Genomic DNA, 144,179 nt, shown 5'->3' with positions numbered 1-144,179 from the left:
AGCAAACCTCTGTCCCCTCCAGAACAAACAGAAAATTCTCCATATTTTTATTGAAGCCCACTCCCCAACAAAGCCAAAAACACTTAACTTCCAGAAGCACAAAGGTATAAATACAGTACACAAACATTCCCCCTTTATACAGAGTCCCAAACAGTTCTCCTCACAGGGCCCCAACTTCTCTCTGATGAAGGCCTCAGCCTGCTCTGTATCGAAAAGTATCTTTTGAGTCCATGGTGACCTGCAACCTGGTCGGGTACACTACCCCAAATCGCATGCCCTTGCTGTAGAAAACAGGCTTCACCTGTTGAAGGCCGCAGGCCTCTTCGCTAGCTCAGTACCAATGTCCTGATATATCCGCACTGTGTTCTATCCCGGTCGGTGTTCCGAATCCTCTTCTCCCACTTCAAGACTCTCTCCTACCATTGGCAGTTATCAAAGGGGATAGTCACTGCCCGTGGTGGCTCATTCCACCTTGGCTTCTGCCTCATCACCCAGTGAACTCTGTCCAACTCCGGAGGGGATAACAACTCATCCCCTTCCACCAACCGAGAAAATATCTCCAAAAAGCACTGCGTTTGCTTCGAGCCTTCCAAATCTCCGGCAGCCCCACCAATCTTGGATGTAACCGCCTTGACCTGTTCTCCAGATCTTCCACCTTCAGCCTCAGACCTTTGTTGATATTCTGCCACTATCAGCAACTCAACCTCCAACGAGGCAAACCGATCCTCGTGTTTTGACAGGGCTCCTCCACCCACTTCAGTGCGGCCGCATTCTGTTTACATGTTCGCGGCCATTTTGAAGGTCGCTTGTAGCTGGCGTTATTAACAGCCGGCTGCTGCGGCTGTTGCACACAGATTTGCGCGATCAGGAGCGCCGCGTCAGATGGCTCCGCGACCCTCCCGACACCCCCCGCCACCCCGAGTTTGACAATGCCTGGTTTATTGGATTTGTCCCTATGATACCCAGGTTGAATTAGGTGGCAATGAGACCTTGTGGTCCTCTTCTTGGAGCCAAATGCTGCTACTTTTCCTTCTTCTTCAGCATCAATAAACTGCAGATTATTAACAGTAATGATCTCTCAAGGCATACTAAAAAACTGAAAATAGCACTTAGAGTGTATGCAACAGTTGTGCTTGACATATTGTGCAACTGTTGAAAAAAGAGTGGGATTCTCTGATCCTGAGGCTAAGTGCTGATTGACGCTGTCGTAAACGCCGTCACGTTTCCTGACGGCGTTGACATGGTCTCAGGAGCAGCAATTCTGACCCCTACAGGGGGCCAACCCGGCACTGTAGCAACCCACGCCACTCCAACTGCCGATCCCAGTGTCAGATGGGCGGCGCAGGTCTGCGCATGCGCAGTGGGACCGGCGCGATTTACGCGCATGCACAGTGGCTCTCTTCTCTGCGCCGGCCCCAACGCAACATGGTGTGGGGCTGCAGTGGCCGGCATGGAACAAAGGAGGCCCGCAGCCCGAGAGGTCGGCCCGCCAATCGGTGGGCCCCGATTAAGGGCCAGGCCACAGCGGAGCCCCCCCCCCCACTCTGGGGTCGGACCCCACCTCCCCTCCCACAGGCCGCCCCCAGACCCTTCCACGCCGAGGTCCCGCCGGGTAAGACCAGGTTAGAACGGCGCCGGCAGGACTCAGGTTTTTTTGTACGGCCACTCGGCCCATCCCGGGCAGAGAATCACTGGGGTGGGCCGCAACCGCGCCGGCACCAATGGTGCCAATTCTCCGCTCTCCAGAGAATTGCATCCCAGCGTAGGGGCTGCGAGGTGCGATTCGCGCCGGTCGCGGTGATTCTCCGTCCCGGCTCCGGGGTGAGAGAATCCCGCCCGGGGTATTTGATAGTTGACGATGATGATGAAGTCAGTGCCATGCAGATGAAAGTGATCAGATATAGAAAATGCATGTGGGATCAGTGGTTCTTTGTGCTAACTTGGCATATGTTCTTGCCTCTCATTTCTTGATGATGACTTCAAGGTTATTGTGCACACTCGGTCAACAGACTGTTTCTTGCGAGTCTTCTTGCCCAATCTACGCCCATGTGTGAGTGAGTGATGGTATGGTTTCCATGAGATTGATGGTATGAATCAAGTGATCCCAGCTCTTTGTCACACTAGACACATCATCGCCATGTTTTAGTTTGCCAGTCACCTGATGGGAGACCAAATGGTCATCGTATTGCTTAAAAGTATGCTGTGTATGGTCTGTTTGGATCAGTGCACTGTTCTTTGTAGTTACACCAGCCTTTGCTCTCGTGCACTGCCTCTGTCAATGGCCCTTTCTGCCACATGATTTGCAGAATTGGTGGAAAGCCGCATATTTCTTTGGCCGATGCAGAAAGCCTCACCTTTCACATGTCTAGGTAGATTTAGATCTTCCAGTAAACGCGGCAAAAACTGAGGTAGTATTTGGGACTTGTAAGTTTGGTCGACCTGAAAGGATCTCAATGTACTTTCATCTATCCTTGAGTAGTTTGTCGATACTGTACAGATAGACTTGTCCAGCAGATCTTGCTGGAATTCTTTCAGTTTCACTGAGTGGATGTGGTTAGCAATTGCACAATTCTGTCTTCTAATTCTGCAGTTGAAAAATCACAGTACGTACCCTTTTATCTGTCTCGGCTGATAAAGTGATCTTTGGATTCTTTCGGCTGTTCTTCAAATGACATGAACTCTAGTTGATAAATATGGGAGTTTAACCTGATTCTGAACCAGTCTTCCAGTGTAGCCCATCTAATTTGCATATCCTTTAGCTCTTCTGCTGTTACTCCTGACGTATTCAGCTTTGTTTATCTTCATTCCCAATTGCTAGGCAAATTTTCAGGGCTTGCTTTTCTGGTCCAGATACACCTGAATCAAGAGATCACACCTCTGTGTGCTATATAAACATTTTGAATTTGGATATTGGGTCAACTGCATTGCAAATTAAACTGGGGAATTTTGTGGGCATTGTGACAGTATCCCTTTGACCTTCCTTCTTCTATAGTACTTTGGTTGAGTGTCACTGTGCCTGCTTTTCTGAAACTCTGCCCATGATAATCATGACCTGATTTTTATGATGGTTTCATCTGTTTTTTGTTTTGTTTCACTCTCCCTCACCCACGATTGATTCGGCCTACATCCTGGTCACGCACATTTCCAACGGAGCCAATCAACTGTCCTACTCCCACAACTCTTGATTAAGTAGGCTTATACTCACATTGCAATGAGGTTACTGTGAAAATCCCCTCGTCGCCACACTCCCGGCACCTGCTCGGGTACACAGAGGGAGAATTCAGAATGCCCAAATTGCCTAAGAAGCACGTCTTTCAGGGCTTGTGGGAGGAAGCTGGAGCATCCGGAGGAAACCTACGCAGGCACGGGAAGAACATGGAGACACTGCACAGACAGTGACCCAAGCTGGGAATTGAACCTGGCACTGTGAAGCCACTGTATACTCTGCCGCCCCCTCTCAGGCCACACACTGCAATCTCACCTTGCAAGCCTGCTGACCCGCTTTTTATTTTGAGCACTATACCAGTATTGTGTCTTCAAAGCCTTTCTGTGCAGCCGCCACGCTGTGATTACAAAACACTATAACACTGTGACTCTGCTACAGTCTGATTAGAACATCAAGGGTCGTCTCATGCCTTATCTAAGATTGCTCACCATATCGCATCTGCGCACCATGGCTGCGGAGAGGGAGCGAGAACGTAAGGAAACTTTTAAAAATGCTCCAAAATTGTCACAATTTCTGAGAGGTGGCTGCCTGAGCTGGGGGGAGTAGTGGGAAAGGACTTGGTGACAAGTCCGTGCACTCATGGTGTCTCCTTTGGGATTGGTGTGGCCTGGATCAGACTGTCATTGCTGCAGCATGCGTTCCAAATGCACCCCTTTGGTGGTATTTACAGGCCCCTGGCTATTCACTCTGTTGACTGCTCACTGTGTCCTATAAATATTCACAGAGCCTCTGGTCATCTGGGAGCCCACCCAGGCCACAGCTCTGGAAACCCTCAGCCCCCAGCTGCATCATCAATGAGATGGGTGTGGCCAAGCACAATCAATGCAACATCAGGTGCTGGCACTCCCCAGTGCACTCATCAGAAGCACACCCCCACTGCGGGCGAAGGAGGGCAACAGCAGAACTCACCCCAAATAAAGGACACATAATAATAATAATCACTTATTGTCACGAGTAGGCTTCAATGAAGTTACTGTGAAAAGCCCCTCGTCGCCACATTCCGGCACCTGTTCAGGGAGGCTGGTACGGGAATTGAACCTGCGTTGCTGCCACTGTTTTGTACTACAAGCCAGCGATTTAGCCCACTGTGCTACATGCACAGTGACCTTTGGCACCATTCCTGGCACACTGTCCCTCTCAGGGCAGAGGCTCCACCAGTTATACTATCAGCTAGCCCACCTGTCAGGATTACCAGCAATCTCCACGCCCAGTCTGCCTGCCCACTTCACCCCTGCTCCCATCCATTGTGCCCCAGTCAGGTTGTCACAACCTGTGTGCCACACCTAGGGCCCACATCACACCGCAGCTAAGCTCCCAGCATATGCACACTGTTCACCCCCATCTGTGGGACCTGCTACACACAACCCTCTAAGCATGGAGGCATTTGGTGGCACGCCATGACCATCTCCACCACACAACCAGGTGCCACCCTGCTGACGGGATAACACAGGGCTCAGCCAGTGAGGAAACCCACGGTGGGAAACTGGACAGTGGACAGAGTCTATCACTGACACAGATTGTGTCACCCACCGGTACCCCTGTTTACAGGAACGGGTGGTGAGGATAGAGGTGTCCCACATCGCAGGCCCGATATCACTGGCTGTTGGGGACAAGGGTGCAGTGCGGACATCAACATATCTGGAGGATTTGCTCAGTGGTGGGGGTGGGGTTTGGGGTGGAGTTGAAGTACAACTCAGGGTCACCATGTAACCTGGTGGTTGAATGGGCAAGGAAATTCTCACCTTGCTAACATCTTCTCTTTTCCCCCCTCCACAGAGAATGAATTTTGGAGCACAGCCAGCAATGCTATCTGCCTGGCTGTAGTTGCCGCTGCGGACACATGGAGGCACAAGGCCTGCTCAGGGTGGACCCTGCACAAGAGGAGCCTGCCCCAGAGGAGCTGGATCCAGCCAGTGATGCTCGAGTCCAACAGGCCGAGATTGGGATGCAAAGGAGGTGCTGCATCAGGGCGTGTATATACCGTCGGCGCCTTTCCTTTGAGGAGCTGCAGGAATGGCTGTACTACCAAAGGTTTTGTCTAACCGGTGAGACCGCGTGCCACCTGTGCTAGATGGTGGCGCACATGGCACTGTGGGGGGTTTGGAGGAGGACACCCTCTTCTGGTGGCCATCAAGATGGTTGACTTGAACTTTTGTGTGTCTGGGACTTTCCAGGGGCCTAGTTGGTACCAGTGTGGGATCCTACAAACGTCCACACACAAATGCATCCGCACTGTGATGGATACCCTGCACCCGGGCAGCGGTCTTTATAAACCTAAGTCTGGAACATGGCCCACCAGGATGCCCGGACAGTAGAATTCAATGCAATTTTTGGCATGCCCTAGGTCCAGGTTGGTGTGCGACCACCAGCTGCACACCTGTGCCCAATACCCAGGCAGCATGCACGACACTTACATCCTGGCCCTCTGAGGATCCAGGCATCTTTGAGGTGCTCCCTCGAGTGACGGATTGGCTCTTGGGCGACAAATGTGATCCGCTGAGGTCATGGATAATGGAAACCTATTATAACATTGTTCATTCAGCAACCAGGAGCATCATTGAGCAGTGCATCGGCTTATTGAAGATGTGCTTCCATTGCCTAGGTCTCAAGTATCACACTGGTCTGCTGCGTCCTGCCAAACATCGTGTAGCAGAGGGGCAACACTCTGGAGGAGGGGCAAGAATGCCAGGCTCATCTGATGAGGCAGATGAGGAGGATGTCCAGGAAAAAAACGTGCATGGAGCCCAGGCTGGCAGGACAGGACGACGATGTATGCTCCAGGGCCGCTCCTTATGGGGCAACCTCACCACTGGATTTGCCAAATAAAGGGCCTGGCCACTGGCAGGTCCGCTGCCCTATCGCACCTCTCCGTTCCCGAACCACCCTTCCAAATGGAACCCCTTCCCCATAGCCACTCACAACTTCCCTTTCCCTCCTCCCTTCATTCCAACTTCCCTGTCCTCCTCCCTTCACTCTACCTTCTCTCCACCTTAGCCTCACCCACAGCCATTCGCTCCTCCCCACTACCCAAGATCCTCCTCCCAACTCCGAGGGATTTGCCAGCATCACCACAGGGTGATGGCCCTGGGTTGGCAGTATCAGTGGGTCTTGTCCATGGGATGGAAGATGACGACGACTCGCTGTGAGATGAGTTCTGGTGCTCCTCATCATTTGACAAAGTCTGACCCCTATCTTTAGGATCACCTTTCACTGTCCCCCCAGGTGATCCCTGTATTTGTGCTGGCAAATCCTTCTCACAGGATTCTTTGGGAGGGTGGGGGTGTTGGTGGCTTCTGGAGGTGGTGAACGATGATGGTTCATTCACAGAGCGGCCTCAAATTTCTGGCCCCATTCTCTGCAACCTCTTGCTGAGGTTGACCCCAGTTGGGACGTTCAAGTATCTTGGAGACCCTGCCCTGCACCATCATCTAGCCCCCACTCCCCACTCTCCGACCCACAAATCAAGCTAGCCCTCCCCCCCCCAAAACTACCCGAACCTCCCACACATCCACACCTGGCACACCCTTTACACCCAGCCCATGCCTAACATCCTTCAAACCGAGAATAGAGGCAGTTTGGAATGTTGGTGGAAACATGTTTACTGATGACTATATACATAGCTGTGCCGTGACCCCTACCTCTAACCTATGTGTTGCAACCATGCCCACTTAGGTGGTGTCTAACGTTCTACATATATGTGCTCTGGGGTGTTACCTCAGACAGTGCATCAGCCGTGGAGGCGGCCTGCTGCGTCTTTTGTCCTCTGACCTGAGATGCCTTTGACAGCCGTCCTCTGGAGGGGTTGGACCTGGATGGGCCCCCAATCTTCACGTCTTACAAGTGACGAGGTGCGTCTCTGTTCTGCCCAATGTCAGTTCAGATGGGGGAGATTTAGAAGTGCTGAGGTGTTTCAACATCTCACCTGCAGGAGGCACCGGCATGAACCCCCTTCATTATCCCCTCCCTTGGGGTGCTTGATGGCCCCCCGACTACTCCATGGGACAGAGGTGAAGCTGGAGTGAGCTCTGGAGGCTCCACCGCCACCTGGAGCTGCCAGTCCTGGGGATCTTCTCTCATCTGAGCCATGGTCTTGATGCCCTTAACCATGGAGCACTGAGACTGAGACATGTCCCTCAGTGAGTGAGCCATGTCCCTCGCTGTCTCAGTCATGTGCTCTGGTACTGTGCTATGTCCCCCTGAGACTGGCCAAGGTCAGTCAGCGCCCGGTCAATGCTCTCGATGCCCTCAGCCGTGGCCCTTTATGACTGGGCCAAGCTCTTGAACGCAGCAATAATGTCCATGTGCACGGGTACATGTCTGCCTGTTCTGCACCTTAGCCATCGACTGCACAGTGTGCCCCAAGCCTTGGACATCTCGACCCATGTCTCTGACCTCGACATAAGGCATCCACTGCAGAAGCCACCCATTCAATGTTGACCTTGTCGACACCATTTTCTGCGCCTGAAGGCAGTTGGACTCCTTTATGCTGGAAAGTTGCTGACACCCCCTCCTGTAAATCCTTGCTCTGTGTCTGCATCTCTACCAGTAATGGGATCATACCTTCCGGAAGCTCGAAAACTGTCTGGACTACAACTGTTTCCTGGGTCGGGTAATTCCCCGACTGTCCACTCCCTTGGGAGTCCCTACTTCCACTGATGTGTTGCAGCATGTGTGAAGTGGGAACCAGAAGATGACCCAGGAGCCTCTTCACTAATATGCCCCACCGAGATAGTAGTCTCTGCGATGGTGGAGCATGGGGGGGTGGGGCGGCGGTGACAAAAAGTCAGTGGGCTGGATTCTCAAGCCCCACGCCGTCAGGAAATACCCGGGTTGCCGGCAAAATGGAGCAGCCTGACGGCAGAGAATCCAGCCCCATGTCTTCCCCAGGCTGGTATTCTGGGATGTTCTATGGATGTGGCTGGGGAGCAGCGACCCAGGACGGCACGGCCTCATCTGACATAGTTCTGCAAGACAAAAGGCAAGAGACGTGGTGAGATCTTGGGAAGGAGTGGTCTGTGGGAGAGGGGTAACTCACTTGCTCTTGGGATCTCACTCGGTTTCCACATGCTGACCTCTTTCCGAGACCGCCCTTTCTTCTGCCTCGCCTACTAGTCCCATCGCCCTCTGCTCCGTGGGGGTTTGCACTCTCAGGGGATTCCCCTGCCTGTTTTCTAATGCACCCTGTGATTATGGGCTGCCTTGTTCTAAGTGACACATAAAGAACATGGTGAGATGCATGGAGGCGAGTTCTACAGGTGGTCTGTAACTGGTGGTATGTGTGTGCAAGGCACATAGCCAAAGAGGACAATATTGGTGTTGGGGTTGGGTGGAGGGTGGGATATCAGTGGGATGCAGGTAGGTGGGTTTAGGTTAGCCCCTAGGGCAGTGAGGGGTGATATGAGGAGTGAGGGAATGGGAGTGATGCCAGGGGCACAGAGGTGGAGACTCAACCGAGCTGCCCTAAGGAGGTCTTTCATCTTTTTGCAGCACTGGTTCCCAGACCTCCTGGCGAGGCTGACAGCACTCACTGCCTTTGCCACCTCCTCCCAGGCCCTGTTAACCATGCTGGGCTTGAGTCTCTTGCCCACCCAATTCTGGCCCCAGCAAATCAGACTCCAGCAGGAATGGGAATTCACATGGACAGTGTGCGGAACCATTTGCATGTCCTGACTTGTTTCCCGAAGAGCGTTCTCAACAGGAATACAAATTGCATGCGATTCAGTTCCGGTGGCAAATTTATAATAATAATAATTTTATTATCACAATTAGGCTTGCATTAACACTGCCACATTCCGGCGCTTGCTCGTATACACAGAGGGAGAATTCAGATTGTCCAATTCACCAAACAGCACATCTTTCGGGACTTGTGGGAGGAAACCGGGGCACCCGGAGGAAACCCACGCAGACACAGGGAGAATGTACAGACTCCGCACAGACAGTGACCCAAGTCGAGAATCGAACCTGGGACCATGGCGCTGTGAAGCCATAGGGTTAACCACTATGCTACTGTGTTGCCCATAATCTTAGTCTCCCAAACGCAGAATCCTGCCCTCAATATGAGAGAGTGAGAGTGGCTCAACACAAGCCTCACCCAACGAAATATACTCAACAAATTATCAGATTTACCAAGCCCTATGACGATGGGGAAATAGCAATGGATACAGACAGAGAATGCCACTGGCAGTCTTCAGTCACAGCCTGCACACAAGTGGCCCCAAGGTGATGGTCACTCTCCACAAATTGTGGGAGATATGGAGCTCATGTCCTCCTAAGTCAGCGCTACTCACCCCAATCTAAGAAAGGCGAAGAAAAGGAGTCCCAGACTACCCTTCCTTGCACATGCTAGGTCACTGCTCCTACCTACTCACCAATCATTGCAGTCAAAACATAAATAAAGCACAATACATACTTAGCATGCACATATAGAGAGAAATTTCACCCCTTTTGTGCCTATACTAAAAATGTTTTTGTTAATTTATTGCTATTGCACGTTTGTCATTCCTGAATGTTGAACATGTTCTGTAGATTCTCCCAATTTAGACTCCTGGGTCCTGATCAGTCCAATTCTAATGAGTTTTTCTGCTCAATCGTAGCAGAATATAAATTATCAGTCAATTTCACTTAATTTTCAGATTGCACTGCGTGTAAACATTCCATGAGTCTGGACTATATTTGGCAATGTCCCAGGAGTACAATGGCCTATTATTTGTACACATTTTAAATTGTTGATATTATTTTCAAGGAGCATTATTTCTTAACTTGACTTTCAGACACTAAAATTGCTTTCTAACAATTTGGAAAGAAATCTAAATCATTATTCAACTGCGTAACCCTCACTGTGGTGAAACTACTTTTGTAACAGAAATTGAAAGAAAAGTGCCAGTGCTCGTGACATTGACAGGTCCATGTATTGAGTATAAACTTGTTTTTTTTAATTCAGTCATGCGATGTGGGCTTCACTGGTGAGGCCAGCAATTATTCCCCATCCTGAATTGCCCTTGAGAAGATGGTGGTGAGCTGCCTTCTTGACCAGGACAGTCCCTGTGGTGTAGGTACACCCTCAGTGCTGTTAGGGATGGATTTTGACCCAGCTGTGGTGTTATTTGTATTGCTTAATTCAGGATGGTTGGCGTAGTGTTCACAAAGACCACAAAATAGCTTGAACTTAAACAAAGCTATAAAATTATTAACACTACTATTTTTTTCCATGCTGTAAACCTCTATGACTTTATGACTCTATGGCATATTTCTAAATAATTACATAGTTGGTTGTTAACATGTAAACTACACTCATCTACAACAAACCTTAATACTGTTATAAACTATGATCTGCTCTTACTCACACTATCAATATTTCTATCAGTCTTTAGCTAACTACAGTACCATTCTCCCCACAAGGCTGAGCATCAATGCCTTATTTACTTGTATCTGTAGCTCCCTCTTGTGGCTACTCTAGACATTTAATTAACCCTTGCAGTTCTTGCAGTTATGATAATACCATACCAGCGACAGTAAAGGAAAGGCAATATACTTTCGATTCATGATTGCGAGTTGCTTGGAGGGGAACGTCCAGGTGGTGGTGTCCCCACATATCTGCTGCCCTTATCCTTCTAGAAGGTAGCGATCATGAGTTTAGAAGGCACTAAGGACGATTGGTGAGTTCCAGCAGTGCATCTTGTAGATGGTACACACGGCAGCCTTTGTTCGTCAGTAGTCGAGGGAGTAAATGTTTGTGGATGTGGTGCCAATCAAGCTGGCTGCTTTGCCCTGGTTGGTGTCAGGTTTCTTGAGTGTTATTGGAGCTGCACTCATCCAGGCAAATGGCGACTATTCCATCACACTCCTGACTTGTAGATGGTGGAGAGGCTTTAGAGTGCCAGGAGGTGAGTTAGTCGCCACAGGGGTGACCTTATTGTGCCTGAGGTGATGCTGACATTGAAATCTCAGAGGGTGGTCGTCAACTATCATATTACTACTGCTGACTTCCACGAAAGGAGGTGAAAATAGTTAGCATTTTGGGAAATAATGGCTACTTTGAGAAGTTGCAATATAAATACATATTACTATATGTACCACTTGCATTAGAAGGCACTGGGTAAATTGTTGTTCTTCACCTGCCTTTGATTCTTATAATTTGTTCAGCTGTGAAAATTGAGTCTTGCACTGCAGTTAAGTTACAGGAACTATTTCAAGTAAAGCTCCAAATCAGCAAACAGCAGACAATTTGTCATGGGGTTCATTTGCTTTTTTCCAGCTCTGTGACTCACTGATGCTATAAATCTTACAGCCATACAGGCTAGAATTGGCAGGTTGGAGAATTCACTCAAAAGGGGGAATTTAGGAAGCCATTATTTTGGCACTAATGCAATTTATTCACACCCTTCTTAAAACTGCCAGGGAGTCACGGACGTGGAAACTTGACAGAGCGCCACTGTAAGATTGCAAGACAGGTTCAAATGAAGACAATCCTTTGATTAATTTGATCGATCGTTCCAGAATACCGAAACGACCATCTCTTCATTACAGCATCTAACTGTTTTGTAAATGAGTCCACTCAGGAGGCCTCAGGTTTTGCGTATTCTATCAGTCGGTCATGTGCTGTACGAAGAATTATCTATAGCTGGCCAAACTAAAATTGCCTTTCACAACCTTAAGGCTGTTATACGTATTCCTGATACACTGACATTTCAAAAAATATAGATTTTTTGTGAACCAATGTGTAAGGGCAGCACGGTAGCACACTGGGTAGCACTGTTGCTCCACAGCTCCAGGGTCCCAGGTTCGATTCCTGGCTTGGGTCTGCATGTTCTCCTCGTGTCTGCGTGCGTTTTGTGCGGGTGCTTCGGTTTCCTCCCACAAGTCCCGAAAGACATGTGTAAGGTAATTTGAACATTTTGAATTCTCCCTCTGTGTACTTGAACAGGCACCGGAAGTGGCGACTAGGGGCTTTTCACAGTAACTTCATTGCTGTGTTAATGGAAGCATACTTGCGACAATAAAGATTATTATATTATTGTTGCATTAACAAAGCAAAGCTGAGTAGAATCTCCGGCAGCAGCGCACCCCTCCCCGATGAACTTAATGCATTCTATGCTCATTCGAGCAGGAAACATCAAAGCGTTGTCAACTGCCCCAGCAGCCTCAGACACACCCATACCTACCGTCACAGCTTTCAAAGTCAGATCGGCCTTCTTGAAAGTCACTCAAATCCTGCATGGACCAGCTGGCGGATCTGTTTGTGGACATCTTCAATCTCTACCTACTTCAAGAAGTCTATCACCATACCAGTGCTAAAGAAGAACAAGGCAATGTGCCTCAACGTCTACCCTCCGGTGGCCTTGACATTGATCATTTTTAGGCAGTTTGAGAAGTTGGTCATGAGACACATCAGCTCCATACTCCCAGAACGCCTTGGTCCACTGCAATTTGCATACCGCCATAACCGGCCCACAGCAGATCCTATCTCCCTGACCCTACACTCACCCCTGGAGCATCTCGACAACAAGGACTCCTACATCAGACTCCTATTCATTGGCAATAGCTCCACCTTCAACACCATCATCCCAGTCACGCTCATGTCAAAACTCCAAAATCTACGACTTGGCCCCTCACTCTGCAACTGGATCCTCGACTTCCTGATCCATAGACCACAATCAGTAAGGATAAACAACAACACCTCCTGATAGTCCGCAATACCGGGGCTCACCAAGGCTGTGAACTGAGCCCCCTATTATACGCCTTCTACACACACGACTGTGTGGCAAAATTAGGTTCCAACTCAATCTACAAGTTTGCTGAAGACATGGCCATAGTGGGTCAGATCTTGAACAACGATGAGTCAGAGTATGGAGAGAGAAAGAGAACCTAATGAAGTGGTGTAAAGAAAATAATCTCTCCCTCAATGTCAGCAAACCTAAGGAGCTGGCCGTTGACTTCAGGAAGCAAAGTATTGTACGCACTACTGTCTGCATCAGTGGTGCTGAGGTAGAGATGATTGACAGCATCATATTCCTAGGTATGCACATCACCAACAATCTGTCCTGCACCACCCATGTTGACGCTACAATCAAGAAAGCACAACAGTGCCTATACTTTCTCAGGAAACTGAGGAAATTTGGCATGTCCACATTGACTCTCACCAACTTTTACCATAGAAGGCATTTATCTGTCAGCATCACAACTTGGTATGGAAACTGTTTGGTTCAAGACCGTAAGAAACTACAGAGAGTCGTGAAAACAGCCCACTCCATCACGCAGACCCTTTTCCCATCCATTGACTTTGTCTACATCTCCCGCTGCCTTGAGAAAGCAGCAGCATAATCAAGGACCCCTCCCACCCGGGTGCTTCACTCTTTCAACTTCTTCCATCGGGCAGGAGATATAAAAGTCTGAGAACACGCACTAACAGATTCAAAAATAGTTTCTGCCCTGCTGTTACCAGACTCCTAAATGATCCTCTTATGGACTGATCTGATCTCTTCACACATCTATTCTACTGCGTAGTACTACACTCCTGTATGCTTCACCTGATGCATGTGTCTATGTATTTACATTATGTATTTATGTATGCCCTATGTTTTTTTTATCGTGTATGGAATGATCTGTCTGAACTGTACGCAGAACAATACTTTTCACTGTACCTCGGTGCGTGTTACAATAAAACAAATCCAAATCCTTAATAAAATTTACCCCTGTGAAGCATCTTTTTGAGGAAAAAGAGCCAGTTTGAGGCAGGAATATATGACATCTATGACTAACATAGTATGGTACGGAGTACACTCCGTCTGTTATATTGGACCATTTGCTGCCCATTTTATTCCTGCAAAGTGGGTGCAGTACCACCCAATTTCTAGGCCATGGTCTCGACGGTGTCTGTGAAGATGATTTTCTACTTAGAATGCTAGCCACCCAGCTATGGCCCATTATGGCCTCTGGTATGTAGCTCTTTTCCATAGGCACTCCTGTAAATGCCAGCATGAGATTAGAATAGAAACACTACTAAAATGGAGGAACACGGCCTCCTTGAAAGGATTCAATGACCAATCTGTGTCCTGTGAGTTTTGAATTTTTTGAGGAGGTAGTAGGGAGATAGACAACGGTAATTCAGTGGATGCAATTTTTTTGGATTTTCAAAAAATCTTTATAAAATGCCCCGTAATAGACTAATGAATAAAGTCAGAGAATCTGGAGTCAGGGAACAAGTGATGGATTGGATTTCCAGGTGGCTGCATGACAGAAAGCCGAGATTGGGAATAAAGGCTAGTTAATCAGAGTGGACAAAAGTGGAAATGGTGTTTCACCAGGATCAGTGCTGAGACCACTCAAGATTTGAAGCGGGCCTCTCCACCGGCCATCGCCGAAATTGGGAAAGGTGATTGGGTTGAGAATTGATTTTGACGTCAAAATCATGGCGGGCGCCAGAGTCATGCCAAATCTCAATTCTCCGTTGCCTCGAGAATGGCACCAATGCGTTCTACCCCGCATGTACAGAAAACTGCATTTGCATATCATAAGCGGGCCTGACGCTGTGATTTCCTGGGCCTCCGCGATTCTCCGTCTCCACCGGGGGAATCTCCGAGGGCGGGATTCACTTGTGCTTTTAAAAATTGAGAAACAGGTGCCGTGGCTGATGAGGGGGAGAGAGTTGGTAGGACATGCAGAGGTACGACCGCACATCATGTGTGTAAGGGCCAATGTGCATGAGGCGCTCTGATCACCTCCAGATTCACCGACTGTGGGGGACCGCAAACTAGCTCTATGCTCCTATGTAGCATACATTCAGTGGCTCACAGCCAATGAGTGGATGCCCTTTGGCCCGTTATGAATGCCAATCCTGGTGACCATGTGACTGACCTTCACTGATGGAATTCCATATATGATGCAGCTATGTCTTCTTCACTATTGTCTGCATTCATAAAGTCTGCAGTCTTAGGGGTTACTCTTGAAATGCAGTGTCTGTGATGTGAAACCACTGATTACTGAGTATCCCTTTAACAGCATGAATGGAGGCATTGACTTTCAGTAGCTTTCTCACCAAGGAGGTCTTGCTCCTTTCTAACTTATCTCACTCCTATTCTCTCTTGCGGTACCAGAACATTAGGGGATGCCCAGAGAAAGGTCTCTTTGACCCAGCAGTTCCCTCCTCCCACATTGTCTCAGACCCCTCCTGACCCCGAAAGTAACCCCACTGTTACTTTTGTTTTGAGCTAGTGCCATTACCATGGCACAGAGAGATAGTGGTTCTTCATTTTAATTTCCAATTGGAATTCGATGGTCCCTCTCTCACTCTCCATGTGCCAGATATATACTTCAAACCACATGATGTGAAAATAGAGCATTTTCTTCTTGTTCTCAGCCTCCCCCAATAATACTGAATCCCATTGTGGCCTATCACCTGTGAACTGCCCATGCCCCTGGTGGACCTTTACTCGCCCCAACTAGAGGTTGAGTGCATGGTAATTGACAAAAGTGAACTCCCCAAGAGAGCTTCAAATATCCCTAAAGGCTGCAGATACCTCCAGTTACCATCACGGTTTCATTTGCAGCCCAGCAAAGAGACAGTCTAGCGCAGGGATAGTGACTGTGTGACAGGCCTGCGCACCAAGCTGTGCTATTTTCCTGTGGAGCACACATCCTTGCCCCTCCCTGCAGCTGGAGTACGCCAGACAGCCAGTGATTGCGTGCGCTGCATGTCCTCTACACCCCTGGACCGTCTCCTATCTCTGACCTCAGATAATGATGTCCACATAGCCCCAGGACCGCTTGTAATCTGTGACTTCTTTCCACACTTCCGCAGGAATGTCTGTACTCTGTGCCGCCCGACTGCAAGCCCCAGACTATAACTTGAACATTCACCGAGTACCCCATTGCTGTTAGGGCTACAATGTTCCCTCCCAAACCACCCTCCTCCCTCTGAGTCTCCATACAACTCATCCCTCATTTTCCAGGCTAACCACACCCCCTCCGCGCCCCCACTCGTATTCCTGAGTCTACGTGCATACCATTTCAGGCAAAAATATCTCTTTGACCCTCTTGTGTGTCAGTGTTTCATGTACTCTTGTCAAGCTTCAGATTCCCACTCCTCGGCCTACACGCTGCCTTCCACTTTTCCTCATCCTCCTCCACCTATTTTTCCCTCTGCCTTCCATCATGCCTCCTTCCTCCCGCTGACAACCCTTCCTTCCCCTTTTGCCCCTTGTGTTCACCTTTTTCCCTCACAGTCCTTGGACAGTCCATCTTCCGCATTGCCCCTTGTGGTGAATGTACTCACTATAATGCACGCATGATACCATAACCTGTGACCTATGACCTTGAAGTGGTGATATGAACTGCTTCCAGGTGCTGTACTGTAACCCCGGTATGGCTCCGCCTCTGGCTCCGCCCACACTGATGCCATATATAGGCTGGCCTCTTCTGGGCGGCATTCATCTGTACTACTGACTCTGGCTAGGCAAGTTCATGACTAATAAAGCCTACTGTTCACTCGCTCTCTCTCCCTCACTGTGAATTGAAGGTGTATCAATTTATTAGTCATCGACAGCACTATGGAAGCCTCTCTAAAGCCAGACAGGCTTGAACTCGACGCCTGCGAGTCCGAAGCCAAGGAAATCGAACATTGGCTCCGATGCTTCGAGGCCTACCTCGACTCCTCCACAATGCCTCCCACGGAGACTCTCAAGCTGCTACTCCTCCACGCCCGGGTGAGACATCGAATCTCTGTAATGATCGAGAAAGCAGCCACGTACGAGGCGGCGGTCGCAACTCTCAAGGCACACTTCGTGAAGCCCGTAAATGAGGTGTTCGCCAGACACCTCCTCACTACTCGCCGTCAACGCGCCAGAGAATCGCTGGACGAGTATCTCAAAACCCTGACTCTACTCGCAAGGAACTGCAGCTACCGAGGTGTGACGGCAGAGGAACATATGAACTCACAGATCCGGGACACCTACGTGGCGGGGATCCACACGAACTATATCAGGCAGGGCCTGGATGAAAACGGGACCTCTGGCCTACGGGAAACGATAAAGCTAGCGACCTCACTGGAGTGGCCTACCAGAACCTCAGCGCGTTCCCCACGGACCTGCCGAACCCCTCATGGACACCGTCGTCACGACCCCCGTCGGACCCGACTACGTCGCAGGCCTGTGCCGCGCGTCTGCCAGCCCAGCCCGGGGAACCGCAGTGCTACTTCTGCAGCCAGGGCCAACACCCCCGGCAGCGCTGCCCAGCCCGCACAGCAGCGTGTAGCGATTGTGGGAAAAAGGGGCACTTTGCTAGAGTCTGTCTGGGCTGACCTAAGGCCCAGAAATTGAAAACGTGGACTCGCAGCCCCACAGACCCCGCAATGCGGCTGGGTACCTGCCCGGAACGTCCCCATCAGATACGTCATCGGCATCGTGCGACTCGTGGGGGCCGCCATCATGGCCGCCGGCCCCGGGACCGACCAACATATGCGACCGATGGGGACGCCCATCTTTTTCGCCATCTTCGCCCCAGCCCGACATGTGCAGCTCATGGGGGCCGCCATCCTGTGACTCCACCGACCACACAGACTATCCACAGCTGGGCGCAGTCACCCTCGACCAGTTGCTGCCAAAACCGGCCAGCTTTTCCACTTCCTCAGAGTCCCCTTCGGCGTCACTAACGGAGTCTTGGTCTTTCAGAGAACGATGGACCAAATGGTGGACCAGTACGGTTTGCGGGCTACATACCAGAACTTGGACAATGTGGCCATCTGCGGCCATGACCAGCAGGACCATGACGCCAACCTCCAGCGGTTCCTACAGGCCGCCCAATCCCTCAAACTCACATACAACAAAGAAAAATTCGTCTTCCGTACTACCTGACTAGCCATCCTCGGCTATGTCGTAGAGAACGGGGTCCTAGGGCCAGACCCCGACTCTATGTGCCCCCTCACAGAACTACCCCCTCCCCACAGCCTCAAGGCCCTAATACGATGCCTGGAGCTGTTCTCCTACTACGCCCAGTGGGACCCCAAACTATGTAGACAAAGCCCGCCCACTTATTCAAACAACCACTTTTCCCCTGACGGATGAGGCCCTTGCGGCCTTCAGCCGCATCAAGGCCGATATCACCAAGGCCGCAATGCACGCGGTGGATGAGTCCATCCCTTTTCAGGTAGAGAGCGACACGTCAGACGTTGCACTGGCCGTCACACTCAACCAGGTGGGCAGACCAGTCGCATTTTTCTCTAGGACCCTCCACGCTTCTGAAATTCGACACTCCTCAGTCGAGAAGGAAGCACAAGCCATAGTGGAAGCCGTGCGACACTGGAGCCACTACCTAGCCGGTAGGAGGTTCACCCTTGTCACCGACCGACGATCGGTAGCCTTCATGTTTGACAATGCACAACGGGGCAAAATAAAAAGTGATAAAATCTTGAGGTGGAGGATCGAACTCTCCACCTACAACTACGATATCAAGTATCGTCCTGGGAAGCTCAACAAAACCCCAGATGCCTTGGGCCGTGGCACATGCGTCAGCGCGCAAGATGACCAACTTCGGGGTGTCCACAATGACCTCTGCCACCTGAGGGTCACCTGGCGTACCCACTTCATTAAGGTCCGCAATCTGCCATACTCCTCCGAGGAGGTAAAGGCCATGACCAGGGACTGCCAAGTCTGCGCAGAGTGCAATCCGCACTTCTACAGGCCAGACAAGGCCCACCTGGTAAAGACCTCCTGGCCCTTTGAGCGCCTGAGCATTGACTTCAAAGGGCCCCTCCCCTCCACCAACCGGAATATATACTTTCTCACCACCTCTCACAGCGCCCAATACACCCCCCAGGTCTCCTGTATTGTCCCGCGCCGACACTGCCACCACTCATCACCCCCCACCCTACCCCCGCACCCCAACCGTCTCCGACACCCCGGACTGAGGCTCAACTCCAGACACAACGCCCCTGGAGTCACCACCTACGACAACTGTGTCTGCCGCACCACCAGAGCTGCGGAGGTCGAAGAGAACGATCCGGCCTCCAGATAGACTGAATATGTAATGACCCTGCCGGACTTGATTCTTTTAACAGGGGGTGAATGTGGTGAATGTATTCACCATTCTGCATGCATGATACCATAACCTGTGACCTATGGCCTGGAAGTGGTGATATGAACTGCTTCTAGGTACTGTACTGTAACCCCGGTATGGCTCCGCCTCTGGCTTCCCCACACCGGGGCCATATATAGGCCGGCCTCTTGTGGGCGGCATTCACCTGTACTACTGACTCTGGCTAGGCAAGTTCATGATGAATAAAGCCTACTCTTCACTCGCTCTCTCTGCCTCACTGTGAATTGAAGTTATGTCACCCCTTCTTGTGTTCGTCATCCCCACTGTCTCCACACATCCTCCGCCATTTTTGAAAATGGAATTCTGCCTGTGTACCACTGCACACTGGTGTCCTTGTGGACAAAGATGGCAGCCACCAGGAGCAGAAGCCGCTGAACTTCCCAAACCCGGGCACAGTGCTGGTCAGTGTCTGATAGTGGAGGCATGTATGAGCACTGCAGCACAGTGGTGTCCTTCTGGACAACCCCTTCGTGACACAGTTGCACAGTAGTTAGCACTGTTGCCTCACAGAATCAGGATAATCTTTTTGGTAAATCTGCATATTCGAGCGAGACAGTTAGTCTCACTTTAATATGCAATGTCTGGAGGCACACGAGGTGTTGGGATGGATCCCCTTCACCTCAGAGACCTTGAGCGAGCGCTGTTCAGTACTGGGCTCCACAAATGGGGACCAAGCAGAAATTGTGGGTGTCTCCCAGGGGATCAGAGGCCCCCAGCAGCATGGCCTTTGGGCAGGGTGGTACCCTATCCCTGCTGGTGCCACCTGGCACCCTGGCAGTGCCACCTAGGTGCCAGCCTGGCACTACCAATGTGCCCAAGTGGCACTGTCAGCTGGCAGGTGCACTGCCACGGTACTAGGTTGGCACTGTCAAATTGCCAAGCTGGCATTTTTTGTGTGGTGCCGATTGGGCCGGGGTGCCCTGCACGGGTGTTGGCAGTGGTAGGGGGGGCGCGCGCGCAGGGACCCCTCATGGTGAGGTGGGGCTGTGGGGGGGTGTAAAAGGGCGTATCCGAGGCTCCAGAGATTGGGATGCCATTTAAAAATGGCGTCCAAATCTCTCATCACACTGAGGAGGTCCGGCGAGCAGAGCTCCTCAGTGCAGAAAACGGCGCTATGTGCAGCCTCTGCTGCATGTTGCCGGCTGTGGCCCACCATCTAACCCCAACTGTCGTTCGCTTGTTTTGTGTTTCTTGGCCCTGCCAGTACCGGGAAACACGTGGCTCAAGGCACTTGCTCTGGGACTTTGTTCCCATTTAGGTAAATCACACCCATAATGTCCAACATTAGATGTGATTCTACGATTGTACAACATTTGCTAACCTCGGTGTACTAAGAATTTTGCTGACAACCAATTTAAGATTTTCTGTTGGGCCCATAGTATGGTGCATTCGTGTGTTTTGGAAGATATCTATATTAATAAATATGGCCCCATTGTTTGCAGACAGAAAGAACATGTATATACATTGCACTTGTTTCAGCTAAACAAAATAGGTGACAGCCATTCACTCGTTTATTCTTCAGGGCAATTCCTTGACCAATCGTCAGCTGCCTGGTTTAAATTTCAAACAATGATTTGCAGTTAAAGGTCATTCACCATCAACTGGTGCATTCTCGATGCCAACGCCTCTCCCAAAATGAGTCCACTTGTCCAATATTTTCTTCTCATACGATATGAATTTGTTGTTTTCCTTTACATTGGTATTCTTGCGAATTGTTCTGATGAGTGCAAGACAAAAGGTTTTGCCAAAATATCTTTTTCTCAGCAGTGTTCAACTATCTTAATCATGGAAACAAAGAAAAGCAAATTTGGATGCAAGCCAAATGTTCCCTCATCCTTTCAGAAATTATAAATTTTAAACACTACAAAGTCACACGTGGAAATTTTAGATCCAGAGTGTTGATGTATTGTTTTCTACACAAATGTGCATCAATCCCCAAACTTAAGTTATAATTTTGATATTTCCCATAACAGTTATCCTTATAACTTTTCTGAAACCCGTCACCTTTGTGCATTTTTATACTGTGTATTCCATCCATTAGAAACTAACTTGGTAATCCCCAAACAAATTTTACAGAGAAGCCTTTTTGTATTTGTTAATTGTAAAAATGTTCACAATTTAGCCCCGGCTGGCAGTTTGGTGTTTATTATGGATATGAAGAAAACTACTGAATTTGGAGCAAAGAATTCATCCTGAATTCGCTCCCAAATAAAATTGGCTGTACGAGGACTGAACACATTGATCAACAATACCTGGTTTATGAAAATAGAGTTTTTGATTACTTTATGATGTGATATAAGGAGTGCATAGCCCTCGTTCTAACATGTGAGAAAAAACGTAATAATTTCAACACCACAAAATATGAACAGTTAGTGGAGCCTGAAATATTTTTGCTCGATTTCTGTCTAATAACAGTGGAATTGGTCCAGTATTTTTACTCTGCACGGTACTAATATTATTCAAATCTGATTTTGAGAACAATACAATTTATTCCTAGTTATCAATCATGTAGCATTTGTACATAGTAGAAAGCACACCTTCCACAATTATCACCAGAAATTCATTGGTGATAGATGAGTTTTATTTTGACATTTGAATAATAATTTATCTTCCATAATGAAAGAAGTATAAACTTTTCTTTGTTAGATGCGGTTTAATACTGCTGCATTTTTGTAATTATCTATCTCATTATCCAAGTTGTTGGTCTAGCTCCCGTGCTCTCTAACTGCTCATCCATCCAAACATTCATTTGCAATAATACCCTGGCAATAATACAATTACTGCTAATGAAAGCACAAAGGAAAACAGCAAAAAAAATGAAACCTTCTCACCTAGTAACATAGCAAAGTCTCATTAAATGTTAAAATTATGCACAAAAGTGAGAAATTAGGCCTGCAGGATTTTTTTTATTGTTATATTTCTAATGACTCTACTTGTATAAAGTTGGCGAAAACCCTATGCTGATGAATTTGCATCATCTTGTCAAAATGAGACATGCCTTTTCCTTGATTTTCTCATGTTATTTTTTATTAACTGCTTTTGCAAGATATGAAAATCAAACTCTATCAGAAACATTGGACATACTGACTGGTTATTACCAAAGTTTCCCAAGATATTTATGCATATTTTATATACATAATACTGATGACTAACCTAATGATCAATGAGGTTTAATAATTTTACAACATCCTTGAGTACAACATCCTGTAATTCTGAGACATGGCCGGGTTTTCGTGGAGTTGGGGAAATTCTGGATTCTTTTAGAAATGGCTGGCAAGGTCGAGATGCAGAAGTCCCCTCCGCATTTCTGGTAGTGCCCAAGTGGGAAACCCAAATTCAGGAGGGCCACTTGAAAGTAGTGCCTAGTTCAAATATTCCACTGTAAGATGTGGAATATGAGGGGTTCGAAGGGAATCCCGCTATCAGGCCACCATCTTGTGCGAGCGGGCCAATATTGAGGACCCACGACCAGCCACCCCCCCCACAGCAAATCGGCCAGAACAACACCCACCGTAGAGCGGCCTGACACCCACCCCCCCATCGCACAGCAGCCCACAAACGCCAGATTACAGGGGTAATCCAAGTACAGGGGTGAACTGACCCACCTCCCATTGGCACCCTTATAATATGGGGACCCCCACATTGATCCCTGTAATAGATCCCTTTAATAGTGGGACACCCAGAGATCCCTGTAATAGGGAGACCCACCGGGACCCCTGTAATCGGAGCACCCCTCACAGAGACCCTGTAGTAGCCCCCCCCCCCCCCCTCCCAGGGACCCCTATAATAGGGGGATCTGGCAGGGGCCTCTGTAATAGGGGGAACACTCCACAGGGGCATCTACAATAGGTGTACTTCTCAGGGATCCCTGTAATATAGGGATCCCCGAGGACCCGGAAAAAGGGGGACCCTCACAGGGATCACTGTATTAGGGGGACCCCCCACAGGGACTGCTTGCCAAAAGGGACCTCCTCCACAGAACCCCCATCCCACACACAGAAACCCCCCACACAGACACTCCCCCCCCACCAGAAAAGGGTACCCCGTCTGGGCAGTGGATTGGATTTGTTTATTGTCATGAGTACTGAGGTACAGTGAAAAGTATTTTTCTGCAAGCAGCACAACAGATCATTAAGTACATGAAAAGAAAAGGAAATAAAATAAAATACATAATAGGGCACACAAGGCACGCAATGTAACTACATAAACGCCGGCATCGGGTGAAGCGTACAGGGGTGTAGTATTAATGAGGTCAGTCCATAAGAGTCTGGTAACAGCGGGGAAGAAGCTGTTTTTGAGTCTGTTCATGCGTGTTCTCAGACTTTTGTATCTCCTGCCCGATGGAAGAAGTTGGAAGAGTGAGTAAGCCGGGTGGGAGGGGTCCTTGATTATGCTGCCCGCTTTCCCCAGGCAGCGGGAGGTGTAGATGGAATCAATGGATGGGAGGCAGGTTTGTGTGATGGACTGGGCTGTGTTCTCGACTCTCTGAAGTTTCTTGCGGTCTTAGGCCGAGCAGTTGCCATACCAGGCTGTGATGCAACCTGATAGGATGCTTTCTATGGTGCATCTGTAAAAGTTGGTCAGACTCAATGTTGACATACCAAATTTCCTTCGTTTCCTGAGGAAGTATAGGCGCTGTTGTGCTTTCTTGGTGGTACCGTCGACGTGGAGGATAAACTTCGATTGTAGGAGGATATAGACGGGCTGGTCAGATAGGCTGATCAGTGGCAAATGGAATTCAATCCGGATAATTGTGAGGTGATGCACTTGGACAGGACAAACAAAGCAAGGGCATACATGATAAATGGCAGGACCCTGGTAAGTACAGAGGATCAGAGGGACCTTGGTGTGCATGTACACCGCTCCTTTAAGGTAGCAGAACAGGTGGATACAGTGGTTAAGAAGGCATACAATATACTTGCCTTTATTAGCTGAGGCATAGAGTTTAAGAACAGGGAGGTTATACTGGGATTGTATAAAACACTGGTTAGGCCACAGCTGGAATATTGTGTGCAGTTCTGGAATCCACATTATAGGAGGGATGTGATAGCACTTGAAACGATGCAGAGGAGATTTACTAGAATGTTGCCTGGGTTGGAGAGTTGTAGTTATGAAGAGAAATTAGATAGATTTGCCTTCTTTTCCTTGGAGCAGAGGAGACCGAGGGGGGAAGCGGGGGCACGATTGAGATGTATAAAATTATGAGGGAGATAGATAGAGTAGATAGGAATAAACATTTCCCGTGGTGTAGTGATCAATGACCAGGGGGTATAAATTTGAGGAAAGGACCAGGAGGTTTAGAGAAGATATGAGGAAACTGTTTTTACCCAGAGGATGGTGGGTGTGTGGAACTCACTGCCTGAGATGGCAGTGGAGGCAGAGACCCTCATAACATATTTAGATGTACACTTGTGATGCCCAGGGCATACAAGGGTATAGACCAAGTGCTGAAAAATGGGATTAGAATAAGTAGGTGGTTGTTTTTGACTGGTGCAGACTCGATTGGCTGAAGTGCCTTTTCTGTGCTGTAGACCTCTATGACTATGACACGCTATATAATTTTGCAGTTAAGAAGAGATTAGAGCTTCCATTTGCAGAAGTAAGTGGAGATCATCCATTTTCTCCTCATGATCATGGTGGCCAGGACAGAAATGAGGAAGCACAGAGTCTATTGTCTGAAGGCATCTGGATCCAGCATGAAATTACCAACAACTGTTACCAGTAAAAATGATGCATCTTGTTTTGAGAACCAATAATGCCATTGATGCATTTCTCACAATTAAGTATGACTCAACACTGCAATACTCTTCTTATTCTTTCAGGGAAAGTTCAGCTACAAATCTTTGTGAACAAATAAATGAAAGCACAAGGCCCAAATTGTTGGGTGGAAGGATGAGCTGTGAGGAGGATGCAGCGATGCTTCAGTGGGATTTGGACAGGATATCTGAGTGGGTATCTGCATGGAAGATACAGTGTAATGTGGATAAATGTGAGGTTATCTGCTTTGGTAGCAAAACTAGGAAGGCAGGTTATTATTTGAATGGGTGGAAATTGAGAGAGGTGGATATTCAACGAGACCCTGGTGTCCTTGTGCATCAATCACTGAAAATAAGTGTGCAGGTACAGCAGGAAGTAAGGAAGACAAATGGTATGTTGATCTTCATAACGATCGGATTTGACTTTTGGAATAGGGATGTTTCACTGCAATTGGATAGGGTGTTGGTGAGGCCACACCTGGAGTATTGTGTAGTTTTAATGTTGTTACCTGAGGAAGGATGAAAATTAAAATCGCTTATTGTCACGAGTAGGCTTCAATGAAGTTACTGTGAAAAGCCCCTAGTCGCCACATTCCGGCACCTGTCCAGGGAGGCTGGTATGGGAATCAAACCATGCTGCTGGCCTGCTTGGTCTGCTTTAAAAGCCAGCGATTTAGCCCAGTGAGCTAAACCAGCCCCCTGTTCATGCTATGGAGGGAGTGCAGTGAAGGACTACCAGGAAGATTCCTAAAATGGCGGGACTGTCATACGAGGAGAGATTAAATCAGTTAGGATTATATTCATTGGAGTTCAGAAGAATGAGAGAGGATCTCATAGCAACTTATAAAATTGTAACATGATTAGACGGGGTTGATTCAGAAAGAATGTTACTGAAGGCAGGGGAGTCCAGAACTAAGGGGTCATAGTTTGAGGATAAGGAATAAGCCTTTTAGGACTGAGGTGAGGAGACATTTCTTCATCCAGAGAGTGGTAAATTTTTAAAAAGTTAATTTATAGGATGTAGGCATCACTGGTTAGGATATAATTTATTGCCTGTACAAGCTGGTGGTGAGCTGCCTTCTTGAACTGCTGTATTCCCTGAGGTGTAGGTACACCCACTGTGCTATTTGGGAGGGAGTTCAAGGATTTTGACCCAGCAACAGTGAAGGAACGGCAATATATTTCCAAGTCAGGGTGGTGAGTGACTTGGAGGTGAACCTCCAGGTGGTGGGGTTCTAGTTATCTGCTGCTTTGTCTTTCTAGATGATGGTGGTCATGGGTTTGGAAGGTGCTGTCTAACAAACCTTGATGAGTTCCTGCAGTGCATCTTGTAGATGGTACACATGGCTGCCACTGTTCTTCTGTGGTGTGTTGTTGAAAACTCACCACTATTCTTAGAATTCCCTCTATACCAAAAAGGGCCGACATTCTAAATGGTGAACAGGGAATCTCACTCCCTGACTCCTGTGCAGGCTTCGGTGGGTGCTATTCAGGTCAAACTATATTTTCAAGTTATCCCCCGGTATAACCCATACCTTCACAAAAGATTTCATCTACTTACCAATTAGTAGCATCGATCCTGGGTCCTGCATTGCTAAGTAAGTAAAGTAGACTTAGGAATAACCACTGTTTCAGGTTAAAACTTTTAAGTTATTTTATTATAATATATTTTTTTCTTTTAAAAGCTGCAATCACTGTCTTTACAGAAAATAAAAAACATCTTGCTTCTGGATCCTTCTTGTTGGTTGAAGTGACCTTCAGGCCCACCTTGACAATCAATCTTCTTTAAAGTCCGGTCTTCTTTAGATGTATTCGCTGGTTAGCTCGGTTGCTATGTCTTGTCGATCCCATGTACCGAGCTATGAGAGCTGGCTCTCTGGCTGTCTCTGAGCTGACTCTGAGCTGACTCTGCCTCCTCTTTAAATTCTGGTCTTCCTTAGATGTATTAGCTGTTTTAGCTCGGCTACATTGCTTTGCCCCTTTCCCATGACTGAGCTGACTGTAAACTGACTCTGAGCTGCTTGTTCCTTCTCCGCTTCTCTCCTTCTCTCCTGGACTTCCTAATCTCCTGTCCCCTTTCTCAGGGTTTATATATATTTCTAACAGTTATTAAGTTTTTATCACTTTATTGTAAAGTAACTTTTATTTCACTTGGATTGTAAAAGGTACCTTTAATCTGAATTATTTTAACACAACTAAGTATTCATTTTGACATGACCTCACCTCTCAGGTATCTGATTACATTGTTTCCTTTGTGATGTTCAAAATGCTTTGATTTCGAGAGGGGTGTGAATCTTGGTTCCTGTCATTTCTATAGTTTTATTTTCCAATTGTGTCCCCAGCTCATAATTTTGACTTTGATTTTGGCTTTAAATTATGTTTCTCGTAGACTGATAGTCTCCAATTTTATTTTAATTTACCTGGTGTTAGCAGAATTTCACACCTATATATTTGACCCCCGAGTCATTCTTTTCTATCTGCTGATTTTACTTCAATGAAGGTGTGAATCATTGCTTTTAGCGTAATGCTAAAAATCCACTTGGTTATAACTTGAAATGTTTACATTTATCACCTAGCTCAACTGAAACCCTCATCCATGCTTTTCCAAATGCTTACTAAGATGGTTAATTTCAATGAAGGTGTGAATCATTGTTTTTAGCTTCATACAAAAATCCTGTGTGTTTGCTAAGCCTGTTTGGAAGAAAGAATCTGCATTTTATAATCCTGTACTTTGCAGCTGCTGTTAACCCTTTGTGGGATCTTTCCCTACATCCTCTCATGTTTCTCTCAGACCAGAGACACATTTTTCCATATTATCATTTACAGGTGGAGGGGTTGAATGTTTGTGGAGGGGAGAACAATCAAGAAGGCTGCTTTGTCCTGGGTGGTGTTGAGCGTCTTGAGTGTTGTTGGAGCTGTACTCATCCAGGCAAATGGAGAGTATTGCATCACACTCCTGACGTGTGCCTTGTAGATGATGAACAGGCTTTGGGGGTCAGGAGGTGAGTTGCTTGCCGTAGGATTAGATTGGATTGGGTTTATTTATTGTCATGTGTACTGAGGTACAGTGAAAAATATTGTTCTGCGTGTAGCTCAGACAGATCATTCCATACATGAAAAAAATACATAATCGGACAAACATAAAATACACAATGTTCATTCATAGACACAGGCATCGGGTGAAACATACTACTCAGTAGAGAAGATGTATGAAGAGATCAGATAAGTCCATAAGGGGTTGGTTTAGGAATCTGGATTCCTAGCCTATGACCTGCTCTGGTAGCCACAGTACTAATATAGCTAGTCCAGTTCAATTTCTGTTCAATGGTGACCCCCAGGATGTTGATTGTGGGGATTCAGCGATGGTAATGCCATTAAATGTCAAGGGAGGGTGGTTAGATTCTCTCTTCTCTGAGATGGCCATTACCTTTCACTTATGTGGCACAAATGTAACTTGCCACTTGTCAGCCCAAGCCTGGATATTGTCCAGGTCTTGCTGCATTTGGACATGAACTGCTTCATTATCTGAGGAGTCGCGAATGATGCTGAGCATTGTGCAATCAAAGAAGAAAGAATAATACAGCACAGGAACAGGACCTTCTGCCCTCCAAGCCTGTACCGGTCATGATACCGCATGAAGGGAGGTCATTGGTGAAGTAGCTGAAGATGGTTGGGCCTACTGTACTACCCTGAGGAACTCCTGTGGTGATGTCCTGGAGCTGAGATGGCCGACCTGCAACCATCACAAACATCTTTATGTCAGGTATGACTTCAACAAGCGGAGACTTTTCCCGCTGATTCGCATTGACTCCAGTTTAACTAGGGTTCCTTGATGCCATACTCGGTAAAGTGTTGCCTTGATGTCAAGGGCAGTCATTCTCACCTCACCTCTGGCATTCAGCCCTTTTGGCCATGTTTGAACCAAGGCTGTAATGAGGTCAGGAGCTGAGTGACCTCGGCAGGTCCCAGACTGCATGCCTGTGAGCAGGTTATTGCCGAGTAAGTACCACTTGATAGCCCTGTTGATGACTCCTTCCATCACTTTGCTGATGATGGAATGTAGACTGATGGGATAATAATTGGCTGAATTGGATTTTTCCTGTTTCTAGTGAACAATTTCCACATTGCTGGGTAGGTGCCAGTGCTGTAGCTGTACTGGAACAGCTTGGCTAGGGGTGTGGCAAGTTCTGGACCACAAGTCTTCAATTCTATTGTGAGAATATTGTCAGGGTCCATAGTCTTTGCAGTATCCTGTGCCTTCAGCCTTTTCCTGATATCATTTGGAGCGCATCGTATTAGCTGAAGACTGACATCTGTGATGCTGGGGACATCCAGAGGAAATTGAAATGGATCGGCACATTTGGTTGAAAATTGTCATGAATGCCTCAGCCTTGTCTTTTGCACACATGTGCTGGGCTCCTCCATCATTGAGGATGGGGATATTTGTGGAGCCTCCTCCTCCAGTGAGTTAGCATAGAATCATAGAATTTACAGTTCTGAAGGAGGCCATTCGGCCCATCAGGTCTGCACCAGCCCTTGAAAAGAGTACCCTACCTAAGCCCATACCTCCACCCTATCCCCACACCTTCACCCGACCCCACTAATACCACCTAACCGTTTTTGGACACTAAGTGCAATTTATCATGGTCAATCCACCTAACCTGCACATCTTTGGGAGGAAACCGAAGCACCCGGAGGAAACCCACACAGACACGGGGAGAACATGCAGACTCCGCACAGACAGTGATCCAAGCCTGGAATCGATCCTGGGACCCTGGAGCTGTGAAGCAATTGTGCTAACCACCGTGCTACCATACTGCGCATTTGTTTGGTGGTGCATAATTGTTTCATTATGCACCACCATTCATGGCTGGATGTGGCAGGACTGCAGAGCTTAGATCTGAAGCGTTGGTTGTGGAATCACTTAGCTCTGTCTATTACTTGCTACTTATGCTGTCTGGCACACAAGTGGTTGAATATAATTCTGCTGCTGCTGATGGCCCACAGTGCCTCATGGATGTCCAGCCTTGAGTTGCTAGATCTGTTTGAAGTCTATCCCATTTAGCAAGGTGGTAGTGCCACACAACACGATGGAGGGTATCCTCAAGCTGAAGATGGGACTTTGTCTCCACAAGGACTGTGCAGTGGTCACTTCTACTGATACTGTCATGGACAGATGTATCTACAAGAGGCAGATTGGTGAGGATGAGGCCAATATGTTTTCCCCTCTTGTTGGTTCCCTTGTCACCTGCTACATTCCCAGCCTAGCAGTTATGTCTGTGGAATTTACTACCACAGAAAGTAGTTGAGGTCAAAGGTTTGTGTGATTTCAAGAAGGAGTTAGATATAGCTCTTTGGATTAAATGGATCAAGGGATATAGGGGGAAGGCAGGATCAGGATATTGAACTTGCTGATTGACCATGATCATGTTGAATGGCGGAACAGGCTCAAAGTGCCGAATGGCCTCCTCCTTTTCTATTTTCTATGTATCCTCATTTTCTATGTATGTTTCTATGTATGATACAAACGTCATTCATTTGGGGAGGTGGACCCCTTACATGTGATTCGCTGCAAGAGACAATGGGATAATCAAAGGCCTTTTGGACACTCAGAATGTCTGGAGGATGTGACCAGTCTCAGCACAGTAGGTAATCCATACTATTACCAATTTAAACCTGACAGCTCTTCCTTAATTTTTTTCAGCTGCCATCCTCTGTTGCTGCTGATTGTGGGTGACCGTTTTCTCTCCAAAACATAGGAAGGCTAGTGAATAATTAAAAGTTTCACACAGACAGGCATCTCTTCTCATTTCACCCAAATAGTCAAGAGTAGGAGAGGGAATAGTGAAATGGTAAGAGAGAGATGTGTGCTAGAGAGATGCCGAGATCTCACACTCATAATAACATCTTAATTAATCTCATTTACACTATGCTGCAAGAATTAAGTGATGCTTCCAGCATGATTGCAATTAAAAGCTGTCCTTGTGCTTCAGCTATCTTGCATAACATCATAAGACCTGAAGACATAGGAGAAGAAGTAGGCCTTTTGGCCCATCAAGTTTGCTCTGCTATTCCATGAGATTATGACTGACTTGATATAATCCACAACTCCGCTTCCCTGTGTTATGCCATAACACTTGATTCCCTTACTATTTAAAAATCTGTCTAAACCAGCCTTGAACCTACTATGTAACCCAGCTTTTACACCCCTCGACACTAAAGAATCCCACTGATACATTACCCTGTGCGAGAAGAAATTCCTCCTCATCTCTGTCTTAAATGGGTGACCCATTACTCTGAGATTATGCCCTCTGGTCCTAGACTCTCCCAAAAGGGGAAATAACCTATCAGCATCTACATATCAAGCCCCCTGAGAATCCTATATATCTCGATAAGTTTGCCTCTCATTCCTCTAAATTCCAATGAGTACACGTCAACTTTTCCTCATAAAAAAATCCCTCCAGACCCAGGATCAACCTAGTGAACCTTCTGTCGACTGCCTCCAATTCCTGTATATCTTTCCTTAGATAAGGGGGGGGCAAGACTGCCACAGTGTTTTAAATTTGGTCTAACTTCCCATTGAAATTAAGGCCAACATTCCATTTGCTTTAAATTTTATCTGCTTAGGGGCAGCACGGTGGCACAGTGGTTAGCATTGTTGCCTACGGCGCTGAGGACCCGGGTTCGAATCCCGGCCCTGGGTCACTGTCCGTGTGGAGTTTTCACATTCTCCCCGTGTCTGCGTGGGGTTCGCCCCCACAACCCAAAAGATGTGCAGGATAGGTGAATTGGCCATGCTAAATTGCCCCTTAATTGGAAAAAATAATTGGGTACTCTAAATTTAAAAAAAAAAAATTTTATCTGCTAAACTTGCTTGCTGGCTTTTTGTGATTTATATACGAGGACCTCCAATCCCCGTGCTGCAGTTTTCTGCAGTCTTTGTCCATTTAAATAATATTCAGCTCCCTTATCCTTCCAACTAACGTGCCAATTTTCACAATTTCCTACATTATATCCTATCTGACAAGTTTTTGTCCATTCACTTAATCTGTAGACTCTTTGTGTCATCTTCACCACTCGCCTTCCCACCTATTTTTGTGTTGTAGCCACCTGAGTTGGCCACTTCCCAAGTTAAAATAGAAAAACACAAGGAACGCAGGGAAAATTGGACAATCCCAGAGAAACAAGCAGTTTGCAGACTTTTCCTGTGTATTCTGCCTGCACAGAAAGCAGACAACACTGAAACCAGCAGCCATGCATATTAATGAGCGATTCCCGGGCACAATAGTAACAATCAAAGGTGATCGAAGTAAAGCTAGACTCCTCGGCGCCAGCAGGAGTCCAAGACAAAAGAAGCAAACGGGCACCCAAGGACCGCCCAGCGATCGGGAAACAGCCCCAGTATTGGAGAATTCAAACCAATCGATTGGTATGGGATCCAATCGATTGGAAGTAAGCTCGGGGTCCGCCCAAAAGGGCGCGAAGCCCCTGAGGACTATAAGATAGAGCCCCCAAGGTCAGTACGCTCTCTTAGCCGGCCCTCCCAGCAGAACATCTTAGCAGCTCTCGAAGAACTTGACCGTAAGAAGGAGAGGCCTGGCCAACTGCTGCACCATCAAGCAAGTGTCCAGTCAACGCACGCTACGAGATAGATGCTCCTGACCCCTTAATCCGTACCAGCTGGAAGCCTGCAGACTCAGGATCGAGCAAGAGGCCATTGTTCCCTGACCCAGCGGGTTCCCTTATCCAGATAAGTACTGGCCTGTTAGTGGTAGGAATAGCCTAGTCTTTTAGTGTTATATGCATGAGTAGCGATTAACTGTATTAATAAACGTGTTTTGATTTGAACCTTACTAATTGGTGTATTGAGTCATTGATCTGAACTTGAACTTGAACCTCATGGTGGTATCATAAGGATACCTGGCGACTCTAGAGCTAAGTAATAAAACAGAGCCAATTGAGTGTAAAGCGCACTCACCAGAACGAGCAACAGAACAAGCTTCCATCATCCAAATCATTAATATATATTGTAAATAATTGTGGACTCAGCATGGATCCCTGTAGCAATCCAACTAGCAGGTTGCCATCCTGAAAATGCCCCTCTTAACACTTTTTTTGTCTTCCACTAGTTAGCCAATTCTCTATCCTTTCTAACTTACTATCCCCAACACCATGGACTCTTATCTTATTAAGTAGTCTTTTATGCGGTACGTTATCAAATGCTTCTTGGAAATCTAAGTATATTAAATCTACTGGGTTCCAATTTATATATCCTGTTCATTACCATCTCAAAGAATTCTAATAAATTTATCAGGCATGATTTCCTCTTCATCAAGCCATGCTGACTCTGCTTGAGTATATTATGTATTTCCAACTGCTCTGCTATTACATAATTTCTAATAGCTCTAACATTTTCTAACATGGCATATGTTAAGCAACCTGGCCTATAGTTACCTGCCCCTCCCTTTTTGAATAGGCTGTTCCTCGGGAACCTCTCTAATATTTAAGGATCCTGATTAAGATTATTACCATTGCATCCACTACCTCTGTAGTTACTTCTTTTAACATCCTAGGATACAACCCTTCAGGTCCAGAGGACATATTGGCCTTAAGCCCCATTAGTTTACCTAGTACTTTTTCTCTTGTGAATTATATTTATTTCCTCGTCCACTTTTGCCCCTTGATTATTTATTATTTGTGGAATGCTCTTCGTGTCTTCAACCGTGAAGACTGGCGTAAAGTATTTATTTAACTCTTCTGTTTGTGGGGCACTGAGTTTGTGGTGGCCTGAATTCGAAATGTGCCCACTATTCCAGAAATTCTAAGCTCCATATCTCCTGATAGCTATAAGCTGCAGGACTTTCCCACACCTCTACAATGTAAGGCACTGATAATTATCTCAAAGCTTAATTTGAAATTTAAATACATGAATTATTGATACCCAGTCACAAGGTGGTAATCTCATTATGCATTTAAGATCGTTGAATCATGGATATTATACAGCACAGAAGAAATGTTTTTTTTTGCCTCCTGGATTTACTGCAGAATACTATGAGTCATCACAGGGGGAATTTGAAATATGCAGCAATTCCAAAATGTGAAGTACAGCCTTAGCAAAATGCCACTTTTTTGTAACTTTCTCTTTGTGCACAGGGCATTGAAGATTAATAACTTTGACTTTCTTTGTGATGAGAAGACTTCAGAGTTTCTTTTCTGAGATTACAGTATTACCTACGCAAAGCTTTGTGAGTTTGCAATTGTGATTACTTTTAGGACAAAAGAGGAAAGAAAAAATCCAAATTGACTGCAGCAGTTCAGTTTTATTGAACTTCTGAAAGTATATCCAGGATCAAATTTTGCCTTCCATGTGACACCATAAATCTCTTGCAACTCACAACGGGTTTCACTTGTATTACATGGTGAAATGCTGCACAGTCAAGTAATGCAAATTGTCAGTCCTGTGATATTTTCCATTTATTTTGAGGCGAGATGTCTTAATTTTGGGGCAGTTCTGGAAATTTGCACCATGGTGTCTTTGTTGAGTCTATGCTGATAAAGGGCCTCTATGAACTAGGTGAGAGTGAAAGGCAGTCGATTAACTCTCAAGTGATTAGTGTTGTAATAATACTCACCAAGGAATGTAGATGATGTATTTTGCTCCCATCTTTCTCACCCATCTCACAAAGAAGTGCCTGGTTTCTGCGCAGCATTTCTTTTGACATTGAGAACTCTTTTGAATCTTCAGCTGCCTATGCTTCAGCTTGGGTATTCCATTGCTAAATCTCTCCACTTCTCTAACTCACTTTCCAATTTTAAGTCACTTTTTCAAGCCCATATCTTTGATTAAGCTTATGGTCTTAATATTTAGCTTTGTAGTTCAGTGTCAATTTTTGCTCGATAACGCTTCTGTGAAGTGCCTTGGAACACTTCTACTACATTAAAGGAGCTGTATCAATGAAAGTCATGTTTTTGATCCGATTACTAAATGTAGCAACATCATAAATGTGTTAATGAAGATTTTCTTCATTTTCCAAGCCTATCAAAATCATAAACCAAATAATCTAGAAATAGTACAATTGCATTTACATTCTAATATCATAGGAACAGGAGTAGGCCATTCAGCCCTTGAGTCTGTCCCGCCATGCAATGAGATCATGGCTGATCTGTAACCTAACTCCGTTTACCTGCCGTTGGCCCATATCTTTTGATATCTTTGCGAAGCAAAAATCTATCTATCTCAGATTTAAAATTAGCAACTATTCTAGCTTCAACTGCTGTTTGTGGGAGAGTGTTCCAAACCTCTATCACCCTTTCCGTGAAGGAGTTCTTCCTAACATCTCTCTTGAATGATATGCCCCTAATTTTTAGACTATGGCCCCTAGTTTTAGAATCTCCAATCAGTGGAAACAGTTTATCTTTATCTACCTTGTCTTTCCCTGTTAATATCTTGAATACTTCAATCAGATCACCCCTTAACCTGCTAAATTCTAGTGAAAACAGGCCTAATTTGTGTAATCTCTCCTCTGTAACCCCTGTAGTCCAGGTTTCAGTTTGCTAAACCATGTTGCAGTCCAGGACTGCCAGGCTAATGATCGGGGGCCATCGATCCGCGGGCGCGTGCGATCTGGGGGGGGGGAGGGGGCTATCTTTTTTTGCTGGTCCGCGGTGTGGGTCCGCCAAGTCGGGCGGGGTGGCCAACACAGGCCACCGCCATGCGCATGCGCGGTCCCCCGACCGAAGTGCAGGGCCCCGTATCGGCAGCCAGAGCTGCAAGGGGCATTCCGGGGCCCTGCTAGCCCCCTGCAGAATCACCCTGGACTTACTCCTCTGAAACTGATTTATATTCCATAAACTTTCTTGTTCTCCATAGTTGTTTTACAAAACCTAATTTGCCAATGAATGGAAAATCTTTCCTATTTTGTGAGTTATTTCTTAAGTACTTCCTTATATTGTCCTTGTATTTGTTGCATTCATCTCATACTTGAGCTTCAAATGTAAATGAACTCCAAGTCTTCCTGATCCTGTGGGTTTAATGCTGATTAATGATCTCATGCTCTCACTGGGATCCTGTGCCATACACGCACATCCCTTGAATGGAAGCTAGTTCTGTTCTTTGTAATCACAAAGGCCTTATTACAAAGCCAATACCAGCCCACTGACGATAGGGTTATAATCCCTGGATAACAGATAACATAGTTCAACTACCACAAAGACATAAGAGACAATCAGCAGGGCTCAATGACTTTCCCTCTGAGGTTAGCCCAAAGAGCAGGTACATTCCAGGTTATGCCATTTATCATTATCTTTTCAAATCCTACAGTGTTTCAGTAACTCTACAAGAAACGGCTATTGTTCCACAGAACAATCAAAGGATTAGGAATATCTGGACCAAGAATGAAACTGACTGTGAAACTTCCCATACTGATCTCAAATAGGAGGTAAGGTGGGATAATTTAGTTTGCCTAAGATTCAAAGTTTAGTCAAGGCTGATTTTTAAAGTATAAATTATAAGTACTCATATAAATATTAATTTCTTCAATCAGCATAGGGTTGAGAATCTTGTAACATTGTAACATCGGCATTCCACACACAAGCTTATTAATTCCAAATGTTCTTTCACAAAGATTGTTGTTTTTCATTAAGTAAAATGCACTTGTATTTCACCGGTTTATTGATTCCAAATATAAAGGGGGGATTTTCTATCTGTATTCACCTGCGGGATCTTCTGGTCCCGCTGATGGTGAAGCCAAGTGGTGGGTTTCCTGGTGGTGTGGGGTGGATTCAATGGGAAATACCATTTGCAGCAGTAGGACCAGGAGATCCCTCTGCCGGCCAGCATGGGTCACATCCTACTGCCAAGAAACATGCAGCAGGAAGCACTGAAAACCCTGTCCCCCCCCAATATATTCCGGCATTTTCCACTTTTATTTCAGACTTCCAGCATTGATAGTATTTTGCTTATATTTATTGATCTGAATTTTGTTTTCTCAGATGGAGTTTCTTCTAATGGTCTCTGGGTCTTTAATTGTATGATGTGGAGATTTAGTTGTTGGAAGCAGCTATATGTATCACACATATGAGACCAGAAGACATAGAAGCAGAATAAGGCCATTTGACCCATCGGGTCTGCTCTGCCATTCAATCATGGTTGATATGTTTCTCACCCCCATTCTCTCACCTTCTCCCCATAACCCCTGATCCCCTTATTAATCAAGACCTATCTATCTCTGTCTTAAAGACACTCAGTGATTTGGACTCCACAGCCTTCTGTGGCATAATCAAATACCCCTTCCACCCGGGTTATTCACTCTTCCAACTTCTTCCATCAGGCAGGAGATACAAAAGTCTGAGAACATGCACCACAGATTCAAAAACAGCTTCAACCCCGCTGTTACCAGATTCTTGAATGACTGTCTTATGGACTGATTTGATCTCTTCACACATCTTCTCTACTGAGTAGTACTGTACTCCGGATGCTCACTGGTTTCCTGTGCCGATGTATTTACATTGTGTATTTATGCACGTTCAATGTGTTTTTCATGTATGGAATGATCTGTCTGGACTGCACGCAGAACAATAGTTTTCATTGTGTTCCACAAATTCACCACACTCTGGCTGAAGAAATTCCTCCTCATCTCAGTTTTAAAGGATTGTTCCTCCAGTCTGAGACTGGGCCCTCGGGTTCTAGTTTCTCCTACTAGTGGAAACATCCTCCCGACTTCCACTCTATTTAGGCCTCTCAGTATCCTGTAAGTTTCAATTAGATCACCCCCCCCCCCCCCCCCCCTCATCCTTCTAAACTCCAATGCGTACAGGCCCAGTGTCCTCAACCACTCCTCATACAACAAGCTCTTCATTTCAGGGATCATTCTGCTGAACCTCCTCTGGACCTTTTCAAGGCCAGCACATCCTTCCTTTGATAGTTGGCCCAAAACTGCTCACAATACTCCAAACGGGGTCCAGCCAGAGCTTTATACAACTTCAGAAATGCATCCCTGCTATTGTGTTCTAGCCCTCTTGTCAAGAATGCTAACATTGCATTTGCCTTTCTAACTGCCGACTGAATCTGCACGTTAACCTAAGAGAATTTTGAACTAGTCCCTTTGTGCTTCTGATTTCCTAAGTCTTTTTCCATTTAGCAAATATTCTATGCCCTCATTCTTCCTACCAAAATGCACAACCTCACAATTTTGCACATTGTATTCCATCACCCAATTCTTTGCCCACTCTCCTAGCTTGTCCAAGTCTTTCTGCAGCCCCCTTGCTTCCTCAATACTACCTGTCCCGCTACAGATCTTTGTATCATCTGCAAACTTAGCAACAGTGCCTTGAGTTCCTTCTTCCAGATCATTAATGTATAATTTTCTTTAGTGAAAAGATTACATTAATGATCTGGAAGAAGGAACTGAAAAAGTTGTGGTCCCAGCACAAACCCCTGAGGCACACCACTAGTCACCGGCTGCCATGCTGAAAAAGACCCCTTTATCTCCACTCTCTGCCTTCTGCCAGTCAGCCAACCCTCTATCCATACCACTGCCAGTCAGCCAATCCTCCATCCATGACACACACACATGCCAACTGGGAAAATCAGGAAAAGCTCCCTCTCTGAATGCTATGATGTGCATTTTGCCCCTTCATTATTATTCATTCCAGCCTTCCCTCTATTGTTATCCATTCCACAGCCAACCATTTTCTCACTCTTTACAATTTCCCCTTAATTCACCTGAAGAAGGAGCTGTGCTCCGAAAGCTCGTGTTTGAAACAAACCTGTTGGACTTTAACCTGGTGTTGTAAGACTTCTTATTGTGCTCTCTGAATGCTGGCATTCTTCTATCTCAAACATTGGTTCTACATTTTGCCCCTTCATTATTATTCATTCCAGCCTTCCCTCTATTGTTATCCATTCCACAGCCAACCATTTTCTCACTCTTTACAATTTCCCCTTAATTGCCAGCCATCTTCTCATTTCACTGCCTTTTATTCCCTTTCTCTTAATGGCATTTATTCTCCCACTCCCCCTTTTCTCCTAACATTTTCTTGCCAACCAATCTTGCCCGAGGCCAATGATTAATGTGCCTCATCCCCAGTTCTCACCCTAGTTCCTCTTTATATTATGGAGAATTCAGTTCTGTCTATTCATGCTGGAACAGTGCAGAAAAGAATCAGGAACCCAAGAAGTCCATAATATTTTTCGGGTAAAAATGCTGAATGGACCAGGACTTGGGTTAGAATCAAGATGCAAAAGTTTGGCCTTGTGGTGGGTTGAGCAGCCTGTACTTTAGATCGAGGGTATACATCATTAAACTTATACCCCAATATCTAGACACATACCTTTGCCAATGGGTCTGTGCCTGAGGTACTCTGAGTCCAGTAAAATAATCTGAACTGGTAAACATGGGCTGTTAGGTCAAGTTAGATTTTCATTCACTCGGAATGCACTCAACCTAAGTTGTGCTCAGGTAGGAAATCACACCTAACACTTCAAACTATGCATGTTATCTCAGCTGAGGAAATATGCATTTAAACATCGCAAAAAAACAGAACAGAATTCTGCTTAATTGGGCCGATTTGAATTAACTCACAACTTCAGTTAATTCATTTCAGACTAGTTAACACATGAATGCATTTATCCTATTAATAAACTAAAGAAATGGTGCCATGTAAGCTCAGGAGGATATTTTGCTCGTTTAGTTTCTTCTACCCACGTCAATCCGCAAACAATAAATCAGGAGTGCAATGGAATACTCTCCACTTGCCTGGCTGAGTGTGGTTACAACAACACTCAAGGAGCGAAACAGTATCCAAGACAAAACAGTCGACTTGATTGGTACCTTGTCCACAACTTGTGCACAGTTACAGCAGGATGTATCAGCTACAAAGTGCACTGCAACAACTCCCCAAACTCCCTTGGACAGCACCTTCCAAACAAATGAAAATGATTTCTACAACATAAGATGTTACCTGGTCAGTGTGACCAATCGGGGCTCAGAGTGGGATCCTTGGTACAGACATTTATGGAACTAGCTGCAGCCCATGTAGCTGCTGTAAAATTATTATTAATAAATACCTTTTGTGTTAACTAATGAAGTCTGTGAAAGTGCATCTTTACATCAGGCGACAAGGATAAATTATCCTGATGCAGCCTCTGGCCTGAAACCTGTAAGTATCCTGTTTAAACTGAAGTCTGAGAGCCCAGACTCCCATAAAAGATTTATTTTGTTATCAAGCTGTGGAGAAAGGAAAACTTTGCCTGAGTGACAGTTTTGTGAAGTTACCATGAGCTTTCTTTCTGTGATCTCTTTTATCAATGGCTTGATGTTTATTTACAAATGATAGAAATGTCAAGTGCTGATAGCTTCCACTGACTATTCATGCTTTCAAGGTCTGATTGACAGTCAAAGCAAGTGTGTCTCTACTGATTCTAATATCTGGATAGCTCTGACACGTTGAGCAAGAAGACAGAAGATATATCATTGGATGCCCAAGTAGATGAACTAGACGCAGAAATAGAAGATATGTACAATATTGACCTAATGTGATTTGGACCAGACAAATGTGAGAAGCCTCTGAGCAGTGATTTCCAGAGATCTTCTCCTCGGGGCATTTTGGCAGATTATCATCAGTGAATGATGACAAGGTATGGCTTCCCACAGATCTCAGATCCTTTTGGCTGCATCGTGATGAAATTGGCATTTCAAAGGGAGGGAGTCAATTTCAAGGGCAGACAAGTGCAGATACCAGAAACACTTCAAAAACATATCATTACCCAATTATGTACATAGTTTAAAACTTGTGTAATTAATTTTATTGAAAGAAAGGGCATGCTGTGATATTGCTTTATACTGCATGTAGTTTAACAGATTGATTAGCATATTGCTGAACATGGAAATAGTTTTGTACATGCCATCACAGCAGGTAACATGTGTATGAAGAGCCCTCCGGGAATCCTGTCATTCTTCAATGAAGACCCATTCATTTAGATTACCAATCATTTTTCTATTGTTTGCTACATTTGTGTTAAGAGCCAATAACATAACATTCCCTCTGCACCTCCTCAATCAAGGCCTCCAACACAGCATTGGAAAATCTAGGAGAATGTTGCCTCTCATGTTCTGTCATTCATTGTCTCTCCTAGGTCAGAATCAGTTGTAGAATGATATCCAGCCATACTTCACCTTTGCGTTTAGAGATGCAGGTTGGTTTTAAATACAGGTTAGTTTTAACTGGCGCCACTCCCTCATGGTTTGGATTTCGCCCGTCGAGAGCTGCGGCTATTAACAATGTGGTTAGTGCTGTTTGCACACTGCAATCAGATAAGTTGGAAAGCAGAGCCACGTTGCCGTCTTGCCTGCATTCGAAGCAATAGACATGAGTTAATCTCCCATCATGACTGTGCAATCATTTTCAGAGGCTATCAATTTAGCCCCCAAGGTTCTGAAAGTGTGAAATTCAGGCTCTGGTTTTCCTATGGGGAACTATTTTTTTTTTGAATTGCCTTCTTTTCTTTGGACCATTAAGGCCATCGGAGTAGCAGTCACCCCATGGCAATTTCCCTGCTGACAATGGGAATGAACACCACTGTTCCACTTCTGCAGAAGTGGGTCATGTATCCTGAAAATTAAAATCCCTAGGGTATGGAACAGGGTTAATTGTGCAAACAGTCTTGATTAATAAGGGGATCATGGGTTATGGGGAGAATGCAGGAGAATGGGGATGTGGAAAGTATCAGCCATGATTGAATGACGGAGCAGACTCGATGGGCCGGCTGGCCTAATTCTGTTCCTATGTCTTTTGGTCTTGTGGAACAGTCAGAAAGGTCCTAGCAAATTTAGAGCTTGTTACTGTCTTGCCTGGGTTTCAATCTGTCTGTCAATCTGTCTGCTTGTCAATCTGCTTTATAATTTCCTGGCCAGTTGCTTGCCATAGGTTATGTAACTCAACATTTCAGGAAGGTTTTGATTGTGTCTAATTTCACTCAATATCTAACCTGTTTCATTTCAGACCGGCCTATCCAGCTATTTTTTAAAGGATTTAATTGAGACAGCAGAATCTGTTTATTCACTGCTGGGATTTCATGCAGCATAGTTGCTGCGCTTTGGGAAAAAAATAATCTAATCTTTAGTCTTGGCTGAAGCTTGTAAATTTTTAACTCATGTTCTAGTTCTCCAATCAATCTGCAAATTAAGTCGCTGCTTAGAACTTTGGCCCTGACAGTATATTTGCATATATTTTTCTCTTTCTCTGGAAGTCAGAAAGGATTCACATTTCTGGTCATGTTTAGTTGGAAATTGAATTAACTCTTCCTCCTTCTACTGCCTGACAGTGAGCAAGGTAACTGCAGAAAATATTGAGCACAGAGGTGAACATTACATTTGCTCTCCAGCCAATTTCCCTGCAAATTCCAACCTATAAACACCACAGGAATCTCAGCCATCTGAGCCTTTTTGTAAAATATCACTGACAAATATATTAGCCAGTAGCCTTATGTAGATACTTGGGAATCCAGATTGAATTAATTGGCTGCACTGTTCTGATGAAAGGTTATCAACCTGAAATGGTGGGTGTGATTTAATGGCCTTGTTGTGCCCCACTTGGTAACGCAACGAGGCCTTTAAATCTCACGAGAGGCCTTTCACGAGATTTGCAATTCTCGTGAGATCTAACGAGATCCCATGAGACGTCACGATCTGGACCCCGCCCTCTTTGGATGACATCCAGATATACATATATAAATGAGCCATTAGATTCATTTAAACATTTCTGCGTCCGATTCTTCTGAGGCCCGGTAACTAATGCCTGTGCTGGGAGACCTCACCAAGGCTCCGTTTAGCACTGTAGATCAGGTAACATCATAGATCAGGTGTAACAGCAGCTTGGGAGGTCTCCTAGGCCATTGGAGGCCCCCGGACGATAAGTCTCTGGGCAGTGTGGTAGCCTCGCACTCCTGCTGGCACCCGGGCACCTTGGCTTTGCCAGTCTGGCACCTTGGCACTGCCACCCGGGCATTGTAAATCCGACATCGGTACTACCAGGGTGCCTTGCTGTCAATGCCCAGGTGCCCTTGTGCCAGGTTGCAAGTGCCAGGGATCGGGCCCCGGGATGCGCTGTCCTTAAGAGGTGAGGTGAGGTGTAATCCAGGACTCCCTAAGAAGTATGTTGGGGCAGTGGAGGGTCCAAAGGCTGCGGTGGGGATTCTGAGCAGGCTCGAAAGATCGGGGCAGCATTTAAAAATGGCTCCCCGTCTCTTCCTGTACTGACAAGCTGAGGAAGTGAGGTCAGTCTGACCTAATCAGGAGGGTTCCTCGCCAAGCCCACAGAAAAAACGATAAAGTCCCGTTTGATGTTCTTGGCCCAAAACAGGACTCTGTTTTTTGCACGTCATATCACGTCCGTTAACTCTGTTTTTCTCTGTTGCCTGGCAAACTGAGTATTTTCATCGAAGTGTGATTGTGTATCATTAGCATCTCTTATGTTTTATTCTAAATAGCGTATAACAAGGTAAACAAAGGAGCCATGAGAATATAAAGTGTGTGAAGGATTAAGCCTCGAGAGAAATTGTGCATCAGGCATAGTGTGCCAGGCACCAGGCTCCATTTGAAATGCTCTGTTGCAGTAACAATTGAAAGTAGACTATCAATAATCATACTAATAAGATGTGGAGATGCCGGCGTTGGACTGGGGTGAGCACAGTAAGAAGCCTTACAACACCAGGTTAAAGTCCAACAGGTTTGTTTCAAACATGAGCTTTCGGAGAACTGCTCCTTCCTCAGGTGAATGGAGAGGTAGGTTCCAGAAACATTTATATAGACAAAGTCAAAGATGCCAGACAATGCTTGGAATGCGAGCATTTGCAGGTAATCAAATCTTTACAGATCCAGAGATAGAGGTAATCCCAGGTTAAAGAGGTGTGAATTGTCTCAAGCCAGGACAGTTGGTAGGATTTTGCAGGTCCAGTCCAGATGGTGGGGGGCTGAATGTAATGCAACATGAATCGAAGATCCCGGTTGAGGCCTCACTCATGCATGCGGAACTTGGCTATAAATTTCTGCTCGGCAATTCTGCGTTGTCGCAGAACTCCATGGTTCAGCTCATGACCAAAGCGTTTTTACAAATACATAAAGGGCAACAGAGTGACTAAGGAGAGGGTAGGGCCTCTTAAGGATAAATAAGATCATATATGTGCGGATCCACAGAGATGGGAGAAGTCCTAAATTAATATTTCTCGTCAGTGTTTACTGTTGAGAAAGGCACGAATGTTAGATAAATTGGTGAAATAAAAAGTGATGTCTTGAGGAGTGTACATATTACAGAGAAGGAGGTGCTGGAGGTAGTAAAGCGCATCAAGATAGACAAATCCCCGGGACCTGATGAAATGTATCCCAGGACGTTGTGGGAGGCTAGGGAGGAAATTTCCGGCTGAGATATTTGAATCATCGACAGCCCCAGAAATGAAGTGAAAATTGTTTATTGTCACAAGTAGGCTTCAAATGAAGTTACTGTGAAAAGCCTCTAGTCGCCACATTCCGGCGCCTGTTCGGAGAGGCTGGTACAGGAATTGAACCGTGCTGCTGACCTGCCTTGGTCTGCTTTAAAAGCCAGCTCTATAGCCCTGTGCTAAAACAGCCCCTGTAGAGGTGCCTGAGGATTGGAGGGTAGTAAATGTTGTGTCCTTGTTTAAGAAGGGCTGTAGGGGTAAGCCTTGGAACTACAGACTGGTTAGTCATTACTTCTGTAGTAGGTACGTTGTTAGAAGGTATTCTGAGGGACAGGGGCGCAATTCTCCGCACTCACGACGGTGCGGAGAATAGCGTGGCTCGTAAAATTTTACGGCCACGCTAGTCCGACGCCCTCCCGCTATTCTCCCTCCCCCCCCCAAGGCCCGACTCCCGATACGAATCGCTGCCGCCGTTTTTTTACGGCCAGCAGCGATTCTCAGCTGTCCGATGGGCCGAGTTCCCAGCCCTTTACGGCTGTTTTTACGAACGGCAAACACACCTGGTCTGGCTGTTCGTAAAAACGGCCGTAAAGTCCCGATTTTTAAAACCATGGCACCGATTGGCACGGCAGTACCACGGCCGTGCCAAGGGTGCCATGGGCCCGCGATCGGTGGGCACCGATCGCGGGCAGCGGGTCCGATGCCTGCGCACTCTTTGTCCCTCCGCCGCCCCGCTGTATCACTTCGCGGGGCGGCTGAGGGGCATCCCGGCCCGCGCATGCGCGGGTTTCGCGCAAATGCGCGATGACGTCATCCGCGCATGCGCGGGTTGGAGTCTTCCAATCCGCGCATGCGCGGCTGACGTCATATGACGCGTCAGCCGGCGCAAACTCTGGCAAGCGGGCTTAACGAAATTCGTTAAGCCCGCAATGCCGGAGTTTACGGCGGCGGCATGCTAGCCCCGACCGGGGACCAGAATCGGTTCCCGGTCGGGGAGGGGGGGCTGGCGTCAAACCCGCCCGGATTTGACGCCAGCCTTACGATTTCTCCCCCTCTGGGAGAATCGCGCCCCCAATGTACAGGCATCTAGACAGGCAAGGGCTAATTAGGGAAAGCCAGCATGGCTTTGTGAGGGGAAAGTCATGTCTCACGAATTTGATTGAGTTTTTTGAAGGGGTAACTATGAAGGTAGATGCAGGCAGTATGGTCGACATTGTCTACATGGATTTTTGTGAGACTTCATGGTGGGTTGTTGCAAAAGGTTAAATCTCACAGAATCCAGGGTGAGGTAGCCAACTGGATATAAAATTGACTTGGCAACGGAAGCTAACGAGTGGTTGTGGGAGGTTGTTTTTCAAATTGGAGGCCTGTGTCCAGCGGTGTGCCTCAGGGATCAGTGCTGGGTCCACTTTTATTTGTTATCTATATAAATGATTTGGATGAGAATGTAGGATGCATGGCTAGTAAGTTTTTATATGACACCAAGATTGGTGGCACAGTGGATTGTGAAGAAGGTTATATAAGATTGCAACAGAATCTTGACCAATTGGGCCAATGGGCCGATGAATGGCAGATGGAGTTTAATTTGGATAAATGTGAGGTGATGCATTTTGGTAGATCAAATCAGGGCAGGACCTACTCAGTTAATGATAGGGAGTTGGGGAGAGTTGCAGAACATAGAGATCTAGGAATACAGGTTCATAGATCCCTGAAGGTGGAGTCGCAGGTGGACAGGGTGGTGAAGAAGGCATTCAGCATGCTAGGTTTTATTGGTCAGAATATTGAATACAGGAGTTAGGATGTCTTGTGAAGTTGTACAAAACATTGGTGAGATCACACATGGAATACCGTGTCCAATTCTGGTCACTCTATTGTAGAAAGTATATTGGTGAACTAGAAAATGTACAGAAGAGATTTGTGAGTATGCCACCAGTCTTGATGGTCTGAGTTATAAGAAGAGGCTGGATAGGCTGAAACTTTATTCCCTGGAGTGTAGGAGGCTTAGGGATGATCTTATAGAGGTCTATAAAATAATGAGGAGCATCGATAAGATAAATAGTCGCTATACTTTCCCAAAGGTAGAGGAGTCTAGAACTCAAGGGCATGGTTTTCAGGTGAGAGGGGAGAAATACAAAAGGGACCAGAGGGGAAATGTTTTCACACAGAGGGTGGTGAGCATCTAGAACAGGCTGCCAGCAGCAGTGGTAGAGGCGGGTACAATTTTGTCCTTTAAAAGGCAGTTTGACAGTTACCTGGGCAAGGTGGGTATAGAGGTATATGGGCCAAAAGCTAGTCTATCACTAAGTGGGACTAGCTTTGTGATAGAAACTAGGCGGCATGGACAAGCTGGGCTGAAGAGCCTGTTTCCATGCTATAAATATCTACGGCATCTATGATTCTATGACCACCATGGCTGAGGGCTTCACCTGCATGATGCAACTGCTGGTGGGAATCCAACAAGTGTCTGCAACAGAGGACAGCGGGACTTCTGGATCTCACTCCAGCTGCCCCTCTATCCCTTGGAGAAGCACAAGGGCCTTTGACACCCAAATGGAAAAGGATTAACAGGAGCGCAGCCCGGGCCAGGGGGTCCAGCCCATATGACACCCCTCTGCCTGTGAGCAACACTCTAGCCACACATGTGCTGCTCTAAATGGCCACTTGTACATAAATATCACTTTGTTCACCACCAGATACTCTGCCCCGTCTTTTCACGGCACCATGCTCTGCAAACTGCCGCACATACTTGGTGCACCGTCACTGTGTAGTGTGTGAGTGACAGTGCCATGTCTCTGCCAGATCCTACACTAACTATGCATTGCCACAGGTAACAACCGCCCCCCCCCTCACTCCTTTCCCGCATCGACGCTCAGGTCTCTCATTATAACCAGTCTCCTCCAGTGATAAGGATGCCATGGGATGTCAAATTGTAGAGAGGCTGACCCACGATGCGCTTCATCCTTAGTGAGTGCCCCTCCATAAGCCTCACACTCTCCCTCTTACACCAACATATCCCCCATCCTGTCCCTTTCAAGTCCACCAGGATTACATGCTTGGACACTTGACAGTCTCACTGACACAATTCTCAAGGCCATTCCCCAACATCCCCCACCCCACGCCTTGTGTTAGGTGACAGGGCTATTGAGTGGATACAGGTCTTGTCTGCATCCTCACAGGACACCTTAAAGAAGCCCCCCCTGTCATGACATGTAACGGGGTCAGTGATGATAAACTTCACCTTGAACTTTTGCTTTGGGGATCACACCAGTGTATCCTGTGTGATGTAAACTCTTGATAGAGCACAGGATTCAGTGCTTGGGGCTCAAATCAATGGTAGTTCTCTTTAGCTTTGCAACTTTGTTAAGTTGTCAATGAAGGTGAAATTGCAATCCAATCCATTGGATGCCTCTTGTGACAGATGAGGTACAGCTGAGTAAAGTCTTTAATGAGCATGATGTTACAGCAACCTGGGCTAGTGCACAGTCAATTCAAGACCCACAACTCCCAGAGTCACAACACAAGTGAATTTACCGTATCGTGAAGGTGGTTTGTGGAGGAGCTGTTGTCAAGTGACAGTTAAACCCCAAACACTTCTTCAGTGTTTCCCTCCCTACCTCGTCCTCTAACAAAAAAAAACAATCACTGTCAGGATCCCAGCCGAGTAAAGATAAAGAGGGAGACACGAGGGCAGGTAGAAGTAGAAAGAAGTTGAACTGTGATGTCACAGCCTGCAGGTAAGTGATTGGTTGGTGACTGGTAAGTAGTTTTTCTTTTCCCCGGAGGTGTTATCGTGCGGGACGCAGTGGTTGCTGAGTGAGTGCTTGCTGAGAATGGGAGTAAATTTTTAAAAAATTTACTGTTTGGAGTTTCCAGCTGAATCCGGTCGGAGTGAGGACAGAGTGACTACAGGCCCCCAAATAGTAATACAGATGTGGAGGAAGAAATTGCAAAACAGATTATGGATAGGTGTGGAGGTCTCAGGGTAGTTGTCATGGGTGATTTTAACTTTCCAAATATTGATTGGAACCTCGAGAGGTCGAACAGTTCGGATGCGGCAGTTTTTGTACAGTGTGTGCAGGAAGGTTTCCTGACACAATATGTGGATAGGCCGACAAGAGGGTGGGCCACATTGGATTTGGTACTGGGTAATGAACCGGGCCAAGTTGTTTGTGGGAGAGCACTTTGGAGATAGTGACCACAATTTGGTGTCTTTCACTATTGCAATGGAGAGGGATAGGGCCATATGGCAGGGCAAGGTTTATAATTGGGGGAGGGGTAATTATGATGCGATTAGGCAAGAATTAAGGAGCATAAGATGGGAACAGAAACTGTCAGGGAAAGGCACAAATGAAAAGTGGAGCTTGTTCAAGGAACAAATACTGCGTGTCCTTGACAGGTATGTCCCTGTCAGGCAGGGAGGAAGTGGCCGTGTGAGGGAACCATGGTTCAAAAAAGCGGTTGACTGTCTTGTCAAGAAGAAAAAGGAAGAGTATGTAAGGATGAGAAAACAAGGTTCAGTTGGGTCACTTGAGGGTTACAAGGTAGCAAGGAATGAGCTAAAAAAAAGGGCTTAGGAGAGCTAGGAGGGGGCATGAGAAGTCCTTGGCAGGTTGAATCAAGGAAAACTCCAAGGCTTTTTACTCTTATGTGAGAAATAAAAGAATGACCAGGGTGAGGGTAGAGCCGGTCAAGGACAGTAGTGGGAACTTGTGCATGGAGTCAGAAGAAATAGGAGAGGCGTTGAATGAATACTTTTCTTCAGTGTTCACCTAGGAGTGGGGTCATGTTATTGAGGATGAGAGTGTGATGCAGGCAGGCAGGCTGGAGGAGGTAGATGTTCTGAGGAAGGATAGATTAGCAATTTTGGAAAAACCTGAGGGTCGACAAGTCCCCAGGGCAAGATGGGATACATCCAAGGATTCTTTGGGAGGCAAGGGATGAGATTGCAGAGCCTTTGGCTTTGCCTTTGGGTCCTCACTGTCCACGGGGATAGTGCCAGAGGACTGGAGAGTGGTGAATGTTGTTCCTCTGTTCAAGAAAGGGAATAGGAATGACCCTGGTAACTATAGGCCGGTTAGACTTACTTCGGTGGTTGATAAGTTAGTGGAAAATGTCCTGAAAGATAAAATTTTTGACCATTTGGAAAGATGCAGCTTAATCCGGGATAGTCAACACAGATTCGTGAAGGGTAAGTCTTGCCTCACAAATTTGATTGAATTATTTGAGGAAGTAACTAAGTGTGTAGATGAAGGTAGAGCAGTTGATGTCGTATACATAGATTTTAGTAAGGCGTTTGATATGGTTCCCCATGGTCGGCTCATGAAGTGAGTAAGGCGGTGTGGGATAGAGGGAAATTTGGGCAATTGGATAAGTAACTGGCTATCACATAGAAGACAGAGGGTGGTGGTGGATGGGAAATTTTCAGACTGGAGACCAGTTACCAGCGCAGGGATCAGTGCTGGGTCATCTGCTATTTGTGATTTTTATCAATGACTTGGAAGAGAGGGCTGAAGGGTGGGTCAGTAAATTTGCTGATGACACCAAGATTGGTAGAGTAGTGGATGAAGTGGAGGGCTATTGTAGGCTGCAAATAAACATGGATAGGATGCAGAGCTGGGCCAAAAATTGGCAGATAGAGTTTAACGCTGATAAGTGCAAGGTGATTCATTTTGGTAGAAACAATTGGAATGGGTGCAAAGAAGATTTACCGGGATGCTGCTTGGTTTGCAGGATAGGTCTTATGAGGAAAGGTTGAGGGAGCTAGGGCTTTTCTCTTTGGAGCGGAGGAAGATGAGAGGTGACTTAATAAGATGATGAGGGGTAGATAGAGTGGACGTTCAGAGAATACTTCCTCGGGTGGATGTAGTTGTTACAAGGGGCCATAACTATAAGGTCTAGGGTGGGAGATATAGGAGGGATGTCCGAGGTAGGTTCTTTACTCAGAGAGTGGTTAGGGTGTGGAATGGACTGCCTGCTGTGATAGTGGAGTCGGACACTTTCGGAACTTTCAAGCGGTTATTGGATAGGCACATGGAGGACACCAGAATGACAGGAAGTGGGATAGCTTGATCTTGGTTTCGGACAATGCGCGGCACAACATCGAGGGTTGAAGGGCCTGTTCTGTGCTGTACTATTCTATGTTCTATGTTACCAATAATTCTTAGAAAAATACCCAAAGTATTTGGCCCTTGGAAGCACAATAATTACAATACCAGATTTGTAAGTTTCAACACGATTACTGTTTATTTATACCAAGAATTATCATGAAACATGTAGTAAATACAACTGGATAATGACAAGCTAATAACTACTGCCCATGTAACTGTTCCACCTGCAACCCACACACACACAAGACAGACAAACACACAGGGGGGAAAGGGGGGAAATAATAGGGGTGAAAGTTAAAAAGTATGATTCTTTACTTCCGATGGTTATTCTTCTCGCACACTTTCTTCACAGCATGCTTGCAGGTTGGAGTCTTTGGTTTGCCACCTGTACTTGCAATTGTCCTAGAGAGACAGAGTCCATGTTTCATCAAACTTTGCTTTCAGTTTGTGACCTGCCTTCAGGCCCTGTTCATCAAATTGTGCTTTCTGTTTGTGCCTTCAGCAAATGCAGCACTCACAGTCAGCAGGCCTTCTGGTGAAAGATAGTCGATTCATACCAGCATTTCTGGGGAGAATTAGCAGATTCCGAACTTTGCTTGTAATGTATGCCCTGGAAACTGATTCATCCAGGCTTCCTGCTAGTTCAGAAACACAGCCTTTCTGAAGAAAAATGGAAAGGAGAGAATATCAAGTCCTTCCCGGGGGCTGACAAGATCAAAACTGAAACCAACTCAACCCTTGAAGCTGTCGAAAACATACCAGTGTGGTCTGATCCTATCATCACCTGTTACGAGGCACAGCACAACCTTTTGGGCTAATTCATTGTCCGCCAGCCAATTCAATCAAACTGAGCCCCAGCCAATCTATGTCATTGGTACTGCTCAGTCTACATCTCCACATTTAAACCAGCACACATCACAGTTATCTCATCTGTGGCTGATATCCTCTGCTTGAATTAAAGACACAGGACACTTGCCTTAAAGGCGCATGTCCATTAATCATCCATGAATCAAAAATGTAACTGCAAAAATTAAAGAAAGGGAAAATAATATTAATAATCTTTATTAGTGTCACAAGTAGGCTTACACTAACAATGCAGTGAAGTTACTACGAAAAACCCCTCGTCGCCACATTCCTGCACCTGTTTGGGTCCACTGAGGGAGAATTCAGAATGTCCAATTCACCTAACAAGCACATCTTTCTGGAGTGTGGGAGGAAACTGGAGCACCTGGAGGAAACCCACGCAGACACGGAGAGAACGTGCAGACTCCGCACAGACAGTGACCCCAGCCGGGAATCGAACCTGGGACCCTGGCTCTGTGAAGCAACAATGCTAACTACCGTGCTACCAGGAGTAAAGAGGGAATAAACAGGAAGGACCATTTAAATGACAAGCACACATCTCAATGGGACACCCACAGTGCTGTTGGGAAAGTAGTTTTAGGGTTTTGACCCAGCAACAGTAAAGGAATGGAGGTATAGTTGCAAGTCAGGATGCTGTGTGGCTTGGAGGGAAATTTTCAGGTGGTATTGTTCCCATGCATTTGCAGCCCTTGTCCTTCGAGGTGGTAGAGGTCACCAGTTTGGAAGGTGCTTTCAAAGGTGATTTTCAATGCTTCAATCACTTGTTTTGCACTAATATTCTCGACTCATATTATTGAAGATGTGGATATTTGTGGCGTCTTCTCCTCCAGTTAGTTGTTTTAATTGCACATCGTTATTCATAACTAGATATGGCAGGACTGCAGACCTTAGGTGGGAGCACTTTGCTGCTTTTACTGTTTGGATAACAAGTTGTTCTGTGTTGTAGATTCACCAAGTTTGCACCTCATTCCTGGCACCATTATTCCTGGTGCCTAATGGCGCCCAGCCCCGATCACGGAGGTATCTGCGGGCCTCCACTCGACTCCAAAAGTCTTTGCCTGTATTCAACCCCCCCCCCCCCCTCCCCCCCGACATGTCCCTTAATGTCCAAAGATTAGATGGGATAGGGTGGGGATTGGTTCGACATAGACTTGATTCTTTCTGCACTGTAGGGCTTCTATGGTTAAGATCAAATCTGTAAATATATACTTTTTCCAATTAAGAGGCGAGTTTGCATGGCCAATCCACCTACCCTGCACATCTTTGTGTTGTGGGGGTGAGACCCATGTTCTACCGTGCAGCCCAAATCTGTAAATATTAGCTCATACCTATATGAACTCTGAAGAATTTAATGTTGTTATCAAAGTCTTTACAGCAAGTGATTTTCAGCGAATTTCCTTGTCCATGTTTGACCTGATGCCATGAGACTTATGGAATGCCAAGTCAGTGTTGAGGACTCGCAGGCAACTCTTTCTTGAGCATATACCACTGTGCTGCCACCTCTGGTGTGTCTGTCCTGTCGATGGGACAAGGCATGCCAGCTATGGTGATGGTGGTGTCTGGGAAATTGCTTTTGCGGTATGAATTGGTGAGAATGACTGCGTCAGGCAACAGCCTGACAGTCTGTGGGATGGGTAGTAATGAGGTCTTTGCAGGGTTTACAGAGCTGGATGTGCCGCTGCTTTTTCCTGTGCCTAGGTTGATACCATGTGGTACATCTGAGTTCATTCCTTTTTGACTTTGTAGAGGTTTGATACAACTGAGTAGCTTGCTCGACCATTTCAGTAGACATTAAAGAGTTAACCATATTTCTGTGAGTTTGGAGTCACATGTCGGCTAGTTGAGGTAAGGACAGCAGATTTCCTTCCGTAAATGTGCATCTGTGAACCAGATGGGTTTTTATAACAATTGACAATGGTTTCATGATCACTATTAATGAATCTAGCATTTTCATTCCAGACTTGTTAATTGAAATTAAAATCCACCACTTGATGTGATGGGATTTGAACCCAGACCCTCAGAACATTTACTTGGGCCTCTGAATTAATCCAGTGACATTACCATAATGTAATGCACAGAGCGCTGGAGGACGAAGAGATAGCCAACCTGGTGGGGAGCAACTGATTGGAGAAGCGGGGATGTTTTAAAAAGAGCATCGCAGTGAGGGCCAGAGACAGAGAGCACCAGGGCATGGAGAGAGAGCAAACATAGGGGGAGCAGTTGAACGGGGCAGGGATACATATTAAAAAGAACAGTGCAGCAAAACCTCACTGAATCCAGAGGCGGATCTCCTGAGGTGACAATGGGATTCAAAAAGTAATGCACAGCAAGAGGAGGCAACTGATTGGGTGAGTAAGGCCAGTTGACATGGACTTGGTTGGTCAGGATTGCCATTACGGATATACCCTAAATAGTAGCAAATTGGAAAAGTCTAATATTAAGGGATTAACTGAGAAGCACCAGGGATAAATAAAAGTCAGACCCAGCATAGTGAAATGACAAGTAATTATAATAATTGATACAAGGATAAGTAGGTTGAAGTAGAATTAAAGAAGGCAATTAAGTTAATGTGAGAGGAGGAGGAGGTTTAGAGGGGATCTGAGGAAAATTATTTTCACCCAGAGGTGGCAGTCGCGGGAGTCTGGAACGCACTGCCTGGGAGGATATTAGAGGTGGGAAACCTCACAATATGTAATAAGTGCATGGACGAGCACTTGAAATGTCATAACATTCACATAACATAGTGTAGATTTAGCGTAGTTTATCTAGTTAGTACAGACTCAATGGGCCAAAGGGCTTCTTATTTACTGCATTACACTGTGAAACAATACTCCAGCAGAATGGCATTGGCTCCAAAGGAGGGACATCCTCTGTCCTCTGAAGCAGCACCCTCATCAGTGCCACACAACCAGTTGGGTTAGGTTGCTCCCGCCTATGTAGAAATGTTGCAGTTGCACACAAGAAACCTTTAATAATAATAATAATCTTTTGTATCCTCAATGGAAGCTGTACCTCCCCAGTTATAGTCACCGCGGATATACATAATCGGAATACCAGGATAGGTGAACAAACACCGCAAACAGGCACTAAGGGGTTGCACAAGGGCAATTCTTAATTAGCAAATTAATTGTTATACATTTGTGAATTGAGTTGTTTAAAACTAATTATTTACATTGTGCTATCTGTGTTAAAATGTTTAGTGAAGTGCGGGCAAGAACTCATGAGGCTGGACTCTGAGGTCTGTAACCTGATATAAAGACACTGATTATAAAGATAATGGGACCATAGAGGGAAGGGACAGTTCAGCTACAGTATGCTTATAGGTATGTGTTGTTCTCCAAGAACTATAGCAGCTGGGGGCAATGGTATTGATGGTGCCAAGATTCACAATCTTTGGAGAGATGCAGAGCAACTATTGTTTGGCTTTCAGTTATCTTTATCTTCGGAGATGGATTTCTGGGTGATCATTATATCTTTCACTGTACTCTGAGCCCCTTAAAGCATTTTCTTAGGTCAAGAGCAAATTGAATTTGGGACTTAATGGCATTTTTATTAGGTGACACAAATGCACAGTATTGTTTTAGTGATTGTCAACTAATCTCAGTGAAACCAGAAAGGCTGAGGGAGGAGGATATGTGGCTTAGATGATATAAAAATGCAATAAAGCAACAAAAAAGAATGCATGCAGTTACATGTACTTACATGAATCAGTTGTACTGATTTATTGATATTTTGTATTCTCTACAATTATGTCGGCTTGCCTCAGTAGCCAGATGGTTGAAAATCTTTTGTGAGTAGGATTGGCAACTGAATGTTCGGAACCACTTTTAATCTGAGACTCAGCTGTCACGAAACTGCAAATCTTGACAGGACATAAATTTACAGTAAGGATAAATATGATTGTGATCTAACAGGAAATGATAATTATCACTAAATAATTACAAAGTCTAGATGCTTTCTGGTATAATAGAAACTGTTCTCTGTCTTTTTAAAATATCTGTATAATTCCAGTTCTAGGTCACGCTGATAGATTTGTAGAGCAATTAGTTTACATTTGTGAAGCACCTTTGCGACTCTCACAAACAGGATTGCATGTGAGAATAACAGCTGCAGTTTGATCAATATTATATCTTCATATTTGGATGTATAGATAGACAAAATAAATTTTGGACAAAAGAACTGAATGCCAGAGATGAGGTGAGAGTGACTGCCCTTGATATCAAGATAGAATTTGACCAAGTATGGTATCAAGGAGCCCTAACAAAACTGGAGTCAATGGAAATCAGGGGGAATACTCTCCGCTGGTTGGAGTCATACCTGGCACAAAGGAAGATGGTTGTGGTGGTTAGAGGCCAATCATCTCAGCTCCAGGACATCACCGCAGGAGTTCCAGAGGGTAGTGTCCTAGGCCCAAACATCTTCAGCTGCTTCATCAATGTCTTCCCTCAATAATAAGGTCAGAAGTGGGGATGCTCACAGATGACTGCACAATGTTCAGCACCATTCACGATTCCTCAGATACTTAAGCAGCCCATGTCCAAATGCAACAAGACAAGGCATATCTAGGCTCTGGCTGACAAGCGGCAAGTAACATTCACACCATATAAGTGCCAGGCAATGACCATCTTCAACAAGTGGGAATCTAACCATTGCCCCTTGACATTCAATGGCAATACCATTGCCGAATCCCCCACTATCAACATCGTGGGGTTACCATTGACCAGAAACTGAACTGGACTAGCAATATTAATACTGTGGCTAGCAGAGCATGTCAAAGGCTAGGAATGCTGCAGTGGGTAACTTACCTCCTGACTACCCAGATACTCTGTCCACCATCTACCAAGTCATGAATGTAATTGGATATTCTCCACTCCAACAACACTCAAGAAGCTTGACACCATCCAGGACAAACTGGCCCACTTGATTGCTCCCCTTTCCAGAAACATTCTATCCTTCCACCACTGATGCACAGTAGCAGTAGTGTGAACCATCTACAAGATGCACTGCAGAAACTCAGCAATGTTTCTTCAGCTGCACCTTCCAAGCCCATAACTAGTACCATCTAGAAAGACAAGGGCAGCAGATACATGGGAACACCTTCACCTGGAGGTTCCCCTCCAAGCCACTCACCATCCTGACTTGGAAATATATCACCATTCCTTTCCAGACGCTGGGTCAAATCCCTGGAATACCCTCCCTTAACAGAACTGTCGCTACACCACAGGCACTGCAGCAGTTCAAGATGGCAGCTCACCACCACCTTCTGAAGGGCATCTAGGGATGGGCAATAAATACTGGCCTCGCCAGTGAAGCACAAGTCCCATAAATGAATAAATTAAAACATACATTTATACTTGGAAACATTCAGCAGGTCAGTCAGTATCTGTGGAGTGAAAAACTGTTCATGTTTCAGACTGATTGCCTTTTAATCAGAACAATGAAAGGCCATCAACCTCAAAGATTGGTTTTGTTTCTCTCTCCAGCGATACCAGGCCTGCTGAGTATTTCCAGATTTTTGGCTGAAATGTTTGGTGTCTACTGCAGGGCTTACCCACAACAGAATTCCTGGAATTTCCTCAGGTGCGCCTTGATTTGCTACGTTAACTTCAAATGGAAGAACCCAATATACCAACAGGTTTTTGATTATCTTCTACTGATGTTACTGTGACTGATCAAGACATCAGGGAATTTATCGTATGATTGCTGTTTCAGATCTACAATAACTTAGGTCTGAGTATTCCTTAGAAATTATCAATGCCTTCTTAACAGAAAACTGACCACATTCAGTTTCACAGAGTTTGATTAAATGCATTTTTAAGGCTGAACTAGATAGTTTCTTGATTAACAAGGGTGGAAAGATTCTTGGCGGTGGGTGGGGTTGCAGTTACAATCCGATCAGCCATGATCTTATTGAATAGTGGAGCAGGTTCGAAGGGCTGAGTGGCCTAACTCTCATTCCTAATTCATACGGTCCTATGTTTATATTTACCAGTGGTAACACACAACTATTGCTTAATCATAATTCAGGATTAATCACAACTTTACAACATGACACCAAAAATTACAGCATGATTGTTTATGCTGCCAAAATACTCAGGTAAAAGCCCAGCACAGTATCAAAAAGAATGCTCCATCTGCCATCCCGATCATGATTAAAGGGTTTACTAAAATGAAACATTGATTTTTAAAATCACAGATTATCAGTTTGGTGGTATTACCGATGAACAAACTATATTAAAAAGAGATTTAATCCCTTTAATACTTTTGCAATTGAAAATATACCTTGTTGACAGTTAATTTTAAGGATCAATAATGCACTGGAATTTAATTGTATTTTATTTGCTTCAAGCTGAAGACTCTGTATCACCATTGGCCCATTTCAATGTTCCAATAACTGGTACTGCCACTTCATATTATTTTCACACCTTATAGTAAAAAAAACACAGCAAGCAAATTCAATTCAATATAATTGATTTGAGCAGTTACTTGCTCCCAAGGTGATTCCAACTTCAAACCAGCTTGTTTTTAAGTTTAGTATTAGTTCACCATAAATTGTTTGCTGATATTCTACAATTCTTCCTGTCAGTTTGAAATAATCGGTTCTGCATGTTGTTTTTTTTCATTGATGAGGACTCAGTTTAATATTCTGACAATATTGTTTAAAGGTTTGTTTGAAAGTTTGGCCATTTATTTTGTTTTCTCTCGAAACTGTTGGATTGTAAAACAGTAATGTCCCAAATTTTGTGCTCAACGGCGCATCAAAAACGCTTAAAAATGTTTTAACGGACACTATAGCACAGGCATCTTATTTTCCGAAGTCAGATTGCATTTGGTGTTTTCTACTCGGGACCTCTGATATGCAGTCTTGGGCCAGACAGCAGGCAGGCTGACCGACCAATGAATTAAAGAATTTCTACTGCTACCAAAGCAGAAAGTCAAAATTAGAAAAGTACATTTCAATTATTGTACCAAAAGCACAATAACATTTGGGATGTGTGCATGTTCTGACTTCATCATCATCCACTTCTTGGTGTTCCTGCACTGCCAGATCAGGTTGCAGCTCTTGGCTACCTATTAAGTTGGAGAGCCAGTCATCCGCAAATCGACTTCATGGGAATACAAGTGACAAAAATGAGATTATTATTATTATTATTATTAGTGTCACAAGTTGGCTTGCATTAACACTGCAATGAAGTTACTGTGAAAATCTACCAGTCGCCACATTCGGCGCCTGTTCGGGTACAGAGAGAGAGAATTCAGAATGTCCAATTCACCGAACAGCACGTCTTTCGGGACTTGTGGGAGGAAACCGGAGCACCTGGAGGAGAACGTGCAGACTACGCATAGACAGTGATCCAAGCTGGGAATCGAACCCGGGTTCCTGGTGCTGTGAAGCAACAGTGCTAACCATTATGCTAGGCCAGTGATTCGCCAGTGCCCTCATGACTCACTGGGTTGCTATGTGCCTTATATGTCTGATTTTTAGACATGAGCAATCCAGAGATGAGGCAAGTTCCAAATCAACGGCAGGTTTATTTACAATATTTGAAAATATTTCAGAACTTACAAGATTTTTTACACATGCATGGGGTGGAATTTTGTCAACAGCCTGCCATTCCCGATGTTAGAACGGAACTGAGTACCAATTCTGCTCTCTCTTGTTTTGTCTTTTCAAACACTATTATAATTTAAACTCTGAATGCCAGTTGTGTGCACACATAACATGCTCAATTTAGCAGTTGAGGCAGCTTTTAGACACAGAATAGAATAGACATAAGCCAGGATTCTCCGATCCCGGGGCCAAGTTCTGAAGCCAGCGTCAAAAGCGGCCGCGAGCCACTCCGGCATCAATGGGCCGCCAGGCCTGGGTATTTACCCCTTCCTGGGGCTAGTACGGCGCCGGAGTTGTGTCTGCTGCTCCGGCGCTCTAAAGATGGCACTCCACGGCTGGCGCGAGTCCACGCATGCGCCACGGCCCCCGGGAAATATGGCGGAGCCCTGCAGGGGCCTGGCAGGGTGGAACATTGGCCCCTCATGGAATTAGCCCAGCTGCCGATCGGTAGGCCCCGATCGCGGGCCAGGCCACCGTGGAGGTCTCCCTGGAGTCGGATCCCCCCCCCACCAGGATGGTCCCTGCAGCCAGAACACTGAGGTGCCACTGGGTGGGACCATACGTAACCCACGCCGTCGGGACTCTGCCGAATTCAGCGAGCACTTGGCCCAGTGAGGCGCGGAGAATCACCGGAGGGGGTGTGCTTTCAAAGGTTCCCGACCGGCGAGGCAGCGATTCCACAGGCAACCGAGAATCGTCAGGCAGTCGTCGGAGTGGTGTGGTGCAGAAGGAGGCCATTCAGCCCATCGAGTCTACACAGGCCCTTGGAAAGAGCACCCCACTTAAACCCACACCTCTGCCCCATACCCGAAACCCAGCAACCTCACCCAACGCCTTTGGACACTAAGGGCAATTTAGCATGGCCAATCCACCTAACCAGAATGTCTTTGGACTGTGGGAAGAAACCGGCGCTCTCGGAGGAAACGCACGCAGACACGAGGAGAACGTGCAGATATCGCACAGAGTTACCAAAGCCGAGAATCGAACCTGGGACACTGGACACTGAACACTGGACAATTGTAGCGCTAACAATTATACTCAAAGCCGAGAGACTAGTACAATAGAGGCTTTATTGTTGTACGATGCTGTCCCTCCATCTGCAACTGTAGACTAAGGGTCTGAGCAGCTCTCATACATTTGTACATAAGCTCCCTGTGGGCGGAGCTAGCCGGCAGGGGCTTACCGGAGGAACCTGTATTACAGGTACAGGCATACATCCCCCTACTGCAGTACACATAACTACAGTGGTTATCTCACCACATTCACCCCCTGTAAAAAAATGAGTCCGGCGGGGGTGACATGTAACTCTAATACAAAGGATGCTATTCACAAGAGGGTCCCACAAGGAAAATCAAGAGTCCATCCGGTTAGCAGGTTACAGGTTGAGCCGAATCGGTGGTCGAACGTTCCGCTGTGATCGGCGTAGCTGTGGTGGTGACGTCGGCACAGGCGGTGATGGCAACGATGGTGCAGGTGTTGGCGGTGTTGGTGCTGGCTGCTGGCGGGATGACTCCGAGAGCAAGCCGAAATCTTCCGTGTCCTCCAGGGTGGGCAGGGGGATGAGGGATGGACCTGATGGGGACGACTAGGGGGGCGCTGGGGTTGGCGCGGGAAGGGGTGTGGCCATGGGATCGGCACCTGAGGGAGCCAGGTCCCGGAGCGAGACTGTGTCCTGGCGGCCATCGGGGAACTCCACGTAGGCATACTGAGGGTTGGCGTGGAGAAGGCGTACTTTGTCCACCAGGGGTTCCGCCTTGTGGTGCCGGACATGCCTACGGAGAAGGACTGGGCCCAGAGTCGTGAGCCACGTTGGGAGTGACACCCCAGATGTGGACTTCCTGGGGAAGGCAAAAACACGTTCATGGGGTGTACTGTTCGTTGCGGTACACAGTAGCGACCGAATGGAATGGAGCGCATCAGGGAGAACCTGCTGCCAGCGAGCGGCTGGGAGGTTCCTGGACCGTAGGGCCAGCTGGACGGCCCTCCATACCGTCCCGTTCTCCCTCTCTACCTGAACAGGCACCGGAATGCGGCGACTAGTAGATTTTCACTGTAACTTCATTGTAGTGTGTTAATGTGAGCTTTTCATTGGTGAAACCCACCATCAACAGGCAATGTTGCATCTTCAAGCGGCCTGTCAGCGAGTGTCCTGGTCAAGCAGGGAGTGCCTGTATCATGACCACAAATTTCTGCACAATTCCATTGCCATTAGCATAAGACTTGAGAGCACAAAGGTGGCATGGGTACTTTTTAAAATCAACTTTCACTTGTAAATCTTTCATGTTACATTGGTTTCACTTTATTTGTGTGTGCATCATTGTCATATGTTGAGACTAGCTTAATCAGAGAGCTGAATGTACAAGCATGCCTGTATCCTTAAATCCCTTTAGCCGCAAGAGCTCTATTTAACTCCTTCAAAATACAATATATTAGCCTGAACTGCTTTCTGTGGTAGACAATTCCACAGACTCACCACTCTCTAGGTGAAGTAATTTCTCCTAATCTCAGTCCTAAATGGTCTACCCTGTATTCTCAGACTGTTACCCCTGGTTCTGGACTCCCCCACCATCGGGAACATCCTTCCTGAATCTACCCAGTCTCATCCTGTTAGAACTTTGCAGGTTTCTCTGAGATCCTACTCGTTCCTTTAAACTTCAGAAAATATAATCCTAACTGATTCAATGTCTCCTCATACGTCAGTCCCACTCTCCCAAGAATCAGTTTGATAAATCTATGTTGCACTCCATCCATCGCAAGAATATCCTTCCTCAGAGAAGAAGACCAACACTACACTCAATATTTCAGATATGTTCTCACCAAGGTCCAGTATAACTGCAACAAGACATCCCTGCTCCAGTACTCGAATCCTACATCCTACAATCGAACATATAATTTGCCTTCTTCACCACTTACTGCATATACATGTTTACTTTCAGTGACTGGTGTACATGGACACCCAGGCCTCATCGCAGATTTCCCTCTCTCGATCTATAGCCTTCCTTAATAATTTGCTTTTCTGTTTTTGCTACCAGAGTGGATAACCTCACATTTATCAACATTATCATAGATTATCATAGATTATCATAGAATTTACAGTGCAGAAGGAGGCCACTCGGCCCATCGAGTCTGCACAGGCTCTTGGAAAGAGCACCCTACCCGAGGTCAACACCTCCACCCTATCCCCATAACCCAGTAACCCCATCCAACGCTAAGGGCAATTTTGGACACTAAGGGCAATTTATCATGGCCAATCCATCTAACCTGCACATCTTTGGACTGTGGGACGAAATGGAGCACCCGGAGGAAACCCATGCACACACGGGGAGGATGTGCAGACTCTGCACAGACAGTGACCCAAGCTGGAATCGAACCTGGGACCCTGGAGCTGTGAAGCAATTGTGCTATCCACAATGCTACCGTGCTGCCCTCACTGCATCGCTATGCGCTGCCCACTCATGCAACTTGTCCAAATCACACTGAAGCATATCTTCTTCCTCCTCACAGCCACCCTTCCTTCCCTAGCTTTGTATCATCTGTAAATCTGGACGTATTAGATTTAATTCCCTCATCTGAACCATTAATATATATTGTGAATATCTGGGGTCCTAGCATTGATCCCTGTGGTATGCCACTAGTCACTGTCTGCCATTTGGAAAAAGACCCATTTGTTTCCTATCTGCCAACCAGTTTTCTATCCATCTCAGTGCATTACCCCCAATCCCGTGTGCTTTCATTTTACATGCAAATCTCTTACGTGGGACCTTGTCAATAGTCTTCTGAAAGTCCAAATAAACCACTTCCACTGGTTTCCTCTCATCAACTCTCCTAGTTACATTCTTGAAGAATTCCAGTAGATTTTGCAAGCATGATTTCCCTTTTGTAAAACCATGCTGACTCTGTCTGATCCTGCCATAGTTTTCCAAGTGCTTTGTTGAAAAATCTTTTATAATGGCTCTAATAATTTCCCCACTACCAATACCAGGCTGACTAGTGTGTAATTCCCTGTTTTCTCTCTACCTCCCTTTTTAAATAGAAGGGTTACATTAGCTACCATCCAATCTGTAGGAACTGTTCCAGAGTCTATAGAATCTTGGAGGTTGACCACCATGGTTAACATATATTGATAATTACAGGGGAGCTGGGACATTTCCTTTACTGTGGAAGAAACAATTATGTGTATTTTTATTCATATTTTATTGAATGTTCATGTTAGTGTTGAGTGTTGCACTCACCACTCTGTGGAACATGGCTGTACATCTACTAATGGGTTAGTTGCTGAGTGATTTCTTCTGGCTGTTGGCATGACTCTCCAACATGTTTTTTGTTTCCAATGAATAGTTGCCAGACATGTGTGGATGAGTAAACCTTCCTCTTGGAATCCAGCATGACTGGGAAAATTAACATGGGTGTGTAAGGATTCTCCTGTTAATCTGTGTCTGTCTCTTGTGCTTCCTTTTTCATTTCTGTTATTCTGCAATTTCAATTTTTGTACATGGACAAAAATTCACTTGTACCTTTAAGTTGGACTTCTGGTGGCCAATGGACTGTTACTGGTTGCGGGGGTTTAGTTGAACCATCCTGGAATGTTCCTTCCTCTGTGAGACTGTGTTTCCTAGTTTTAGTTTTATTTTGGACTCCGAGGTGAAGGAGGCTCTTTGAGTTTCTCTCTCCCTGAAAAGGTAAATCCCTCTCAGACACCCGTTTGGAGACTCTGTTTTGTCTTCAGCAGAGCTAGAAGACATTCTAGTGAGACTGAAAACAGGTCAGTGTGAAACTCAGGCTGAGTCAGCTCTCACCGGTTTGAGGGGAGACAAAGAAAATCTTAAGGACATTCAGACAAGCCACCAGCTGAAAGTAAGGTCAGTGGTTTAAAACCCCTTTTAAACTCTCATGTGGGGAAGTCTGGTCTTGTCTCGGAAAGGCTGTTGGTCGTTCTGGTGGAGTTGGAAACAAATAAGCATTAGAGAGGCCTGAGGCTATTGCTTTGAGTGAAGGCCCTTGGTAATAAAAGTTAAAGTGACTCCCCAGAGGAAATCGTGCATCCTGGATGATCTGACTCAATTCAACTGCTAGAAGATCCTTTCTGGCAATCCAACCTGTGTCTTGGAGGTAAAAGGATGGAGCAGTGGATTAGCTAGCCTTTATTCTATTAGAGTTATTGCATGCCTTAGCTTTGTTTTTGTTACGAATGAACAGTTGTCATGTTTTACTTTTAAATCTGGTGCCTGTAAGTCATTGGAGCAGTCAGGGGCCAAAGATCTGTGAACATTGGGTGAGATCTACTGGCCATGTTATACCCGAAAGGCAGCATGTCCGGTAGATGTCTGGTGATCCCTCTTCCAGGATCTAAGTAGCTCACTACACCTCGTGAGATCTAATGTGATCTTGCGAGATGTCCCAATGTGAATCCCGCCCAATTACTTATTAGAAAATCTGCACATTAGAGTGAGACAGCTAGTCTCACTCTAATATGCACTCCCCCGATCTAACCAAAGCGTGGGATCTAGCCTTCATGCCTTGGAGATCTTGGGTGAGCATCGTTCAGTGCTGGTCTTCACAGGAGATCAGATGGAATAGCTCTCATAGTGGTCTCCCAGGGATTTGAGGCCCCCCAAGTGCTTGCCCTCTAGGAAGGATGCCATTGCTGGAATTTTTCCCATGCTGTGGATCCAGCCCGGGGGTGTCCTGCATGGGTGAGGGTGCGGTGAGGACCCCTTATAGGTGAGTTGAGGCTTGGGGATCATCAGGGGTCATGTCAGGGGCCGAGAGCACCCCAGTACAGGAAACGGGACTAAGTGCGGCCCTTATTGTGCATTCCCCACTGAACCCCCAATCTACCAAAATGGCCGTTTGATAGCATGGTGTTTACCGATGCTCCAAATGCTGGGAAACACCCGACTAATCGTGTGCATTATGGGACTCTGCTCCCATTTGGGTAGATCGCATCTTTTATACGAATTATTCGTTAATTCACTTTAGTTCGGACTCTGGGGCCTGTGGGCTGGAACTAACCGTGCACTCGCCTCGAGTGTTGTAACTGGTCACACAGAGCATAACAAGCTCGAGAAGTGGAAGAGTTGTGGGAGAGGGGTGGTTGCTAGGGGGATGAGGAGCAGCAAGACAAAGATGAGGTGGCAATTTAGATGGTATCTTGCTGCCTCGGCTGTATGTGAAGAATTTCTAAAAGTGAGGTACCAGTAACTTCAACCCCAATTATCAACGGTTTTACACTCCTTACCTTCCTTCCACTACATCACCACAATGCAAAATTAAAGACCACCACAAAATAAACATTTCAAACTAAACCTATAAATGAAATCATACCATATTGCAAATGTAACCTAATCATTCATGTACATTTCCTTCAGTGTGCCTTTGGTCTTATGCAATGCTACCTGGAAATTCCCAGCCTGAGAGTGCAGGGGGCTTTTAAATTAGTGGTGATGACTAACGTCCTGTTCATTGCCCATCCCCCCTGCTGCATGATGTCCGTTCTAGAGTCTTGATTGGATTCGGAGCCCCTTTTCACACTGCTAGTTGGCTACTTGATTCTTGGTTCACCATGCAGAGATGGCAGGGGTGGGAGCGAGCAGACCACTCATTTTCCATTCCATCTTGCCCACGCAGCCAAAGACTATAAAATCCAGCTTATTAACCCTATTTCTCACTCACCCCATTCTTCCGGAGTTCCTGAGTATTCCCAGCATTTCCTGTTTTAGATTATCCACAGTAGTTTTACTTTTCAGCCTTCATAGGAAAAGTTGAATGTTACATGTGGGAGCAGCAAACTGGTCCCATATAATGGAAGTCTTAGATTGCAGCACAGACTTCTGGTGGAGGATGGGACATCAGCCATCAAATACTGCATCATTGTTAGGCCTAAAGGTGCTATTTTGGAGTTGTCTTCCATGTTGGAAAGGATGGGATCCAAGCTCTGTGTGAAGCCTAGTGCCAAATTGATGCAGGACTTCTCTGTGCTCCCCAACATTGAACACCCATTTCTGGCATGTTTCCAGACTTTATGGCTGCAAATCTTTCTCCCTCTCCACTGTCATCAACCCCCCCCCCCCCCCCCCCCCCCCCCCAAACCACCCCCCACCACCACCATCACCCATCACGCATTAATTATGCATCCACAGAAGACTTTTTTTGTAGGCTTCCCTATCAAAATTTTCATCTGAGTCCTTGGAAACATGGCCACACTGCAACCTTGCCTCTCCAGTGCATTATATTATCCTCGTGCCTTGGTATAGCTGCAGCCCATTCTTCTCCACTGTCCCACCACATGCAAATCACACCTCTGTGCCCTCCTTTAAATTGCATATAATATGCGTATCTGAGCTAATGGCGGAGTGTGAAATTGAGCGATGGTATAAATTGGCTATTACTGTCTTCTTGCCATTCCCACACTTCCCAGTCAGATTAGTAGCTGAAAGGAGAACGGCACAAGGATAATGTTGTAGTGAGGAAATGGAGGGAAAGGAAGAGGTGCATGAGGGTGAATTTGTTAACGAGTTAAAAAAAGTGGAGGATTAGCTGGAGGTATTCAAAAAATAAATGAATGTTACACAGAATCAGTTTATACCACAAGGTGCAAGAGCTCAACTTGTCAGTACCGGAATGGATGACCAAAGAGGTAAGAGAGAACATTAAACTAAAAGATAGAGCCGAAATTCTAAAAAATCACAGGCCAGAATTTTATGCTCCCCCACCAGTGGGTTTTCAGACAGGGCAGGGGGGAGTGTGAATATGAAGGGGGAGGGGGGGGGGGGGGGGGGGAGTGTGAATTTGAAGGGGTGGGATTCCCTTTGGGTTCCCGCTCACCCCGACCACACAGATATTTAAAATTGAGACGGGCAACGCCTCAGACGAGAAGCCTGCCCTTGCCCCAAATGAAGCCCTCTCAGGTGGCCAATTATTAGCTACTTATATGTTTTAACCCGCCCAGCCTCAAATTTTAGGGTGGCAGGAAGATTTAACTTGTGTACGAGAAAAATCCAAAAGTCAACTGAGATACATCTCCAGCGGGAAGGATGGAATTTATCACAAGCTTCCTTCTGAATTTGAGTGAATCTTTTAAGTCCAGTGGCTTCCAGACCTCCTCCCTCCCACTATCTCTGTCTCGAGAACCCGGTCCTTCCTCAGCACACCTCCACCCACTCTCCCCTCCCCCTATGACCCCCCCTCCCCACACACACACACACACACACACGACCCCCAGTCTTCTCTAGCCTCCCTTATCTAAGGAAAGATATACTGGCATTAGAGGGAGTCCAGAGATGGTTCACAAATTTGGTCCTGGGTATGGAGGGATTTTCTTATGAGGAGGGATCGACTGTGTTGAGCTCGTACTCAATTGAAGTTTAGAAGAATGAGAAGTGACCTTATTGAGAAATTTCGGATCCTCAGGGGGCTTGACAGGGTCGATGCTGAGGGGTTGTTTCCCCTATTGGGAGAATTTAGGGTCAGAGGGCGTAATTTTAGTGTAAGAGGTCACTCATTTACAACAGAGATGAGGCAGAATTTCTTCTCTCAGAGGATAGTGAATCTGTGGAATTCTTTAACGCAGAGAGTTGTAGAGGCTGGATCATTAGGTATGTTCAAGGCGGGCAGGACGGTGGCACAGTGGGTTTGCCCTGCTGCCTCACGGCGCCGCGGTCCCAGGTTCGATCCCAGCTCTGGGTCACTCTCTGTGTGGAGTTTGCACATTCTCCCCGTGTTTGCGTGGGTTTCGCCCCCACAACCCAAAGACGTGCATGGTAGATGGATTGGCTATGCTAAATTGCCCCTTAATTGGAAAAAATTAATTGGGCACTCTAAATTTATTTAAAAAAAGAAAAAAAGCTATGTTCAAGGCTGAGCTAGGCAGATTTTTAATTACTAAGGAAATCAAGGGTCATGGTGAGAAGGTGGAAAAGTAGGGATGAGGATCATCATATCAGCGCAGTCATAATCTCATTGAACAGAGAAGCAGACTCGATGGGCCAAGTGGTCCACTTCTGCTCCTGTGTCTTCTGGTCTTATTTTACTTTTATTTCTGATTTCCAGCATTTGCGGCATTTCGGCTTTGTATTCCCTGAAGACTCTAGGTGCAAGTTCTCCTTTTGAGACCTGTCCTCCTCTTACCTCGTTGAGCAGGTTGTCCTCTTTATTACCTTTGCTCCATTTCACTCTGCGGCTTCATCCTCAGGAGATCTGCAATCATACCCTTGACGTGGTGTGCTCAGAATCCTTTCAATTAAAAACAATTCCTTCCCCACATCCAGCATCATTCCCTTCAGATTTGCCAACTTTTCTGAAGTTTTGTAACAACCCAGTACTTTCATAAACTCTGCAAGAATCAGTAGATAGTAATAGGCACTAAGCTGTAAGTTGGATTGTTTCGATGAATGGTTGACTGGTGCTGAAAGCATGTTCAGCTGTGTCTGCTTATAACTGGAGCAGCGAGGTTAAAAATAGCAGGTTGAGTGCCAACCAAATGTTGACATTGACTAACCTTATAATCTGTGTATTTTTCATATTTCTGGCACATGCACATAATACCATTTGTGGCAGTCTCAACAACACAATTTTCTGACCTGTTGTCCATCACTAATGTGAATCATGCCATCATTTGTGGCTACACCTTCAGTTACCAAGGTCCTAAGCTCTGGAATACCCTGTCTACACCTTTCAACCTCTCTACCTCACTTTCCTCCTTTAAGACATTCCTTGAAAACTATGGGCAGGATTTACTCACCACCCCGTCAGGTGCTTTTCGGCAGTGGGGGCAGCCCACCAGCGGGATCTACCGGTCCCGCCGTTGTCAATGGGATTTCCAGTTGGCAGCGCCCCTTGTCAGCGGGAAACCTGTGCAGCAGCGTAGGACCGGCGTGAACAGCTAGTAAATCCCACTCTATATCTTTGCCCAAATTTTTGGACATCTAAACTAATATCTCCTTGTGTGGCTCAGTGTTATACTTTGTCTTATGGTCATTATTCATCCTTCAGTACTGAAGAAGACCATTTGCATTTGCCATCCAGGCATTGAGCTCTGTGGGTGCGAGGATGACTGATAGTCTTAACTTAGCATGAAGAGTTCTAGTGCAATGGGAAAAGAACAATGAGGCTAGTAGGTAATTGAGGGCACACTTCTCATGGTTTTTATGTGCCTTGCGTTTGTTTTGAGCTGACACTATCTATTGTCCCTTGAATGATGCTGTACTGTTGACATTTGCACTTCTCCGGTCTGAGTGGTCTCACTATATTCAGGATGTGGAGATTTTCATAGAGTTTCTCCTTGATGTCTTCAGGGTTGGTCATTGTGGGGAAATATGTGCTGATGATGGTAGCTTGTTTCTTGCCTGCCAGTGGGATCTGGACTGACATGAGGCGGTCAATTAGACCCTTTGGGAGGCTGGTCAGCTTGTTCACCAGTTCATATTGACTGCAAAGCCCACATCAGCCTCATGCCATTCCTCTTTAGCTTGACCACTCCAGAAGAAAGTACATCCTGCCCCTTTTTCCCTGAGTTGACATTCCTCTGCGAAGTGCATTTTGCTGAATGAGGTAATGTCAATTTTGTGTCGGGTTAGCTCCCTAGGGCAGTTCTTCGTCCTGGTCCATCAGTTTGGGCATTGTCCATGACAGTGTGCACATTCCATGCAACAAAGGTGAGATATGTCATATTTACTTTCTTTTTCTTTTTGAAATTGCTGCTGCTAAATTGGGAAGCACGCCAGCTGTGGTAAGTTGGTCAGGTTTTGGTGAAGCAGGCAATGCTTGGGATACCTTTCCTAGCCCCTTCTTCAGACTTCGGAGGTGAGCAGTGCAGTCCTGAAAAGGGCTGCTCAGTCCCTCAGGGGGCTGTCGGGTTTCACCACTGCTTTGGTTCAGCAAAAGACGATCCTATGGTCTGAGCCACCTCTGTGCAGGTTTGTGATTACAGCTTCCAGTGAATCACACCTGCTGCGTCATCGGTGACCCATCATCTTAGGATGCGAGGCTCGATAAATTCTATAAGTATATTAATGGGAAGAGGATGAACAGGGAAAAAGTAGTGCCCATTAAGGTCCATGGGGCAATCTCTGGTTGGAGCCAGAGGACATTGGTGGGGTGTTGAAAAAATAGTTTACATCCATCTTCACCCAAGAAAATGAGGATGTAGGTATGTAACTCAGAAAGAGAGGCTGGGAGGTTCTTAAGCAAATTTACACGAATGTCAAGGTATTGTGGGTGCTGGCAGGCTTAAAAGTGGACAAATCTCCATATCCAGATGAATTGTGTACCAGGATGCTGCGGGAGGTAAGGGAGGAGTTTGCAGGGGCTCTGACCCAAGTTTGTAATTTCTCTCTGGCCACGGGAGAGGTGCCAGAGGACTGGAAACAGCTAATGTGGTCTCACTATTTAAGAAAGGTTGTAGAGATAACCCCCAGGGAATTACAGACCAGTGAGTCTCACATCAGTGGTAGGGAAACTATTGGAGAAAATTCAGAAGGAGGGAATCTATCTCCACCTGGAGAGGCAAGGTTTGATCAGGAATAGTCAGCACGGCTTTGTCAGAGGAAGGTCATGCCTAACAAATTTGATTGAATTTTTTGAGGAGGTGACCAGATGTCTAGATGAGGGTAGTGGAGTTGATATAGTTTACATGGATTTCAGCAAAGCCTTTGGCAAGGTCTCGCACGGGAGATTTATAAAGAAGGCAAATGCACATGGGATACAGAGTAATTTAATAAGGTGGATTATAAATTAGCTTAGTTGTAGGAGACAGAGAGTGATGACAGATAGCTCTTTTAGTGACTGAAAGCCAGTACCCAGCAGTGTACCACAGGAATCTGTGCTGGGCCACCTAATATTTGTCATTTATATATACTGCATAGATGAGGGCCGGTTTAGCTCTGTTGACTGGACAGCCGGTTCATGATGCATAATGAGGCCAACAGCTCCAACAATTCCGTTACCGGCTGAGGTTATTCATGAAGGCCCCGCCTTCTCAACCTTGCCCCTCGCCTGAAGTGTGGTGACTTTTAGGTTAAATCACCACCAGTCAGCTGTCCCCTTCAAAGGGGAAAGCAGCCTACATTCATCTGGGACTATGTTGACTTTAGTTTCTTAAACAACATAGATGACTATGTTGGGGATAGGATCAGTAAGTTTACGGATGACACCAAGATTGGAGGGGTGGTTAACAGTGAGGTTCAGTGTCTTGGGTTACAGGAAGATATAGGCGGGATGGTCAAATGGGTAGACAAATGGTAGATGAAATTTAAGCCTGAAAAGTGTGAGATGATACACTTTGGAAGGAGTAATTTGACAATGAAGTATTCAATGAATGGCATGATGCGAGGAAGATCTGAGAAACAAAAGGACATTGTCATATTTATCCATTGATCTCTGAAGGCAGAAAGGCAGGTTAATAGAGTGGTGAAAAAGGCATATGGGATACTTACTTTTATCAATCATGGCATAGGTTACAAAAGCAGGGAGGTCTATACTTCCTCAGGAAACTGAAGAAATTCTGCATGTCCACATTAACTCTTACCAACTTTTACAGATGCACTATAGAAAGCATCCTATCTGGCTGCATCACAGCCTGGTATAGCAACTCATAGGCCCAAGACCGCAAGAAACTTCAGAGAGTTGTGAACACAGCCCAGTCCATCACACAAACCTGTCTCCCATCCATTGACTCCATATACACCTCCTGCTGCCTGGGGAAAGCAGGCAGCATAATCAAAGACCCCTCCCACCCGGCCTACTCATTCTTCCAACTTCTTCCATCGGGCAGGAGATAGAACATTTTGAGAACACGCATGAACAGACTGAAAAACAGCTTCTTCCCCGCTGTTACCAGACTCCTAAACGACCCTCTTATGGACTGACCTGATTAACACTACATCCCTGTATGCTTCACCCAATGCCATTATTATCTAGTTATATTGTATACCTTGTGTTGCTCTAGTATGTTTTTGCTTCCATTTCCTTTTCTTTGCAAATACTTAATGATCTGTTGAGCTGCTCACAGAAAAATACTTTTCACAGTACTTCGGTACACGTGACAATTGTTATGGGCCAGGGTTGAGAGAATTCCAAAGTCTATCATGGAGTTCACCTGACCCACAACTTTTAATAGATTGTGGTATGGGGAGCACATGGCTTACTCTACAGGTATGGTACAGCAGAAAATGGATCAGTGGTTTTTAAAACAAAACAGTGTTTATTTTATGAACTCAAGTTAACCTTTTTAAAACAAACAGTGAATATCTTAGCAACCATTAATTCAAATACACCCCCCCCCCCCCCAGAATAAAACACTAAGTAATCTGTATGCTGTTCTTTTAACATCCAAAAACTTAACAAACCTCTAAACAGGAGCACATTAGGCTTACATTTAATATTGAGATAGTTTACACTTCTGAGTTTGCCAAATGATCCATAGATAGTCTTTGGATGGCAGAGATCAACAGCAGTGCAGCTCACTTTTAACTTCAGATTCAGCTCACTGAAAAACACAGACACACCCAAGCTCGTTCTCAAACTAAAACTAAAAAGCAGAAGTGGAGTTCAGCTCCACCCACACTCTGACATCACTCCAGTAACATGAACAGCTTCATTTCTTAAAGGTACATTTATTAAACACCCATTTCTTAAAGGGCACTCTCACATGACACAATAAACAAATCCAATCCAATCCAATCCAAGGTCACAGTGGAGTTATAGAGAACTTTGGTGAGGCCACAGCTGGAGGACTGTGTGCAATTCTGTTTGTCAAATTATAGGAAGAATGGGATTGCACTGGAGGGGTGCAGAGCCGATTCACCAGGACGCTGTCTGGGATGAAACATTTAAGTTATGAAGAGAGGTTGGATAGACTTTGGTTGTTTTCGCTAGAACAGAGAAGATGGAGAGGCATCCTGATCAAAGTGTACAAGATTATGAGGGGCATGGACAGGGTGGATAGGGAGCAGCTGTTACCCTTCGTTGGTCATGCGGGGACTCAAGTTCAAGGTGAGGGGCAGGAGGCTGAGGGTGGATGAGGAAAAACGTTTTACCCAGGCGTGGTGATGGTCTGGAATGCACTGCCTGGGAGGGTGGTAGAGGTGGGTTGCCTCACATCCTTTAAAAGTACTTGGGTGAGCATTTGGCACATCATAACATTCAAGGCTAGGGCCAAGTGCTGGTAAATGGGATTAGACAGGTAGGTCAGGATTTCTATTACGCGTCGATGCAGACTAGATGGGCTGAAAGGCTTCTTCTGCACTTTATGATCCTGTGAGGTGTATGAAGATGATATGCGTATGAATTGTGGGCAGCACGGTAGCACAGTTACTTCACACCTCCAGGGTACCAGGTTTGATTCCTGGCTTGGGTCACTGCGCGGAGTCTGCACGTTCTCCCTGTATCTGCGTGGGTTTCCTCCGTGTGCTCCGGTTTCCTCCCACAGTCATCTCTCTATGGGTTTAGGCCAGTCAGCTCCCCTCGCCTGGTTTAGCCCGCCCGTCGAGATGGTTTTCTGGGATGCAGCCAGTGTTGCATGCCAGCATACGTGGAGCGACAGGTGAGTGTCAGGTGGGGTCCAATGTAGGTGATCTCTGAGAACAGCACAACGTGATACCCTGACAGAGGTACTACCCCAAACTCAACACCCCATACTTTCCACTTCTCTTATAATGTTCCTAGAAAGCTCCTTGGGCTGCTTATTCGTCAAAATCTTCCATCCCTACTCCTGGCTGGGATTTTCCGGTGTTGCTGGGAGTGAATGGAGTTTTGATTGAATGTCAATTTTCTGTTCTCGGTTGCGACGGATCTGGCATGGACAAAACAAGGGAATCCTGCCCATCATCCATATAAGGTGTTATTGATTGATGTGCATGCACCGGCAGGAGAGATGTAAATCCATTCTCCACTTAAACCAGCAACTGTAGCAATGAAACTACCGGCGCTATGGAGCTAAATTTTGTGGCAAAGCATATTCAGGGACCATGCATTCCAATAATTTAGTCACACGGTTAAAAAAAATCTGTGAATGTTATTATTTGTGATGTTCATGTTTATATATGTCACCAAACATTGGAAAATTCTGAATCCAAATTATTAAACTTATTCACTGTATTCTCAACACTGGATCAATGCATACGAAGACCAACATGACAATGCAATTTTTTTTTAGGATTTGGGAGATTTAAGTTATGACATCAACCTGACATTCATCAAACAAAAGGCATGGGGCACGATTCTCCATTGGCCGATGCCAAAATCGCAAAACGCGATTGGACGGAGAATTGGTTCCAACATCGTGGCAGGTGCTGATTTGACGCCAAATTGCGGTTCTGTGTCACCTCGAATGCGGCGCTAATGCTTACGGAACGTACGTACAGTTAACACCATTTGTATATCAGGCCCGAACTGGTATTCTCTGGAGCCTCCGTGATTTTCCTCTTCCGATGGGCCAAGTTCCCGATGACATGGTGCACGTGTGCTTTTAAAAATCGTGAAACCACGTGGTGGCTGCTGAGGGAGAGAGAGAGGGTACCGAAAGTGTCTAACATCACCATAGGTTGCTGACAGTTGTGCCGCTCAGCGAGTTGCTTCTGCCAGGGCTAGGGGGAGTAGCAGGAGGTGGCCAGGAAGTGGATTGTCGGGTCAGGGTGGACGGATATGGAACACCATTTCCACAGCTGGCAAGGCAACCATTCAGCTGTGCACGCTGCTGACAGTCCACTGTGAACTTAAGGCCATGGGTCAAATTGGTATTTCACCCAGGCCAACCCCCTGAGTGCGCTCTGGCCCCAGACAACCCATCAGCTGTATGGACATGCTCCAGCACAGCCAGTGCCTCTTATTGGCTGGGATGAGTGTGTGTAGGGATTGTAGTGTGTACATGTGGCTGCAGCTTGTCAGCCTCCCGAGTGTCAATCATGGACCCGGCGAATACCACAATGTTTTCCATTGGAATTTATTTTGTTCTACGCAGCACTGGTGCTAGCCCCTTCACAGGAACGGAATCGGTCCAAGTGTGGTGTCAGTTTTGCTGTCGTGAAAGTCCACAAATTCTGTGTTATCATCAACAATGTCAGGCCGGATTCTCCCTGGGCTTTACCTGCAGATACGGATGGAGAATTGCTGACTCTGTGGTCGCGCATGTGCATGGTAGCGGCCTGCGGAGACCGCGCTGTACAACATGGCAGCAGCCGAATGCGGAACGGGCCTGCCCTTGTCACCACCCTGTGTCACCACCGTATCACCCCCCCCTCCCCCCCACCAGTCCCCCCTGCCCCCTCCGAAGCTTCCCCGGCCAGTGGAATGGCTCCCCCCTGAATATGGTGGATCTGGATACAGTCTGCCGCGGCCACGCGAGGTCCCTGGATACTGTGAGGACAGGCGACTGGCGCCATCGGGAAGTCGGCCCATCGGGGGAGGGCTTCAGGTGACGGCCTGAGGCTGTCCCAATGGCGTGCGGTGTACCCAGCAATTATGCCGTTTTTGAGGGGATGGAGCATCTGAAAAACGGCGCAACCCCCGATTTCGGAGTCGGCAATCGGAGAATCCCGCCATTAGTCTCAGAGATGGAGAAGCCTGCCCATGGTGTTTAGCATTGCAGAGTAGTCCTGTTTGCAAAGTTGGTATGATACTGTGAGATTGAATCAAACATTAAAACAACATTTAGAAGCTTGTGTTACATTTGAGAATTTTCATTTGCATCTTGAGCACTTGTTTCCTATTTATTAAAATGGAGATTCACCGACTTGCTGATGTATTCATGTATAGTATACATGGTTCAGTTAATAACCCGAGTCTAAATATAGGAAAATTATGAAAAATGATTTAATTCATGCAGTTCGGAAATCCATTCCTGGGGAAATTATGAGAAAATTCAAATGTGATTAAGAAGGAACTTTCAGTCATTAGTACCATGAGTAACACAATTGGTTTTAATGATTTTCAGTGGGGCAGTGTCACCCTGCTGGGGTGAGTGAGCAGGTGAATAATTACTCTGGCACTGGATATCAGCCAGAAGCAGTGGTGTTGACAGCTATTATGAAGAGATGTATGACCTTGACTGTCTTTACCCTTTGGTATGAAATGGACATTGAGGTGGCAGAGACGTTAATATGTCGGGAATCATTACAAAGAGATATGGTAAAGAAAATAAAAATCTAGTGGTAATGACTGTGCATTGTGACAACGATGTGTGAATATAGCGCACTTTTCTGACCCCATCAATGCCCAGTGAGTCACTACATCTTTCTAGATTTGTCTCCAGAATATTCGCTCACTCACTAATAATTTTGATGCCCTTGTTCCCTGCAAAGCTATCTCTCTACCTTCCCAATCCTGCCCGGTTTGAGCTTATAATTATCAGCATCCCAGAACGAACTGACCATCACTAGATCAGGCAGGAACATATCAAGCAAACACTATCTTTGTCAGCCGTGGGAGCACTCTTTTTCTTCCACAGCTGCCACGGCCTCCACCATGGCGGAGGCGGAAGAGACCCCCCTACCGCGCGTGCGCCGGTGGTGACGTTAGCGGCTGCTGACACACTGGCGCATGCGTGGACCGGCGAAGGCCTTTCGGCCAGCCCCGACGCCGGCCGGCGGGCGCCAAAGGCCGTTGGCGCCAGTTTTGGCGCCAGCCGGCGGAGCGGAAACCACTCCGGCGTGGGCTTAGCCCCTAAAGGTGCGGAGAATTCCGCACCTTTGGGGAGGCCCGATGCCGGAGTAGTTGGCGCCACTCTGCTATGCCGGGACCCCCCGCCCCGCCGGGTAGGGGAGAATCCCGGCCCATTTCTGTATTATTTTGAAAGTTAAATTGTGTATAAGTTACTTCTTTCAGTCCTTTTGCTAGCCGGATTTTATTGAGAATAGATTTAAGTTTCCCTCAATGGTAATCAAATAGAGGCAATAAAGATTCTTGTTTGCATCCGAGAAGTTTAACTCAAATTTGTATTGAGTTTTGAAGTCACAAAACTTCACTAAATCTGCATGGTAGATCTCTTCACATATGAAACCAATGGTTTCCCCCATATCCAGCAGCACTCTGCAGATTTGTCAACTTTTCTCAACTCTACCAACAACCCAGCACCCCAGTATGAAAATAGTGGATTCTTTGTTGTTGGTCAATGCTTCCAGCTTGGATGGGATTTTATGCATGGTAGGTTCAGCTGAAATCTCCCTTACATAACCCCCTTGGCTTTTAAAGTGACATTTTTATACAGACAGTCATATAAATGTACAAATGTCATGATCTTACAGCTCTTTGAATCAAAGATGTCAGTGTGCTACCATTCTGGAAAACCTTGAAAAATGGAAAACAAAACAAGAAAAACCTGAATTAAACATGAAACATGCTGAAAATGCACAGTGGAATACAGCTTCTGCTGTTGGTTGCAATCGGAGAAGCAGGCGCAAATTGAGCTCAAAGTTGATCATTTGGAAAGTAGTTTTCTCCTCCGGGTTTCTGCTCAAACTCCTTTGTGTATCGCCAAGCAGTGACCTGCTTGATGATGGGATTATTTAATGATGGCATAATGACGATATGATCCATGTCGACATGCAGGGACTATTTGCATGTCGCCTTGAATCATCTTGTCATTATGATATCACTAAAAATTGTTCTGAACCTGTACAACAAGCAGTGCTTTCAAACTTTTCCCTAGATAATTTTAAGAGTGGTAACTATGTGCAGTTTGATTAATACAAGCTGAGGATTGGCTTTTCAGCCCCCAAAAAGCATGTTAACCATAGTTTCAGTCCATCCCTTATCACTAACCAATCTGCAAAAGGTCTCGCTTAATTCCTGGGGACACTGCAAAGGCCTGCAAACAAGTTCAATTTGTAAAAACTCGCATTGGTGAGGAAGTCACCTTGGGGCATAGTATAGGGCCTGTATCTATCACAAAGTTATTTAAGTGAGTGCAAAAGATCTGAGAACCTCTGGTTGCACTGAACTTAATTTGCACTTAAAATTCCACAATCCTTTGCACTGGTTACATCGATATGAGGGGACTGGCACCAAAATTAACAGTGAATCAAAGCAGATACATCAGGGAAGTCGATCTATCAGCATCGAGAAAGAGAAAGAAACAAGTGTTTCAGGCAGAACAAAGATTTTCATAAAAAACACTTCTTTTTTGTAGATGTTGACTGCTGTTTATCTTTATTGAGGTTGAAGCGGTGAGGTTTATTTACAAATTGGAATTTCTTTTCATGTCAAAATAGATTTTTGCAGCGTTGTTTTCCATCATTATTTTTACCACCATTATGCTAATCTCTCATGCAAGATTATTGTGCCTGCTTTGCTGTACGTATCCGAATTGGCCTAAGCTTTCGCAATGCTAGCTACTCAATTCTAAACGTTTGTGGAAAAATATTTAATTAACATCCGCACAAAACTGAAACATTGCTAAAATGGACTTTTACATGCACAATAGCAATCGAGGCACTGTTCTTAATAATTCTAATCCGAATTGTGTCCAATTCTCTACGTTAAGTGGAAATGATGTCAACCTAAATTTTCTGCTTCCCTTTGAGATCTAAGTGAAAGTGTGACAGCCACCTTAGGCAATGTAAAAATTGTCAAGTAGATGTATGCGGCTTCATCGTATGAGCAGTAATCGGAAATATGTTTGCCATCGTGCAAATTTGTGCAATGTGAGCAAGCATTCTCTGCAGTCTTTTCACCACAATCAAATCCAAGTGTACGCAACTCGAAAGTAACTATTTGCTTGCAAGACAAAGATGTGACGTGCTCATTTTTCAACTGGATCTAATTTGCTGGAAAGCTTCACTGAAATAAAGTCAGTGATTCTATGCTAAATGTACAGGATAGCACTGACAGTGTGAGGGCGAGACAGCTGGGAAGGGGGACAGGGACATAAAAGAAAACTAATAACAAACAAGGTCCATTTACACACAGTTCTTTCTAAGTTAACTACTGGAATAAAAAAAACACCAAATACAGTGCTAGCGACCCCAGCCATGACCCCTTCTTTCAATTGTTTTCCCCATTTGTGGTTTAATCTTGTGAATCTAATCTCTTTCTTTCCTCCTGTCATTGTTGTTTTAAAGTTGCGATTCCACAATCGGCAATGTGTTTGCTGGAGTATTTTCTCTTGAACCGCATGTCTACTTGAATCATATTGTCATTATGACATCATTAAATAATCTCATCATCAAGCTAATTGCCCCAAGAAAGGTGTCCCATCACAGTTGATCATCAAGAAGAGCCTAACTTCTATTTAACTACTTGATTACTAAAGTCTTTAAAAAGTCATTAAAATTGTTAGTGTTTTCATTTCCAAACCATTTCAATATTGCATTTTCCTGCTTTAATTATGATTTCTAGGAAGATTCTCAGTTCAATTATTCATTCCTTCCTCAGGGAAATTATGCTATATTGCAACCAGTGCATCCATCTAACAGTATGATGGAGAAATGAGGGAATGGAGCACAAACTTATTTTCTCCCACTACCTTGCAGAGCATGATGGTACATCAGTGCTTTGAACCATCACAGTGCCTTTATTGCACTTTTAATAAACACATCACACTTTATATTATAAATAATAGATCAGAAATTAATATCACCAGAGTTATTACACCGTGCCTAGTGTAAGCATTGTGCAAATTCTTATCTGCATTACTTGAACAGAGTTCAATTCTGTTTAACATGAGCAAGTTCTGATGTTTTAGAATAACATAAAGGCTAATTTCCTCGAAATGTTCATGGGAAAATACTATCAACAGTCATTGTTTTCTACCCAAAGGCATTTTGTTATAAGTATGGTGTTGAAGCAAATCATTAGATTAAACCAAGGTCATCGTATTTACAATTTTCAGAAGAAGACTACAGCCATTTAAACTGTGCAGGGATTTTCTTTGGACATACTTTTTTCCTCACTATTTCTTCTTTTGTTTCAAATCTAACATTTGCAGCTGTCCTGTAGGACTTGCCCCTTTTGTTCTCAACCATTAAAAAATTCCATAATTGAAAGGCTTGAGTGTTTTTCCCAGTAAAGTATCACGGGTGCCGGGCACCCTCCATAACTTGCCATCCTTCATGTGTCAGTTTACATGATGTATATCAACAGCTTCAATTGTGGAAGCACACAGCCAAAGAGATACCATCAAATGATGCTCACCCACATGCACTTCAGAGGGTAAAGGCTGGCTAGTAATCAGGCTAGGAACCCGTGTAGGTTTTCCCCTCCTTGAACCAGGAGCATTGTTGTTAATTGTAAAGCCTGTAACATTGTCCTGGCAGATCAAATAACCATGCACAGATTGAGTATCAGGCTTGGGAATTTCCTCGACTGATTGTCTTGCCTGGACGCAGCAAATCTAGGTACCCCTCCAGATATCAGCTTGGAAGTTACACAACAAATTAAAGCAAAATTCTTGTGCTTCGGGAAAGAGCAATGCATTATTTTCAGAAATGGTGTTACGTGCAGGTGAGGCAATGATGAATTTTCGTGCGGCAGATATGCGGGTGAGTTACAAGGGGTGTGCCGGAGGATGGACAGCTGGCCTACCTGCAAGCAAATCAATGTGGATTTAACCTGCTCCACACCACCTGCGCTGCACCCATAACGTGCTGCAGGTTGGTTAAACAAGGGCCAAATGGAACTCTGTCCCTCACCGCAGAGGAAGTTGCATCCTTGGCTAGCAAGCCAATCTGATTTAAGGATGCGTACGGGTAGGAAGAAAGCGGGATGTGGGGGGGGGGGGGGGGGGGGGGGGGGGTCTAACTTACACGGCTAATCCCCAATCGGCTAGAACAGCCCCCCAAAATAGAACACCTCCTTCCTTTCTGCCCTTTGATGAAATTATTTTTAAAATCATACGGTCGGAGGACCAGGTGATGCGGGTGTGGCAATATCAGCTTTTTCACGGCCTCTGGCATTACTCATTTTGTAATCCTTCTTTTATCCATTTTGCATGGCACATGCTGGCCTAACCCAAGAGTTAATAGCTCATTGTATGTCCCGAGAAAATGTTTGGAGGAGTATTGGAGAAAAATTGCTGTGGCATCCTAAGAAATCTGGCGAAAAAAGTGAGAAGTTGGGTGGAACAAGGCTGATTTAGCTCAGTGGGCTGGACAGCTGGTTTGTGATGCAGAACAAGGCCAGCAGCGTGGGTTCAATACCCATACCAGCTTACCCGAACAGGTGCCGGAATGTGGTGACTAGGGGCTTTTCACAGTAACTTCATACTTGTGACAATAAAAGGTTATTATTATAGCCACCTTCTAACTATGGCGACCTGATCCTCGAGCAGGGTTTTGACCCAACGCTTGCTACGGCACTGCAAATGATGACTGCGAGCATTATCAGAGTATTTGATGACAGACTCAGACTAAGTGCTCATTAGACTAAGCTATGGAATACTAATAAAAGGCTCCACGAAATAGGAAACAATCCTGAACATAAAACTGTTGCTTCCGCAGATGAAACTCCCATTCAATCCTTGGAAAACCAGCAATGTTGTATGTCAGAAATCCTGGAGGATTTGGAGCACGGAGGATGGAGGAAGAATGTTCAGGTCATCTGTGTGCCAGAAGGAGTGGAGGATAAGACTCCTGTTAAATTTTTTGAAAGCTCGCTACCATATTTCCTCAAGCTGGATGTGAAGACTGGGTGTTCTACATTAGAAAGGGTGCATTGTATCTTGTCTTTGAGGCCTAGGGACAATCAATATCCCAGATCCATAATCATTTGCTTTCATATCTTCAACGATCACTGAAGGTTCTGGAGGCAGTGAGGTGTGACAGGACCTGGTTCCTTGAGGGAGCGAGGTTCTCCTTTTTCCAGGACTTCTCGGCCACTGAAGCGTAGAAGCTTTGTTGAAGTTAGAAAACAGCTCAAGGCAGCTGTAGTGCCCTGCTTTATCTTTTGACTCTGAGAATGATATCCGACGACTCCGTGAAGTGTTTTAAAAATCCTTTTAGTGCCTTGGCCTTTTTAAAGTCCATGGAAGGCAAACACATGGACTGACAATCTGCAACTCGTTGAAAATTGAAATTTGGACTTTGTCCCTGGCATATTGGGCGCAATTTCCCGGAAAGATTTCTAAGTGTGGTAGTGAGCAGGAACTGCCACGAGGTCACCCGTGCTTGGCCCGGCGAGGCCGGGAATGCTATTTAAAGTTAATTGGTCCACTTAATGAGGCCCCAAGGGTTTCTCGCTGCAAATTAAGGCTTGCCAGCCAAATCACCGGGACTGGGCTTGCCAACAAGGTCGAGCAGCACTTAAACAGCACTTGCACAGCCATCCCCACTCAGCTCGCAGCCATGGCACCGAGAAGACCGGCCCCACGATTTGGAGATATGGACCTGGGGAGACCCCTAGATGAGATGGAGGCCTGGAGAGATGTCCTGTTCCCCCGAGCATTCTAGAGAGTGAGCCACAGGGCAGCCAGTGCCGCCTGGGACAAGGTGGCGATGGCCCTGAGCTTGGGGTGTGTGGCCAGGTGGACTGGCTTCCAGTGTCCTAAGAAGGTCAATAACCTACACTGGCAGCATTGGTACGTTGACTCCAAAGCTCACCCCTCCCCAACTCCCAAAACGGGGATCCAACCATCCATTCGGCTCCCAACCCTCCCTGAAACCACCCCAACCAGTCCTTCACCCCCGCTCCCCCAACACTGTGAACCATAAGTTTGGCTAACGATGCCCTCTCTATGTCTCTGCAGGAGAGACAATTTCCGGGAGAGGGCCCAAACCGACGGAAGGGTGCAGGACATACTAATCCTCACCTCAGGTGACTGGGGTGGCCGAGGACAGAGCGGCCACCAATGTGGACGTTGGTGTGCGCCGCAGAGGTGAGGAAACATCGGGCTTCACCTGGAGGACCTGTCAAACGCCATTGCCATTCTGACCGACCCTCCCTGCCACTGACAACATGTCCATTCTCCCACAGTTCCTCCAGCCGGACCATCCGGGGTGGCCTCCTCCCCTGCCTTCCATGAAACCACCTCAGAGGAGAGCTCCGAGGGTGCCACGATCGACGTGTCACAGCTATCATCCCCACCCTACACCAGCACAGATACTCGCATCTCAAGTGTCCAAGGCTTGGTGCAGTCCATGATGGCCATTGCTAAGGGCTTCGGCAGAATGTCCGACTCGCTAGACGACGTTACCAGTACCAGGTTGATCTTGATGAGGTTCTGCGGGACAAGTCCCGCTCTCAGATGGGAATGGCTGAGGTGCTGCGGAGCTTGTCCCAGTTGCATGTGGGCATTGCCACAGCACTGAAGAACATGCCCCAATCACTGAGAGGCATCAAGAGCCACCAAGTCTGGCAGAGCCAGATGATGCAGGGGCAGCCAGGGCTCCAACTACCTGTCGCTCCGTTCCGAGGTAACCAATCGGGAGGCGAGAGTGCTGGGTGCCAACCTGGACCAATGCCAAGGAATGGTGGACACCAGCTCCTCCGGTTTCCACCCCTCTGATGAGTCCTCGTCTCGAAGTTAGCACATGGGATAGGGCGATACGGCTGTGCATGTGCTGCCGATAGGTTCACCGGGCCCCTCCGGCCCCAGAGCCCGCAGAGAACGCCAGGGACATCGAAAGCCATGGAACAAGGGCAGCAGCTGGCTGCCACCTACCCCAGATTTGCATCCTGGGGACACACCTGGAAGTAGCGGTAGAGCTAGAGAGGTTAAGCACATTGAGGATCACTGAGGACACTGGGGGAGGGGGGGAGAGGATGCAGAGTAGGTCGGGGTGAGGGGGGTTTGAAGTGGTTGAAGTTTGTAGGCATTGTGGTTACAGCATTTAAAGTTACTCATTCATGAAGGAAGATGAATGAAGCAAGACGACAGCTGTGTTTGTGGAAGCTCTCAATCACAGACCAATAAGAGGCATGAATGAATGGATAAAATATCTGAGGGGTTTAAACACAGGCCAATGCTTTTCTCGGGGGCACGGGGTGCACGGGGGCAGCACGGTAGCATGGTGGTTAGCATAAATGCTTCACAGCTCCAGGGTCCCAGGTTCGGTTCCCGGCTGGGTCACTGTCTGTGCGGAGTCTGCACGTCCTCCCCGTGTGTGCGTGGGTTTCCTCCGGGTGCTCCGGTTTCCTCCCACAGTCCAAAGATGTGCGGGTTAGGTGGATTGGCCATGCTAAATTGCCCGTAGTGTCCTAAAAAGTAAGGTTAAGGGGGGGGGGTTGTTGGGTTACAGGTATAGGGTGGATACGTGGGTTTGAGTAGGGTGATCATTGCTCGGCACAACATCGAGGGCTGAAGGGCCTGTTCTGTGCTGTACTGTTCTATGTACTGTTCTATGTTCTTTCTAGGAATGGACACGTGGTGCTTCCTCTGTCTGAGCCACCAGGCACTTGCCCAGTTGAGTGTTACAACAGTGATTTTTTTTTCACCGCCCCTGTCTGGATTGCTCTCTAGCTTCCAGAAGAGATCTCTTTGCTGGGGGTCCGTGGACTCATTGCACTGCAGGGATTCCTTGGAACTCTGTGGACAGGGAACACTTAAAGTTCTTTCTTGTCATACTTTGATCAGCTATGCCAACAACCTGGCATTCCATGACACTCCCTTTTTATGTATTTGCAACTTAAAGACTTTATCCTTCACAAGACAACTTTTTGCCTTGATTTTTTTACTTCTCCGATGGAAACAAAAATCTTGACTTCTGCAGAGCCTAAACAGTTCCTTAACAAATGTTACGATACCTTGTGTTCCGGATCCTGGGCGGGATTCTCCGTTCCACCAGCCCCATTTTCAGGCATGGTGTGCCCCTGCCGGCAGAGAGATTCTCCCTTCCCGCAGCCAGCCAATGGGGTTTCCCATTGTGGGTCACCTCACGTTATTGGCTAGCGCACGGGCAGTGTTAGTACGTTGGGCGGGGTTCTCCGCCTATTTATGCCAACGGGATTCTCCGGTCACGCTGCGGGAATGGAAGATTCTCAATGCTCACAAGCAGCAGTACCGGGGCACACTGGGATTGAAGAATCCCGGCCATTTTGTAACTTACAGCCTTGGGAAAGAGACTTGGCAACTAATATTGTTGAGGAGCCATTGGGTAGTATGTGGGACTATGCCAAGAAAATTTTGTTATGCCGCAGCGTGAATGAGACTCAGTTCAAGATACTGCACTGCTTGTACATCACACTGAGCTTGATACCCAGGTTTGATCCTGCTATATCCCTGACCCTTTGTTCCTGATTCTGTGTATTCTAGATAGGAGAATTAAAAGTGTTAATGAAAAAAGTCTGTATAACATGCTAACTTTTACAGCTTGCAAAAATGTCCTCTGCTCTTGGATCACTGCCATGTATTCTTCAATTCAAAACCAGCATAAAATAGTCATGGAGTGTTTTCCTATGGGATTTCTGATGTCTGTTCTCCGTTCTAAGTCTGATACTTTCCATAAAGTGTGGGATACATATCTGAAATTTATTTTTTAATAATTTTAAAGTACTCAATTCTTCCTTCCCAATTAAGGGGCAATTTAATGTGGCCAATCCACCAACCCTGCACATCTTTGGACTGTGGGGGTGAGGCCCACACAGACACGGGGAGAATGTGCAAACTCCACATGGACAGTGACCCGGGACCAGGATCGAACCCGGGTCATTGGCACCGTGAGGCAGCAGTGCTAACCACTGCGCCACCATGCCGCTCGTACCTATCCCAAATTTATAGACTCTGCTTTTCTGACCTGCTCCTGCAAGGTTTCCCATGCGCCACATTGCAAGTCGTGGCCTTTCTGTGCATAAATGTGTGCATCTTGATATGTTATCCTATCATGTTTATGTGGCCTTATCCTCTTTCCCCCCAATTTTCTGATTGATCGGTGTATAAATGGAGGCACTAGTTTTTAAGGAAAGATGTTCTGAGTTTATCCTGCCTTTCTCTGTTCTTATGTTTGCAGAAATATTTGTTGTGTGGTGTGTAGGTTGGTTTGGAAAATTTGTTCGTTATCTGTAAAAATGATAAAACTCTAATTTTAAAAAAAATGGTTTTTTTAATCAGATTGTCCACTCCTGCCCAATTGCTCATGCCAAATGTTTTATGGCATTTGGTAGTGTATTATCCAGGTCAACTAATTGGTAAAAGTCTAATTAACCATTAATTAGCTATCTAAATATGGCGGGCAGGCTGCCGATTTTGGTGCCCACCCATACCCCTGTATTATGTGTGTGAAATCGAGGCCCGCCTTATTTTCCATGCCCCTGCTAAAAGCACCCGTTGTAGGGGAAGGTTTAATGCAGCCCATTTTAAATGAACTGCTTGTAAATTGATCAGAATGTTTTACATGATGTTCTTCATATAAACAAGTGTGTACAGAAATATACTTTAGGCAAATCCATTTGTCCTCATTCACACCCTGCTGTGCCAGTAATTCAACCTTCTCACATGAAAATTCTAAATTGCACAAGTAATGTTTAAATGCATGTGGATTTATTTGAATAATTTACATTGCATTGCCCTGGGATTACTTCAGATCACATAATTGTGGATCAATAGTCACTTTGTCTAGTTAATTGAAATGTTTACCGTAATCTGGTGACCTTTGGGACTTTGATAAGTAAATAGAGATAAATTGTTTTTTACGAGCAGGAGAGTTGGTCACCAGAGAAGTCTGATTTTAGATAATTGGGAAAAGAATCAAGGGGCGGATGAAAACTTTTTTTATGCAGCATGCTGTGATTTTCCTTTTCTTCGTTCATAGGATGTCAGCATTGCTGCAAGGCCAGTATTTTTGTCCATCCCTAATTAAAGGTGGTGGTCAGCTGCCATCTTGAACCACTGTCATGTGCGGTGAATGCTATTAGGGAAGGAGTTCCAGGATTTTGATCCAGCAAAAAATGTGAAGAACATGAAACAGTTAACTGTCATAATATACACATCAGTATATGATGGTGTAGACACACACTAACTGACACACTGCAAGACCAATCAACACACACAACACCGCAGCCAATCACCAGTTCGGGCACGGTCACTGTAAAATCAGAGGGCACTAGTTTTCCCGTTCATTCGGGATGCAGCCTCTGAGACAGACAGAGCCCGCAGTCAGTGGCACAAACATCCACCATGTGCTAGCAGTATAGGCTGGTCAGGTTAGACATAGGTCTTCAATCAATCTAACATAGTGTCGACCCACAGTGCAAATATGTTCAACAGCTCTTAAGTTAATAAAATAGAGTTGTACTATTACAAGTGTTGGTAGCCTGTCTATGTTACTGCTAAGGTAAATGCAGTCTCCACAGATCCAGAGTACCCAACACATCATTAACCACGATGCACAGAAATAATTAAATAACTGAATTCCCTCATTAATGATCAGTTTGGAGACCGTTAGCAACTGGACAATGACAATGCAATTATGAATCACCATCACTTCCCTGCAACAATAAACAAAGCATTGGAACAATGGTATGAGCTAAAGGCCCATCAAAATGAGGGAAATCACCTCATTTTCTGTTATGTAAACTGCCAAGGAGGAAATAAGGAATTGTCTTTGATCTCCTGGTTTTGTATAAATCAGGAGATTGAAGGACAGGAGACTGATGGACAAAAAGGTATGAAAGATCAGGTGATTCAGCAGATTGTTACCTTCCACCACACCCAAGGTGCAGGTGCACGATAGCATGACTGGGACATTACTAAAAAAAGGGCAACATCAAAGCATGGGGACTCCAGTCAGGAAAAGAAGACTGGGGACTGGTCATCTCCAGATCCAGCCTACAATTAACACCGGTAACAACCAATCATGTGGGTGATTTTGAGTTTTAGTTGGATCATAATGTATTGTTGGCTTAATAAACTAAACAGGTTTAAGGGTGAGCCAAAACCTATTTCTCGCACATATTTTGTTCTTGCAATTGCAGGGTCGAAGAATTATTGTAAGGAGGAAGGGAACAAAAATCCTTACAAGGAGTGATGATTGTTTTCCAAGTCAGGATGCTATGCAACTTGGAAATGCTAATATTCCCTAACGCGGATGTCCTTGTCGTTCGAGGTGATCAATGTTGTGGGTATGTTTAGAGCTTCATCAGTTTAGCTGATACTCATGATACTGCTCCTCTTCTGTTCTTGTCATTGAACCATAGAACATAGAACAGTACAGCACAGAACAGGCCCTTCGGCCCTCAATGTTGTGCCGAGCCATGATCACCCTACTCAAACCCACGTATCCACCCTATACCCGTAACCCAACAACCCCCCCCTAACCTTACTTTTATTAGGACACTACGGGCAATTTAGCACGGCCAATCCACCTAACCCGCACACCTTTGGACTGTGGGAGGAAACCGGAGCACCCAGAGGAAACCCACGCACACAGGGGGAGGACGTGCAGACTCCACACAGACAGTGACCCAGCCGGGAATCGAACCTGGGACCCTGGAGCTGTGAAGCATTTATGCTAACCAGCATGCTACCCTGCTGTTCTCATTCCTTGATGGCAATTGTAGAATAAGGGTTGTTCCTGTTCATGAGGTTACAGATTCTGGAGGAATATAGGCCGTGATTCTCCGCAACCACGATGGGTGGGAGAATAGCGGGAGGTTCGCTCTCGCACCTCCCGCTATTCTCTCCCCCCCCCCCCCCCCCCGCCCCCCCCCCCCACCCCCAAAATGGCATGTCCGGTTTTCCGACACGCCGCTCGGAGAAAGGTGGCCAGCAGTTTTTCACGGCGGCCGACGATTCTCCGACTCGGATGGGCCAAGCGGCCTGCTGTTCCCGACCTGTTCACGACGACGGCAACCACACCTGGTCGCTGCCGTCATGAACATGGCGCGCCAGGTAAGTGTGGGGCCTGGGGGGGGCGGATCGGGGATCAAGCACCACGACCGTGCTCGGGTGGGGACTGGCCCGCGATCAAGGGGACGCACTCTTCCCCTCCGCCTCCCCGCAAGATCACGCCACCACGTCTTGCGAGGCGTCTGAGGGGAAAGACGGCAACCGCGCATGCGTGGGTTTGCGCTGTCCAACCCGCTCATGCGCGGCATACGTCATTAGGCGCTGCCGCGGCGTCATTCTTGGCGCGCCGGGCTTTGAAGCCAGGGACAAGGCCCGGCCGCCGAGTTTCTCGATACGGCCCCCCTATCCCCCCCGGGTAGGGGAGAATAGGGGGCTGGGAGAGGCTTCCAACGTCGTCGTGAACCTCTCCAGGTTTCACGCCGGCGTCGGGCCTTGCGGAGAATTCCGCCTATAATTCAGCAGCAAAAGGCAAACAGCACTTCATGGATGTCCAGTTTTGAGCTGGTACATCTCATCTGAATCTATCCAGTTTAGCATGGTGGTTCTGTCCTTCAGGACTCAGCACCTTTTATAGTAGTGATGCTACTGAGTCATGTCATAATATCCACTCATGGACTTCTGGTTGCGGCTATGCGGAGCTAAGTCGCATGTTCGGCAGCTCCCGTCAGGAACGGACTTTTGGGCTCTTTTTAGGGCCCCCAGCAGTACTTTTTCGACGGTTCCCGACGTGGTAAGGAGCCAGCAACATTTCCCCGGCAGTATATGGCCTGGACCAGGAGTGGGGCGAGTAAGGAAGTGGTTGCAGCGCCAAAGCAGAAGCGAGGGAAGAAGCACAAGATGGCGGCAGGCAGAGACCAGGAGGCATGGAGGCAGTGGGCGCAGGAGCAGCAGGAGACTCTCTAGCGCTGCTTCAGGGAGCTTAAAGCGGAGCTGCTGGAGCTGTTGAAGGCTTCAATTGATAAGGTGATGGAGACCCAGACGGCCCAGGGGGTGGCGATTCGAGAGATCCGGAAAAAGGCCTCCGAAAGAGAGGACGAGATCTTAGGCCTCGCGGTGAAGGTGGAGATGCACGAGGCGCTCCATAAAAAATGGCAGGAGAGGTTCGAGGAGATGGAGAACCGGTCGAGGCGGAAAAATCTGCGGATCCTGGGCCTTCCGGAAGGGCTGGAGGGGTCGGACATGGGGGCCTATAGGGGCAGCACGGTAGCATGGTGGTTAGCATAAATGCTTCACAGCTCCAGGGTCCCAGGTTCGATTCCTGGCTGGGTCACTGTCTGTGTGGAGTCTGCACGTCCTCCCCGTGTGTGCGTGGGTTTCCTCCGGGTGCTCCGGTTTCCTCCCACAGTCCAAAGATGTGCGGGTTAAGTGGATTGGCCATGCTAAATTGCCCGTAGTGTCCTAAAAAGTAAGGTTAAGGGGGGGGTTGTTGGGTTACGGGTATAGGGTGGATACGTGGGTTTGAGTAGGGTGATCATGGCTCGGCACAACATCGAGGGCCGAAGGGCCTGTTCTGTGCTGTACTGTTCTAAGTTCTAAATTCTATGTGGCCATCATGGGCAATTCGCTGATGGGAGCTGGGTCCTCTCAGGGGCCCCAGGAGCTGGAGGGGGCCCATCGAATATTGGCATGAAGACCCAAGCCGAATGAGCCGCCGCGGGCGGTGCTGGTGCGGTTCCACCGGTTCGCTGACCGGGAGTGTGTGCTCAGGTGGGCCAAGAAGGAGCGGAGCAGCAAGTGGGAGAATGCGGTGGTGCGGATCTACCAGGACTGGAGTGTGGAGGTGGCAAAGAAAAGGGCCGGGTACAATCGGACGAAGGTGGTGCTGCACAGGAAGGGAGTGAAGTTCGGCATGCTACAGCCGGCGCGTTTGTGGGTCACCTACAAGGACCGGCACTTTTACTTTAGGTCCCCGGAGGAGGCGTGGGCCTTTGTGCAGGCCGAGAAGTTGGACTCTAACTGAGGGCTGGGTGCGGGGCTCTGAATGCAATTGTATTATATTGTGTTATATTTTGAGGGGGGGTTCTCGGTTTAATGTTGGTTCTTTGTTGTTTTTAGGGCGGGTGGGGCGCTGTTTTCTGCTTGGGTTTGTTGGATGGGCTCGAGGAGGGGGGCAGACCTGCAGTGTGGGGGGCTGATGGTGTGGAGGGGGGTTGGGGCCCGTGAGGGGACCGGGCGGTAAAGGGAGCTGCTGTGGGGGAGGTGGGATCGGGTAGGTGGAAGGGTTGAAGGGGGCGGGACCGGAGCTGGGAAGCGCAGGCTTTTTCCCGCTTGAGAGCGGGAGGGGGAGGAGGAAAGCCTGCTGGTGGACACTGGGGAGGAGGGGAAGCCCCACGCTGGGAGGGGTCGAAGGAGTGGCGGGAGTAGCCGGGGTCAGCAGGAGTCAGCTGACTTGCGGGAGCACAATGGGGGAAGCAACGCAGCTGGGGGGGGTCCAAGCTGGGGGGGGGGGGGGGGGGGGGGGTAACCGGGTTGCTGCTGGAATGGCCGAGAAGGAACTGGAGTATGAGGAGGGGGTCGGGATGGGGGGCTGAGCGGGGGGCGTGGGCACGTGGCGGGCTGAGGAAGGGTAATGGCTAGTCGGCGGGGGAGGGGGGCAGGTAGCCCCCTGATCCAGCTGATAACCTGGAATGTGAGGGGACTGAATGGGCCGGTCAAATGGGCCCACGTGTTTGCGCACCTGAAGGGGCTGAAGGTGGATGTGGCCATGCTTCAGGAGACGCACCTGAAGGTGGCGGATCAGGTTAGATTGAGGAAGGGATGGGTAGGCCAAGTGTTTCGTTCGGGGCTGGATGCAAAAAATCAGGGGGGGGGGGGGGGGGGGGGTGGCGATCCTGGTGGGGAAGAGGGTGTTGTTCGAGGCGTTGAATGTGGTGGCAGACAGTGGCGGGAGGTATGTGATGGTAAGTGGCAAGCTGCAGGGGGAGCGAGTGGTGCTGGTCAACGTATACGCCCCGAATTGGGACGATGCGGGTTTCATGCGGCGCATGTTGGGCCGGATTCCAGATTTGGAGGCGGGGGGCCTGATAATGGGGGGGGGGGGGATTTCAACACGGTGCTGGATCCGGCACTGGATCGATCCAGATCCAGGACGGGGAGGAGGCCAGCGGCGGCTAAGGTGTTGAGGGGGTTTATGGACCAGATGGGAGGGGTGGATCCATGGAGGTTTGCAAGGCCGAGGGCCAGGGAATTTACATACTTCTCCCATGTGCATAAGGCCTATTCCCGGATTGATTTTTTCGTTATGAGTAGGGCGCTGATTGCGAGGGTGGAGGATGCTGAGTATTCGGCGATAGCCATTTCTGACCATTCCCCGCACTGGGTGGACCTCGAGCTGGGGGAGGAGAGAGACCAGTGCCCGCTTTGGCGCTTGGAGGTGGGGCTGCTGGCGGACGAGGAGGTAGGCGGGCGGGTTCGAGGATGTATCGAGAGGTACCTGGAGGCCAATGACAATGGGGAGGTCCGAGTGGGGACGGTCTGGGAGGCGCTGAAGGCGGTGGTTAGGGGGGAATTGATCTCCATTCGAGCCCACAGAGAGAGGAGAGAGCAGAGAGAGAGGGAGAGACTGGTGGGGGAGATGGTGAGGGTGGACAGGAGATATGCGGAGGCTCCGGAGGAGGGATTGCTGAGGGAGCGGCGTAGTCTCCAGGCTGAGTTCGACTTGCTAACCACCAGAAAGGCGGAAGCTCAGTGGAGGAAGGCACAGGGAGCGGTGTATGAATATGGGGAGAAGACGAGAAGGATGCTGGTGCACCAGCTCCGTAAGCGGGATGCGGCCAGGGAGATTGGTGGAGTTAAGGATAGGGGAGGGAATGTGGTGCGAAGGGGGTAGATATCAATGGGGTCTTCAGGGACTTTTATGAGGAACTGTATCGGTCCGAACCGCCGACGGAAGGGGGGGGGTTGGGGCGCTTCTTGGACCGGCTGAGATTCCCGAGGGTGGAGGAGGGACAGGTGGAGGGAATGGGGGCGCCGGTTGAGTTGGAGGAGCTGGTCAAAGGGATAGGGAGCATGCAGTCGGGGAAGGCGCCGGGGCCTGATGGGTTCCCGGTCGAATTTTATTAAATGTTCGCAGACCTGTTGGGCCCCATGTTGGTTAGGACCTTTAACGAGGCAAGGGAAGGGGGGGCTCTGCCTCCGACGATGTCTCGCCGCTGATCTCCTTGATCCTTAAGCGGGACAATGATCCCCTGCAGTGTGGGTCATACAGGCTGATCTCACTCTTAAATGTAGACGCCAAGCTGTTGGCAAAGATCTTAGCCACGAGGATAGAGGACTGTGTGCCGCAGGTTATCCACGAGGATCAAACGGGGTTCGTGAAGGGGAGGCAGCTGAACACTAACATACGGAGGCTCTTGAATATTATAATGATGCTGGCGGTGGAGGGCGAGGCTGAGATAGTGGTGGCGTTGGACGCGGAGAAGGCCTTTGATAGGGTTGAGTGGGGGTACTTGTGGGAGATGCTGGAAAAGTTCGTGTTTGGGGAGGGGTTTGTCAGGTGGGTGAGGCTGTTATATGAGGCCCCGATGTTGAGCGTGGCCACGAATAGGAGGAGGCCGGAGTATTTCCGGTTATACCGAGGGACGAGGCAGGGGTGTCCCTTGTCCCCCCCTGCTTTATGCGCTGGCAGTTGAACCCCTGGCCATGGCGCTGAGGGAGTCAAGGAACTGGAGGGGGCTGCTGCGGGGTGGGGAGCAACACCGAGTGTCGCTCTACGCAGACGACCTATTGCTGTATGTGGCAGACCCGGTGGGGGGAATGCCGGAGGTGATGAGGATTTTTAGAGAATTTGGGGATTTCTCAGGATACAAGCTAAACTTCGGGAAGAGCGAGCTGTTCGTTGTACACCTGGGGGACCAGGAGGGAGGGATTGGTAGGTTCCCACTAGGCCAGGAGCTGGGGGGCCTTGCATAAGCTTAACCTCACGAGTCTGGTGGAGCAAATGGAGGAGGAGTTTAAGAGGTGGGACATGTTGCCGCTGTCTCTGGCGGGTAGGGTGCAGTCAGTCAAGATGACGGTGCTCCCGAGATTTCTGTTCCTGTTCCAGTGCCTCCCCATCCTTATCCCGAAGGCCTTTTTCAAGCGGGTTAACAGGAGCATTACGGGATTTGTGTGGGCGCACGGGATCCCGAGGGTGAGAAGGGTGTTTCTGGAGTGGGGCAGGGGTAGGGGGGGGCTGGCGCTGCCCAACCTCTGTGGGTATTATTGAGCTGCCAACGCAGCAATGGTGCATAAGTGGGTGATGGACGGGGAAGGGGCAGCATGGAAGAGGATGGAGATGGCGTCCTGTGTGGGAACGAGCCTGGAGGCGCTGGTAACGGCGCCACTGCCGCTCCCTCCAACGAGGTATACCACGAGCCTGGTGGTGGTGGCTACCCTCAAAATTTGGGGGCAATGGAGACGGCACAGGGGGGAGGTGGGGGCCTCGATGGGATCCCCGATACGGGGGAACCACCGGTTTGTCCCGGGGAGGATTGATGGCGGGTTCCTGAGCTGGCACAGGGCAGGTGTTAGGAGGTTGAGGGACCTGTTCGTAGACGGAAAGTTTGCGAGCATGAGTGAGCTGGAAGGGAAGTTCGGCCTCCCCCCGGTGAACACCTCTAGGTACATGCAGGTAAGGGTGTTTGTCAGGCGGCAGGTGGCGGAGTTTCCTCTGCTGCCGCCGCGTGGGATCCAGGACAGGGTGCTCTCGGGGGCGTGGGTTGGAGAGGGGAGGATCTCGGCAACGTAGACGAGGCCTCGGTGGAGGAGCTGAAGGGTAAATGGGAGGAGGAGCTGGGTGAGGAGATTGAGGAGGGGACGTGGGCGGACGCCCTAGGAAGGGTGAACTCCTCCTCTTCTTGTGCGAGGCTTAGCCTCATACAGTTTAAGGTGCTGCATAGGGCTCACATGACCGGGACAAGGATGAGCCTGTTTTTTGGGAACGAGGACAGGTGTATTAGGTGCTCAGGGAGCCCAGCAAACCATGCCCATATGTTCTGGGAATGCCCAGCGCTGGGGGAATTTTGGAAGGGCGTAGCAAGGATGGTGTCGAGGGTGGTAGGATCCAGGGTGAAACCGGGCTGGGGGCTCGCAATATTTGGAGTTGCAGAGCAGCCGGGAGTGCAGGAGGCGAAAGAGGCCGGCATTCTGGCCTTTGCATCCCTAGTAGCCCGTGGAGGTTTCTTCTTCAGTGGAGGGATGCGAGACCCCCAAGCGTGGAGGCCTGGATCAACGATATGGCAGGGTTTATTAAATTGGAGAGGGTGAAATTTGCCCTCAGGGGGTCAGTGCAGGGGTTCTTCAAGAGGTGGCAACCATTCCTAGATTTCCTGGCAGAACGGTAGAAAAAGACCAGCAGCAGCAGCAACCCGGGGTGGGGGGGAGGGCTGGGGAGAGGGGGGGGGACGGGGGGGGATGTTTTCTTTGTTTTGGGCTGAAGGGACGTGTATATTTGTTCTTTGTTAATGACGGGCGTTAATTTCTTTTTCTTTTTTGTATACATGGGGGGGAGGTTTTGTTCTTCTCCTGATATTTTTTGTTATCGATATCTTGTGAAAATTTGAATAAAAATTATTTTTAAAAATAAAATAATATCCACTCATGTATATAATGAGATGCAGACAGGCAGTGATTGACACACAGGATAACGAATAAACACACATGACACAGAACAACCAATCCCAGACAAGACACTACCACTATAAAACATACAAGGCATCAAGACTCTGCCTCTTCTCACAGGATACAGCTACAGAGATAGTTAGAGTGCACAAGGCAGTAAGCACCATCTCCATGTGACAGAGAGCTCGTCTGGTCAAGCCAGTCTGAGGTTATCAGTTTAGAATAATAGAGTGTAAACCCACAGCAGATTATGTACAGCAATCAACAGGTTCAATAAACAGTGTTGGACCATCTCCTGTGTCGGAAGCCTGTTTCTAGTCTCACTGCATCCAGTTGCAGTCAATGTTAAACCAATTCATTTAACACATCAAGTCACTCTTGTGATGGACATTAAAGTCCCCCACCCAGAGTACATTCTGTGCAATTAGTTCCCTTGATGCTTCTTCCAAGAAGTGTTCAACAAAATGGAGTAAGTACTGTTTCATCAGCAAAGGGAGGGCTGTCCATGCCCAGGGGGGTTGGAGTCAAAGTTGAGGACTCACAGAGGCATTCCTTCTCGAATGTATAGAATTGTGTGGGTTAACCAGTCGGTAGTACAGGGCAATCTGATTAATGGCAATGGAGGGGTCTGGGGCATTGCCTGTATTGTATGATCTGATTATTTTGACTATGCCAGGATGTTGCTTGACTAGTCTCTGGGACAGCTCTCCAAATTTTGGCACAAGTCTCCCGGGAACTAGTTTGGGTATATCTTCTTTTGTTCAATGCCTTGGTTGATGCTGAGTGCATTATTTGGTTTTATTCTTATTGATTGGTTGCTCTCTCTTTTCATAAGGCATTTAAGAGTCAACCACAACATTGTGAAATCATATATGAGCAGACAGTGTGAGGAAAGCAGATTACCTTTCCTAAAAGGCATCAGCTAATCACAGAATCATGATAGCCGGAGGACATTTGGCCAATCATGTCTGCACCAGCTCTCTGAATGAGCAACTCGTCTTGTACCATTCCCCTGCCTTCTTCCCGTAACCCTGCACATCCTTCCATTTCAGCTAACAGCCTAATTCCCTATTGAATGCTTCAGTTGAATCTGCTGCTACCACGCTCTCAGGAGTGTATTCCAAACCGTAGTTAGTCACTGCGTATAAAGGTTTCTCCTCATTAGTCTTTTGCTTCTTTGACAAGTTACTTTAAAACTGTCTGCTCATTCTTGGGGCGGAATTGCCCGGAGCCTTCGTAAATCCCGCCCCCGCCGTGGCCGGAATTCTCCGCCACCCGGGAATCGGCGGGGGTGGGAATCACGCCACGCTGGTTGGCGAGCCCCCCGTGCCGGTCGGCGGGCCCCCGCGGCGATTCTCCGTCCCGCGATGGGCCGAAGTCCCGCCGCTGTCAGGCCTCTCCCACGGACGTGGTTTAAACCACCTCTGTGCCGGCAGGAGCAGGCGGCACGAGCGGGCCCCCGGGGTCCTGGGGGAGGCGCGGGGTGATCTGACCCCGGGGGGAGGGGGGGGCCCACCGATCGGCAGGCGGGCCTGTGCCGTGGGGGCACTCTTTTTCTTCCGCTGTCGCCATGGCCTCCATCATGGCAGAGGCGGAAGAGACCCCCTCTACCGCGCATGCGCCGGTGGTGACGTCAGCGACCGGCGAAGGCCTTTCGGCCAGCCCCGATGCCGGTCGGCGTGGTGCCAAAGGCCGTTGGCGCCAGTCGGTGGAGCGGGAGCCACTCCGGCGTGGGCCTAGCCCTTAAAGGTGCGGAGAATTCCGCACCTTTGGGGATGCCCAACGCCGGAATGGTTGGCGCCACTCCCCGCCCCGCCGGGTAGGGGAGAATACCACCTTTGATCTTTTCATGAATGGGAACAGCTTCTCCCTGTCTACTCTGTCCAGACCCCTCATGTTTTTGACTACATCTATCAAACCCCCTCTCAGCCTCCTAATCCCCCCAAGGTAAATAATCTAAAATCTCCAGCCTATCATCGTAACTGAAGTTCCTCATCCTCAGAACCATTCTCGTGAATCTTTTCTGCATCCTCTCTACTGCCTTCCCATCCTTCCTGGACTGAACACCCAGAACTCTCCAGCTGAGGCCGAACATAACCTCCTTGTCTTAATAAAGCCCCGGATACCATATGCTTTATTTACTGTTCTCTCAACCTATCCTTTCACCTTCAATGATTGGCTCCTGCATCCCTTTTAGAGTTGTACTCTTTATTTTATATTGTCTCTCTATGTACTTCCTACCAAAATTAATCACTTCACATTTCTCAGCAAGAAACTTAGGCCAGGATTCTCCGCTAACCGGCAGGGCGGGCTGTACTGGTGCCGAGGAGTGGCGTGAACCACTCCGGCGCCGCCCCGCCCGGAGGGTACGAGGTGCTAGGCCAGTGCTGGCATGGTTGGCTCCGCGCCCGCCAGCAACGGCGGGACCGGGGCCGAAGGGCCTCTGCCGGCCAGCGTAAGTTGGCGCATGCGCAAGAGCGCCAGCGTGTTTTGCCGTGATCGCAGCGCATGCGCAGGGGGGACCATTACAGCGGCCGGCGCGGAGGGAAAGAGTGCACCCCCCTGGTGCCAGATCTCCATGAGCCCCCCCGAGAACTCCGCAGGCCGCACGCAGAGCCAGGTCCTGCCGGTAAGGACCTTGTTTGATTTACGCCGGCGGGACTGGCCAAAAATGCGTGGCCACTCGGCCCATCGCGGAGCAGAGAATCGCCGGGGGGTCCACTGCCAACTGCCCCCGACCAGCGCAACGCGATTTCCGCCCCCGCCACAAAAACCGGCGCCGGAGAATCCCGCAGCCGGCGTTGGAGCAGCGGGGCGGGATTCACGCTGCCCCCCCCCCCCCCCCCCCCACTCCCCCACCCCCCCACCCCCGGCGAATCTACGGCCGGGCGGAGGGTCGGTGAATCCCACCCATATATCTGTCACCTGTCCACCCTTTCCACCAATGTCCTTTTGATTTCTACACTATCCTCTCTCCATGGTTCACAATGCTTTGAAATTGTGCCCGAGGTCTGAATTATAAATATATATCAGAAAAATAAAAGTCCAAACATTGATCCCCGGGGTGCTCCACTACAAACCTTCCACCAACGTGAAAAGACATTCATTACCCATTATTATCTGTATCCTGTCACTCAGTCAATTCCATAACCATGTTGCTATTGTCCCTTTTGTTCCATGAGTTATGACTTTACTTACAGCCTGTTACTTACAGCGATATTATATAACATTGCACAACAGGGTTTCATCAACCTTCTCTGTTACTCTTCAAAAATCTCCAGAAAATTATTTGACACAATTTCCCTGAAGAAGGGTGGCACGGTGGCACAATGGTTAGCACTGCTGCCTCACAACAGCAGGGACCTGGGTACAATTCTACCTCGGGTGACTGTGTGGAGTTTGTATGTTCTCCTCATGTCTGCATGGGTTTTCTCCGGGCGCTCCAGTTTCCAAAGCTTACGTGGTTTGGCCATGTTAAATTTCTCCTTAGCATCCAAAAGATTAGGTGGGGTTATTGGGTTACAGGGATAGGGTGGGCATTGGCCTGGGTGCCGTGCTCTTTGCAAGGCTCAGTGCAGACTTGATGGGTCGAATGGCACCTTCTGTAGGGATTCTATAATTCTATGAAATCTATACTAGCTTTCTTTAATTAACCCGCATTAGTTCATGTGACTATTAATTTTGTTCTGAATTATTGTTTCTAGAAGTTTCTGCCCTCCACTAAAGGTACAGGCTGGCCTGTAACTGATGGACTTATTTTTGGACACTTCTTGCAAATCATCATTCCTCCAGGACCACCTCTGAGTCGAAGGAAGACTGGAAAATTGTGGCCAGTGCCTCTGCAATTTACGCTCTCAATTCCCTTAAAATCCTTTGATGCATCTCATTCGGTCCCGTGTCTTGTCAACTTTAAATACTGGGCGCGATTCTCCGCTGTCCACGACGGGTCGGAGAATAGCGAGAGGGCCATCCCGACATTTTTCCCGACCTCCCGCTATTTTCCCTCCCGCCACGGCCGCCCCACGACACGAATCGCTACTCGCCGTTTTTTATGGCGAACAGCGATTCTCCCCAGGCCGATGGGCCGAGTTCCCAGGCCTTTACGGCCGTTTTCACGAACGCAAACACACCTGCTCTCACCATTCGTGAAAACGGCCGCAAAGTGCCGTCCCGGACAACCATGGCACCGATTGGCACGGCCGCACCACGGCCGTGCCAAGGGTGGCATGGGCCTGCGATCGGTGGGCACCGATCGCGGGCAGCGGGTCCGATACCCACGCACTCTTTGTTCCTCCGCCACCCCGCAGGATCAGTCCGCGGGGCGGCTGAGGGGCATGACGGCCCGCGCATGCACGAGTTTGACGCGTCTGCGTGATGATGTCATCCGCGCATGTGCGGGTTGGAGCCGTCCAACCCGCGCATGCGCGGCTGACGTCATCGTGCGCGTCAGCCGCCGTGGCGCTTGGTGCGTCGGCTTAGCGACGGTCGCTAAGCCTGCGATGCCGTGCTTCACGGGGCCGCGCTGCTAGCCCCGCCCGGGGGGAGAATCGGATCCCGGGAGGGGGCGCGGAGGCTGCCGTGAAACACGGCCGGTTTCACGGCAGCCTTTACAACTCTCCGCATTTGCGGAGAATCGCGCCCAGAGAATCTACCCTACGCCTCCTCCTCCTTTTCAATTTTAAACCACTATAGTGTCTGAATTACCTCATATTTTACCTTGGCCTGGGTAGCATATTTTTCCTTGGTAAAGAAAGATGCCCTCTGCCCCCATGCATAAATTCATTTTTTGGTTCCTAATTGGTCCTACTCCTCCTTTTACCACACTTTTACTATTTATATGCCTCTGAAAAGCTTTAGGATTCCATTTTCTGCTAGCTGCCAATCTCTTTTCATACTCTCTTTGCTTCTCTAATTTGCTTCTTCCCCTCTCCACTGAACCTTTTATATTTAGCTTGGTTTTCAGTTGTATTTTGCATCTGATACCTGTCATAAGCATACTTTATGTTGGCTTCTATCTTCTTTGTCATCCAGGGAACTCTGGATTTGTTTACCCTACCTTTCCCTTTTGAGGGAATATATCGTGACTGTGCTCGAATCACTCCTTCTTTGAAGGTCGACCATTGATCAGCAGCTATTTTCCCTGACTCAAATTTATTCAGCCCAGATCCATTCCTACCCCATTGAAGTTGTCTTTTCCCATTTTTTTTTTTGTACTCTGGATGGCTCTTTTTCCTTTTCCATAGTTAGACTAAAACGTATGATACCACGATTGCTGTCCCCTAAATGCTTTCCGACTGATATTTGGCCCACCCTATTCCCAAGAATCAGGTCTAGCGGTGCCTCCTTTCTCATTGGACTGGAAACACTGCTGAAGAAAACTTTCCTGAACACACTCTGGGATATTTTGACGTTCTCTGCCCTTTACCCGACCGCTATCCCAGTGTATGCTTGGATAATTAAAGTCCCCCATTATGAGCACTCTGTAATTTCTGGATCTCTGTGTAATTTCTTTGCAAATTTGCTCCTCTCCATCCCTCGCACTAATTGATGGCCTATAGACCCCACTGAGCAATGTAAATGTTCATTTTTTTGTTCCTCAGCTCTAGACAAATAGATTCTGTCCTCGATCTCTCTGGGACATCATTCTTTCTCCATTACTGTAAAGCTCACCTTTATCAATATTGCCACCCCTCCCCCTTTTCTTCATTTCCTATCTTCCCTGAGCATCTTGTATCCGAGGATATTCAACCCTGTCCTTCTTTGAGCCAGGTCTTTGTTCTAGTGACAGGGTCATATTTCCACAAGGCAATCTGCACCTGTAACTTCACCAATCTTATTTACCACACTCAATGCATCCACATGCCTGTGACCCTGATTTAGGCTATTTTGCTTTCTCCTTTACTTTGACCCCCACCTATTAAATTTACTATTCCCTACTCAAGGGTTATCTATTTTCCCAAGAATGATGGGAAAACTGCAGATGAGGTTTTACAACAATCCTGTATGTTCATGATCATTGTTACATCTACTGACCAATCTGACCAAGAAGAAGATACCTGCTGGACTAGGCCTGCAGCATGTGGAACAAACAAAAGGGATGACCAGAATATTTTTTTGTTTAATGATGTAATTTGAGAGGTAAATATTGACCAAGGCACTCTGGAAAACTGCCCTGCTATTCTTTGAAATAGAACTATGGACTTGTTTACGTCCATGTGAGGCAGCAGACAGGGCCCTGATTTATTTTTAGTTAACGGTATTAAAATTCCTCAGTTTGTGGGATTTGTATCTGTGGATCATGAATCCAGGTTTTTGGGTTGCAAATCCAGTAATATAACTACCATCGCATGCTGGAATGCTTTGAAAGGGTGGTGAAAGTAGATAAAATAACATCTTTCAAAAGAGAATTGTATCAATAATTAATGGGGGGAAAACTGAGTGTTATAGTGACAGTGAAAGGATGCACTGGATGGATAGTTCTTTCAAAGAATGGCTTACTGGCTTCATTACTGTCTGCTACAAGACTCCATGATTTTACAATATGAAATTGTAAAACTGAAGAGGAATGAGAAATTCTCAATCTGAGGATCTCAGTGACTGATATTTTTAGAAGTAGTCTCAAGCTGACGCTTCTCAATTATTATCATTTTTTAAATAAATTTAGAGTGCCCAATTAATTTTTTCCAATTTATAATGGCCAACCCCCCTACCCTTCACATATTTGGGTTGTGAGGGCGAAACCCAAGCAGACATGAGGAGAATGTGCAAACTCCGCACAGATAATGATCTGGAGACGGGATCGAATCTGGGACCTCGGCGCCGTGAGGCAGCAGTGCAAACCACTGCTCCGCCATGCTGCCCTCGAATCATTATAATTTAGCCACATATTTCCAAAAAGATCAAATGGGTTGATTAGAGCATGTCCCTTGTATTGCTTTACAGTTCAAACCTGGAAATTGTACAGCTCCATTCCCCCCAAACCCCTCCCAATAACCACTAGGAAACTGCATGTTTTCTGGATTGGGGAAATCAATGTCCATCGCTAAGAGTAGCTTGGTAGCATCTCTATGACCAATCTGACCAAGAAGAAGATACCTGCTGGACTAGGCCTGCAGCATGTGGAACAAACAAAAAGGATGACCAGAATATTTTTTTGTTTAATGATGTTATTTGAGAGGTAAATATTGACCAAGACATTCTGGAAAACTGCCCTGTTATTCTTTGAAATAGAACTATGGACTTGTTTACGTCCATGTGAGACAGCAGACAAGGCCTTGATTTATTGGCTCATCCAAAAGTCAGACATATTTCACTCAGTACTTACTGTAGTATAAGCCTTGATTTTTGAAAAAATACTTAATTCCACAACTTCTGACTCAGAAGCGAGAGAGCTTCCAACTGAATCCAAAGCCCAAAGATGTGCAGGTTAGGTGGATTGGCCATTCTAAATTGCCCTTAGTGTCCAAAATTTCCCTTAGTGTTTGGTGGGGTTACTGGATTATGGGGATAGGGTGGAGGTGTGGGCCTTGGGTAGGGTGTTCTTTCCAAGGGCCGGTGCAGACTCGATGGGTCGAATGGCCTCCTTCCGCACTGTAAATTCCATGAATCAACTAACACAGACACACACACACACGAAGACATGCAACAATGCAGTTGAAGTATGTGGTGGCTCCACAATAATCTACGTCAGCATTTCCAATGATGCAGTGCTTGCTGAGTAATGAACAGTTAACTCCATATAGAATTCATAGAATCCCTACAGTGCAGAAGGAGGCCATTCGGCCCATCAAATCTGCGCAAAAGAGCACCCTGCATAGGCCCACTCCTCCGCCCTATATCCATAGCCCTGTAATCCCCATCTAACCTTTTGGACGCTAAGGAAAAATTTAGCATGGCCAGTCCACCTAACCTGCTCATCTTTGGACTGTGGGAGGAAACCGGAGCAAACCCACGCAGAGGGAGAACATGCAAACTCCAAACAGTTACCCAAGGTCGGCATTGAACCTGGAACCCTGGCGCTATGAGGCAGCAGTGCTGACCACTGTGCCACCGGGGCACCAGGTAATTGCTTTAACTCCTGTAGCAGATGCAAATATTCCTCTTTTGTGTGTGGCATTAAAGAATTGTCTAGGGGGCAGCGTGGATAGGAAAATCTGACAGGGCAAATCACTGGCCATAAGTAGAGAGCTAAATATTATGAATGAGTTAATAGTTGGATCTGGCTATCTGCTGATCTAACTATCTATTCTGAAACTGCAGCTTTACTCGTCCCTGGTAAGCTGTTCTTTCATTTATTTTACAAATGATTTTTCCTAACATAATAGTTCTGTGAAGGCGTTGCACCTTTAATCAAAATATTATTCTTGCTGCAGTATTTTTGTGTTCAAAGTATCTCAAAACAAATTTAATTGAAAGAGAAAATATTATGATTGCAATCTGTGCACAAAGAGGTCTGTTATCAGCTTGCTTCATTTAGCAGTGAAATTGTTGGTATCAATGACTTTAATGAAAATTTCATTGAGAGTGTAATTTCGAATGTTTCAATTTCTACCGATACGGAATTTTAAACTGAATTTATTGTCAGCAGGTTTTTCATCTCCTCGATTCATAACTATGGGCACGATTTAACTACCGTGTTGTACCCAATGTGAATCTGGGTGCGCCAGTTAAAAGGAGGAAAGGCCAAAATTGAGGTTTTGGGCACCAATCCGGGGGGGGTGGGGAGGGGGGGGGGGGGGGGGTGTGGGGGCACTCCTCAAGGGAGTCAGGCTCGCTCGGGGGGGGGGGGGGGGGGGGGGGCTGTGGCATTCCTGGTCGGGGATCACCCTGCTGGGCTGGAAGGCAGGGTGAGGGTCTTTCCATCTGTGCGGCCTTCAAGCCATCTCTAAATATTTTGGATAGCAATAACAGTGACAACTATACTAGCTGCCTGCCTGTCGCACCGAACACTTCCAGGATAGAGCCCTGTTCTTGGTATCTGCTGAAGGTCATTTTAACTCCTTCTAACTGTGAACAGCCTCCAGCTTTCTAAGATACGTGGATACTGGAACACAAGGCTCAGGGGGACATCTGAGCCTAGAAGGCAATCCGGTTTGAAGCAAGGAGACACTGCTGGACCTGATATTTGGAACAAGTAACACGTTGATGGACAGATCATTTCTACGGCAAATTTCTGGACATGATAACACATTCTCAGGGGATTATCCTCCATTTCTGTTGAGGAGCCTGAGAGAGAGGTGATACCTTGTGATTGTTTTCTTTGTGAAAATTAACTGATGTAGCTTTGTATTGTTACCAATGTAGAACAGTGCCATTTCCTTGTTGTTAATAGTTAGTGTGATATGTGGAATGTTACAGAATTGATTTTCAAATCTTTGTTACTGTTGGCCATTTAATAAACAAAATATTCTCCAGTGGTGCTACAGGTTGTGTTTGCTGATTGCTCCTGCTGGTGGCTGCAAATGCCTGACTCTTTCATGTTCAATGCCTGAAGGCTGTGTTTTTGTTTGCTGCCATCTCCTTTGCTTCTGTGGCCTGGAGTAAGGAAAGGGCAGATGTAAGATGACCATCTGATAGCTCTGGGGAAGGAGAAGGGGAGCTCTTTTTCTCTTCTGATGTGCTCTGCATCGGTGTGACTTTCCGGTGTGACTTTCTACTGTTGAGGGTCTATTGCTCGGAGCTGCAGGAGGGGGAGAGAGAGGCAGACTGATGCAACTGAGCAATTGGAGGAAGGTGTTGCAGAAATACTTTTGCAGATTGCGAGTAACTTTGTTGGACTGTTTAATGTCTATAGAGTGTTTGTTTTACTTTGTACTGATGCACTGTTGTAGCTTTGGGTTTGTACCGATATTCCGCAGTGAAAAGGTACTAGTGTGTGTTTGGCACAGTGCCTCTTCCTTGTTGGTTACTGGTTAATGTGATCTATGTACTGTTAAGTAGCTTATTTTTGTATCAATGTATTGTTGACCATTTAACAAATCAAATATACTCAAGTGGTGCTGTAGATTGTGTTTGCTGCTTGCTGCTGCTTGTAGCTGCAAATGCCTGGAGGCTGCTGGTGCTGTTTCCTTCTTTGCTGTCGCCTGAAAGGACAATTTTTTCTCAGATATCTGGAACACATGGCTCAGAGGGACATATCGGTCCAGAACGCAATCAGGTCTGAAGCAAGAAATCACTGAGGGACCTGGTGTGTGACAGTGATCCAATTGAGAAACCTGATGAATATGTTGAAGAAATGCTTTCTTAGATTGCTGATGCTTTTGCTGCTGGTGCATTAAGTGCTGCATGTAACTAACGCATCACCGCGGGTCAAACACACTGAAAGTCAAAGATTTTCAAGTTCAGCTTGAGCGCAAGTGGAATATGTGGATGCCAGGATTAGGTTCCGATGAGATTGGGCCGTGTGGGAGAGTCTGCACAGCCGTGGCTCATGGATGGAGAATGGCATTGATATGTAGAACAACCAACAAGTAACACACTAATGAACAGATCATTTCTACAACAACGTTCTGGACATGATAACACATTTTCAGGCTGATCCTCAGTTTCTGTTAAGATACCTGTGAGGGATGATGCCATGACCCAGAGGGTCTCCTGCTTTGTGGTTGTCTGCTGTTCCTTCTGGCAGAGCAGCGGGATGACATGGTGGAGGAGGATGAGAAGGGACATGAGGCCTTGTCTGAGGAGGATGATGAGGAGGTGAACCAGGAATGGAGCCCTGCGAGGAGCCAGAGGATGTAGGACAGGCGGCGATGGCAAAGATCCGGCATTCCTAGAGGACAAGGCAGGCCTTCATCCTTGCCCACTTCTCATAGTACGAGGATTTTTCCAACAGCTCACCTCTTCCCCTCTCCCCCATCCCCTTCTTCCCCTCCTCCCTCCTCCTACTGCTCCTCGCCCCCTTCCCTTCCCTTGGGACAGGAGGGAGCTGTACCTTTGGGATGGTCTCCACCAGAACCGATCTGTGACCAGTGTTTTAGCGGGAAGGATTGATTGATTGTTCGATTTGATTTATTGTCACATGTACCGAAGTACAGTGAAAAGTATTTTTCTGCGGCCGAGGCAACGTACACAGTACGTACATAGTAGAGAAACGAATAATCAACAGAGAACATTAACAACATCGACAAACAAGGATTGGTTACAATGCGGTTACAAAGGGCCAAACAAATCAAATACATGAGCAAGAGTAGCATAGGGCATTGTGAATAGTGTTCTTACAAGGAACAGATCAGTCCGAGGGGGAGTTATTGAGGAGTCTTGTAGCTGTGGGGAAGAAGCTGTTCCTATGTCTGGATGTGCAGGTCTTCAGACTTCTGTACCTTCTGCCTGATAGAAGTGTCTGGAATGAGGCAATGCCTGGGTGGGAGGGCCATGAGGCAATGCCTGGGTGGGAGGGCCATGATGTGGATACCTCTCCATTCACCTGAGGAAGGAGCAGTTCTCCAAAAGCTCGTGTTTGAAACAAACCTGTTGGACTTGAACCTGGTGTTGTAAGACTTCTTACTGGGTGGGAGGGGTCACAGATAATGCTGTCCACCTTCCCGAGGCAGAGGGAGGATAAATAGGGTGGTCACAAGACCTTTAAACTAGCAAACAGGGGAGGGAAGGGAAGGGTAAAACTACAGAAGTATAATTGTTAATGGGAACCAGAGCAGCAGGTCAGCATGTGAGAAGGTAAAGGTTAATAGAATGAACGGGCTGGGCCAGTCTAACGACTACGGAGGGGCAAGAAAATTTAAATGTAAGGTGACTGGGGGAATGAAAATTGGGGATGAGGCTGATTGTTATCAGAGATTAATGAAGAAGGTCAGAATGTGTGAAATGTGTAGTGTACTAGAAAATCCTCCAGTGGAAAGACAAATCAATAGGACACATTTAAAAACCTTTGTACCTAAATACATGCAGGATTTGGAATGCGGTCAATGAGCTGACGACACAAATAGAGACAAATGGATCTGATTTGCTGGGGGTTACTAAAACATGGTTGCAGGAGGGCCAGGACTGGGAGTTGGGGCTTGGACTGGGAGGCGGCATGGTAGCACAGTGGTTAGCACTGCTGCTTCACAACGCCAGGGTCCCAAGTACGATTCCTGGCTTGGTCACTGTCTGTGTGGAGTCTGCACGTTCTCCCTGTGGCTGTGTGGGTTTCCTCCGGATTCCTCCCACAAGTCCCGAAAGATGTGCTGTTAGGTGAATTTGACATTCTAAATTCTCCCTCTTTGTACTCGAACAGGTGCCAGAGTGTGGCGACTAGGGGCTTACTTGTGACATTAATGAAGATTATTAAATATCCAAAGGTACTCAGTATTCACAGAAACATACACAGAAAATATAAGCTGGAGGAGGCCATTCAGCCCTTTGAGCCTGCTCCACCAGTCATTTTTATCATTAGGTTCAATACCCTGATCCCGTCTTCCCCCTCACGTCCCTTGATCCTTTTAGCCTCAAGAGCTATATCTAATTCCTTCTTGAAGTTACACAACATTTTGGCCTCAACTACTTTTTGTGACAGTGAATTACACAGATTCACCACTCTCTGGGTGAAGAAATTTCTCCTCACCTCAGCCTTACAAGGTTTACCTCTTATCCTCAAACTATGACCCCAATTCTGGATTCCCCCACAATCGGGAACATTCTTTCTGAATCTACCCTGTCTGATCCTGTTGGAATTTTATAAGTTTCTATGAGATCCCCCCTCACCCATCTCAACTCCAATGAATATAATCCTAACTGATTTAGACTCTCCCCATATTTCAATCCTGCCATCCCAAGAATCAGCCTGGTAAACCTTCACTATGCTCCCTCCATAGCAAGAACATCCTTCATCAGATAAGGACACCAAAACTGTATACAATACTCCAGATGTGGCCTTACCAATGTCCTTTTCAATCGTAGTAAAAGAATAGACAGGATGGGACAGGAGGTGGATTTGCTTTATTGGTTAACAATGACATCAAGGCTGTATTAAGAAATTATATTGGCACTAAGGTCCAAGATGTTGAATCAATCTGCGTGGAAATAAAAAACAAGGAAAAAATCTCTTTGGTGGGAGTAATGTACAGGTCCCTGAGCAATACTTCCAAAGTGGGGTATAGTACAAACCAAGAAATAATAAAACTTGTGAGAAGGGCTCAGCAGTAATCATGGGTGATTTTAACATGCATATTGACTTGGATTAATCAATTAGGAAGGGTAGCCTGAAGGGAGATTTCATAGAATGCTTGAGGGATTGTTTCATAGAGCAATATATTATGGAGCCAACCAGGGAGCAGGCTCTTTTAGATTAGTATTATGTAACGAAGAAGGCTTGATAAATAGTCTTGTCATTAAGGTTCCGCTTGGAAGCAGAGGATAAGAGGTAAACCTTGTAGGGCTGAGGTGAGGAGAAATTTCTTCACCCAGAGAGTGGTGAATCTGTGTAATTCACTATCACAACATGTTAGAATTTCAAATTTAGATTGAGCAAGAGAGCACAGAGTGCCATACTAGAGTTTTAGTATTGGGCAGAGGTAATTATACTGGCCTGAGGAAAGAGTAGGCCCAAGTAGACTGGGAACAAATAATTGACGGTAGGACAGTTGAGGAACAATGTGGATGTTCAGGGATATATTAAGGGCGTGATTCTCCGCTCCCCACGCCGGGTGGGAGAATCGCAGGAGGACCGGACGACTCACGACACGTCCCCCTGGCGCCCCCCGTGATTCCCCCACCCCCCGCTCGGAAGAATCGCCGCTCGCCGTTTTTCACGGTGACCGGCGATTCTCCAACCCGGATGGGCCAAGCGGCCTGCCGTTTGCGACCGGTTCACAACGGCGGCAACCACACTGGTCGCTGCCATCGTGAACATGGCGCCAAACACTGGTTTGACGTTTGTGGGGGGCGGAGAGGGGAGTGAGCACTATGGCCGTGCTTGGGAGGGGACTGGCCCATGATCGGTGCCCACCAATCGTCGGTCCGGCGTCTCAAAGGGACGCACTCTTTCCCCTCCGCCGCCCCGCAAGATCAAGCCGCCAGCGGCCAACCTGCGCATGCGCGGCTGACATCATTAGGCGCGCCGGGACTTGATGCCAGCGACGAGGCCCAGCAGCCGAGAATAACAGAGCACCGCTCCTAGCCCCCCGGGTGGGGGTGATAAGGTGAGAGGAGCGGCCTCCGAGGCCGTCGTGAAACTCGGCCGAGTTCACGACGGCCTTCTCGATTTTCCACGGAGCGGAGAATTCCGCCCTAAACACCTCTCAATTAAAGTGTATTCCTGAGAGGGACAGGAATTGTAAAAAGGAAATGAAATGAAATGAAAATTGCTTATTGTCAGCTCCAGATCATATCAGGCTGAGTAGGCTTCAAATGAAATTACTGTGAAAAGCACCTAGTTGCCACATTCCGGCAACTGTTTAGGGAGACTGGTACAGGAATTGAACCAAAAAACGTTCTATGGCTAAACAAGGAGGTCAAGGAGGACACAATGTCAAAAACTAGGGCATACCATACGGCAAAAGCTAGTGGTAAGCTGGAGGAATGTGAGAACTTTAAGGGCTAGCAAAAAACTACTAAAAATAAAACCAAAAAAGCTAAGATGAACTACGAAAATAACCAGCAGAAAGCATAACCACTGATAACAAGAGCTTCTATAAGTATATAAAGATGAAGAGAATAGCTGAAGTAAATGTTGGCCCTTTAGAGGACGATACTGGTGAGGTAATAATGGGGAACACAGAAATGGCAGGCCTCTGTCTTCACAGTAGAGGATAATAAACTTTTTTCCAAGAACTGTAGCTAATGCAGAGGAACTTAAGGCAATAACTTCACCTTGGGAGAAGGTACTGAATAACCTAATGGGATTAATGGAAGATAAGTCTCCGTGACCTGATGGCCTGCACCCCAAGGTATTAAAGGAGGTGGCAGCAGAGATAGCGGATGCATTGGTTATGATATTTCAAAATTCCCTGGATTCTGGAAAGGTCCCGGTAGATTGGAAACACGCTAATGTAACTCCCCTATTCAAAAAGAGAGGCAAAAAGTAGGAAACTATAGAGTTAGCTTGAACTCTGTGGTGGAGAAGTTGCTGGAATCAATCATTCAGGAGGAGATGACTGAACATTTGGAAAGACAAAGCTCAATCCACCCTTGTCAGCATGGTTTTATGAATGGTAAGTCATGCTTGATAAACTTGCTTGAGTTCTTTGAGGACGTAACCAGCAAGGTGGACAATGGGGAACCTGTGGATGTAGTATATCTAGACAACCAGAAGGCGTTTGACAAGTTTCCGTATAAAAGATTGATCCAGATCAGATCGCAGGGGATTGGGGGTAGAGTACTAGATTGGATGGACGATTGGCTGACTGACAGAAAGTAGAGGGTCAGGTTAAATGAGTTATTTTCTGGCTGGTGAACTGTAACTGGTGGGGTGCTGCAGGGTTTCGTCCTCGGACCTCAACTGTTTAGAATCTATACACATGACCTGCACGGAGGGACAGAGTGTAACATAGTAAAATCTGCAGATGATACTAAAATAAATGGGAAAGCAGGCAGTGAAGAGGAGATACACATTATACAGACAGATATAGATCATCTACGAGATTGGGCCAACACTTGGCAGATGGAGTTTAATTTAGATAAGTGTGAGGTTATCCATTTTGGCTGAAAGAATAGTCAGGCAAATTGTCAGATAAATGGAAAGCAGATTCAAAATGCATCTGGGCAGAGGGATCTGGGTGCTTTAGTTCAGGAATCGCTGAAAGTCTGTATGCAGGTACAGAATGTAATATGAAAGGCAAATGGAATGTTGGCGTTTATTGCAAAAGGACTGGAGTGTAAAAGTAGAGTAGTGTTGTTGCACTTGTACAGGGTGCTGGTGAGATCACATTTGGAGTATTTTGTCCAGTTTTGGTCTCCTTATTTGAAGAAGGATGTGGTGGCTTTGGAAGCATCTGAGAGGAGGTTCACCAGATTGATTTCAGGGCTGAAGGGGGTGACATATGAGGAGAGATTAAACAGATTGGGTTTGTACTCACAGGAATTTTGAAGGATGAGAGAGGATCTGATTGAGGTGTATAAAATATTAAAATGGAATGATAAAATAAATGTAGACCAAATGTTCCCCTTGTGAGGAAATCTAGAACAAGAGGTCACAGATATAGGTTGACAGGTGGTAGAGATAAAACTGCAATGAGGAGAAACTATTCTTGCAGAGGATGGTAAATTTGTGGAACTCGCTGCCCCATAGTGCAGTGGAATCTGAGTCTTTAAATAGTTTCAATTCGAAGATAGATATATTTCTGAAAAAAAGAATGGGTTAAAGAGATATGGGGAACAGGTGGGTGGTGGAGTTGAGACTAAGAAGAGATCAGCCATGATCTGATTGAATGGCAGAGCAGGCTCAAAGGGCTGAATGGCCTACCTCTGCTCCTAATTCCTATGTTCCTTTGTTCCTATGTAAGGGCAGTGGTTCTTCACCTCTGCGGCGCAGGCCAACTTCGCAGTCGGTAACCGCTGTCATCCTGGTAAACCCTGTGACCTCCAAGGCCCATTCAAAATAAGGGGTGAGGACTCTGATCTCTGGTACTCCCTCCCATCCCCCGACTTATTATAGGCCAACTTATCCTGTGGGGACAAAGAGAGGGAACTGTGAGCAGCTACAAGTTTGATGCGATGGGAGGTCTATAACAGGAGGCATGAGTGGGCACCGCAACTGGACATTAAGGGGTTGTGCAGGTGGGTGCCACGAACAAGCATGATGACCGGATGATAAATGCAATGAATGCAATGAATAAATAAAGAGTTGGTCATTGACTTCAGAAAGCAAAGTACCCCTGTCAGCATCAATGTTGCCAAGGTGGAGGTGGTTAGCATTTTCAAATTCCTAGGGGTACAAATCTCCAAAAATCTGTCCTGGTCCACCCACTTCGAGGCTACCACCAAGAAATCACAACAGCACCTATACTTCCTCAGAAAACTAAGGAAATTCGGCATGTCCACATTAACTCTTACCAACTTTTACAGATACACTATAGAAAACATCCTATTTGGCTGCATCACAGCCTGGTATAGCAACTGCTCGGCCCAAGACAGCAAGAAACTTCAGAGAGTCATGAACACAGCCCAGTCCATCACACGAACCTGCCTCCCATCCATTGACTCCATCTACACCTCCCGCTGCCTGGGGAAAGCGGGCAGCATAATCAAAGACCCCTCCCACCCGTCTTACTCACTCTTCCAACTTCTTCCATCTGGCAGGAGATACAAAAGTCTGAGAACACGCACAAACAGATTCAAAAACAGCTTCTTCCCCGCTGTTACCAGACTCCTAAACGACCCTCTTATGGACTGACCTGATTAACACTACACCCCTATATGCTTCACCCTTTGCCGGTGCTATGTAGATACATTGTATACCTTGTGTTGTCCCATTATGTATTTTCTTTTATTCCCTTTTCTTCCCATGTACTTAATGATCTGTTGAGCTACTTGCAGAAAAATACTTCTCACTTTTATCTTGGTACACGTGACAATAAATAAATCCAATCCAATCCAATGTGGGGAGGGTGCAAAGTGTCAGTCAATGATTTGTAGGGGATGTGGGGGAGGGGGAGGTGGGAATTTGAGGGGTTGCAGGTGGAACTGATGCCAGGAGAGAGGTGGTAATTTACCCTTGCAACTCGATGCAAGTTATTGGTCTTCTTCTGACATTGAATGATAGTCTTTCTGGTCATGCTGCCAACACTGACAGCTGCTGCCACCGTCTCCCAGATAGCATTGGTGACCCTGCTGCTGTCATTGCCACTGCCCCCCAGACAGCATTGATGACACTGCTGCTGGCCTTCCAACCCATTTAGGGGAACAGGGGCTGGGATTCTCCGGTATCCGGCGGGTGGTCCATACCGGTGCCAAAGAGTGGCGTGAACCACTCTGGTGTCAGGCTGCCCGGAAGGTGCGGAATCCTCCGTACCTTCAGGGGCTAGGCCGGCGCTGGAGTGATTGGCGCCGCGCCAACTGGCGCCGAAGGGCCACCGCCGGCCGGCACGAGTTGGCACATGCGCAGGAGCGCCAGCATGTTCCCAGAAACGTTGGCATGATCCCAGCGCATGTGCAGGGGATTTCTTCTCCACGCCGGCCATGGCGGAGCTTTACAGTGGCTGGTGAGAGGGAAAGAGTGCCCCCATGGCACAGGCCCACCCGCAGATTGGTGGGCCCTGATCATGGGCCAGGCCACCGGGGGGCACCCACGGGGCCAGAACCCCCCGCGCCTCCCCGAGGATTCCACAGGTCATCCACAGAGCCAGGTCCCGCCGGTAAAAGCCTTGTGTAATTTATGCAGGCGGGACTGTCTGAAAATGGGCGGCCGCTCCACGGCCGTGCCAAGGGTGGCATGGGCCTGCGATCGGTGGGCACCAATCGCGGGCAGCGGGTCCGATACCCGCGCACTATTTGTTCCTCCGCCGCCCCGCAGGATCAGTCCGCGGGGCGGCTGAGGGGCATGACGGCCCGCGCATGCGCGGGTTTGACGCATATGCGTGATGACGTCATCCGCGCATACGCGGGTTGGAGCCGTCCAACCCGCGCATGCGCGGCTGACGTCATCGTGCGCGTCAGCTGCCGTGATGCTTGGCGCGCGGTCTTAGCGACGGTCGTTAAGCCCGCGATGCCGTGCTTCACGGGGTAGCGCTGCTAGCCCCGCCCGGGGGGAGAATCGGGTCCCGGGAGGGGGCGCGGAGGCTGCCGTAAAACACGGCCAGTTTCACGGCAGCCTTTACGACTCTCCGCATTTGCGGAGAATTGCGCCCGCTGTTCGCCGTAAAAAACGGCGAGCAGCAATTCGTGTCGTGGGGCGGCCGTGGGGGGGGGGGGGGGGGGGGGGGAGAATAGTGGGAGGGCGTGAAAATTGTCAGGAAGGCCCTCCCGCTATTCTCCGACCCGTTGTGGGCAGTGGAGAACCCCCCCTAGTGTGGAATATCCACATTCTCCCCGTGTCTGCATGGGTCTCACCCCCACAACCCAAAGATGTGCAGGGTAAGTGGATTGGCCACGCTAAATTGCCCCTTGATTGGGGGAAAAAAAGGAAATATGGTTGGGCTTGTCTGAAAATCTGCAAAATTCATGTTCACTTTTTTAAAATGGATGCTCATTTTTGTTTTGTTTCCAGATGTTTTCAACTGAGTACTAATTCTCAAACTTCCGTGTTTCAGAATTTGAGCTTACCTTCTTGACATTATTAGATCAGGTTTCTGGATGAGCTGTACAGTAACAAATTCCCTATACCCTTATACACTTTGTTTAATGCTGGGTCGAAAATAAATTAATATTAATCCTAATGATACTTGCCCTGGGGTTTATGGTCAGCAGTGAACTCACTTTGACCACAAAGTAAGTCTTGCTGTGGTGAAAGTCTCATCTCTATTGTAGCCACCGAAGTTGGCCACTGCCCAACACAAAATGGAGAATTGAAATGCATGCAGGGAAAACAGTACAATGTAAGGAGAACAGGCAGGCTGCAGAATCTCCCTGTGTATTCTGTCTGCAAAGAAACCAGACAGCACTGAAACTAACAGTTGTGCATATTAATTGAGCGATTCCCGGTGATTCCCGGGCACAATGGACACAATCGAGAATAACAAAGGTCAAGCCAGACTCTTCGGCACCAGCAGGAGTCATGGACAATTAGTTACTAACAGCCCCAAGAACCGCCCAGCGATCGGGAAACAGACCCAGTATTGGGGAATTCAAACCAATCGATTGGTATGAGGTCCAATCGATTGCAAGCAGGTAGAGGGTCCGCCCAGATGGGCGTGAAGCCCCTGTGACCTATAAAGGACAGATCCCAAGTCCAGTTGGCTCTCTCTCTTAGCCGGCCCTCCCAGCGGAACACCTTTGCAGCAGCTCTCTAGGAACTTGAACGTGAGAAGGAGAGGCCTGGCCAACAGCTACACCAACAAGTAAGTGTCCAACCAACGCTCGCTACGAGAATAGACACTCCTGACCCCTTAGCCCGTACCCACTGGGAATCCTGCAGTCTCAGGACAGAACGAGAGGCCATTGTTCCCTGATCCAGTGTGTTCCCTTATGGGAGATAAGTATTGGTTTATAGTGGTAGGAATAGTTTAGTCCATTAGTATTAGTTGCATGAGTATCGATTTACTGTGTAATAATAAATGTGTTTGATTGAACCTCACTAACTGGTGTATTGAGTCATTGATCTGAACTTGAACTTGAACCTCGTGGCGGTATCATAAAGATACCTGGCGACTCTAGAGTTTAGGAATAAAACAGAGCCAATTGAGTGTTAAGCACACTCACCAGAATGAGCAACACTATCAGCGTGCAATGATAATGCAACTGGTTGCAGCATTTTTGATTCGACATTTCAACCAAGCATCAATGCCATCAGACTGTCCAAGCAGTCAATCACTCTCAAGGATTTTCTCAGAGCCACAAATAGGTTACAAAATTCAATCAAATAATTTTTAAATCTTTTTCTATACAGCAAATAAAGATTGGGATATACACATGGGTTGAAGGTAGAAGATAATATAATCTGAGGAACCTTTGAAAAAGAGATTATTTAAATAAAGTTTTAAAATCAACTAATTGATCACTTAACAACTCTCCATGATAATACCTTTGGGCGGGATTCTCCAGTTCCCCAGCCGTGTGTTTCTCAGGCGCGTGCCATTTTCTGGCGGCGCGATTCTAACTTTCCACCGCTTGTCAATGGGATTTTCCATTGTCACCACCCCACGCTGCCACGAAACCTGCTTGTGGAGTGCGCTACTGATGGGAAAATTGAATCGCAATGACCGGAGTATTCCGTCCAAGGGTACTTCTGATTTTCATCAAATTTTATTCATCACATAGCTGTTAAAAAGCATCATTGAACCATGTTTAACTTGTTAAAAGTTTTTTAATAGCAATGTTGGAGTGGGAAAGTTGAAATTCCTTTTGATTTTCGCGACGCTTGGCTCTGGAAAGCCTGAGACCCTCAGGCTGAAAGCCTGAGTGACCGACAGTAAGTTCACGTCCGCCCTAATGTACCCCTCTCCAGCACCCAGAAATTATGGTCAGTTTTGGAGGGGAAAAGTAGAAAATGCTGACAGTTCATCATCAACAAATCACCCTCCCTCCCGGGCAAAGTCCAATCCAATATTTAACTGATTGGTCCAGTGAGGAATGGTACATGTATTGTACAGTATGTTATGAGCCACAGTCCGTGTTGAGTTAATTGGTAAAAGTTAGGATACCAAAGTTAGTTAGAACACCAAAGGCTTGTATTTATACTCAAGATGTTAGAATTAGAGGAGCACAGATATTTTGGAGGGTTGTTGGTCTGGAGGAGATTACAGAGATGGGGAGAGGCAGGACCATGAAGGAATTTGAAAACAAAGATGATAATTTAAAAATAAAGCCGCTGCTCAACCGGGAACTAATGTGGATCACCGAGCACAGGGTGACAGGTGAACAAAAAGGTGATTGTGTGAATCAGGACACAGGCAGTACATTTTGAATTACCTCAAGTTTACATACGGTAGAACATGGATAGCAGCTATGAGTATGTTGGAATAGCCAAGTTAAAAGGTAACAAAGGCATGATCATACTGGGATAAATATGTTGCTTGGGAAAGCAATGCACATGCCCAATTGATGCTGTTTTGTGCTCCAGTAAAGTGGCTTTTCTTCTTTACCCAAGCAAAGTATTTTTGAAAAGGACAATTAATAGTTGTGAATTACTATGGTTGCAGCTGGCACTAAGAGTGAATATCTCGACTGTTTCATTTTTTTCCTCCTGCTGATGACTCAGGTTAAAGCGGTCCTAGCTGATTTGTTCATTAATTGAATGGAATAAATTTTATCCTTCTGACTCTAAGGATCTTTCCCTCGGTTTCTTCTCCATTGGCATTCCCCCCAATGTCTCTGTATTGCTGTCATATATTAGTTAGCTGTAATACACTTCAATGCCTAACAGTTATTAAAGCCCAGGTTATGCAACAAGACTACATTAAAGACACATTGGGTTTGATGTGGTAGACAAGGGGGAGATTGGAGGTAACATTCAATTTCTGCAGGAGCAGAGGACTTGAGAGTATCTCTAAGGTCATCTGTAAAAGATCAATCCCAATTCAACATTTCAAGGAAGTCAGTGAAAATAATATCAAGTTGTATGTACAAAGGTCAGCACGGTAGCATTGTGGATAGCGCAATGGCTTCACAGCTCCAGCTCCCAGGTTCGATTCCGGCTTGGGTCACTGTCTGTGTGGCATCTGCACATCCTCCCCGTGTGTGCGTGGGTTTCCTCCGGGTACTCCGGTTTTCTCCCACAGTCCAAAGATGTGCAGATTAGGTGGATTGGCCATGATAAATTGCCCTTAGTGTCCAAAATTGCCCTTAGTGTTGGGTGGGGTTACTGGGTTATTGGGATAGGGTGGAGGTGTTGACCTGTGGTAGGGTGGTCTTTCCAAGAGCCAGTGCAGACTCGACGGGCCGAATGGCCTCCTTCTGCACTGTAAATTCTATGATCTATGAATTGACACAGTCATTTTTCTGCCACCTCCAACCGCCACTCATAATTCCACCCACGATTACCCCTGCCCCCACCTGCTCTTGACACCTGTACCTCCGGTCTCTAGTGGCAGAGAATTCTATGTACTGACAAGCTCCTGTGCAATGAAATGCCTCCAAATGTCTTATCATTCTCATATTGGTAATTTTAAATTGATGACTCTTTGGGCCGATTCTCCCAGCCCACGCCGGGCAGGAGAAATGCCGCAACCCCACCACGCTGCCCTGACGCCGGCGCGCGATTCTCCGAGGTGCGGAGAAACATCACCATTTGCGCCGGCGTGTTTGGCGCAGCGCCGATCGTGGGCCGCTGTACGTAGCGGGACTGCTGATTTTCCGGCCCGGATGGGCCGAGCAGCCGCGTGGGAAAGGCAGAGTCCCGCTGGCGCCGTCCACACCTGGTCGCTGCCATCGGGAACTCTGCGCGAAGGGTCGGGGGGTGGCCTATGGGGGGAGGGGGCACCTGCCCCCGGGGGGGGGAGGGGGGGAGGGCTCCGATGGGGTCTGGCCCGCAATCGGGGCCCACCAATCGGCGGGCCGGCCTCTCCCGCCCCACCCCCACCCCCCAGCCTACTTTGTTGTGTGTCCGGCCTCAGTTGCGTCGGGGCCGGAGCGTTCAATAAGGCATGCGCGTGTTGGCGCCACTCCCAGTGCATGCCAGGAAGTGAGGCTGGAGCGGCATGAACAATAAGGCATTGCCGTGTTGGCCCCCTGTGGGGGCCAGAATCGCTACTGCCCGCACCCATTTCACGCCGTCATGAAACGTGACGGCGTTCACGATGGTGCGGCCACTCTGTCCCGCGATCGGAGAATTGTGCCCATTGTTCCTAATTTATCCTCCAATCTTTACATTTTCAACCTAGTCCTTCATAATTCTAAAAATGTCTATTAATCTTTCGCTGTTTTCTTTGCGCCAAATGAGAAATACTCTCATTTTAAATTTCTGTTCTCACAATTTTAATCTTCTCTCCCTGGTAACAACATAGCAAATATATACCGTATATGACGTTCATTTGAATTAAGTGATCTTGAATTAAGAGTTTTCTGTATTCCATGGTGTAAATATAGAATGCGACTTTCCATACGGTTCTCTCGTTTGTCTGGCATAAACCATGGAACAATAGTGTTGTCACTTTTGATGCCAAATTTCCAGGTATCCTGCATTTCCTTCAAAAATATGGTGAAAGTAAATTGGCTACATCACTCCATTGAACCTATTTTAATTAGGATTATGAAAGTTTATTTACACAAGATCAATATTGTCTCACATTAAAACATGCGGGGCAGCACGGTAGCATGGTGGTTAGCATAAATGCTTCACAGCTCCAGGGTCCCAGGTTCGATTCCCGGCTGGGTCACTGTCTGTGTGGAGTCTGCACGTCCCCCCCGTGTGTGCGTGGGTTTCCTCCGGGTGCTCCGGTTTCCTCCCACAGTCCAAAGATGTGCGGGTTAGGTGGATTGGCCATGCTAAATTGCCCGTAGTGTCCTAAAAAAAAAGTAAGGTTAAGGGGGGGGTTGTTGGGTTACGGGTATAGGGTGGATGCGTGGGTTTGAGTGGGGTGATCGTTGCTCGGCACAACATCGAGGGCCGAAGGGCCTGTTCTGTGCTGTACTGTTCTATGTTCTATGTTCTATGTGTGAGAATCCCCTCGAACTTCAAGGTTATTATAAGTTTGTGCTGATGCTAACTTTAAAGTGTTTGGGCCCAATCGAACGGCTGTTAAATCTCGTGAGAGGTCTCTTGCGACATTTGTGATGCTCAGGACGCCTCTGGAGATCTATTGAGATCTTGTGAGACATCGTGATCTGGATTTTGCCCTTGCTGGGCGGGATCCAGATTTACAGTTAGCAGTTAGGCCTACTTAAATATGTTGCCGCCAGATTCTCCCAAGGCCTGGGATCGAACTCTCATGCCTCAGAGACCTAGTCATGGCGCCATTTAGCACTGGTCCTCACGAACATGGAGCAGGTGTAAAGGCACCTGGGAGGGTCTCCCAGGCATGCTCTGGCAGTGCTAAGATGCCTGGCTGCCAGGGTGGCACTGCCCTTCTGAGGTGAGCGAGGGGGTGTCACGCCAGGACCCTAACAGGTAAGTTGGGGCATTGAGGGGGGGTGTCCAGAATCCACGGTGGGGGGTCGAGTAATCAGGGAAATTGGGGTGTCATTCACAATGGCAGGAAAAGTAAATGTGGCCTCGGAGGGACATTTCTTGCTGAAGCCAAAAAAGAAAGAGTACCGTTTGATAGCAGGGTTGTTCCCTGCCCTGCAGGCACTAAGAAACACCCCGCTAAACATGCCCAAAATGGAACTCTTTTTTTGCCGTTAATTTGAGCCCAAGATCTTACATCAGCAAAATGTTCCCCTAAAAAGAGTCAGCAAGCTGTATGCACAGCCAAATAAGACAATAATCATAAATACAGTATCTGAATCAGTGATATAAAGTAAGAATTCTGCCGGTACAACATACGAATATATTGGTCCTGATGTTGTCACAAGAGTCTAAACATTCAGTCACAGCTTTTGACTTTGTTTTCCGACTTGCATGTTCAAGGCGTGGAACAAAACACAAGACTTCATAAGTGTTTCACTTGCATAAATTCAGGACCTTTGTAATCTTCTTTACGCCTTTACAGAAGGACATGACAGAGGATTTCCTGTCTTTTTCACCCTTCAAATCCAGAACTTCAAAGAATTTAATCACTCCATAGATCAATGATTGTGTGTAACAGAAGTATCTGTGGGCCATTGCCTCTCACAGGTACTCCAGTCTGTCCCTTTGTCCTTGCTCTGCTGTGTAACCTGTGCTATTTGTCTCTGTCAGGCAGTGAACTCCAGCTCCTGCACTCAGGAGACCTTTGCTGCATCACCCTTCTCAAACTAAACTATTTTACAGATTATTGACTGGTCTGAGGTATAATACACTCGGTCCTTCAACAAGGTCAAAGAGACCATCAAGACATCATTCTACAGTGGGATTTTAAGGCTCAACCTTATCCATTCATCTAATTTTCATGGGTCTCAATTCTGGATTCAAAGTGCCTTGCTTAGTGGGAAAGACAATGGAAACATTCTTGTTCAGAAAGATAAATTATACTTTTAAGAGCTAAAAAGAAAGTAAAAAAAAATGACTATAGGAAATCTGATGTCAAAAAATTAATACATTAGGTCAATTGATGTCCATAAGTTAAGAAGGGTTAAATTTTCCAGGCTGATGTGAAGATTGTTTACCCCTCTTTGCTTTTCTGTTCTAATCAGCCTGCTGCACATTGCTAACTTTAAGAATTGAGATTTTTTTTTCTTTCGCAGTCAATTAAGTCAATTATTTATTGAAATGAATTACCATTATCCGTATGTTTTTGAGCTTTGCGCTAAAATATTCTACCCGAATGCAGTACCATTGATCACTCTTATATGCAGATCTTACATCACCCACAATCCAGAATGTTCCTTTATCTGCCTACAAATCTAGATAATTGATAGTGAGATACAGGGATCAAACAGAGAACCCTTGCCGCTGTGCCCTGGCTGACTAGAATATATGACAAGCCACCACATGGTTGTTCTCTTCTTGATAGATGGTTTGAATATACGCTATATTAGGTTGAGACTCAGACCATAAACAAATGGGCAGTTTATTCAAATAAAGCAGATAAATGAGTATTCAGTGCAGAACAGTGCATGTTGCAGTAATAATAAATTTTATGATTCTTGATTCATATTCAAACTAAAGAAAAAACATTTCCTCTGATCGTTCTTTCCATGTAACTAAATCACTGAAAATGGTTGCTCATCTCTTATGTGCTACAAAGTTATGGTTGTGGTGACATTTAAGCAAAGTGTTCAAAATTATGAAGCAATTTTGTCAAACAAATGAAATCAAACTGTTTGCACTGGTAGAAGAATCAATAGCTATGAATCTTAGTCCCACACTAGAACTTGAATACGTATTCTAAGGCTGACATTTCAGTGCAGTAATGAGGCAACTCTGCATTGTTGAGGTTGCCATTCTTTGGGCAGCTGTAGAGGCGCTAAATCAGGGGTGGGCAAACTACGGCCAGCGGGCCGCATGCGGCCCAACAAAGGTTTTTATGCCGCCCGCCAATGAGGTGCCCGGAATCATAACCGGCAGTATTGAAAAGCCGCCGGGGAAAAGCGGCTTTTCCCCGGCGGCTTTTCAAAAATGCCGGTTATGATTCCGGGCACCTCATTGGCGGGCCGCATAAAAATGCGCGTAGTGGGGTGGATGAGTGGGGCTGTCTCATTGGTCGGTTTAGTTGGGTGTGCGACCAATAGGAGTCCAGGTTACAAACAATAAGCCTTATTATTGTTTGTAACCTGGACTCCTATTGGTCGCACACCCAACTAAACCGACCAATAAGGCAGCCCCACTCATCCACCCCACTACACGCGTTTTTATCGTTGACTCGGCTAGGCTGTGCTTCTGTCAGTGTTAAGGATCAGCACAAGCAACTTGACACCTGATTTCAACAAACTGGTAAATGACTGCAGTCAGATGCATCATTCTCATTGACATTGTTCTGTTACTTACTGAGTTACTTTGTTTTTCAAATAAATGTGCTTTTTTTTCTTTAAAGACCTTTTATTTTGGCTATTTAAAATATTAATTATTTTACTTAATATACTATGCGGCCCTTTAAAATTGTGAATTTCTGAATGTGGCCCTTGCACGGAAAAGCTTGCCCACCCCTGCTCTAAATGCTTGGGTTTTCACACCTGGGTCAGGGGTGCAGTGTCCGATTATTTCCAAGTTCACAAACCTGACCAGCACAAAGCGCAGCGGAAGGTCAAATGTTTGTTCCGGGATGATGGGCTTTCCCGGGAGTTGAGCCGAGTGACCCCGGAACTCTGTTATCATGGTTTTATCACTAGATGTGTTAGCTTCTTACTCTAGAAGAGATCTTGCTGAAGGCAATAGTCTTTTGCCGAAAACACATTTACTTACATACTAACTATTTACAAAGGTTAAGTAGGATCAAGACACAGCTGGAGCTGAACACTCAGGTGCTTTTCTGGCATTTTCCTTCAGTGAGTGACATCACTGTGACGTAGCTCCGAAGACACATGCTCAGTCGCTATTATTAGAGTTTAATCCTTTAGTCGACATCTCCCTCATTCTTTATTCGTATACTATTACAAACACATTTCTCTACACTTCCCCCGCAAAGTCTCTTCTCTTAAAGGGAATTCATCCTGAATGAGTACGGACCTCCTTCTGAGTTAGATGAGAGTCCTGTTCCTCTGAGGTCAGTTCATGGTTGTTGTCACTCCTGGGTTCCCTGATTTGTAGTTGAGTAGGTGTGACACATTCTTTATTTTTAGGGAACTCTACCCATGTTGTTAATGGTGTTCTGTCCTTAAGATTAATGATTGTTTCTTGACCAGATAAGTTCTTGATTGATTAGCTTCTCAACATTACCACTCCTGCATGGTTCTGGACTCTGATACATACCCTCTCTCCTCTTCTAGTATTTGAAAGCTCTTGAGCTCTATGGTTAGACATACGGGTTTGACGCTCTTGGTAGGCTTTATCCTAATTTGATGATGGTTGGGAGGGGACCGGCCACTTGTGAATAGTGGATAACTGCACATTGTACAGGGAAGGGCCAGAAAAGGACCGTGAAACAACGAATAAAGAGGGTGGGGGGAGGGGCGAATCCGAGTAGAGGGGGGACTGGCACAAAGGAAATTGACATGTACACTGTAATCAGCACAGTTATCCTTACTGCTTGTATAGTGTATAATATGTAAATCTTCAATAAAAACACCGCAAAAAATACCCCAAGTTGATGATGGTCTTTCAGTGTGGCATTTGGTAGGACGGTGAGGAGCAGGAAAGGAAGTTGGGACTTTAGCTTGCGGCCCCTCAGGCGTTTGCAGGGGGAAAGCGCATTTTATAATGGTGTCGAACAACAGCTAAGTAGAGCGAGATCAAAGTCATCATTCTTCTTCAAGAGGTCTCTGACCCCATGCGTACTCCTTGCTTAACTTCCCCATTAGACTGTGGATATTTTGGGGAGCTTATGTCATGCACAGGTCCATAGGGTTTTGTGAAGGATTGAAAGCACTCACTGCTGAATTGTGGTCTATTACCAGAAATGTCAATGTCAAGAATGTAATTTGGAGAGAACATTTTCTTCAAGCAGGTAATAATGGCTTCAGAGGTGAGGCCTCTCCTTTTTGTACCTCTATCCAGTGGGAATAATAGTTTACAACTTTAAGAAACAATTTCCCTTTATATATAATCAAATTCATGCTAGGTGACCCAGAAGGCAGTTGAAAAGATGCTGCACAAAAGGCTGCTGTGTAAGTTAAAGGTGCACAGCATTACGGGTAAAGTACTGGCATGGCTAGAGGATTGGTTAACGAACAGAAAGCAAAATGTGGAGATAAATGAGTGATTTTCTGGTTGGCAATCAGTGGTTAGTGATGTACCTCAGGGACCAATGTTGGGACCACAATTGTTTGAAATTTACAGAGACAATTTGTAGCTGGGAAACAAGTGTAATGTGTCAAAGTTCGCAGATGACACTAAGATGAGTGGTAGAGTGCAGTGTGCAGTGAACACTGAAAGTCAGCAGAGGGATAGGTAGTTTAAGTGAGTGGGTTAGGCTCTGACAGATGGAGTACAATGTTTGTAAATATGAGGTCATCTGTTTTGTTAGGAATAGCAGCAAAATAGATTATTATTTAAAAGGTAAAAAATTGCAGCATGCTGAGGGTCCTCTGTGTTCTTGTGAGTGAATCACAAAATGTTGGTTTGCAAGTGTAGCAGGTAATTAGGAAGGCAAATTCATTGCTGGAGGAATGGAGTTTAAAATCAAGGAGGTTATGTTTCAGCTGTACAGGGTGCTAGTGAGGCCACACCTGGAGTACTATATACAGTTTTGGTCTCCTTACTTGAGAAAGGATTTGCTGGCACTGAAGGGGTGCAGAGGAGATTCACTAAATTGATTCCGGAGTTGAGAGGATTGACTAATGAGGAGACACTGAGTAGACTGGAACTATACTTATTGGAATTTAGAAGAATGAGGGGGGAATCTTATACAAAAATTTAAAATTATGAAGGGGATAGATAAGTTAGAAGCTTAAATTATAAGGGAGGCCGTTTCCACTGGCGGGTGAAACTATAACTAGGGGCATAGTCTCAAAATAAGGGGGAGCAGATTTAGGACTGAGTTGAAGAGGAACTTCTTCACCCAAAGGATTGTGAATCTGTGGAATTCCCTGCCCAGTTGGAGCTACCTCATTGAATGTTCTTAAGGCAAAGATGATTCTTGGGTAGGGTGTGTGGACAATCTGGATCACGTTAACATCGAAAAGGAGGAGGTGTTGGATCTTTTAAAAGATATTAAGATAGATAAGTCTCCTGGGCCAGATGGGATTTACCCCAGAATACTGAGAATACCAGGGGGCATAGGTTTAAGATGCGTGGGACAAAGTTTAGAGGAGACGAGCGAGGCAGGTTTTTTAACACAGAGGGTGGTGAGTGTCTGGAACGCGTTACCAGGGCAGGTTGAGGAAGCAGATACATTAACAGTGTTCTAAAGGCATCCTGACAAACACATGGACAGGATGGGTATAGATGGATACAGTACAGGAAGAGCTTAGGGTTTTGTCAAAGGTTGGTATCATGACCGGTACAGGCTTGGAGAGCTGAAGGGCCTGTTCTTTTACTGTATTGTTCTTTGTTCTTTGACACAGAGAGGGCATTTTTAGCGACACGTGTGGTTCACAGTGGTGGGAGGTGGGGTGTGAAGGAAGTGTTGGGGGGGGTTGAACGGAAATGGGGGTGAAGGAAGGGTTGGGGGTTGCATGGAGAGTTGGGGTGATGCTCCTCTTGGGCGGAAAGGTCTCGGGACAGGGGTGGGGAGTAGTGGGAGGTTGGTGGGGGGTCATTGGTGTCTACTCAATCATGCTGCCTTTGTCCTTTCTCTAGCACTGGAGGACAGTCCTCCTGGTCACACTTCCTGTGTTCCCAACCGCTGCCACCTCCTCCCAGGTAGCACTGGCTCCCCTGTGACTAACCCTTCTGGACCCTCAAGGGAATATGACATCCCTCCTGGCCTCCAAAGTGTCGTGCAGCCTCCCCAGATCTGCATCCCTGAATCTTGGACACCATTGTTACCATAAGACCATAAGACATAGGAGCATCGGCCCATCAAGTCAGCTCCACCATACAAACATGGCTGATAACTTCTCATCCCCATTCTCCTGCCTTCTACCCATAACCCCTGGTCCCTTTATTAATCAAGAACCTATCTATCTTTGTCTTTTTTTATTTTTAAATAAACATTTTATTGTGGTATTTTTGGTTTTACAACAACGACAAAATAAACAATGTACATGAGTCTATAAACATAGTGCATAAAGCCTGCTTTCTCCCTTACAGGTCCCACCTTTATTAACCCCCTACTCTAAGCTAAACTAACCCCCCCCCCCCTCCCCCTTCTGCCGATGATTAATTTTCTGCAAAGAAGTCGACCAACAGTTGCCAGCTCCGGGCGAACCCAAACAGTGACCCTCTCAAGGTGAACTTGATTTTCTCCAAACAGAGAAAGCTAGCCATGTCAGATAGCCAGGTCTCCGACTTCGGGGGTTTTGAGTCACTCCAAGCTAATAATATCCGTCTCCGGGCTACCAGGGAAGCAAATGCCAGAACACCTGCATCTTTCTCCTCCTGGATACCCGGATCCTCCGACACCTCGAAAATCGCTACCTCCGGATTTGGTACCCCCAAGCTGGTGCTCTTACATGAGGCCGCCTCCATAGGCTCCCATGCCAACCTCCCCCCACCACCCACTTCCTAATCATGGCTATATTCGCCGCCCAATAATAGTTACTGAAGTTTGGCAGTGCCAGCCCGCCCTCTCCCCGGCTCCACTCAAGCATCCCCTTTTTTACCCATGGGGTCTTGCCCGCCCATACAAAGCCAGTGATAACTTTGTTAACCCGTTTAAAAAAGGACCACGGAATAAAGATGGGGCAACACTGGAACACAAACAGGAATCTCGGAAGGACCATCATCTTCACGGTCTGGACTCTCCCAGCTAATGACAAAGGGAGCGCGTCCCACCTTCGGAAATTGTCCTTCATTTGGTCTACTAGTCGGGCCAGATTAAGTTTGTGCAACTGTTCCCATTCCTGCGCCAGTTGGATGCCTAGATACCTAAAGTTTCCCCCATGACTCTAAGCGGCAGTTCCCCTCGTCGCCTCTCCTGTCCCCTAGCCTGGATCGCAAACATCTCTCTTTTTCCCCTATTTAGTTTGTAACCCAAATACCATCCACATTCCCCCAGAATCCTCATGATTTCTTCCATTCCCTCTACTGGGTCCGATACATACAGGAGCAAGTCATCTGCGCAAAGCGAGATTCTGTGTCCCCCCCGGATCAGCCCCCTCCAGCCCCTTGAGGCTCTTAGTGCTAACATGAACAACAGTGGGGAGAGGAGGCATCCCTGTCTCGTCCCCCGATGTAGCCTAAAAGAGTCCGATGCGCTCGCCACAGGAGCCTGATACAGAAACCTGACCCAGTCAATAAAGCCCCACCCAAATCTGAACCGTCCCAGTGCCTCCCACAGATATTCCCATTCTACTCGATCAAAAACCTTCTCTGCGTCCATTGCAACCACTACCACTACCTCCACATGTCTACCTTCTGGGGGCATCATGATCGCATTTAGCAACCTTCTTACATTGGCAAACAACTGCCTTCCCTTAACGAACCCCGTCTGGTCCTCCCCAATCACGTCCGGAACGCAGTCTTCAATCCTAGATTACAGAATTTTGGCCAGCAGTTTGGCATCCACATTCAATAGGGATATCAGCCTGAAGGACCCACACAGCTCCGGATCCTTGTCCCGCTTCAGGATGAGTGAGATTATGGCCGATGACATGGGCGGGGGAAGCACCCCTCTCTCCCTAGTTTCATTGAATGGCCTCATCGACAGCGGCCCCAATGTCCCAGAGAACTTTTTATAGAACTCCACTGGATACTCATCCGGCCCTGGGGCTTTACCCGACTGCATGGCCTTCAGACCCTCCGCTCTCTCTTCGATCCCAATCGGGGCCCCCAGCCCTTCGACCAGCTCCCCGTCCTCCTTCAGGAAATTCAGCCCCCCTAGGAAGTGCCTCATCCCCTCCGGCCCTGTTGGGGGTTCCGACCCATAGAGCCGACTATAAAACTCCTTAAAAGCCTTATTCACCCCTGCTGAGTCTCCAACCAGGTTCCCATCCCCATCCTTTACTTTCCCTATCTCCCTGGCTGCCTCCCTCTTTCTAAGCTGCTGTGCAAGCATTCTGCTAGCCTTCTCTCCATGCTCATAAATCGCCCCCCTCACCTTTCTCAGCTGCTTTATCGCCCTTCCTGTGGTTAACAAGCCGAACTCTGCCTGTGGCCTCCGCCGTTCCCTTAAAAGCCCTGCCTCTGGGATCTCCGCATACCTCCTGTCAATCTGCAATATCTCCTTTACCAGTCGGTCTGTCTCTGCTCTGTCTGCCTTCTCCCTATGGGCCCCTACCGAGATCATCTCCCCTCTAAACACCGCCTTCAATGCCTCCCAGACCACCACTATCTATCTCTGTCTTAAAGACACTCAGTGATTTGGCCTCCACAGCCTTCGGCAGCAAAGAGTTCCAGAGATTCACCTCCCTCTGGCTGAAGAAATTTCTCCTCATCTCTGTTTTAAAGGATCGTCCCTTTAGTCTGAGATGTTGTCCTCTGCTGCTAGTTTTTCCTACAAGTGGAAACATCCTCTCCACGTCCACTCTACCCAGGCCTCTCAGTATCCTGTAAGTTTAAATAAGATCCCCCCTCATCCTTCTAAACTCCAACAGACCCAGAGTCCTCAACCGTTATCATATGACATTCTTCATTCCTGGGATCATTCTTGTGAACCTCCTCTGGACCCTTTCCAAGGCCAGCACATTCTTCCTTAGATATGGGGCCCAAAACTGCTCACAATACTCCAAATGGGGTCTGACCCGAGCCTTATAAAGCCTCAGAAGTACATCCCTGGTCTTGTATTCAAGTCTTCTTACGAGCTGGCTGGGGTTGGCAGAACAAGTGCTGCTTAAGTGCTGCTCAACCTTGTTAGCAGGGAGCTGTTGAGCACGTTGCCCGTGAATCAGCTGGTGAGCCTTCACTTGCAGTGAGAAGTCCGTGAGGCCTCGTTACGCGGACCTATCATCGTTGAGTAGCGTTGCCGGCCTCGCCGGGTCGAGCGCTGGGAAGTCCGCGGCAATTCCCACTCGCTATACTTCCAAATCTTTCCAGAGAATCGCACCCATAGGGTCCTGAAGGGACTTGACACGGTGGACGTGGAGAGATGTTTTCCCTTGGGGCTGAATTTAGAATTAGGGATCATTACATAAAAATAAGGGATCACCCATTTAAGACAGAAATGGGGGAAATAATTGTGATTATTTGGCACACTCTTCCTCAAAAGCAGTGGAAGCAGAATCTTTGAATATATTTAAGCAGAGTTAGATTCTTTTTTTTTTAATTTCAAGAACCCAATTTTATTTTCCATTTAAAGGGCAATTTATCGTGGCCAATCCACCTAACCTCTGTTGTGGGGGTGAGACCCATACAGACACGGTGAGAATGTGCAAACTTCAGAGCTAGATAGATTCTGGACAGGGAAGGGAGTGAAGGGTTATTGGAGGAGGCAGGATGGTGAAGTTGAGGTTAAAATCAGATCAGTCATGATCGTATTGAATGGCAAAGCAGGCTGGAAGGGCCACGTGTTCTATTCCTGCTCCTAATTCGTATGTTTGTATGTTCATAACACTCAAGTGGAAGTTGGTATCATTGAATCCCAGGTGGTTATGTTTGTGATTTCCTTTATGTTCAACAACTGCACGAATCAGTCTCAATCTTAAAGTGCAGACTGGGCACATAATCAGAGAATTTCTCTGTCATGTCCAGGGTGCTATGAAGGCTTCCTTTTTGATTACAGCATATAATTGTTCAAATGAAATATTCTTCATTTGAAAGCTACAGTAATTTCAAGGCTCATATTTCCCACAAGTACAGCATTGGAGTGACAAAGCAACACCAGGAATAATTTATGCGCTAATCCTATTCAGTTAGAGAAACCATAAAATGCTCTTTCAGACAAAATAATTTTTCAACTGAACACATACAAGTATTATAAATAGAGCATGTCAAGGCTGCCCATGACGTGTGATAAATAGTTTCATATATGAGTTAACTAGTTTGTTTCACTTGGAGATATTGCTCATACGTAACAATGGACTAAGTGCTTAGATTTCAGTGGCCTTTTACTGTACTGCTTGTGAACTATAGAGAATCCCACACTGACATGTTAGCGGGCACACTGACTGACCAATTGAAGTAAACCATGAATTAACAGTCAGGATAAACTCACTGGGCCACTGATTTTAGAAAGTGTCCTCATGACCTCAGGGCACAGGGCATCTGATGTTTATTGCTATTTGTGATCTTTCTCTTAGATCTAACAGGGATTTAAATTACTTGGACTGAATTTTACCAGTCCTCTGGAGTTGGACTGGGTGGAGGCAAGGCTCATAAAATGGGCCAGAATTATACGCTGTCCCCCAAAACCACCCCAGCGGATTCTCATGGTGGTGGTGGGGGGGGGGGGGGGGGTGCGCACATGAAATTGCATGGATAGGATGTTCTCCTGGCTCTTGCCTGTGCAGCAATTTTACACCGGGATGGTCAGGGTCACGGACAATGACCTCCCCCCCCCTCCCCGCCTTGCCCTAGTTGTGGCCATTTCTCTCCCAGCCTCAATTTTAGGCTGGTGGGTGGATGAAAGCTCAAGTGGGTAAAACCCGGGAATAAAGCAAGTTCAATCTTGAGTGGGAAGGTGGGGGTTGGGTGAGGGGTTGCTGCTTCCATCTAGCTGGGGGGCACTCTTCCCTAAAAGTTTGGGGCTATCTAAATCTCCATCCTCCCCTTGCTTATCAACTGAGATCCCAATCCCCCCCCCCCCCTCACCCCCTCTGATGAACCCCCAGGCCTTGCCTGCCCTCCACACCCTGGGAGCCCTGACGCAGATCTTTTCTTCGGTTCCTGGGGCAGCTCCCCGCAATGCCTCTTCTTGCTACTGCTGCACTGTTGCTGCAGGGACTGGTGAACTGCCAGCCATAGGAATAGCAGCAAGTTAGGTTTAATGCATTTCTTTTTTTAATATAAAGTTAGAGTACCCAATTCTTTTTTTTCCCAATTAAGGGGCAATTTAGCATGGCCAATTCACCTACCCTGCACATCTTTCTGGATTGTGGGGTTGAGACCCATGCAGACATGGGGAGAATGTATAAATTCCTCATGGGCAGTGACCCGGGGCTGGGATCGAACCCGGGTCCTCAGCACGGTGAAACAGCAGTGCGGACTATTGTGCCACCATGCTGCCCTGGGCTTAATGCATTTCTTCCAGCAGATGGAATTTTCCACTTCCGCTTTGGTGGGAAAAGTGGCAAACAGAGGCTTCAAACTTAGTGCGATGGGAAAAGTCAGTTTCAGTCCAGTGGAAAATTAGTTCGGAATTTTGTTCTCCTGACTTTGATGGTGTATTAACAGAGGGTTGGGTTTCCTGCTGATGTAAGTTGGGAACTGTGTTTGCGTTCATTTGCATCTCATGTATGCTCATTAGAGGACAACTCACTAGAATTACAGTCCACCTCCAAATTTAAATGCCTCACCAGCAGAATTCAGAATGATCTATTTCCCGAATGTATATAAGTGCACCTGGCACTTCGATTCATCAAGGGGAGAAATTCTGGGAATGTGGTAGAGAAAATGTGTGAAAATGGGTGGGATGGTGGAAAAGATTGTCTGGGAATGGGCCATGGAGCTTCTGGAGAAGGGGAGTGTCTGAGAGGGTGGGTTCAATGGTGTTGACGGTGGGGTCCTTGGAGGACAACTCAGGGTATTGGTCATAGGAGGGAACAGTCAGAGTGGGATGTGGCAGGATGAAAGGTCCAGGATGAGAGGCTGGTAGGTGAAGGTCTTATCGGGTGATTCATTCATACAGAGAAGCAAGACTGGTGTCTCAGATAATGGGAGGGAGTAGGGTCAGTACGGACCTGGACACGATAGTGGCTGTTGACTCTGAGGGGGAGACAGGCAAAGGGAGGTGGATGGTGATCAGGTCCAGGTTAATAGGGTGAGTTTCAAGAGTCACAGAGGGGAGAGGAATGGTGACATTGGGCAGGTCTATGGTGATGGGGGAAGTTGGTGTAGGGGGGTGGGGGAAAGGTGAAACCCCTAGTCGCCACATTCCGGTGCCTGTTCAGGGAGGCTGGTACAGGAATTGAACCCACGCTGCTGGCATTGTTCTGTGTTCCAAGTCAGTTGTTTAGCCCACTGTGCTACATCCCTGTTCCATCCGACTTGCCCATGACAGGAGAAGCAACATCCTGCTCACCCCAACAAGAGATTCGCTCAGCTGCTTGCTGATGTAAAATTAATAAGCTGAGAAGTATAAGGTGGTTCCTGTTCACCTGCCTCGCCACTCAACTGTAATCACAACAACTTCCTGCCCACAATCTCAGATGGATAATTCCACCCAGCATCTGACACATAACTGACCCTGCTTATCTAACTCCCTTAAATCAAGTGGGAAGTTTTGGTCAAGAATGATAAGGTGTTTGGAACATACTTGAGGAAGAGGAGCTACATAGCTCCTTCCCAACAGAGAATCTGAAATCCTTTTCCACTAATTCCTCTTGCTTTCCCCTACTTTACATAGTTCAGTCCCAGGAGGTTGCAATAACTGGGAGATAAAGGAGAAAAACATGATAAGAACCTGGTCCTTGTCCCCACTCATATCCACCCGCTCCACCCCCCCCCCCCCCTCTCCCCTACCACACCTTGCACAATTTCATGCACTCGGTGCCAAACAATGAACGAGTAACAACAGGGAAATCCTAGTCTGGACCACAAGGCAGTGGTAGTCCACACTGACTGAATTTTCTGACAAATCTGTCAAAATTGCACCTTTGGATGGGATCATGAAGGAAAGCTTCCACTAAGCTGTGATCATCATTATTATATCCCAAGTTATCTCTTTTGTTATCATTTAATACTCCCTACCAATGTAATTTTAATTCATGTTAAAAGTTCAATCTTATTCAAATGTTGAGAAATAAAAAAATGAACCATGGAAACTTTCAGCACAAAAGGATGGCATTCAGCTCACTGTGTCTCCACTGGCCAACAAGGAGTCTTCTTTCAGATACCACTTGTGACCTTTTAACCTTTCACCAGCAATTCTTTCGCTGAATGGTCGAGGCTGTAAAACCGAGAACAATTTCCATTCATTGCTTCTCACACCATCTCAGTTAGTCACAACCCATGTTTATCCTTATCAGAAACCTAAAGTATGGTGAAATTAGCAACGCCTGTTGCTATTAAGTATCACTCATCTACCTTCCTTGATTAATTTGGTTTTAAGTATGTTCTTAGGAAGGAAAGCATTAAAAATCATGTTTACCCAATTCTGCATTCACTGGTTGCAAAGTAGATAAATATCAGAAATAGTCATTCCCGTACCATCCTCCCCGAACAGGTGCCGGATTGTGGCGACTAGGGGCTTTTCACAGTAACTTCATTGAAGCCTACGTGTGACAATAAGCAATTTTCATTTTCATTCATGTTATAATGCTTGCCATACAAAAATATAAAGAAATGTTTTAAATAAACAAAGCAATTATGATGCCTGTACATAATCCAAAAGCTGCTCTCTTTTCATGGCAATTGAAAATGGGACATTGCCAGTGTATTTGAAGCAATGCAGAGGATGTTGGGAGTTAAGAACACAAGAAATCATAAAACAAGAAAAGGATAATGAGGTCCTTTCACTCATCATGTGCAATCTAACCTGTCATGGGCTTAATACCTATTTAATATCCTGAGGAGAAGCTGTGCATAAGTGCTCCCCGATCCCCAAAGGTAATCTAACAGAAGCACAGAATATTAATCTATCTCCGCAACTTCATTATTCAACCCCAGTCTACTGTCTTCCACAGAAAGCCTCCTACCTTATAAAATCAGGAATTACCATGTCCTATAAGGTATTTTATCATCTCAGTTTATGACTATTCCTCGTCCATAATTTCTAATCAATTGCCAACCTGATATTTATTCAGCTCTTCAAAGGCATTTGTGAATGTAATATCTTGTCTTAATACTTTCAATCACAAATCCATCAAAACATGTCCAACTACCAACTATTCCTGACTGAAAGTAGTTGATTCCTCGGCACGTGTAATGTATGGTTATTCACTTACATTCCTGCCTCTAGTGCAAGATTGTTGATTATATTTCTAATCTTTATTTTTACATATCTGATGCTACTTTATCGGTAAAGAAAGACGATTTATTTTAAATTGCTTTGACATGATATGATCTTGATTAAATTCACAGATAGTTTCCGACGTAAGATTTTGTGCTTGTTACCTTGTGAAATGTGGCTTTGCGGATAATGAGAAAAGTGCCCTTATTAAACTTCATAGAATACTTGAATTCTCTGCCAGCAAAACTTTTAATTAAGAACAAGGAGAACTCTAAAGAAGTTCTGTGTTATGCTGTTCACTCCGATTAATTGATTGCCCTGTTTCTCAGAGACATTTAGTTCACACAAACTATTTCAAGAGTAGCATTGTCCAGAGCCACCTTCTTAATCTTTTGCCTGTCTTCAGACCTTGATGAAGAAATCAATGTCTAGAGAAAGGTTTCTACAGGAAGTCAACAAATTTCCCTCTCAGCATCCCTCCTTTCTTCAATACTCCTCCTCATGGGCGGGATTCTCTCCTACCCGGTGTGACGGGGGTTCCCGGCATAGGGGAGTGGCGCCAACCACTCCGGGGTTGGGCCTCCCCAAAGGTGGGGAATTCTCCCACCTTTGGGGACTAGCCCCGCGCCGGAGCGGTTGGCACCAGAAGACTGGCGCAAATAACCGGCGCCAGCGGCAACGGGGCTGGCCGAAAGGCTTTCGCCGGTCGGCGCATGCGCCGGTGGTGATGTCAGCGGCCAGCTGCCGCTGACGTCACCACCGGCGCATGCGTGCTGTGGGTTTCTCTTCCGCTTCCGCCATGGCGGAGGCCGTGGCGGCCGCGGAGGAGAAAGAGTGCACCCAGGGCACTGGCCCGGAGTCTGAGCGGGGGGCCCTGATCGCGGGCCTGGCCACCGTGGGGGCACCCCCCGGGTCCGTGTGGTGAGATAACCACTGTAGTTATGTGTACTGCAGTAGGGGGATGTATGCCTGTACCTGTAATACAGGTTCCTCCGGTCAGCCCCTGCCGGCTAGCTCCGCCCACAGGGAGCTTGTGTATAAATATGTATGAGAGCTGCTCAGACCCTCAGTCTACAGTTGCGGATGGAGGGACAACATCGTACAGCAATAAAGCCTCTATTGTACTAATCTCTCGGCTTTGAGTATAATTGTTAGCGCCACAATTTATTGCTGTACGATGTTGTCCCTCCATTCACTCTCCTCACTGACCAACGGTCGGTAGCCTTCATGTTCAACAACACGCAGCGGGGCAAGATCAAGAATGACAAAATCTTGCGGTGGAGAATCGAGCTCTCCACCTTTAACTACGAGATCTTGTATCGCCCCGGCAAGCTCAACGAGCCCCCAGACGCCCTCTCCCGAGGTACATGTGCCAGTGCACAAGTGAACCAGCTCCGTGCCTTACACGACAGCCTTTGCCATCCGGGGATCACCCGCTTGTACCATCTGATCAAAGCCCGCAATCTGCCCTACTCCGTCGAGGAAGTACGGACAGTCACCAGAGACTGCCAGATCTGTGCGGAGTGCAAGCCGCACTTCTACCGGCCAGATCGCGCGCGCCTGGTGAAAGCATCCCGCCCCTTTGAACACCTCAGCGTGGACTTCAAAGGGCCCCTTCCCTCTACCGACCGCAACACCTACATCCTTAGTGTGGTCGATGAATTTTCTAGGTTCCCCTTTGCCATCCCATGCTCAGATATGACGTCTGCCACCGTCATCAAGGCCCTGGATTCCATTTTCGCCCTGTTCGGTTTCCCCGACTATATCCACAGTGACAGGGGATCCTCATTCATGAGCGATGAGCTGCGTCAGTTCCTGCTCAGCAGGGGTATCGCCTCCAGCAGGACGACCAGCTACAACCCCCGGGGAAACGGGCAGGTAGAGAGGGAGAACGGGACGGTATGGAGGGCCGTCCAGCTGGCCCTACGGTCCAGGAACCTCCCAGCCGCTCGCTGGCAGCAGGTCCTCCCTGACGCGCTCCATTCCATTCGGTCGCTACTGTGCACCGCAACTAACAGTACACCCCATGAACGTGTTTTTGCCTTCCCTAGGAAGTCCACATCCGGAGTGTCGCTCCCGACTTGGCTCACGACTCCGGGCCCAGTCCTTCTCCGTAGGCATGTACGGCACCACAAGGCGGAACCCCTGGTGGACAAAGTACTCCTTCTCCACGCCAACCCTCAGTATGCCTACGTGGAGTTCCCCGACGGCCGCCAGGACACAGTCTCGCTCCGGGACCTGGCTCCCTCAGGTGCCGATCCCATGCCCACACCCCTTCCTGCGCCAACCCCAGCGCCCCCCTATTCGTCCCCATCAGGTCCATCCCTCATCCCCCCTGCCCACCCTGGAGGACATGGAAGATTTCGGCTTGCTCTCGGAGTCATCCCGCCAGCAGCCAGCACCAACACCGCCAGCACCTGCACCATCGGGGCCATCACCCGCCTGTGCCGACGTCACCACCACAGCTACGCCGATCACAGCGGAACGTCCGACCACCGATTCGGCTCAACCTGTAACCTGCTAACTGGATGGACTCTTGATTTTCCTTGTTGGACCCTCTTGTAAATAGCATCCTTTGTATTAGAGTTACATGTCACCCCCGCCGGACTCATTTTTTACAGGGGGTGAATGTGGTGAGATAACCACTGTAGTTATGTGTACTGCAGTAGGGGGATGTATGCCTGTACCTGTAATACAGGTTCCTCCGGTCAGCCCCTGCCGGCTAGCTCCGCCCACAGGGAGCTTGTGTATAAATATATATGAGAGCTGCTCAGACCCTCAGTCTACAGTTGCGGATGGAGGGACAACATCGTACAGCAATAAAGCCTCTATTGTACTAATCTCTCGGCTTTGAGTATAATTGTTAGCGCCACAGTCCGATCGCCCCCTGCGCCCCCCAGGACCCCTGGGGCCCGCTCGCGCTGCCGATCCCACCGCCACCAGAGGTGGCTCAAACCTCGGCGGCGGGAGAGGCCTCCCAGCGGCGGGACTTCGGCCCATCCAGGCCGGGGGTTCACCGCAGGGGCCTCGCCGATTGGAGTGGCGTTAATCACACCGCCGCCACTTCCCGGGTGGCGGAGAATCAACCCTGTATTGAAAAAGTGGCAAAAAGATTAAAAAGCATATTTAAAAAATTTACAGTATATTTCTTCATTCACTTTTACCTATATTTCAGGGTTCTCCAGTTAAAAGGTAGCTTTGTCAATTCAGTCACAGTCAAACCCATTGCTCATTCCTGTAAAAAATACATCAATTGGCTGCCTGGGGCCGCTGAAAATCCTGTCCCCGCCGTGGCAGAGATTCTCCGCCACCCGGGAAGTGGCGGAGGCGGGAATCTTGCCACTCCGATCGGAGCGGCCCCTGCGGTGATTCTCCGGCCCGGATGGGCCAAAGTCCCGCCGCTGAGAGCCCTCTCCCGCCGCCGAGGTGGCACCACTCCCCTACGCCGGGGCCCCCCGTCACACCGGGTAGGGGAGAATCCCGCCCATGATTCCTTCCTATGACATGAATCGATGGAACTCTGCACTCACAATGTCCCACTCTGCTGGTCCTGCTGGGAATGTTGAGTCCCACCTTTTACCATGCATTTCTATCATTTTCAGACGTTAATGTGGTGCAATGAACAATGTAAGAAATTACTTGTTCCAATGTAAAAATAGCAGCAAAAGAGATGTGGCAGCAGGTGCACTAAGTGTTAAATTTCATCCTCTGTGGTTAGTACCTATGAGGAGAAGGTAGAACCACTTTTGTTCCACTTGAAGGAGCAATTTTCTGCTGGCACAGGTCAAGCTAACTTGTGCAAAACCTTTATAATAAGCAACCTGTCGCTTTACTGTTCTTTTCCAATCCCCTTCTACAGACAATGGCATCCATTTCTGTTCTCGAAATGTCACAAACAGAACACCCACCGTGTTACATAGAAACATACATAGAAAATAGAAGCAGGAGGAGGCCGTTCGGCCATTTGAGTCTGCGCCACCATTCATTATGATCGTGGCTGATCATCAAGTTCAATACCCTGATCATGCCTTCCCCCTATATCCCTTGATCTATAAACCATAAGACATAGGAGCAGAATTAGGCCACTCGGCCCATGTAGTCTGCTCCGCCATTCAATCATGGCTGATATTTTTCTCATCCCCATTCTCCTGCCTTCTACCCATAACTCCTGATCCCCTTATTGATCAAAAACCTATCTATCTTTGTCTTAAAGACATTCAGTGAATTGGCCTCCAGAACCTTCTGCGGCAACGAGTTCCACAGATTCACCACCATCTGACTGAAGAAATTCCTCCTCATCTTGATTAATAAGAGGATCCGGGGTTAGAACATAGAACATAGAGAAATACAGCACAGAACAGGCCCTTCGGCCCACGATGTTGTGCTGAACTTTTGTCATAGGTTAATCATAGAATTTTGGACAATAAGGGCAATTTATCATGGCCAATTTATCATGGCCAATCCACCCAACCTGCACATCTTTGGACTGTGGGAGGAAACCGGAGCACCCGGAGGAAACCCACGCACACACGGGGAGGATATGCAGACTCCACACAGACAGTGACCCAAGCTGGAATTGAACCTGGGACCCTGGAGCTGTGAAACAATTGTGCTATCCACAATGCTACCGTGCTGCCGTTAAGAGCAAATTAATCTACACTCCATTATTCTACCATAATCCATGTACCTATCCAATAGCCGCTTGAAGGTCCCTAACGTTTCCGACTCAACTACTTCCACAGGCAGTGCATTCCATGTCCCCACTACTCACTGGGTAAAGAACCTACCTCTGACATGCCCCTATATCTTCCACCATTTACCTTAAATTTATGTCCCCTTGTAATGGTTTGTTCCACCCGGGTAAAAAGTCTCTGACTGTCTACTCTATCTATTCCCCTGATCATCTTATAAACCTCTATCAAGTCGCCCCTCATCCTTCTCCGTTCTAATGAGAAAAGGCCTAGCACCCTCAACCTTTCCTCATATGACCTACTCTCCATTCCAGGCAACATCCTGGTAAATCTCCTTTGCACCTTTTCCAAAGCTTCCACATCCTTCCTAAAATGAGGCGACCAGAACTGCACACAGTACTCCAAATATGGCCTTGCCAAGGTTTTGTACAGCTGCATCATCACCTCACGGCTCTTAAATTCAATCCCTCTGCTAATGAACGCTAGCACACCATAGGCCTTCTTCACAGCTCTATCCACTTGAGTGGCAACTTTCAAAGATCTATGAACATAGACCCCAAGATCTCTCTGCTCCTCTACATTGCCAAGAACCTTACCGTTAACCATGTATTCCGCATTCATATTTGTCCTTCCAAAATGGACAACCTCACACTTGTCAGGGTTAAACTCCATCTGCCACTTCTCAGCCCAGCTCGGCATCCTATCTATGTCTCTTTCCAGCCGACAACAGCCCTCCTCACTATCCACAACGCCACCAATTTTCGTATCATCTGCAAATTTACTGACCAACCCTTCAACTCCCTCATCCAAGTCATTAATGAAAATCACAAACAGCAGAGGACCCAGAACTGATCCCTGCCGTACGCCACTGGTAACTGGGCTCCAGGCTGAATATTTGCCATCCAACACCACTCTCTGACTTCTATCGGTTAGCCAGTTCGTTATCCAACTGGCCAAATTTCCCACTATCCCATGCCTCCTTACTTTCTGCATAAGCCTACCATGAGGAACCTTATCAAATGCCTTACTAAAATCCATGTACACTACCTCCACTGCTTTACCTTCATCCACATTCTTGGTCACCTCCTCAAAGAAGTCAATAAGACTTGTAAGGCAAGACCTACCCCTCACAAATCCGTGCTGACTATCCCTAATCAAGCAGTGCCTTTCCAGATGCTCAGAAATCCTATCCCTCAGTACCCTTTCAATTACTTTGCCTACCACCGAAGTAAGACTAACTGGCCTGTAATTCCCAGGGTTATCCCTATTCCCTTTTTTGAACAGGTGCACAACATTCGCCACTCTCCAATCCCTTGGTACCACCCCTGTTGACAGTGAGGACGAAAAGATCATTGCCAACGGCTCTGCAATTTCATCTCTTGCTTCCCATAGAATCCTTGGATATATCCCGTCAGGCCCGGGGGACTTGTCTATCCTCAAGTTTTTCAAAACGCCCAATACATCTTCCTCCCTAATAAGTATCTCCTAGAGCTTACCAGTCTGTTTCACACTGTCCTCTCCAACAATATGGCCCCTCTAGTTTGTAAATACTGAAGAAAAGTACTCGTTCAAGACCTCTCCTATCTCTTCAGACTCAATACACAATCTCCCGCTACTGTCCTTGATCGGACCTACCCTCGCTCTAGTCATTCTCATATTTCTCACATATGTGTAAAAAGCCTTGGGGTTTGCCTTGATCCTACCCGCCAAAGATTTTTCATACCCTCTCTTAGCTCTCCTAATCCCTTTCTTCAGTTCCCTCCTGGCTATCTTGGATCCCTCCAGCGCCCTGTCTGAACCTTGTTTCCTCAGCCTTACATAAGTCTCCTTCTTCCTCGTAACAAGACATTCAACCTCTCTTGTCAACCATGGATCCCTCATTTGACCATCTCTTCCCTGCCCGACAGGGACATACATATCAAAGACACGCAGTACCTGTTCCTTGAACAAGTTCCACATTTCACTTGTGTCCTTCCCTGACAGCCTATGTTCCCAACTTATGCACTTCAATTCCTGTCTGACAGCATTGTATTTACCCTTCCCCCAATTGTAAACCTTGCCCTGTTGCACACACCTATCCCTCCCCATTACTAAAGTGAAAGTCACAGAATTGTGGTCACTACCTCCAAAATGCTCTCCCACTAACAAATCTTCCACCTGCCCTGGTTCATTACCAAGTACCAAATCCAATATGGCCTCCCCTCTGGTCGGACAATCTACATACTGTGTTAGAAAAGCTTCCTGGACACACTGCACAAACACCACCCCATCCAAACTATTTGATCTAAAGAGTTTCCACTCGTTGTTTGGGAAGTTGAAGTCACCCATGACTACTGCCCTGTGACTTCTGCACCTTTCCAAAATCTGTTTCCCAATCTGTTCCTCCACATCTCTGCTGCTATTGGGGGGCCTATAAAAAACTCCCAACAAGGTGACTGCTCCTTTCCTATTTCTGACTTCAATCCATACTACCTCAGTAGGCAGATCCTCCTCGAACTGCCTTTCTACAGCTGTTATACTATCTCTAATTAACAATGCCACACCCCCCACCTCTTTTACCATCCTGCCTAATCTTGTTGAAACACCTATAACCAGGGACCTCCAGCAACCATTTCTGCCCCTCTTCTATCCAAGTTTCCGTGATAGCCACCACATCGTAGTCCCAAGTACCGATCCATGCCTTAAGTTCACCCACCTTATTCCTGATGCTTCTTGCGTTGAAGTATACACACTTCAACCCATCTCCTTGCCTGCAAGTATTATGGGTTATGGGGAGAAGGCAGGAGAATGGGGATGAGAAAATATCAGCCATGATTGAATGGCGGAGCAGACTCAATGGGCCAAGTGGCCTAATTCTGCTCCTATGTCTTATGGTCTTATCTCTGTTTCCAAGGATCGTCCCTTTAGTCTGAGATTGTGTCCTCTGCTTCTAGTTACAATTGCCGGGTCGGGGAATTGGCGGGGGGTGGGGGGTCGAGAATTGATCTACGCCTCTCCGACGGACCGGTGAATCGGCGCCAATTGCACCCGAGGGATCGCCACAGCGCCGGTCCCCCTGGCAATTCTCCATGCATCGACGGGCCACGTGCCCGCCAAGTTCCGCCGAGTCCTGTCGGCGTGGGTTACATATTTTCCTACCCAGCAGGACCTCAGAGTTCTGGCTGCGGGGGCCATCCTGGTGGGGGGGGGGGGGGGGGGGGGGGGGGATCCGACTTGGGGGGGGACGCCTCCACGGTGGCCAGGCCCGGGATCGGGGCCTATCAATCGACGAGCGGGCTAAATCTGGGGGAAGGGGCTATTGTTTTCTGCGCCGGGCCCTTGTAGGGCTCCGCGATATTGCCTGGGGACTGGTGCGGAGACGGCAACCCATGCGCATGTGCGGACTTACGGCTGCCGTGGCGTGCATGTGCGGAGACGGCAACCCATGCGCATGCGCGGACCTATGGCAGCTGTGGCGTGCATGTGCGGACCCTCGCAGGCCATGGCGCACCGGCTTTAGAGCGGCGGAGCAGCGGACACCACTCCCGCACCGTACTAGCCCACTAGGAAGTGGTGAATGCCTGGGTCTGGAGGCCCGTTGACGCCGGAGTCGCTCGCGCCGGTTTTCATACCGGCATCAACATTTGGCCGGGATTTCGGAGAATCCCGGCCCATTTCTTTACTAAGATCAATTTTCCTTTATTCCTCACTAAAACTTGTGTTTCTCTGAACTACCAATACATTATTCATGTCTTCCTTTGGGAAGATAGAAGCAAAGTACAAATTTAGTTCCTCAGCCATTTCTTTGTTCCTCGTTTCCCCTGTTTCTTGCTGTAAGTTTTTATTATTGGTTTTTAGCAATCTTTATCTCTTTACACACCGATAGAATTTTTTGCAATCAGTTTATATGTTCCCTGCTAGTTTACTTTCAAATTGTATTTTCCCCTTCCTAATCAATCCCTTGGTCCACCTTTGCTGAATTTTAAACTGTTCCCAATCCTCGGGTCTATTGCTTTTTCTTGTTAATTTGTATGCCTCTTCTTTGAATCTAATACTATCTCCAATAGTTGTTCATGGTAATTCAAATTTTAGATCGATGGGCACTTGGTATGAAGTAATTTGTAATGCATTATCCTACTGCTAAAATCAGATGTGTTTAACGTGGCTTGTCCTTGAAGGCCAGAAAATCAAACTGCTGCAACTAGGTTCACTTAGTCAGTCAGAGATTAATTGCTGGTTGTGAGAGAAGATTGCAGATTGGCAGATTCTTGTAAATTCCTAGCTCCACATCATGAGATCTCGAGAGGAAAGTGTAATATCCCTCACCAGAACTACATGGGATCACTGATACGAGTTCCCATGATGAGCAGGCGGAGGCCCGCCCAGCTGGGGCTCATTAGTGAGACCTTTAAATGTAGCTCAGAGACATAGCTGGGAGTTCCAGATAGTCCTGGGGTGGGACATTTGCTGAGGTAGTGGCTTTATTTTCAACCAGTTTGGCCTCCTGGAATTATCACATTGGCAACGAGGATCAAGCACGGGATTCTGAGCAGCCTTTTCAAAACTCCTCGATGACAACTCCGGTGAGAAACAAAGCAAAAAGAAAAATCTAGGAATGCCCATGTTTGGGAAGCTCAAGTTTTATGTTGCGGACATGCGGAGCTCTGGCCCTAGTATGCCGAATGCGTGCGCTACCTTTTCCACGCCAATGGCACAGAAGGGGATGACAGACATAAAATAATCCTTTTGACAGCATGCATGGCCTCGAAGTTCAGCATTATTAAGCATTTAACTTGCCCTGCAGCCCCTGACGCTAAAATATTCAACGAGCTTGTGGATCTAGTGAAGAACCATTACCATCCAAAGTCGTCCATAATCTTCCAGTGTTACCAATTCAACATGGCTGCGAGGACCCCTGGGGAACCCGTGACAGACTTCCTGGCTAGATTAAGTAGCTTGCTGAATACTGTGAATTTGGCCCATCCCTGAATGGCTCAGATAAAAGCAAATTACTGCTGATGCTGGAATCTGAAACGGAAGAGAAAATGCTGGAAAATTTCAGCAGGTCTGGCAGCATCTGGAAGGAGAGAAAACAACTGACATTTCGAGTCCAATGACTTTGTCAAAGCTGATAAAGAGTCATCAGACTCGAAACGTTAGCTCTTTTCTCTCCCTACAGATGCTGCCAGACCTGCTGAGATTTTCAGCATTTTCTCTTTCGTTCCTGAATGGCTTTATGTTGCGGTCAATAATGTTGCAATACA

This window comes from Scyliorhinus canicula, chromosome 6 (genome assembly GCF_902713615.1).
Source record: "Scyliorhinus canicula chromosome 6, sScyCan1.1, whole genome shotgun sequence".
Classification (NCBI taxonomy): domain Eukaryota; kingdom Metazoa; phylum Chordata; class Chondrichthyes; order Carcharhiniformes; family Scyliorhinidae; genus Scyliorhinus; species Scyliorhinus canicula.
This window is presented reverse-complemented; position numbering follows the sequence as displayed.